The 144179-nt window shown below is 48.3% G+C and overlaps 1 protein-coding gene across 1 annotated transcript; it reads left to right on the forward strand.

Moving 5' to 3' along the window:
- The first annotated feature begins 9718 nt into the window (after positions 1 to 9718).
- LOC147124969 (2-Hydroxyacid oxidase 2-like) lies at positions 9719 to 99291 on the forward strand. The gene is made up of 7 exons (XM_085995412.1): positions 9719 to 9862; positions 60409 to 60560; positions 65224 to 65501; positions 69809 to 70030; positions 73672 to 73830; positions 98841 to 98910; positions 99029 to 99291. Exons 1-7 carry the CDS (start codon positions 9732 to 9734, stop codon positions 99082 to 99084), a joined length of 1068 nt encoding a protein of 355 aa, XP_085851538.1. The 5' UTR covers positions 9719 to 9731; the 3' UTR covers positions 99085 to 99291.
- Positions 99292 to 144179: the final 44888 nt, after the last annotated feature.

The raw sequence follows: 144179 nt of genomic DNA on the forward strand, positions 1-144179 counted from the left end.
CATTCACCCCTTCTATAGATTTACGGCTGAAAATTCAGTAGCCTTAGCGCCTCATTTGAGGCGCTAGAGGGCCTTGCGCCGGAGTTATGGCCAGTAGTGAAATTCCCTGGGGCCCTAAATTGGCATTGCTCCGGTAGCGCTGTGCCGGCACCGATGACATCATCGGTGTGCGCAGCGTCCCGGTTGCCGTGGTAACCCACCCGAACTCCGAAATTGAGTTGCGGCCGCCTCGCCCGTGGCAGCCGCAACCAGCGTTTTGTCAGAGGTGCCTTACTGCAGTTAGCGCCGGCGCATTAAAGGCCCCGCGGCGGCCGGCCGCTTTCCCGCCGGCCGCCTGCCCGCAGCTCCCTCCCCGGACTTCTCTCCCCCCCACCACCCCCCCGGAACAGATGCAAGCCCGGCACTTGTCCGAGGTGCCGCGCTCATTTTTAAGCAGATTTGCGCGGGCCGCGGCCGGGTGCAGGCAGCTCCTCCTTAACGGAAGGAGGAGGCCTGCACTTCCCCAGCCTGCCGCACCGCATCGGGTGCCGCAGCGCCGGAATTGCGGCGCGATACGGCAGTTAGCGCCCTTTTCCAGGCGCTAAGACCCTTCAGTAGCGCCGGCAGCCGTTTGGGCGCGGCGCCACTGAATTTTTGGCGCGCGCAGGGAACTTAGCGCCGGCACTAATTTCCGGCACTAAAGCCCTGGCTAGGCCAAAACCCAATTTCTAGGCCTTAGTCTGTTCGGGGGTTTGATAGTCCTCTGCGACCGACGTGGCTGTTGTGGTGCCGCGGGTGTCGGCTGGGTGTCCCCGGTAGTCTCCTGGGTCTCTGCCGGGGGTGCCGCCAGGGTTGTTGAAGGGGTAGTTAGTGGGGGTGCCGTTGGTCGATGTTCTTCCGGGGGTGATGAAAGAGTAGTGGGTGGGTAAGAGTTGCTGTGATCGTTGTTGCTGCTATTGCCGTGGTTGTTGTCGATGCCGGCTGGGGCGACGTCTTTTATGGACACGGTGTCCTCCCTTCCGTCGGCGTGCCGGACATATGCGTATTGGGGGTTGGCGTGGAGTAGGTGTACTGGCTCCACGAGAGGGTCCGTCTTGTGGCCCCTCACATGCCTTCGCACGAGTACCGGACCTGGGGTGGAGAGCCATGACGGCATGGATACGCCTGAGGTGGATTTCCGGGGAAAGACAAACATTCGTTCATGAGGCGTGGCATTAGTGGCCGTACACAATAGCGACCGTATCAAATGGAGTACATCCGAGAGGACTTCCTGCCAGCGGGAGATAGGGAGGCCCTTGGTCCTTAGAGCTAGAGTGACTGCTTTCCATACTGTCCCGTTCTCTCGCTCCACTTGGCCGTTACCCCGGGGGTTGTAGCTGGTGGTACGGCTCATGGCGATCCCCTTGGACAGCATGTACTGGCGTAGCTCTTCACTCATGAAGGACGCCCCCCTATCCGTATGGATGTAGCTCGGCATACCGAACAGGCAGAACAGGCTGTTGAGGCATTTAATGACCGTGGCGCTGGTCATGTCTGGGCAGGGGAAGGCGAATGGGAACCGGGAGTATTCGTCCACAATGTTCAGGAAGTAAACATTGCGGTTGACGGACGGGAGGGGGCCCTTGAAATCTAAGCTGAGCCGCTCAAAGGGCCGTGTAGCTTTGATTAAGTGGGCTCTATCTGGGCGGTAGAACCGAGGCTTGCACTCAGCGCAAGTGCGGCAGTTCCTGGTCAGAGACCGAACTTCCTCAATCGAGTAGGGTAAGTTACGGGACTTTATGAAGTGGAACAGCCGCGTGACCCCTGGGTGGCAGAGGTTGTTGTGGAGGGTCTGTAGCCGATCCCCGGTGGCGCTGGCACACATCCCTCGTGAGAGGGCGTCAGGGGATTCGTTAAGGGCCCCTGGCCGGTAAATGATGTCGTACTCGAAGGTGGAGAGCTCGATCCGCCACCTAAGAATCTTATCATTTTTAATCTTCCCCCTCTGTTTATTATTGAACATAAACGCTACCGACCGCTGGTCGGTAAGTAGGGTGAAGCGTTTGCCGGCTAGGTAGTGGCGCCAGTGGCGCACTGCCTCCACGATGGCTTGGGCCTCCTTTTCCACGGAGGAGTGTCTGATCTCGGGCCCTTGGAGGGTCCTCGAGAAGAAAGCTACGGGCCGCCCCGCCTGGTTGAGGGTGGCCGCCAAGGCGAAGTCAGACGCATCACTTTCCACTTGAAATGGAGTGTTCTCGTCCACTGCCTGTATCGTGGCCCGCTCAATATCCTGCTTAATGCTTTTGAAGGCGGCGTGGGCCTCAGCAGAGAGCGGAAAAGAGGATGCTTTCAAGAGGGGGCGGGCTTTGTCGGAGTAGTTGGGGACCCATTGGGAATAATAAGAAAATAACCCCAGGCACCTTTTCAGGGCTTTGGGAGTGTTGGGCAGGGGCAGCTCCCGCAGGGGGCGCAAATGGTCGGGGTCTGGTCCGATTTCCCCATTCTCCACCACGCTGCCTAGTATGCAGATGCGCGTGGTGTTGAAAACGCACTTGTCCTCGTTGTAGGTGAGGTTGAGTTTTTGTGCGGTTTCCAGGAACCTCTCGAGGTTCGAGTCGTGATCCTGCTGATTGTGGCCGCAGATGGTGACGTTGTCGAGGTAGGGGAAGGTTGCCTGCAAGTGGTGGTCATCGACCATGCGGTCCATCTCCTTCTGAAAAACCGAGACCCCATTCATCACCCCAAAGGGGACTCTGAGGAATTGGTAGAGGCGTCCGTTCGCCTCGAAGGCGGTGTACGGGCGGTCCTCTGGTCTGATAGGGAGCTGGTGGTACGCTGACTTGAGGTCGATGGTGGAGAACACCCGGTATTGGGCGATTTGGTTCACCATTTCTGATATGCGGGGTAGCGGGTAGGCGTCTAGTTGGGTGTACCTGTTGATCGTTTGACTATAGTCGATCACCATCCGTTTCTTCTCGCTACCCCTTACCACTACCACTTGGGCGCGCCACGGGCTGTTGCTGCGTTCAATAATGCGCTCTTTCAGGAGCCTGTCTACCTCGGTCGCGATAAAACGCCTGTCCTCCCAGCTGTACCTCCTGCTTTTGGTCGCTATTGGCCGGCAGTTAGGGGTAAGGTTCGCGAATAGCGAAGGCGGCTTTACCTTCAGGGTAGCCAGACCGCACACTGTGAGGGGCGGCTGGGACCCACCGTACTTGAGCGTGATGCTTTGGTGGTTGCACTGGAAATCCAGGCCCAAGATCACGCTCGCACATAGGTTCTTCATGATTAATACTTTAAAATTATCGTATACAGTTCCGTTAACGCCCAATTGTACCGTGCAGTAACCCAGAATGGTCGATGTCTGGGTTTTATCAGCCATAGAGATGGTACCCTGAGCAGGGACCACCTTTAGGGAGAGTTGCTGTGCCAGTTCAGGGTGGATAAAACTCTCCGTGCTTCCACTGTCAATTAAACATTTAACCCGGCACCCGTTTACCTCGATGTCCACCATTGATTTGGATAGCGGGTGCGGCCTGGTCTGGTCCACTGTGACCGATGCCACTGTAGGGCCCTGATCGATACAAGATGGCGTCCACGCTGTCTGCTCATAAGATGGCGGACCCCACGAGGTCGGGCAAGATGGCGTCCAAGATGGCCGCTCCCACGGCGCACACGCGGCGGTGGCGGGTTTTCCGGCGGTTGGTTTTCCGGCGGGGTTCCCTCTGCACGCCTTCCCGAAGTGCCCCTTCTTACCGCACTTAAAGCAGGTGGTGCCTTTCGCCGGGCACAGGTTTCTGGTGTGTTTTGGCTGCCCGCAGAAGTAGCAGTTGGGTCCCTGACGCGTCGCGGCTGTCGTAAGGCTTCTGGGGGGAGAGCGGGGCCCCGCCGGTGTCGGGCTGCCGGGCGGGGAAGATGCCTTCCAAGATGGCGGCGCCCTCGGTGCACACGTGGCGGCGTGGACGGCGCGGGCTGAAGAGTAGGCGTCCGAGTTTCTCTGGGCCACATCCAGGGATCGCGCGGTGTCCGCAGCCTGTTTCAGGTCCAACCCCGTTTTTCCCAGCAGTCTTTGCCGGATGTAAGTGGAGCTGAGGCCTGTGATAAAGGCATCGCGAACAAGCTCGTCAGTGTACACTGCGGCTTTTACATCTCGGCACTTGCAGTCTTTGCCAAGCATTTTCAGGGTGCTTAGGAACTCCTTCACCGATTCCCCAGGTCGCTGTGCGCGAGTAGCGAGCAGATGCCTAGCATACACCTCATTCGTAAGCTGCTGGTAATGCGCCTTTAAGATGTCGCAGGCGGCCAGGTACGTATCGGCGTCTTGGATGAGGGGGTAAACCCGGTGGCTTACCCAATTCCGCAGAATTCCGAGTCTCATCCTCGCAGCGTCCGTAGCGTCTTTGACGGCTGCGGAATTGTCCAGGAAGAATTCCATACACTCAAACCAGTGTCCGAAGCGTGCTGATGCGTCCGGAGCATGTTGATCCAAATCCAAACGTTCGGGTTTCAGGAGTTGGTCCATAGTGTTGAAAAATAAGTTAATAAAATTGATGTGCCTCAATAATTCCGAGACTCGATGTTAGCGAAACAAAACAAGGCTTTTATTAACTTAGAAAGTAACACGTAAGAGATCGAGGTATCTTCCTTCTGGAGACTGAGGCCAGACTGAGCTAGCTTACAAAAGGGGCCAGGTATGGGCGGAGCCCTACACACACAGCACATTCCAGCACATTCCAATAAACAATACAATGAGGACTGGGGGAAGGGAAATGACACTGAAACCGACCACAGTCACAGGCAGTGATGAATGGAATATTTCATCACAGGTATAACAGGTGTTTACTCAACGTGGCTCACACGGGAACTGATCTGTACAGGTTACTACTCAGTTTTACATACAGGTGTGGTCACTGCCGGTACTGCAGTATACATGAGCTGTAAAAGATAGTTCCCCACTTAAAGGTATATACATTACACCTCCCACGTGGTATGGAGGGATCCTAAATCTATGGCCAAATGTTTGGACATTTCCCCAGCCTGCTAAATGGAACCTTGTTAGATCTGGGTGAATTGGTCGGGTCTTCCAAATGTACCACCATGCTGGAAGCTCCAATGTCCACCAAATATCTCCCCTGCACCGTCTCCACCCCCAGCTTAACACAGGGCCTGCCCCCCTCATCGTATTCAAGGGGACACAATTCGACAGGCTGCGCTGGTTCTAGTCATAGGTCTGTGTTAGGTGGGGCAGATGGAGTTAAAGCACCCGTGGCTGTGGCTACCTTCCCTGGGCCAGCCAACAAAACTCGAAGTGCAGCTACTAATGAATCAACTGTGGGGGGAGAGGTCAGTGTTTCTGTCCTTGGGGTAGGAGCTGGGGAGATTTTCCCCACATTATCCTTCCAAGGATTTCTACAGTCCCTTCTCCAATGCCCACTTTTCCCGCGCCCGAAGCAGTTATGCCTCCTATCGGAAGGGTTACCCCTTCCTGGTGCCATTCTTTCTTACTTTGGCTTGGTTTTAATTCGTGAACCTTTCCTTTCACTTGTGGTTCTTCTACCCCTCTACCGTTGCGGTAAGCCAGGGTCAATTGTCTGACCACTGTCTCCTCGGTGACTTGGGGGCCCTTTGGTCAAACCACAGCTCGGCCTTGGCTCTGATCCGTGGCAAGCTGTTTGCCACCAGACTCCGGAGCCAGTAGGCCAGCTCATCCTGGTTCAAGTTAGTCCGGTTGAGATCCCCGTTACAGGCACTCTTATACACAGGCCACAGCCTGTCTGCGAAAGCCTGTGGGGTCTCCCCTGCTAATTGTGTAGTCTTAACCACGGGAGAAAGGACTACCATCGTTCATCCCCATCGCCTCCAGAACTTGCTCCCAGATGGCAACGTACCCGCCCTGTCCCTTCTTGCTCTCTGCAGAGAGGAACTGGTACAGCTTGCCATCCAAAGAGAACAGAAGCATCTTGGCCATCTCAGAGTCGTCACACTCGTTGATGCCTGCTGCTTGTTCCACTTCCATAAAGTGGACTGAGGGGTCTCCCTTGTGGGTAAGTTTGTTCAGCTGTTGGGTACCATGGGGAATCACAAATTGGCTTTCAAGGGGCCCCTGGCTCCCACCACCGCCGGGCGGGCCAAACTTTTGCTGCCAAGCCGGGCACATCGGCCCCGGCTCCGACCTTTCCAGCATTTGTTTGCCCACTTCTGCCTGCTGCCAAACCGAGTCAAAACCCGGCGCCACAGGTGGTTGTGGTGTGCACTCCTCCCTGCCCTCCCTACAGATTGCTTGTCCCTCCTGCTGCCCAACCAGGTTGTTCCCCGGCACCACAGGTGACGTCTGAACAGTTTCTCCTTCTACTTCCAGGCCCACCTGGGCCACACCCGGGCTTACTAGGCATACCATGCCTTTTGCCCTGGACAGAGCAAGTTTTAAACTGTCGATCTGCTTTTGGCAGGGGCCGTGATTTCCCGCTTTAAAAACCCTAGTGCTTGCTACTTTATAAGCTGCCTGCACGTCTCTTAACCTCTCTTCCTGTTCTTTTAACTGTCTGGTTAGGCGAGCGTTCTCTTCTCTTAACACTAACTCATTGCTTTTAGCCTCGGTGACTTGACACCGAAAATACTCATGTCTGTTCCTGTGTTTTTCCGCTATCTGTAACTTCTCCTGACTTTGGGCCTGTAATTCCTGCAGTGATCCCTCCCCTGCTATAGCTCTTGCTTGAGACAGTTTGGCTGCCTCCTGCAGCTCTTCTGTTAACACTTTAATGTGCTGATCTAAAAGCTGGATCTGTCGTAGGGCGCAGACCAACCAGATGGCCTTTTCCACCGACTTCTTGTGATCCTTGCACTCAGTCCATTTGGCTGCAGCGTCCATGGGATGCTCAGCGCGCAACAGACTGGTCACCCATTTCTTGGTGAGATTCACCTTCTCAAACACATAAGAGGAAATCCTCTCTTCCATCTTCGTTCTTTCGTCAAACACAGGGTCTATTGCATTACATCCCTTTTGCCAAAGTCCTGCTGCGTTCGCCACTTTCTGTAAGGGTGGTATGTGTGGTCAGCTTTGCCTCTGACTCCTGAGTGGTTCGAATCGCTCCCACTCGCTTGGTTCTAGACGTTGGACTTATTTGGGGGTTGTAATGAAATTGCAACAGACAACTGAGTTGGTGAAAAAAACTTGGATTTTATTTGAGACAAGAAAATATACACAACACAATAATCTTATCACTCTAAAAGGGGGAACACTTCAGAATATATGAGGGAGAATAACAATAGACAGAATAATTCACCCCTCCCAATCCCACTACACTAAGTTGGACTCCAGAGGACCAGGGAAAATGCTCACCAAATGACTTCTTTTGACAGTTGTAGAGGTTCGTGATTTCGGGGTTCTCTAGGTGTGGCGGTTGGGGCCTGCCGTACCCCGGACGTGGTAGAAGACTTCACCTGCATTACTTTTTCAGTCTCTGCGTGTCCGCTGATGCAGTCGGGTGCGTAGTGGATCTATTGGGTAAGTACCCAATTTCCTTTGGTCAGCAATAGGGTTTAGAGTCTTTTCATCAAATCTTACCCAGGGGTAAGTCAGGATAGTTTGTAGAGTGGAAACAAACTTGCGAATCTTCAGTTTCTTCCAGGTTGGTTTCTTGTTGGTCGCGGTGGCCCAATATTTTTGGTTGTTTGTCTTTTGGGGCCTTTGGTTGCCGCGAGGCGTTCGATGGGATGCTTTTGTGATTTGACTTGGATTTTGAAGTCCGTTTCTTCTTCTTCTCCTCTACACGAGTCGTGCTGTATCGAACGGGCCGAAACCGAACTGCTCTCTTCTTCTTTCTCCGTGTGGCTTGGTCCCCTTTTCACTGAAAAAGCAGGCCCCAATTATACCGTTTGAGGCCTTGCTTATCTGCCTGCCAAATCTTCTCTGGCCCATTGTCAATTTTGGCAGGCTCGTTAACATTAATAGTTTTAAATTCTTTAACAGGTTTCGAGCTGGTCCCATCTATTTTTAATTGATTTAAGTTGGTGTAAACTAGGTTCGGGATGGTCCATCGAAACCTAAATTGGCTTTAAATGACTGTTTCATCTTTGGTCCAATTAGTAAGTTTTGACTTCTCCTGCTGGGGCCAGGGTCCCTTTTGTTGGTCAGTGGCATGTACTGCATTATGCATACTCTTGATGGCTCTGTAATTTTGGCGGGAACTGCTCTTTCGTAGGCCTATTGTCATTATGCAAAAATGACTGAGACAGACCAGAACATCCCCAGATAGTTTGGCCTATGCCAATACCCAAACTGCTTGTTTTACAGAGACCCATCCCAACCCCTTTGTCGCAGCCTTCCACAGGCCTGGACATGTCCTTTTAAAATAACCAAAATCCTGGGGTTTTAACTTTAAGCCACTTTTTGGCCCAACATTCTTTAAAACAGTCCAACAATCTCTTCTTTGGGGTAATCTTCTTGGTTTGAGGGAATCTGCAGAATTTTGCGAACCTTACAAGCCCACCCTGCGAGGTTCCCGGCCAATTAAAAGGAAGCGGGTCTGATGATGTCATTTGATGATGCGTCATCAGCCGATTTCCTTAAAGGGGCCATGTCCAAATTGATTTTGACAGTTCTGCTGTCAGTGTTCTGCAGCATTGAGGTGCGGCAAACACTGACAATTTATGCACAAAGGCGCACGGCTGCACCCAGGCTCTCCCATTACTCCCTCCATATGCTTATGGAGAGAGTCACAGCACACAGGGAGGTTCTCTTCCCTTCCAATGGGTGAAACACACCTCCCCAGGACACCAACGCAGCCTGGTTGCACATTGCACAGAAGGACACAAACAGGGATGTGGTCAGGAGGACCTGGCTGCAGTGGCGCAAACCTTACAATGCTTTATGGTGCTGGTGTCAATCTGGTGCATCGTGTGGCAGCCAGGTTTACAGCGTCAAGTGAAGTAAAGCTGGCCATGGTGAGGCCAGCGCTGGCCTCCCAGGCAGCAATGTTGTCAGGGGCTGATGCCCTGTGCCCTGTGAAGCATCAGGCGATTGCGGAGAAGGTTGGTGCTGTTGTTGGTGTGCCTGGTGATGTTGGTGTTGGGGCTGATCGTGGAGGGATTCAGAGGACCAAGGTGAGATTTTATCAAGGGCATCGATGTTGCTGGAATAGATGGCAGCTGAAGTTGAGATGACAGAAGCGATCTGTCAATGGTGAGAGAGCTTGCTCCAAGGAGATGACAGTGGATAGAGAGTTTACTCCAAAACTTCCAAACTGCATGCAGCTCAAAAGTGTTTTCCAAGTCGTGAAGGCTCAAGCTTCTGACATTGGAAAGTGAACAGCTGTGAAATGGTAGCATTTATACCACTTTTGCAGCTGTCACCTATTCACAGCAATGGGGAGACATAGAGAACCTGACCTACTTACCTGATGCGCTCTCCGAACGACATGAACCTCATTAAAAATGTGGTAAAATAGAAATAGGCTGGCAAAATAGTAGTTAACAAGCGTTTAACAAACATTTAACCATCTTAAATGCCTCCCCCGCCGCTTGGTGTCGGGTCTGTTCTGAAATCACAGACCCGACACTTTGGAAACTTACATGGAGGTGGGTTCGGAGCAGGTTCTCAACCCGCTATCAATCATTTCGATTTTGACAGTGGACCCACCTCCAAACCCGCACACTGAGTGCTGGCAAAATTCAGCCCTGTGTAACAACTGTAAATATCTGGAGAACTTTTATTGCTGATTGAATAAACAAAATATATTTTTTTCTCTTTCTCCAAGATTCGCCCTCCCCTAGCAATGTCTATGATTTGCTTGGATGACTTTGAAGCCTATGCTGAACATCACTTACCTTTAGCAGTATGGGATTTCTATGCTGGAGGTGCAGATGACTGTGAATCAAGAGACAGGAACCTGCTGGCTTTTAAAAGGTTTGTGTGTTATATGTAGGTCTTTGAGTACTGATTCTTGATATAACAGTGTAACCCTACTCAAAGGCTATAAACAAAACAAACGAGTCAATGAACCGTCCTAGTTCCTTGTTTCTTGCATATTCTGCCTGAGTTGTGTTTGAGAGAATCACTTTCAAAAAAAAAAAATTCCCAATCAGTATCACTTCCCAAATCAAACTGTGATTAACATCCATTTTCTCGTGTTTTAAAAAAAGTTTAAGTACTGATAGGTTACTAGTGGACCTGGCCTGACTGAGTTAATGTGCACAGATTCAATCAGTAACCTGGGCTGGTTCAGTGACCATGGGAGATGTTCCTCACCTTAGATGCCAATGTATTAATCTCAACATTCTTTATTTATTTTACAGCAAAGATTAGGGTTGTGTCTGTACCTTTCTACCCAGACACAATTAGGACTCAGAACTCAGAGATTCAAACATGAGTGCTTTATTCAAAAAGAAGGTTCTGGAGAGAACCGAACAAAGAGAGCTAAAACTTAACCAAGAGAACAACCCCAACCATATATCTGCTGTGACAGCGCCACCGCAGGTGGGAGGAGAACACACAATACATAACATATTCCTCCCCTCTTAAATGAAAGGTCCACATTATTCCTCAACAGGTAAGTTACTTTCAATGCACTCAACTAACCAAGGGTAGAGGTAGACTGCCTCAAACCCTGACTTTACCCTGGGGTTTATTCTGCCCCAGTCTTGTGTGTAAGTCACTAAGCCTACAGATCCAAGCGTCTTGGAGGCCGCCGCTCTCTGACAGGATACCGGCGGTCATCGCTGGCTTCCACAGTAGTAGGCATTGACACAGGCCTAGATAGAGAAGGTGCCTGTGTCAGTCGAAAGTCAGGAGTTTGCACAGGTGGAACAGTCTCTTTGACTTCCTGTGTTGGAGAAGAGCACTGTGGCAAAGGATACTGGTTTGCGGTATCATCCGGAAACAGTTCAGGCCAACCAGCCGTTGGAGCCTCTGTGGCTGTCTCTAATCCTAGCAACAGTTGATCTGTGTGTCTTCTCCAGACGACGTCCTCAGCAGTCTCAACCGTGTAAGACACAGGGCCCGTCTGCGCGATCACTGTAGCAGGAACCCATTTCAGTCCAGTGTTGTAGTTTCAAGCAAGGACGTGCTCTCCAGGATGAAACCATCTCTCCTTGGCTCTTTTCTCTCTCTTTTCAACTTGAGCTTGTTGTTGACGATGGACAACCTGCTCTGCCCTTGGAGGTTTGAGTAAGTCAAAACTTGTCCGCAATTGCCTCTTCATCATGAGCGAAGCGGGGAAGTTTTGGTTGTGGCATGCGGCTCGTTCCTGTAGGACAACAGGAAGCTGTTCAGACGTTGGTGGATTGAGCCGTGACCTTGCGATGCCTTCAAGGCGTGCTTCAAAGTTTGCACGAACCTTTCTGCCAGGCCGTTAGTAGAGGGATGATAGGGCGCAGACCTGATGTGTTGGACGCCATTCACATGCAGGAAGGTTGCAAACTCCTGTGATACAAATTGTGGACCGTTGTCACTTACGAGTTGTTCCGGTGAGCCATAACGGCTGAACATCTCACCAAGTTTCTCAATTGTTTTCTCTGCCGTGGTAGACCTCATCACAGCGACCTCCGGCCACTTGCTATGAGCGTCCACAACCACCATAAACATCTTCTCTTCGAAAGGACCGGTGAAGTCCACATGTACTCGCTGCCACACTTCTTCAGGCCAATCCCAGGGGTGTAGGGTTGCCAGCTGTGGAACATTCCGGACTCTTTGACATGGGGAACATGTTTTGGCTTTCTCCTCAATATTCCCATCGAGACCTGGCCACCAGAAGTAGCTTCTTGCCATTTCCTTCATCCGAACCATCCCACTGTGGCCTGTATAGGTTCCCTCAGAGGTGGCGGAATGATGACACGGCGTCCCCAAAGAAGACAACCTGCCTGGACGGAGAGCTCATTTCTTTTTGAAACGTAAGGTTTCAAACTAGGAGAATCTCCTATGGCTCTCCCTCGAATGACATCGTCCATTACCTCAGACAGGACTGGATCGTTGCGGGTGTACCTTCGCACCTGAACTGCAGTGATAGGTGCTCCTCCACTTGTCTAAAGTAGAAGATGTCTATCTGACGAGGCTCTGGGGGAGTAACAGGCAAGGGCAGCCTCGAGAGACTGTCTGTGTTGCTGTGCAAGTCTGATTTGCGATATTTGATGTCGTATGTGTGTCCTGACAACAGTAAAGCCCACCTTTGCATCCTGCTTGCAGCAAGAGACGGAATTCCGGTGTGGGGCCCGAAGATTGAAGTCAATGGACGGTGGTCCGTCAGAAGTGTGACCCTTCTCCCAAACAGGTACTGATGAAATTTTCGAATTCCAAAAACGATTCCCAAGGCCTCGCACTCAATCTGCGCATAGTTACTCTCGGCCTTGTTCAAGGTGCGTGATGCGAAGGCGATAGGTTTCTCTTCCCCAGAAGGCATGATGTGGGATATGACTGCTCCCACACCATATGGTGATGCATCACATGCAAGCTGCATGGGTAGCTTTGGGTCGAAATGTGTCAGGACCTCTGACTTCAGCAATGCTTTCTTTGCTTGGGCAAAAGCTTCGTTGCACAGTTCAGTCCATTTCCATATTTTGCCTTGACATAGGAACTGATGTAACGGCTTCAGCAATGTTGCTAAGTTTGGAATAAACTTCCCATAGTAGTTAAGTAGCCCCAGAAATGAATGTAACTGGCTCACATTCTGGGGTGCTGGGGCCTCCACGATCGCCTTGACCTTTGACGGCGCCTTATGCAGGCCAGCTCCTTTGATTTGTCATCGACATGCATTTGTAGATAAGCCTGGCATAAGTCTATTTGGCTGAACTTTTGCCCTCCGGCCAGGCCCGTAAAAAGATCACCAATGAGGGGAAGAGGGTACTGTTCCGCAGACAGCACCGGGTTAATAGTCACTTTAAAATCCCTGCAGATTCGAACAAATCCATCCTTTTTCAGGACAGGAATAATGGGTGTGGCCCATTTGCTCATGCTCACAGGCTCCAGGACTCCATTCTCGACTAAGGCCTCCAAGTTAGCCTCAACTTTTGGCCTAATTGCAAAGGGTACAGGTCAGGCTTTGTGAAACTTTGGCTTGCTGTCAGGTTTAATGTCCAGTCTCACGCTGATCTTTTTCATGCTCCCAAGTTCACCATTGAAGAGTTCTGCATGTTTGTTTAAAACTGCAGTCAGACCTGACTCCCCTTTTGACATCATGCGGACTGCAGGCCAGGCCAGCGTGATTTTCTCTAACCACGCACGCCCCAGTAGAGATGGGTAATTTCCCTTTACCACATATAGTGGCAGTTTCGCAGTCTGTCCGTTCAATTTAACTGTCACCTCAATGGCGCCTCTCATGGCCACAGGTTCGCCAGTATACGTCATTAGCACAGTGTTTGTTGGCTGAAGGGTAAGATGCTTTAGCATTTTGTTGTAGACAGTGTCTGAAACAAGGGACACAGCCACGCCTGTGTCCACCTCCATCCGCACTGATTGTCCCTCCACCAGTGGTGACACCCAGTAGCCATTTGGACCACCTGCAACCGTCAGTATGTGCACCTCTTCCTCCTCAGAGGTGTCGCTCCCCTCTGTTTCGCTTGTTCCATCATACTGCACTGAATGAACACTCTTTTTCTTCTCTTGTTCAAATACAGACATTTTGCTTTCATGCTTCCCAGCTCTGTCTGTTCTTTTTTTACCTCTACAGGCCCGTTCAATGTGACCTTTTTTTCCACAATTTCGGCATTCCAGCTCCGTACACCAGCAGTCATTAGCGTGATGGCCCGTTTTCCCACAACGGTAACATGTGCCGTTCCGCGCACCTTTAGGCTCAGATGACACCCTGTGAACTCTCCCTGTTGAACTCAACTGGTGAGCCTCCTTTTCCGCCATCTCCATGGAGACACTAACTTCTATGGCCTTTTCAAGAGTAAGGTTGTCCTCAGTAAGAAGGCGCTTCTGTGTGGCTGCACTTTGCAGGCCACACACAAGTCTGTCTCTAATGGTGTCATTCAGCACCTCCTTGAACTTGCAGTGTTCTGACAACCTTTTTAAAGCAGCAATAAACATCGTCACTGATTCCCCCTCCTCTTGATTCCGTTTGTAAAATCTAAATCTCTCAGCAATAACCAGAGGTTTTGGTGAAAAATGTGCTCCAAGGATTTCCACTAATTGTTTATATATTTTAGTTCCTGGCTTATCTGGTTGTACAAGGCTGCGAAGTAAGTTGAATGTCTTTGCTCCCAGTATACTCAAAAAGGTTGGCACGACCTTATCATTTGCCACCGCATTCGCCAATACAAAATAGTCAAAACGTTCCATATAAGCGCTCCATTGCTCAACATTTTCATCAAAATCACCGATGTTTCTGAATATAGTAGCCATCTCACGTTTCAAATTTTAATTTCTGTTGCTCACTGCACCCATAATGTTAATGTAATGCTGCAATCTCTGTTCTGAGTGTTTTGTAGTCGAAAACAAGAAAGTTCCCACAACGCAGGTTCATCCGATCCTCGTCACCACTTTGTTGTGTCTGTACCTTTCTACCTAGTCACAATTAGGACTCAGAACTCAGAGAGTCAAACATGAGTGCTTTATTCAAAAAGAAGGTTCTGGAGAGAACCGAACAAAGAGAGCTAAAACTTAACCAAGAGAATAACCCCAACCATATATCTGCTGTGACAGCACCACCGCAGGTGGGAGGAGAACACACAATACATAACAATTAGGAATGTTGATTATCGCAGTTTTGCGCTAAATGAGTTTGTTCTTTAATTTTTTTTTAGCTTTACTGGTAGAGACCTAGGCGCCGATATAGCCAGGGGCAGGTTGTGTAGGTGGGGGTGGAGTTTCAGACGAGAAGTCCGGATTTCCAATATTAAAGGGAACAGATAGGGTAGACAGGGAGAAACTATTTCCGCTGGTTGGGGAATCTAGGTCTAGGGGGCATAGTCTAAAGCTTAGAGCCAGATCTTTCAGGAGTGAAATTAGGAAACACTTCTACACACAAAGGGTGGTAGAAGTTTGGAACTTCCTTCCGCAAATGGCAATTGATGCTAGATCAGTTGCTAATTTAAAATCTGAGATTGTTAGCTTTTTGCTAACCAAAGGTATTAAGGAATATGGGCCTAGAAATTCATTGTAGCCACTTTTGGGGCGGTAAAGTCGGGCGGCCGCTGAAGTTGGCGCCCGGCGCAAAATCGAGGCCACTTCTCCGATATTCATTAGCTTCGCCCTAAGAGTTTGCTCGAGCGCTAAAACTGGCGCTGCACGCCTCTCTTTAGGCGCTAAGCCGGAGGTGCTGAGCGAGAGCGCCGAGGCCGGGCGCAGCGCAGGTGCGGCCATCTCGTGATTGACAGCAGACACCCTGGCGCCGGCCAGCTCTTAAGGGGGAAGGGTCGACTTGGTCTGCTGCCACGCCCTGGATAGTGGAGCTCTCCAGCTAGGCCTGAACACTGCTGCTGGACCCAAATAGTGCCTGAAGCCATGCAGAAGGCCCGTGAACGAGCGCAGCGCTTCTCAGAGCTTGATCTGAGTGTGCTGGTTGGTGGTGTGGAGAAGAGGCGCCATATTTTGTACCCGGACAATGGCAGGAAGGCGCTGGTCCACGTCTACCGGAGAGCCTGGAGGCATGTCGCCAGCAAGGTGTCAGCCAACAGCGAGGTCCCCAGGAGCGGTGTCCAATGCTGCAAAAAGTTTAATGACCTCACTCGGATTGTCAGGGTGAGTACCCTTTCCAGTGTCCTCCTCATCCTTGCATGTGCACCTCACATTATGGGCAAAGGGACCTGAAAGCCCTAATGGCCAGCCCTCATCCAGCAGCTATGGGACAGGCATGAACATCAATTGCACATTCTGCACTTAACACACTGGCCAAGCTATTCCACTACGGGAGGCAGTGCACACAAGATCAGGGCTACACACTGGCCAGGCTATTCCACCATGGGAGGCAGTGCACACAAGATCAGGGCTACACACTGGCCAGGCTATTCCACCATGGGAGGCAGTGCATACAAGATCAGGACGACACACTGGCCAGGCTATTCCACCATGGGAGGCAGTGCACACAAGATCAGGGCTCCACACTGTACTTAGAGGCCGTCCTTTCTCTTGCAGGCCAAGCTGGCCAATAATAAGAAGAGCCGGACTGCGACCGGGGGAGGCCGACCCCAGATCCAGCCGCTCACCGAGCTGCAACATCGCGTGGAGCGCATCATGGGTGGCCGGGTGATTGGCCCCGTTGCATGTGGAGATGCCGACCCTGTTCTGGGCACCAATGGTAAGGACATCACCTTTTAGACCTCTCTCGTCCCACTTGCGCATCAGATCTACATCCTTTGCCACTGTCCGACCAATGCGCTGAATGCCACCACTCATGCATCCCTCGCTGACGCCCTCTCCTCACTCTAAAGCTACTCTTGTGCCTTCCTGCTTTCAGATGGTGAGGAGGAGGTCCCTGAACTTGCCAGTGACAGCCCCTCAGAAGAGGAGGAGGAGGAGGAGCAAGAGGAAGGCGGCCCATCAGGGGAACCGTCAGCCGCGGCAACCCATGCGAATGTAGGGGACACGTCTTCCCTGGAGGGGAGCGTGGCGGAAGTGTCGGAGGGGAGGGGAGCTCATGGAACCTGCGGCCTGCAGAAACGCGGGAGGGGGGTGGAAGCTCAGCGGCCTTCTCCCCAGAGGGGGGAAGGGTCGTAGGGGAGTCCAATTGCTGGGCCCAGCGGCGTCCAGCAACGCAGGAAGGGTCGGCCAGCTCGGCGGCCTTCTCCCCAGAGGGAGAGTACGGCCTCCAGTCAGGAGATGGTCTTCGCCGAGGAGATGGAACGCCTCGAGGACTTGTCCGCGGACTCGGTGCGCCGGCACACGGAGCTCATGGGGGTAGTGGCACGGTTGCCTGAGGCCATCGAGTCCCTCTCTTGGAGTGTGACTGACATCGGGGCCTCACAGGCCATCAGTTTGGCGGAATTCGGGGCAGAGCAGGCAGCGAGTCGGGCGGCCTTCGGGGCAGATCAGGCAGCGAGTCGGGCGGCATTCGGGGCAGCTCAGGCAGCGAGTGGGCAGCTGATCAGTGGTGCCGTGCAGTCACTGGGTGCTCTGATGAGGTCACTGAACAGGTCAACACGGGCACTCACTGCTGTCACACTCGCTGTGTCAGCCAGGCATCGCCAGGGCACCCGGCGCGCTGCAGCAGCACAGCGGTCTGTCCCTCGGCAGATTGGTGCGCATGCTGCAGTGCTGGCCCGGGCGAGTGCCAGTGTCTCAGGCGACCAGCGAGCGCCTGCCATCCAACTTGCCCCCATTCCTCCAGCTGCCACTGCCACTCCCCCAGTGGAGCTGCCAGGAGCTGCTGCAGCGACTGATGCTGGCCAGCCACAGCTGCAGCATTCAACAGCCGCCCGCTCGATGGCCAGACCTCGACTAGGCCGACCCCCAAGGGCATCTGCCGTCACGACATGTGCCCCTCTGGAGCCTGCCCCCAGCCTTGCAGCAGCCAATGGCCTTACTTTGAGGAGGAGCAGCAGGGCGGGCAGGGGCCACACAAAGATGGCCAAGGCATCGCCCTAGCGGGCCAAAAAGTCGAATGTGTGGCCAGTTGTGTTTGTTTTTTGAGGCCGAGAATTGGATGTTTGTTTTTTGAAGGCCGAGAATTGGATGTTTGTTTTTTGAAGGCCGAGGATGTGATGTTTGTTTTTTACGAAGGCCGAGGATGACGGCCATTTTAGTTGCACTGTTTTGTTAATCCTCTCCAGGTTGTGGGAGCGAGTAATGTGTTTCAGTGTTTTTTGGGGGTTTCGCCTGTTTTTGGTTTTCATGTGGGAAGGGCCCTGAGTTTGTACAATAAAGCATTTTATTTATTAACATTGTCCATGTTTGATCTTTGAAGTGTTTGTTGCCTTAACCGGCTGAGGGCTTGCGGAGCGGCTGCAATCATGTTCTTTCATTGGCACAAGCCATTCCCTGACAGGGGGCCTAGAAGTGACGTTCAATAAGCCGCCGACGGGCAGCCCTTGGACCTTCTGCCTCCCTCCTGGGCTGGTACTCCTCGTCCTCCTCCTCCTCATGCTCCTCCTGCTCCTCCTCCTGAGGTGGTGGTCCAACGTGAGGTGGCAGTGCCTGAGTCCTGCGGATAGCCAGGTTGTGCAGCATGCAGCAAATGACGACGAATTGGGAGACTCGCTCCTGCGAATATTGGAGGGCTCCCCCGGAGCGATCGAGACAGCGGAACCGTTGCTTGATGACGCCGATTGTTTGTTCTATGATGTTCCTAGTCACTTGATGGCTCTCGTTGTATGCCTCTTCAGCAGGGGTCGTGGGCACGCGGAGCGGGGTCATGAGCCAGGTACACAAAGGATAGTCTTTGTCTCCGATAAGCCATCCTCTTGGGTGAGGCTGTGCCTGGAACATGTCAGCCACAGTTGTCTGTCGCAGGACAAAGGCATCGTGGCTGCTGCCTGGAAAGCGGGCATTGACAGCTAGGATGCGCTGCCTGTGGTCACACACCAGCTGTACGTTGAGGGAATGGTAGCCCTTCCGGTTGCGGTAATCCTCGGCATGCTCCAGAGGTGCCCGCAAAGCCACATGCGTGCAGTCAATGGCGCCCTGCACCATGGGGAAGCCCGCTATTCTTGCAAATCCCACTGCACGCTGCTGCTGCTTGTCCAGGGTCATGGGGAAGGAGATGAATTGATGTCTCCTTCTGAAAAGGGCATCGGTCACCTGGCGGATGCAGCAATGCACGGCGAACTGGGAGATGTTAGCGATGTCCCCAGCAGCGGATTGGAAGGAGCCGGTGGCATAGAAGTTGAGAGCCAGCGTCACCTTCACTGCCACCGACAGAGACGTCCTGCGCATCAGCTGTGGCTGCAGATCTCTGTGAAGCAGCTGGCAGATGTCTGCAACCACCTCCCTTCTGAATCGCAGCCTCCTAACACACATCGTGGCAGACATGGTCAGATAGGAGGACTGCTGGCGGTATACCCTGGGTGGGTAAGGCCTCAGTTGGCGACGCCTGTTGCCCCCTCTGCGTCTAGCCAGGGCTGCCACTCTCTCACGGCGTCTGTAAGCCCTTCTGGCATAAGGCTGAAAGTCAGCGTTGGCACCCAATGCAGCCCCCATTATATGCTGGCAAACACTGAGCTCTCAATGAAGGCAAAGATAATTGCTAAGCTCTGGCCTGAGCCAAAAATACCTGTCCTAGTGTTGGTCCAAACCAGTAAGCTCTCCTCCTTGGTCTCTCTCCAAAAAACCGTTGCACAAGAGTGAATGCTGCAAAATGGCTGGCCTTTATAGTGCAGGGTAAGTGCCCTTTAATTAGCGCTCCCCGCGGCCCGCCTCGGCTGTGTACCGTTCCACTTCACAGTCGTTAGGGCCGCCCGGCACACAATGGGCCGGCGCGAGTGAAGTTCCGGTTCGGGGCGCACAAAGGGCGTTGCACGACGAAATGACGTCATGATCTGCGCGCGCAGCAGGGCGTGCGCTAAGACTTTGCACCGGCGCTAAATGTGTACTGAAGTTGGGGCGAGGCGCAGATCGCGCTGCGCCCGGGCGCTAAGCGCCTAGCGCTCGAGATCTACTCCTCCTAAGGTGCTAACGGCTGGCGCGCCCAACTGAATTTCTAGGCCATGAGACAAAGGTGGGTATATGGAGTTAGGTCACAGATCAGCCATGATCTCATTGAATGGCGGAACAGGTCTGAGAGGCTGAATGGCCGACTCCGGTTCCTATGTTCCCCACATATTATTAACTCCACAGCATGCGACATTTTTCTTTGCCAGGATCCCCACCCGGAAGTCAGCCTGATTGCCAGGCTAGGCTTCCAGTCGAGTGGGGACCAGGCTGGAGGATCAGGTAGGGAGCCTGCAGCTGCTACTGGGAGTGTAAGAGGGTGGGTCTGATCCATGACCCAGGAGGTCTCTGTATGCTGGGGGCGGGTTCCGATCCAGTGAAAGAATGTAAGAATGTAAGCTTAGGGGGATCGGGGCTGGGGGGTAACACTCCTGTTCCTCCTGGCCCACAAGCAGTGCTGTAAAGGCACAGCGTCGGCGGGAAACTCGAGCGGCAGAGCGGGGCTATAAAAGGCCCAGAGACCAGGTAAGGCCTTACAGCGTCGGCGGGAATCCTGAGCGGCAGAGCGGGGCTATAGAAGGCCCCAGAGACCAGGTAAGGCCTCACAGCGTCGGCGGGAATCTCGAGCGGCAGAGCGGGGCTATAAAAGGCCCCAGAGACCAGGTAAGGCCTCACAGCTTCGGCGGGAATCCTGAGCGGCAGCAGCGGGGCTATAAAAGTCCCAGAGACCAGGGAAGGCCTCAGTGCGTCGGCGGGTGTTTCAGCGGCAGCAGCGGGGCTATAAAAGTCCCAGAGACCAGGTAAGGCCTCAGTGCGTCGGCGGGTGTTTCAGCGGCAGCAGCGGGGCTATAAAAGGCCCCAGAGACCAGGTAAGGTTTACCAGTCTCCAGTCTGGGAACTCGGAGGGAAGGAGAGAGGTAAAAAGTAATCCAAGTGTGACGTCACCAGAAAGCGGATAAGTGATTTGGTTGGTAAGTATTTCTCCCTTTTGAATCTTAAATCTCCTTAGTTTATAGTTTCTAAGGTGTGATATTCACCATCTAGAATCGGGGCAGAGGGTATTTAAGAATAATATTAGTAAATTTAATTAATTACATAGAATGGGAGATCAGGTGATGTGTTGCTGCTGCAACATGTGGGAGCTGGTGGACACCATTGATGCTCACGGTGATCACATTTGCAGTAAGTGTTGGCTGCTCGAGGAATTCCAGCTCCGTGTTGAAGAGCTGGAGTCCGAGCTTCAAACACTGAGACACATCAGGGAGGGGGAGAGTTACCTGGACTCTGTGTATCAGGAGGTATTCACACCAATTAGATTGATTAATTCAGATGTAGTCCGTGGCCAGGGTCAGGATGGTGTGACTAGAAGTGAGGCAGGTACGGGGATCCAGGAGGTAGTGTTGGAGGAGCCGCAGCCCTTGCACTTGTCCAACAGGTTCGAGGCTCTTACTCCCTGTGAGGTTGGGAACAGGGACTGCGGGGAGGATGAGCAACCTGGCCACAGCACCGTGGAGCAGGGGGCCATTCAAGTGGGGGGAGTTCAAAGAAATGTTGTAGTGGTAGGGGATAGTATCGTTAGGGGGATAGATAGAGTTCTTTGCAGCCGAGAGCGAGAGTCCCGAAGGATGTGTTGCCTGCCCGGTGCCAGGGTTAAGGACATCTCCTCTGGACTGGAGAGAAACTTGGAGTGGGAGGGGGAGGATCCAGTTGTCGTGGTCCATGTTGGTACCAACGACATAGATAGGACAAGGAAGGAGGTTCTGCTGAGGGAGTTTGAGCAGCTAGGGGCCAAATTAAAAAGCAGAACCACAAGGGTAATAATCTATTACCTGAGCCATGAGTGAATTTGGCTAGGACAAATAAAATTAGAGAGTTAAATGCGTGGCTCAAAGACTGGTGTGGGAGAAATGGGTTTTGCTTCCTGGGACACTGGCACCAGTAGTGGGGCAGGAGGGAGCTATTCCGTTGGGACGGGCTTCACTTGGCCAGTGCTGGGACTAGAGTCCTGGCGGATCATATAACTAGGGCTGCAGAGAGGGCTTTAAACTAACTAGTGGGGGGGAGGTTCCTAGAGAGCAAATAATAAAAATGACAACAGAGAAGGTCATAGACTTAGGTAGCAGTGGGGAAATTGAAAACCAGAGCGTGTCAGGAAGGGGCAGAAGGTATGGAGTAAAAGGTACAGTAATAAAAAGGGCAAAAGCAGGAACTAAGTGTCACAAAACATCTTTGAAAGTTCTCTATCTGAATGCACGTAGCATTCGTAACAAAATAGACGAGTTAATGGCACAAATAACTACATATGGGTATGATCTTGTGGCCATTACAGAAACATGACTGCAGGGTGACAATGCCTGGGAATTAAACATACCAGGTTATTTAACGATCAGGAAGGACAGGCAGGAAGGAAGGGGAGGTGGGGTGGCTATGTTAATAAAGGAAGGAATCACTGTAATACAGAGAAATGATATTGGGTCAAAAGATCAGGATAATGAAACAGTTTGGGTGGAGGTAAGGAATAATAAGGGGAAAAAAACACTAGTGGGCGTAGTCTATAGGCCTCCGAACAGTGGCAACTCTGTTGGACGGAGTATCAATCAAGAAATAGTTGAGGCTTGTAATAAGGGAACATCTATAATTATGGGGGATTTTAACTATCATATTAATTGGACAAATCAAATTGGGCAGGGCTGCCTTGAGGATGAGTTCATTGAGTGTATTAGGAATGGGTTTCTTGAGCAGTATGTAACTGAACCGACCAGGGGGCAAGCAACCTTAGATCTGGTCCTGTGTAACGAGACAGGATTAATTAAAAATGTCCTCGTAAAGGATCCCCTTGGAATGAGTGACCAGAACATGGTTGAATTCCATATTCAATTAGAGGGTGAGAAGGTTGGATCTCAAACAAGCGTGCTAAGCTTGAATAAAGGAGACTATGAAGGTATGAGAGCGGAATTGAGTAGAGTGGATTGGGAAAATAGATTAAAGGGTAAGACGATACATGATCAGTGGTGTACATTTAAGGAGTTATTTTACAACTTCCAAAAAATATATATTCCACTGAGAAGAAAAGGGTGTAAAAGAAAAGACCGCCATCCATGGTTAAGGAAAGAAATTAAGGATAGTATTCGACTAAAAACAAGGGCATATAAGGTAGCCAAATCTAGTGGGAGGGTAGAGGATTGGGAAAACTTTAAAAGACAGCAAAAAATAACAAAAAGATTGATTAAGAAAGGGAAGATAGATTCTGAAAGTAAATTAGCAAAAAATATAAAAACAGATAGTAAGAGTTTTTATAGTTATATAAAAAGAAAAAGGGTGGCTAAAGTAAATGTTGGTCCCTTAGAGGATGAGACCGGGAAATTAATGGTGGGAAATATGGAGATGGCAAAAACACTGAATGAATATTTTGTATCAGTCTTTACAGTAGAAGACACTAAGAATATCCCAACACTGGACAAACAGGGGGCTAAAGGGGGGAGGAGCTAAACACGATCAAAATCACTAAGGAAGTGGTACTCGGTAAAATAATGGGACTCAAGGCGGATAAATCACCTGGACCTGATGGCTTACATCCTAGGGTCTTGAGGGAAGTGGCGGTAGGGATTGTGGATGCATTGGTAATAATTTTCCAAAACTCCCTGGACTCTGCAAAGGTCCCGGCAGACTGGAAAACTGCTAATGTAACACCCTTATTTAAAAAGGGCAGTAGACAGAAGGCTGGAAACTATAGACCGGTTTGCCTAACATCTGTGGTAGGTAAAATTTTGGAGTCCATTATTAAGGAGACAGTAACAGGACATTTGGATAATCATAATTTAATAGGACAAAGTCAGCATGGTTTTATGAAGGGGAAGTCATGTTTGACAAATTTGCTGGAGTTCTTTGAGGAAGTAACATATAGGGTGGATAAAGGGGAACCAGTGGACGTAGTGTATTTAGACTTCCAAAAGGCATTTGACAAGGTGCCACACAGAAGATTATTGCTTAAGATAAAAAATCATGGGATTGGGGGTAATATTCTGGCATGGATAGAGGATTGGCTATCTAACAGAAGGCCGAGAGTTGGGATAAATGGTTCATTCTCAGACTGGCAATCAGTAACGAGTAGTGTTCCGCAGGGGTCAGTGCTGGGTCCCCAACACTTTACAATCTATATTAACGATTTGGAGGAGGGGACCGAGTGTAACATATCAAAGTTTGCAGATGATACTAAGATGGGAGGGAAAGTGGTGAGTGAGGAGGACATAAAAAACCTGCAAGGGGACATAGACAGGCTAAGTAAGTGGGCAGAGATTTGGCAGATGGAATACAATACTGGAAAGTGTGAGGTTATGCACTTTGGCAGGAAAAATCGTAGAGCAAATTATTATCTTAATGGCAAGAAACTGGAAAGTACTGAAGTACAAAGGGATCTGGGGGTCCTGGTGCACGAAACTCAAAAGGTTAGTATGCAGGTGCAGCAAGTGATTAAGAAGGCCAATGGAATGTTGGCTTTCATTGCTAGGGGGATAGAATATAAAAATAGGGAGGTATTGCTTCAGTTGTACAAGGTATTGGTGAGACCACACCTGGAATACTGCATACAGTTTTGGTGTCCATACTTAAGAAAGGACATACTTGCTTTCGAGTCAGTACAAGGAAGGTTCACTCGGTTAATCCCGGGGATGAGGGGATGGACATATGAGGAGAGGTTGAGTAGATTGGGACTCTACTCATTGGAGTTCAGAAGAATGAGAGGCGATCTTATTGAAACATATAAGATTGTGAAGGGGTTGGATCGGGTGGATGCGGGGAGGATGTTCCCGATGATGGGTGAAACTAGAACTAGGGGGCATAGGCTTAGAATAAGGGGCTGCTCTTTCAAAACTGAGATGAGGAGGAACTACTTCACTCAGAGGGTGGTAGGTCCATGGAATATGCCGCCCCAAAAAGCTGTAGAAGCTACATCATTACATAAATTTAAAACAGAAATAGACAGTTTCCTAGAAGTAAAGGGAATTAAGGGTTACGGGGAGCGGGCAGGAATTTGGACATGAGTCTAGGTTCGGATTGGTCATGGCCCTGTGGGTAGCGGAGCGGGCCCAGGGGCCATGTAGCCTGATCCTGCTCCTATTTCGTGTGTCTAATTCTGTTAGATTCAGGGGATGGTTCTGTGATAGTGGATTGACGGTTAGGATCAGATCAGCCATGATCTTATTGAATGGCGGAGCAGGCTCGAGGGGCCGATTGGCCTACTCCTGCTCCTATTTCTTATGTTCTTTTATGTTCTTATCTTCTCCCCAAAGCTGTCCTCACCTCCTTTCAGCTGCCGGGTTTCCAGAGGGCTAGGAAATCTGGTTAGCCAGTGTTAAACGTGCAAAGCAGGTTAAATCAGAGGCTGCCAGCTTCATTAACATATTTCAATTGCCAACCCGCTTCTTGCGAGCGGGTTGGCTGCCCACCCCCGTCCTGTCTCCATTAAACCTCTAAGTGGCCAGGTATGGGTCGGGTTTGAGATTTAAAAAATTTTAACATCTCACCCGACCCCAACCCACCTGTTTTTGGGGGTTAAAATTCGCCCCCGAGGATATCAGCTGCTATAATGTTCATTTTGCAATTGTCATAACAACTTGTATTTATATAGTGCCTTTAACGTAGTAAAACATCCCAAGTTGCTTCACAGGAGTGATTATCAAATAAAATTTGACACCAAGCCACATAATGAGATATTAGGACAGATGAGGTCGGTTTTAAGGCATGTCTTAAAGGAGGAGCGAAAGGTAGAGAGACGGAAAGATAAAAACAGAAAATGCTGGAAATGCTCAGCAGGTCAGGCAGCATCTGTGGAGAGAGAAAAAGAGTTAACGTTTCAGGTCGATAACCTCGCATGAGAGACGGAGAGGTTTGGGTGGGGGGAATTTTAGAGCTTAGGGCCGAGACCCCTGAAGGCACGGCCACCACTGGTAGAGTGAAGGAAATTGATGCGCTATCAATTCTAATAAAAGGCTAGGCAGAGTTCAGAACAACAGGCTTTTATTAACTACTGAATTGCACTTCAGACAGATCAGGACTATGCCTCTAGTGGACGACCGAATGCCAGGAGCTGCCATGCGGCCGCTCTTATACTCGGTAGCCCAGGGGCGGAGTCAGCTGAGGCATAGTCAGGCACAACAGTGAAACAAGAGTGAACGACAACAACAACAACAACAACAGTGAACACAGTGAACTACAGTGGTTTACCACATTCACCCCTCGTTTAAAATTAAGTCCGGCGGGGTGAAGTGTATCAAAAGTTCGAGTAGGCGAGTCTGTCGGGCGGCCTCGTTTGCCGTCGAGATCTTCGTGGCGACGGTTGCGATGGTACAGCTTCCCACGACGCGTCTTGAGCGGGGTCCAGCACCGGCGTATCATCCCCTTTGGTGTTGGGTGGGCGAGTGGGCTCCGGCTGGTCCTGGGGGCGCGGCATGCCGTCTACTGGGGTGGAATGGACAGGGGTGAGAATTGGGTCTACTGAATTTTGGGCCGTGTCGGAGGGGGTCGTGGTGGGGGGCAATGGTGGCGGGTCAGTGGACCCCGAGGGTGCCAGATCTCTAATGGAGACTGTGTCCTCCCGCCCGTCCGGGTATGCCACGTAGGCGTACTGGGGGTTGGCATGGAGGAGGTGAACCTTCTCTACCAGGGGAGCCGTTTTGTGGGGCCTTACATGCTTCCTCAGCAGGACGGGCCCTGGGGACGTCAGCCAGTGTGGTAGTGAGTTACCGGATGTGGACCTCCGGGGAAAAACAAACATTCGCTCATGGGGGTTTGCGTTGGTGGCTGTACACAGCAGTGACCGGATGGAGTGGAGCGCATCGGTTAGGACATCCTGCCAACGGGAGGTCGGAAGGCCCCTAGATTTTAAGGCTAGGAGGGCCGCCTTCCAGACCGTCGCGTTCTCTCTTTCAACCTGTCCGTTCCCCCGGGGGTTGTAGCTGGTGGTCCGGCTTGAGGCAATACCTCTCATGAGCAGGTACTGACGGAGTTCGTCGCTCATGAAGGACGAGCCCCGGTCGCTATGAATATAGCTGGGAAAACCGAACAGAGCAAAGAGGTTGTGCAGGCATTTAATGACCGTAGCGGTGGTCGTGTCCGGGCAGGGGATGGCAAAAGGGAAACGGGAGTACTCATCAACTATGTTGAGGAAGTACACATTGCGGTCAGAGGAGGGGAGGGGCCCTTTAAAGTCGATACTCAGGCGCTCAAAAGGGCGGGTGGCCTTGATCAGGTTTGCTCTGTCAGGCGTACAGAAGCGCGGCTTGCACTCTGCACAGACTGGGCAGCTCCTGGTCATGGTCCTGACCTCCTCGATGGAGTAAGGCAGGTTGTGGCCCTTAATGAAATGGAAGAACCTGGTGACCCCCGGGTGGCAGAGGTCGTTGTGGAGGCCCCGTAGTCTATCGATCTGCGCGGTGGCGCATGTGCCTCGCGATAGAGCGTCTGAGGGTTCGTTGAGTTTCCCTGGCCGGTACAAGATGTCGTAATTGTAGGTGGAAAGTTCGATTCTCCACCTCAAAATCTTGTCATTTTTGATTTTACCCCTCTGCTTGTTGTTGAACATGAAAGCAACTGAACGCTGGTCAGTAAGCAGGGTAAATCGTTTTCCAGCCAGGTAGTGCCGCCAGTGGTGCACCGCCTCCACAATGGCCTGGGCCTCCTTTTCCACAGAGGAGTGTCTGAGTTCGGAGCCCTGGAGGGTTCGTGAAAAGAAGGCCACGGGTCTTCCCGCCTGGTTAAGGGTAGCGGCCAGGGCGAAGTCGGATGCATCGCTCTCCACCTGGAAGGGGATGGACTCGTCTACCGAGTGCATGGTGGCCTTGGCAATGTCATCTTTTATACGGTGAAAGGCTAAGTGGGCCTCCGCCGTCAGGGGGAAGGAAGTGGACTTGATAAGTGGACGGGCTTTGTCCGCATAATGAGGGACCCACTGGGCGTAATAGGAAAAGAAGCCCAGGCACCTTTTGAGGGCCTTGAGACAGTGGGGCAGGGGAAGTTCCATCAACGGGCGCATCCGGTCAGGGTCAGGACTGATGGCTCCGTGTTTCACCACGCAACCAAGGATAGCGAGGCGGGCTGTGCGGAATATGCACTTTTCCTTGTTGCACGTGAGGTTTAGGAGTTGGGCCGTGCGGAGGAACTTATCAAGATTGGCGTCATGGTCTTGCAGGTCATGGCCGCAGATGGTCACGTTGTCTAGGTAGGGAAACGTGGCCTGTAACGCATTCTCGTCGACCATCCGGTCCATCTCCCTCTGGAAGACGGAGACACCGTTGGTGACGCCAAAAGGAACCCTGAGGAAGTGAAAAAGGCGGCCGTTTGCCTCGAAAGCTGTGTACTGGCGGTCCTCAGGGCGGATAGGGATTTGGTGGTATGCTGCCTTGAGGTCAATGGTCGAGAAAACGCGGTATTGCGCTATCTTATTAACCATGTCGGCTATGCGGGGGAGGGGGTATGCGTCCAACTGGGTGTACTTGTTGATAGTCTGGCTGTAGTCGATGACTAGGCGCTGCTTGTTGCCAGTCTTAACGACTACCACCTGGGCTCGCCAGGGGCTGGTACTATCCTCAATAATCCCCTCTTTCAGGAACCGCGTCACCTCAGATCTTATGAAGGATCTGTCCCCGGTGCTGTATCGCCTGCTCTTTGTGGCGATAGGCTTGCAGTCGCGGGTGAGGTTGGCGAACAGGGGGGGGGGTGTGATTTTGAGGGTGGAGAGACTACAGGTGGGGCGTGGTGGGCAATTTAAAAACTGCTGGTTGCAGACAGTGAGTGGGGGAAAAGGTCCACCGTATGTCAAGGTGACACTCTTAAAGTGACAATGAAAGTCCAACCCCAGTAGAACGGCAGCGCAGAGATGTGGCAGGACGAAGAGCTTTACATTTTTATATACGGAGCCCTTCACCGAGAGGGTCACTACGCAGTAGCCGCCGACGTCTGCTGAGTGGGATTTCGAGGCCATGGAGATCCGATGGCGCGTTGGCCGGACCGAGAGAGAATAGCGCCGTACTGTATCAGGGTGTATGAAGCTCTCCGTGCTCCCGGAATCAAAAAGGCAAGTTGTGGCGCGGCCATTTACCTGGATGTCCATCGTGGACCTGGCTAGCTGATGGGGTCTGGATTGATCCAGCGTGATGGAGGCCGCTGTGGAGTCGGTAGCGTCGCTGTAGAACCCCGGTGAGGCGGCGGTGGGTGAGTCGGGGGCCCGTTGGCAGAATGGCAGACAAGATGGCGGCGTCGGAGAGGAAGGACAAAATGGCGGCGCCCGTGACGATCCCGATCCCCACGAGGCTGGAGGGAGGCAAGATGGCCGCTCCCACGAATCGCACGCGGCGCTGCTGGAGGTAGGGGTCTTCTGGCTTCTGCAGACGCCAGCGTAGTGTCCCTTCTTACCGCAGGCAGAGCAGACTGCGTTTTTCGCCGGGCAGCGCGCCCTGGGGTGTTTGGTTTGGCCACAGAAATAACATTTCTGGCTCGGGCGGGACATCGCTGCAGCAGTTGAGGCCAGGGCCCGTGGCGGCGCCGCGTCCCAAGGTGGCGGCGGCTGCGGCATCCATGAGGCGGCCGCGCGGTCCGGGGAGTAGGCCTCCATGTTCCGGTGGGCTACGTCCAACGAGAGGGTGAGTGAAATCGCCTTCTTCAGGTCGAGCTCGCTACTTTCCAGCAGTCGCTGCCGTGTGTGAGTGGACCTGAGGCCCGCCACGAGGGCGTCCCGGATGAGCTCCTCCGTATGTTCCGTGGCTGTTACTTGCTTGCATTCGCAGGCTCGGCCGAGTTCCTTCAGCGCCTGTATGTATGCTTCTGTGGGTTCCCCGGGCTGTTGTTTGCGAGACCCCAGGAGATGTCTTGCGTAAACATAGTTGACCGGGCGTGCGTATTGCTCCTTCAAGATGTCGATAGCCCCCTGGTAGCTCGTAGCGTCCCGGATAAGGGCAAAAGCTCGGTGGTTTACTTTAGAGTTCAGCACCCCGAGCTTGTCGGCATCGGCGGCGACGGTCTCGCCGGATGCAGTCAGAAAGGACTCAAAACAGTGCAGCCAGTGCGAGAACTTAGCAGTCGAGTCCGGTTCTTGCGGGTCGAGTTCCAGGCACTTGATCTTAAGAATCTGCAGCATCGTTTTTTTTTCAGTAGTTAATAAAATTGATGCGCTATCAATTTTAATAAAAGGCTAGGCAGAGTTCAGAACAACAGGCTTTTATTAACTACTGAATTGCACTTCAGACAGATCAGGACTATGCCTCTAGTGGACGACCGAATGCCAGGAGCTGCCATGCGGCCGCTCTTATACTCGGTAGCCCAGGGGCGGAGTCAGCTGAGGCATAGTCAGGCACAACAGTGAAACAAGAGTGAACGACAACAACAACAACAACAACAGTGAACACAGTGAACTACAGTGGTTTACCACAGAAATCAAGTGTTTTTAACAGCCAGTTAACCAGTCAGGTAATAGCGAAGGGCATTAATCCAGCTCTGGGAGCAGGAAATGGGCAGAAATTAAACAGAGCAGCGAATTTGTAAAGGCCAGTTCACTGAGAGAGCCATTTCTGGATTTTGAAAGACTGATTTATATTCCATCCCTTAGGTTGCCATTTGAAAATGTTTAACTGCCGCGATTGATCGGCAATCACTCTGTTAGGGTGCTTGGGGCTGATCGGCGCGGATCCCGGCTGCCGTCGGCGATGAGGGACATAGTTAAAATGCAGAGCCTGCAGCAATGGCCCTTCTCTTTAAGGGAGGGAAGGAGCCTCAGATCCTGACTGTGCTGCACGGGACATTGTGCAGCACTGCACCTCTACCGCCCTCCTGCGTGGTTTAGCGCTCCAGAAGGGAAGTGATAGTGCTTGATTTAGCACTCCACTTCCTTCCTGGAGCACTAACACCCAATTTAGAGAAAGCTGAGAATCATTAGTGCCTGGCGCTAATATTTCCAGCTTTCAAAATTTAGAACCCCAAACAGGGAGATACCAAATTTCTCCCAATTTACTTGTCTCATTAATATCTCCTTTTGCCAACCCTTTTGTCATTTAATCTCTCCTGCCTTCCACCCTATCACAGACCTTCCCTTTTGTTCTTTCCTCTCCTCCCCTCCCCTCTTTCCCTGCCGCTGTACTTGCTTAAAACCTGTTACATCTCTAACCTTTTCCAGTTCTGACGAAAGGTCATCGACTTGAAACGTTAACTCTGTTTCTCTCCCCACGGATCCTGCCTGACCTGCTGAGCAATGTTCCCTTTAAGCTGCACGACCCGCAGTAATGGGAAAAGTCCCACACAGGCTGTTCCTCCATTGTAAACACTGCGCATGCGCGGAAATTTAAAGGGACTGTGCACTAATAGAAAAAGGCTGTGCAGATCAAAGCACAGCTTACAGGGAACATTGCTGCTGAGTATTTCCAGCACTGTCTGATTTTATTTCAGATTTCAACTGTTTCTGTTTTCATAACTTTTATTTTGTTGATTTCATTGTTTTGACTGGAGCGATAACCTCCCGGCCACAAAACACACCATCAAGACATGACTGACATTGTAAATTTCCATCAACTACAAAGTATATTGAATGGCACCCATATGTTGCACGGTTTTCGCCGTTACTCAGTGGGTAGCACTCTTGCCTCTGAGTCAGAAGGTTGCGGGTTCAAGTCTCACTCCAGAGACTCGCGCACATAATCTGGGCTGACACTTCAGCACAGTGCTGAGGGAGTGCTGCACTGTCAGAGGTGCCGTCTTTTGGATGAGATGTTAAACCAAGGTCGGGCCTGCCCTCTCAGGTGGATGCAAAAGATGTCATGGTATCTTACTCGCATCAATCTGACTAAAAATTCTAACCCCCATCAATGAGCAGAGTCTGGTCCTTCAGTATCGAGATGCTACAAGTCACATCAAGAGAGACAACATCAATGGCCTTATCACTGAGCTGACGCAGTTAAGAGAAAAATGATTAATGAATGTGAGCTTGTTGCAGCAATCCTTGGCATCCATCCTCTGACGTATCAGTGGCATCATGCCATTCACACCCATCAATTAGAGAAGAAAGTGATGCAGCCATAGATCATCAAGACAAATCTATGAAGGACTAACTTTGGGACAATATCTTCTTTCTCATCATGGACTCTGTTATAAGTGGTCTTAAAAAGCACTTTGATGCACTTGCATGCATCAGCAAAAGATTTGAATTCCTATCAACCTTTCTTGAAAATGAAAAAGTTGATCTCAATGACTTTCTCAATGTTTTTAATCCTCTCATATCTCTGGCGATATAAAAGAAGAATTAGAGTTCCTCAAACACATTATCAAAGAAAACACTGACCAATAATTCTTTACTCACCGAACAAGCTGCATGAAGTCTCTCTTCAGAACCTCTTCCCCAACCCGATTGTTGCACTTTACCTATCTTGCCGCATACCAGCGTCTGTGGTCAGTGCAGAGAGGTAATTTAGTGCTCAAACGTGTGAAGAACTACCAGCGCACAAATATGGATCTGTCAAAACTTAATGGCTTAGTAACGCTTGCTGTTGAAAGCGATGTAACAAGATCTGCAGATTTCAATAACATTATTGAGTCATTTGCAGAGAAAAAGGTAAGAAAAGCACCGTTGTAAATTGAATGTCTTAAATTAGACAGAAGTTCGGAAACTTCTTTTCATTCTTCTATTTTCTTTACTACAGGAAACTTTGTGCTATCCGGCACCGACGGGACCGAGCTGTTGCCGTTCCCTCAAAATTGCCGGACACTCCAGCGCTAATGTTGAAGCATACGGAGATTTTCAGCTCCGTGTGAATCAACAAACCCTGTTGCTCAGCTTCTAAACAGTTGGCAAGCGTCTCTGTAGCATCTCTAGCTGAAGCTGTTGCTTCGCTACAGACCTTGCAGAGCTTAACTGTTGAGAAAAAAGCAACGAAAAGAAACGAAAAGAAAAAAAACGGCTCCTGATTTTTGACGGTGGCTCGAGCTTGTCGGACATTTAACCTCCGGATAACACAAAGTTTCCTGTATGTGTTTTATTATCATTGATCAGTTTAGATTATAATTTCCACCCCAACCTCGGGGTCCAGATACAGTTGTACCCACTCCCTCCTCATCAGCGCTAGGCACAGCATGCAGGATGGTGCAAGAACACAGGTGGAAAAGAGTGCTGTTTCTTCTGTGCCAAAGGAGAGCAACTTGTGTGTTCAGCTGAAGTTCCTCTCCGACATTTTAGTGGCAGTGTTAACCCCTTCATTTGAAATGGGTTGTGCCTCCACTGAAATAGAGGAGTGCTCTAAGCATTTGTACAGTCATATTCCATGGCGTAATTTTAAGTTATGCTGTTTTAGAAATATGGAATGTCTTTAGTGTATTAAAGGCGTATAGAGTATATAATACTATTGGTAAGCTATCTAGCCACAGTGATCAATACACAAATATAGAACAAATAAAGAAACAAAATCACACACTTGACCAGATTTACAAATTCCTGTTTTACATAACTATAGTAATCTGGGATGTTATGTTTAAGGTTATCCACCAGGTGGTGCTGTAGCCAATGCTGCTGCTAAGATCAGAGGTTTGCTTCCTGTTAAGGTCGGAGGTTTGCTTCCTGCCAAGGTCAGCAAAGGTGCAATGCCTGGATGCAAGCCTGCCTGGTTGTTTCGCAGTCGTTTAATAAAGTACTCTTATTAATCCTATATCTCGCCTCTTCGAGTCCTTGTCTCACTACATGGATTTATCACATTTGGCGACGAAGATAACTAAAGGACCCTGAATAAAGAAGAAAAGTCTGCCAAGATGTTTAAACAACAAAATTACAAGCTACGGTTAGCTACCAGCTGGAAGAGAGCATGGCTGCCATGGTAGGAACGGTTTCCGCTTTTGATAGTCAAGCACAAACCTGGGAGGAATACTGTGAAGTGTTGGGTTATTTTTTCGAAGCAAATGAAATAAATGATGCCGGAAAAAGGAAAGTTATTCCGCTTAGTTCAGTGGGAAGCCAAACCTAGAGTTTGATGAAGAATCTGCTCAGTCCTGAAAAGCCTGGAGACAAATCATTTGTTGAATTAGTGGCCTTGCTAAAAGAACATTTCAACCTGAAGCCTAGTGAGATTGTACAACAGTTCAAGTTTAATTCAAGGAACAGGAAAGAGGAAGAGAGTGTAATGGACTATGTAGCGGTGTTGCGTAAATTAGCACAAGATTGAAATTATGGGAACAACCTGAAGGAAATGCTGAGAGATAGGCTAGTTTGCAGAATAATGGACGACCGAATGCAGCGCAGGTTATTATCTGAGACTGGGAATTATGAAAAAGCATTGGAACTTGCTCAAGCCATAGAGACAGTGAACCGAGATGTAAAAGAAATACAGGGTTCAGACAGGGCTAATGCTACGCAAGTTGCAGGTCAGGTTGTTGTGCACAAGTTGAACATGTGTCAGAAACCACAACGTGAGCATGTGAAGGCATGTTATAGATGCAAGGGCGATCACCTGGCAAGTGAATGCCAGTTTCTGGAGGAAAAGTGCTACAAGTGTGGGAAAGAAGGACACATAAAACGAGCTTGCAGGGCGAAATTACCCGTGGAGGAATCCAAACCAAAAGGGGGAGGACAGCAAAACCAAGGGAGAGAAGTGAAAAAACATGGAGCACACCACATCAGCGGGGAAGCTGAGGAAGAAGAGGATATGTTCATAATGTATAGCACGTTAGAGAACATTCCAAAAGTGGCTCCTATCACATTGCAACTGATAGTAAATGATTCTAAGGTGAACTTTGATACAGGGTGCGGCGTGACCATAATGAACAAGGCAGAGTACTCAAAATTGTGGAACCGTGCAAAAGTTCCAGAGTTAAAGCCTTGCTCCCTGCATCTTAAAACATATACAGGTAAACAAGTAGTGACATTAGGTACAGTTAATGTAACTGTGCAACACAGGGACACAGTGGAACAGCTACCTGTAGTTATAGTATCGGGTACCGGACCAAACCTGTTAGGTCGGGGCTGGATAAAAGAACTTAAATTAGACTGGGGAGCAGTACATCAAATAGATGCGGGCAAACAGTTGACTTTGCAAGAAGTGTTGAGTGAACATGAGAATGTGTTCAAGGAGGAACTTGGCACATTTAATGGCACCCCCAGCTAAGATTTATGTAGACAAGGAGGCACCACCAAGGTTTTTTAAACAACGACCTGTGCCTTATGCCATGAAGCCAAAGCTAGAGGCTAAGCTTGACTGTCTATTGAGAGAGAACATACTGGAGCCAGTGAAATGTTCGCAATGGGCAGCTCCCATAGTACCTGTTTTAAAACCGGACAATTCGGTAAGACTCTGTGGAGACTATAAATTGACAGTCAATCGGGTGTCTAAACTAGAGCAGTATCCGATTCCCAAAACAGAGGATCTCTTTGCAAACCTGGCTGGAGGAAAGAAATTCACAAAGTTGGATATGAGTCATGCCTACTTGCAGATTACACTGGATGATGAATCAAAGAAGTATTTCACCATAAATACACACAAGGGCTTGTTTACATATAACCGCTTACCGTTTCGTGTCTCATCTAGTCCAGCTATCTTCCAGAGGACAATTGAAGGGGTACTGCAAGGGATTCCACATGTTTCCATCTATCTGGATGACATTCTGGTGACGGGAAGAACCGACCAGGAGCATCTGAGCACTCTGAGAGAGGTACTACAGAGATTGGAGAGGGCAGGGTTCCGGCTCAAGAGGAGTAAGTGCACTTTCCTGGGGAATGAGGCAGTGTTCCTGGGACACAGAGTGGACACCACCGGGCTCCATCCACTCAAGGAGAAGGTACAAGCACTGCAGGATGCCCCTGCTCCTACAAATGTGGCTGAGTTAAAAGCTTACCTGGGACTGCTGAACTATTATAACAGGTTTTTACCAAACTTGTCAACTGTGTTAGCATCTCTTCACAAACTACTGCGCAAGGAGACACAGTGGCAGTGGGGAGAGGAGCAGGGGGTTTCATTTGAACAGTTCAAGAAGCTGATGCTGTCGTTGGATGTGCTGGTTCACTACAATGCAGAGAAAGACATCATTCTCTCTTGTGACACTTCACCTTACGGGGTGGGGGCAGTTCTTTCACACTCCATGGAAGATTGAACTGAAAGACCAATAGGGTTTATGTCCTGAACTCTAACACCAGCAGAAAAAAACTATTCCCAGTTAGACAAAGAGGGGTTAGCAGTAATGTTTGGGTTACAGAGGTTCCACAAGTACATATATGGCAGGAAGTTCACCATATGCACTGATCATAAACCTCTTCTCTCTCTTTTCAATGAAATGAAAGCAGTTCCACAGATGGTGTCACCCCGGATCCAGAGGTGGGCAGTGACGTTGAGGGCATATGAGTATGTCATCATCTACAAGGCGGGCAAGTACCATGGGAACGCAGATGCCTTGAGCCATCTTCCACTGCCAGGCACACCTATCCGTGCAGCTCCAGAGGACAGAGTTTTGATGTTGGAGGACACTGGCACGGCACTTGTGACTGCAGAGCAAGTAAGAACATGGACAGGTACAGATCCAGTACTGTCTAGAGTTCGAGAATATGTGGTGAGGGGATGGCCACAGCATCCGGAAGGGGCTGACTTCACACCCTACAGTGTCAGGAAAACAGAGCTGAGTGTGCAGGATGGTTGCGTGTTGTGGGGAGCACGAGTGATTATTCCACTGCCAGCACGACAGTCTATCCTAGAGCAACTGCATCAGTGTCATCCTGGGGTCTCGCGTATGAAAGCCTTGGCTAGGAGTCACTTGTGGTGGCCAAAGCTAGATGAGGAGATAGAAAATCTAGTCAAGACATGCAGCACTTGTCAGGAACACCGGAAGGCACCAGCAGCGGCTCCTCTCCACCCCTGGGAGTGGCCAGATAAACCATGGAGAAGATTGCACTTAGGTTATGCGGGTCCATTCATGGGGAAGATGTTCCTCATAATCATTGATGCACATTCCAAATGGATGGATGTTTATCCTGTAAATTCTGCTTCCGCCACTACTACTATAGACTGCCTGCGTCGGAGCTTCAGTAATCAAGGGCTACCGGAGATCGTGGTGAGTGACAATGCCACTTGTTTTGTGAGTACAGAGACAAAAGAGTTCTTGAGAAAAAATGGCATAGTGCAGGTGACCTCGGCTCCATATCATCCATCCTTGAATGGACTTGCGGAGAGAGCCGTACAAACATTTAAGGAGATGATGAAAAAAAGTGCAGAAGGGAGTTTAGCAGCCAAAGTGTCACGGGTTCTGTTCAGCTACAGAATAACACCTCAATCCACCACAGGACTCTCTCCTGCTGAGATGTTATTCGGTCGTAGACTACGCTCCACTCTTGACCTTGTCCACCCAGACCTAAAAAGGAAAATGGAAAACAGACAAAACAAACAAAAAGAGAACCATGACAACAGAACAAAGAGCCGAAGTTTTGGAGAAGGAGATGCAGTCCTTACCAGGAATTTCAGTTATGGACCAAAGTGGATTCCTGGCTTCATCGACTCGATGACAGGTCCAGTATCATACAAGGTCATGTTGGGAGATGGTAGGGTAGTACGCAGACATGTAGATCAGATATTTACCAGACAAGGGGAAATTGAAATGAAGGTTCCAGATGCAATGACTGAAGACAGGGTTGCCCCCAGTTATCCAAGTGCATCTGTGGTGCCACCACCAGGGACAGAGACAATTCCACAGGAACCTATTCGTCAAGAGGAAACCATTGTTGCAGAGTCAGATACTCTGAGCACTGCTCAGGAGCAGCTGGTGGCTTCACCACAAACAATCAGGGACTTTACTGTTAGACGTTCACAAAGGTCTCGCAAGCCATCAGAGAGATTGATGCTGACCTGTTAGATTCATCAAGTATGGAACATGATGAATGGAGACTCCTTATGTGACCCTCAGGAATGGTTGTTTGTTAAGAAATTCATACTGAAATCTTAAGGTGGAGGGATATAGTAATCTGGGATGTTATGATTAAGGTTATCCACCAGGTGGTGCTGTAGCCAATGCTGCTGCTAAGGTCAGAGGTTTGCTTCCTGTTAAGGTCAGAGGTTTGCTTCCTGCCAAGGTCAGCAAAGGTGCAATGCCTGGATGCAAGCCTGCCTGGTTGTTTCGCAGTCGTTTAATAAAGTACTCTTGTTAATCCTATACCTCGCCTCTTCGAGTCCTTGTCTCACTACATGGATTTATCACAATAACCCACCAAATAAAATGAGGACATTAAGTAGATTGTGATTTTAAGCAATGAAGAAAACTGATCAAGAAGAAAATTAAACAAGGAATAGATATAGGGAAGAGATCATACAGTATAAAGTATTACATCGAGAATTTTTTTTGAAAATGTTGCATAATAATGAAGGACACAAGGGAGGATTGGGATTGGAAGAACAAGGTATGGCTAGTATTCAGTCGGAGATTGGAGTTAACATTTTAACTGCTAGGCCAGAATATTTATAATGTGGCTAAGTAATAATGCCATTCAGGTTAAATATCCGATTTCATCCAATGCAGCAACCTAGAAAAACTCTGACATAAAGGGGCTGGATTTATGTACAATACTTATAATAACATACATCTGGGATGTAGGTCTGACTATAATTCAGGATATCTGATGTCAGACTCCACATGAGTGAAGCTTGAACAGTTTACAGATGTCATGAGAACCTTGAATTGTAGCCTTCACCACCTTTCTTGGGACTCTGTTAAATGGGTGACCAGCTCCATTAAATAGCTGAGAGAGGGATTTGATCCAAGTGCATTAACCATTTTGTGCAATAACACCGCTCAAGGAATATCCACATTTATATTTCTACTGGTGTCTTGTTTTAGAACAAAAGTGTGTTTGCTTTCTTACTGCTGCTACCTGTTTTATGCTGGCAGTGAAGAAAAATGCGAAGTGATACATTTTGGTAGGAAGAACGAGGAGAGGCAATATAAACTAAAGGGTACAATTCTAAAGTGGGTGCATGAACAGAGAGACCTAGGGGTATATGTGTACAAATCATTGAAGGTGGCAGGGCAGGTTGAGAAAGCAGTTAAAAAAGCATACGGGATCCTGGGATTCATGAATAGAGGTATAGAGTACAAAAGCGTGGAAATTATGATGAACCTGAATAAAACACTGGTTCGGCCTCAACTGCAGTATTGTGTCCAATTCTGGGCACCGCACTTTAGGAAGGATATGAAGACCTTAGCGAGGGTGTAGAGAAGAATTATGAGACTGATTCCAGGGATGAGGGACTTCAGTTACATGGATAGACTGGAGAAGCTGGGGTTGTTCTCCTTAGAGCAGAGAAGATTGAGAGGAGATTTGATAGAAATGTTCAAAATCATGAGCGGTCTGGACAGAGTAGATAGAGAGAAACTGTTCCTATTGGCAGAGGGGTCAAGAGCCAAAGGACACAGATTTAAGGTGATTAGCAAAACAACCAAAGGCGACATGAGGAAAAACTTTTTTATGCAGCGAGTGGTTAGGATCTGGAATGCACTGCCTGAAAGGTTGGTGGAGGCAGACTCAATCACAGTTTTCAAAAGAGAGTTGGATAAGTACCTGAAGAAAAAAAAATTGCAGGGCCACGGAGAAAGGGTGGGGGAGTGGGACTAGCTGAGAGTCGGCACGGGCTCGACGGGTCGAATGGTCTCCTTCCGTGCTGTAACCTTTCTATGATTCTCTGAATGTGCAGTGAGTTTTTTGTTTTGTTTGTGTGATGTGAGTTGTGCAGGCAAGAGCACATTTATTGTCCATCCCTAGTTGCCCAGAAGATGGTGGCAGTGGGCCTTCTCCTTGAACCGCTGCAGTCCTAGTGCTGATGGTAGACCCACAATGGAGCAAAATTCAGGATTTGACCCAGTGAAGATGAAGGAATGGCAATATATGTCCAAGTCAGAATGGTGTATGACTTGGAGTAATTTGAGGTGCTGATGTTCCCATAGGTCACTATTCTTGTCCTTCTTGGTTGTAGAGGTCACGGGGATGGAAGGTGCTGTTGAAGTAAGCAGAATATCCCATAGATAGTACATACTGCAGCTACAGTACACCACTGGAGGAGGGGATGGATATTAAGTTCAGTGGCAGGATTAAGTGACCAGCTTTGTCCTGGATAGTGCTGAGCTTCTTGAATATTGCAGCTGCATACATCCAGGCAAGTCACGAGTATTCGATCACACTGCTGACTTGAACCTTATCGATGGTGGAGAGGCTTTGAGGGGTCAGGAGTTGAGCCACTTGTCACAGAGTACCTGGCCTGTGCTCTGTTCTTGTAGCCATGGTGTTGATATGGTCAGTCTAGTTAAGCTCCTGGCCAGTGGTTACCCCAAGATGTTGATGGTGGCGACTCAATGATGGTGGTGCCATTGAAAGTCATGGGTAAGTGGTTGGGCCTTTCCTTATTGGAGATGGTCATTTCCTGGCACTTGTGTGGTGTGAATATTAACTTCACCTGTCAGCCCAAGTCTGGATGTTGTCCAAATTCTGCAGTGTGCTGGTGTGGGCTGCTCCATTAACTGAGGTGTTGTGAATGGCGATAAACAGCCTCAGTCTTTACCTTATTGAAGAAGGAGGGTCATTAAAGAAGCAACTGAAACTGTTTGAGCTGAGATACTGCCCAGATGAATTCCTGTAACGATGTCCTGGGGCTGTGATGATTGGCCTCTGCCAATCAGGACCGTCTTCCTGTTTGTCTCAAGCGACAGGAGGGTTTTCCCATTGGCACCCCACTGCCAGCTTAAGCCTCCATTTTGCTGGGGTTCCTTGATGCCACACTCAGCTGAACTGTTTCAGGTTGAGGTCGTAAAATAGTTCCACTCCGTTAACTAGATAAAAAGCACAAAGCAGGAAGCTCTGTTTGTCTCAATACTGAGTTTGGAGCAGTAACAAACAGGTGGAGTCGCCATACTCAAGTGGCATGCCAAAAACTTCAGGTGAAGTTATACTGCCACTTTTACATTGCTGCAAACTAGTTTCTGCCACTGGCAGTCTCAGGTCATTAACTATAACAAACGCACAAAGAGTAGTGGAAATCTGGAACTCTCTCCCCCATAAAGCTGTTGAGGCTGGGGGGTCAATTAAAATTTCAAAACTGAGATTGATAGATTATTGTTAGGCAAGGATATGAAGGGTTACAGAACCGAGGCGTATAGATGGAGTTGAGATTGTAAGGTTCTCAAAATTCCCACATTCCCCCAAGGTTATTAATAAAAGGGACCCTGTATGGACAATTTAAAAAGGGTACCCAAAAGATGGCATCCGCACCTCATGACCAAAAGCCTGTAAGATTTTACAAGCTTGGAGTCTGCAGCACGAACAGGCAGTTTTGGGAAATCAAAACTTAAAATGCATTTCTGTGAAAAGGACTTTGTGTTTGAAAAGCCAGACAGCTAGGCAAACATTGAATATGCATTTTTGTCCGATCGAAACAGATCAACCCAGTTATGCCTAAGCATAAGACCATTAGTTTGTCCGCATAAATAATCGGAAACAGCTCAAGGGAGCCACCAAGGCTGGACAGGCCGATTAAAATGCATTAATGACAATACAACCCGGACATCGGGCCATTAGGTGCGATAAACGGACATCTAAAACCAGTTAACTTAGATTGGTACAGGTAGACTATCCTTTATCCGAAAACCTCGGGACCAGCCGAGTTTCGGATAAAGGAGAATTTCGGATTTCGGAAGGGGGGTCGGCAGGGGTCCGCGGGGGGGGGTCGGGGGGGGGTACGCGAGGGGGGGTCGGCGGGGGGTCGTGCGCATGACTTACGCTGACGCTCAGCGTAAGTCAGTCGGGGTCGGCGGGGGTCGGGGCCGGCGGGGTCCGCGGGGGGGTCGGGGCTGGCGGGGTCGGCGGTTGTCGGGGCCGGCGGGGGGGTCGGCGGGGGGGATCGGCGGTTGTCGGGGCCGGCGGGGTCCGCGGGGGGGTCGGCGGTTGTCGGGGCTGGCGGGGTCGGCGGTTGTCGGGGCCGGCGGGGTCCGCGGGGGGGTCGGCGGTTGTCGAGGCTGGCGGGGTCGGCGGTTGTCGGGGCCGGCGGGGTCCGCGGGGGGGTCGGCGGTTGTCGGGGCTGGCGGGGTCGGCGGTTCTCGGGGCCGGCGGGGTCCGCGGGGGGGTCGGCGGTTGTCGGGGCTGGCGGGGTCGGCGGTTGTCGGGGCCGGCGGGGTCCGCGGGGGGGTCGGCGGTTGTCGGGGCTGGCGGGGTCGGCGGTTGTCGGGGCCGGTGGGGTCCGCGGGGGGGTTGGCAGTTGTCGGGGCTGGCGGGGTCGGCGGTTGTCGGGGCCGGCGGGGTCCGCGGGGGGGGGGGTCGGCGGGGGGTCGTGCGCACGACTTACCCTTTATCCGAACTTCCGAAACCGGAACCCTCTAAAAACCGAAGGTTTTTTCGTTCGTACGCACGACTTACGCTGAACGAAAAAACCTTCGGTTTTTTGAGGGTTTCGGTTTTCGGAAGTCCGGATAAAGGGTAGTCTACCTGTATAATCATTTAAAACAGCCCGCCAAAAGTTAAACAATGGACTGACCTGATTTGGTGCGCAGATAAGGAGTTGAAGAAACGGGTATAATTGTAGGCCCTCAGTAGCAATCGCCCCTGCTCTCTCTTGCTCTGGTCTCTTGACCCTGACCTTTGGGCTGCTGCCGCTCGTACTCGTGCCCTGGCCTCGTGGTGGGTTCTCTTCTCGCTCCCCGCATTGGATTAAACAGCCAAGGACATCCATACCAATCGCAGGTGGGGGAACGAGACCTGAGTCCAAAGTTATACAGGACACATGGGCCAAGAAAAGGGTGAGACGGAACGAGGCGAGACAAGGCGAGACGAAGAAAAAGGTAAAGACCCGACAAGAGCAGAGAAGGGCAGCAGAAGATGCATTGATTAAAGACTGAGCGCCTGGTTATAAGCTGGCGCTTGGGAAAGAAAAGTATATGTATGGACAGTGAGAATAAGTTGGATAGTGAACACTGTGAATGAGCTGGCATTAAACGCGGGTGTCCACGCCGCAACGAATATACCGGCGTTTGACGCTTGGGTAGTAAAATCAAACCGGCAGTGAAGACTGCCAACCGTCCCACAAACGCAATGTTACCACCGACGACTGCCCGAGGGAGAAGAAGAAGAGAACCCATCGCGACGAGACGACGACGGTAGCTGAGGAGAGGGAAGGTGTGTCGCAGCAACAGCTCCAGCACCACGCCCTGAAACCACGTGGCGACGGAGTACCCCAAAGGACAGGAGACCAAACCTCAAAACTCGCAATTGTCAAAGCAACAGGCTTTGGCTTGGTGAGCATGAATTCCTGGCCCCTCATAGCTTAATCTAGTTAGGTATAGGGGTGGGATAAGGATAAGGGGATTGTTAATATGGTTGTTTTTGCCCTTGATGTGCCGTGTGTTCCCCATTCCCTGTATAAGTATAAATTATTGTTCATGCCTGTAATCTTTATCAGTAATTTCTCATAAGACTGTGTTTTATTTCTGTTTTAATAAATCTTGGTTTTCTTAAACCAAACCACTTGTCTACTCGACTTTCTGTATCGCCGCCTGTACCTAAGTCTGGTGTCTAGAACCCAGGGGTGTGGGAGCGATTCAAACTGCTCACAGGCAGTCACACACCACCCCCTACAGATACAGATCAACCATGATCTAATTGAATTGCGGAATAGGCTCAAGGGACTGAATGGCCTACTCCTGTTCCTATGTACCGTTCTCCATTTTTACAGAAACTATATGCATCTGACTGCAGATTCGTTTTTTAACCCACTTTTAATAAGATCCAATGTCAAAAACCTGCTACCATTCCTGCTGCAGAAAACCTTCAGCAGTGCCAACTCCCCATAGATGTCACCACAGCCTTGTTGCAGTTTTCAGTTTTTGTAGCAGGCAATAAACCTGTCTCGAAAGCCTCTAGCAATTCGCCCCTTTCATTTTTTTAAAATAAACTAAACATGAAATACACGAGGTCTTATTTTATTAAATAGCCCTTGATCTGAAATTATTTGTATTAGAGCTGAAACAATGATAGTGTCACTTTACATGTATTACATACAGAGTAGAATATTATGTAGAGAATGATGGATATGTGAAGCCTCTGGTCTAACAAAGGTTTTCGATTGTGTTATAGATTGTTACGGGGAACATCTAATCTCAGACTAGATCACCGTTTTTAATCTCCATCTACTTATCTTTCAGATCCATATATGAAACGAATTTTTTTTTCTGCTTCGCAGTAGGTGCATTAAGGGACACTGTGAGTTTGAGACTACCTCATTGAGGAAGTTAGGGCTTAATTAGCATATAACCTGAAGGATAAACGGCATGTATTATGGTATCGTTTGGCGATTTTCTGCAGCAGTTACTCATATACATACACAAATGAGGAAATGGATGTTTGAAAATTTAATGAGAGGTGAATTATGCCACCAGGCAATATAATAAGCGACTTCCTGCGTTGTGTTTCTCGTATAGTTAAAGGAGCACCCTTGTCCTCGGGAGGTTAACTTCTTTACAAATTATTTGTCAGGGGCAGCCACAAGTGGTTCAGGTCAGCTAGAGTGAGCCCATCTTGTTTGCCACTTTCTAGGTGGTCTGGGGAAAGCTGTCCAGGTATAGGATGGGCAGACTGGGGAACAGAGTGCAGCTGTAGTTGTATCTAAAGCTGCCTGGCTAAGATTAACTGTTGCCCAGTACCAAGTCAGGCAAGGTAGATGTGGTCTTGGGCGGGGGGGGGGGGGGGGGGTGGTCATGGCTTCAGTTCTGAGGTTTGCTTTGCAGATAATAAATATTAATCATAAACCTTAGTAACTAATGGTTCTTCATCATGAAACACAGTGGTAAATGGAAAAAATGTGACTTTCTAAAGGACTGGCTTATTTTGTGTCTGGTTTACATTTCAGAAAGCTGCAGACAGCCTACTCAACAAAAACCAATACCCAGACAGTCGCAGCCAAATCCAGACAGGTACCAAACCTGGTCCTCCTGCCTGCAGATGTGCTCTCTGGGAAATGGAGTGTGGCTGTGAGTGGGAGGGGCCACACTGCTGTAGTCTGCTCCCCGCCACCCTCCAGTCAAAGCACTGGCCTGACCTCAGGCTTTCTGTTTCATTTAGAATTAAAAAATAAAATCGGTAGCTTCCCGGTACTGGCATTAGCGTTATTAGATTTTACTGCCACTTAAAAATAAATGTGATATTTTAATCTCAAATATCGCGATTGCATTTTAGGCAGCTTTTTAGAAGATTACAGGCCCCACCACGTTTACCATCCGCTGAGCGACCGCCTATATTAGGCAAATAACGCTATCCATTTACCATCACCATAGGAGTCGGTAACAAAGGCGCCGGTTATATTGCATTACTCGCGCTGGCTATTTCAGGCAGACTTTTTCATGGAATTCCTTCTTGTAACAGATTTTCCTGCTTCACTAACCACAGGTTATCGACCCTCATCAATTTCTCGTTTTCCAGCTGCTTCTTGAGTTTGTTTTTCTTCTCCTTCTCGCTTTGCCACTTTGGTCCTCTCCCGTTCGGTTGGATGAAAGGTCAACGCTACAGTCCCGGGAAGGTGCACGGCCGCTGCTTGTTTCACCATCCGCCGCCTATAGCGGGCAAATCGAGAGAACACCAGCGTGCCACTATAAGCGGTAGGGACTGTGTTTAAAAAGTCTGACGGCAATTCAGTAAAAATAGTGACTGCAGGAGCTGCAGTCACCGAAGTAATAATAGGGAAGGCTTTCCCCAGGATCCTGAGGAGCAGTGGTGTGGCATAGGGGTTGGGGGCATCTGGGGGTTGCCAGTATGGCCTGGCCTGATGGAGAGGTTAGCAGTGCCAAAGGTAAGTGTTGGCAAGCTACAGCATGTGACCAATTTTGTTCCTTTCCTGGTACTAGAAATTTCTCCGAACCAGAAGTTAAGCTTGGTAAGAAAGAAAGAAAGAACTTGTATTTATAAAGCACCTTTCATGACCTCAGGGCATCCCAACGCACATTACAGCCAATGAAGTACTTTTGAAGTGTAGTCACTGTTGTAATGTAGGAAACGCAGCAGCCAATTTGCACATAGCAAGGTCCCACAAACAGCAATGAGATAATGAGCAGATGAGCTGTTTTTTAATGCTGTTGGTTGAAGGTTAAATATTGGTCCCAGGACAATGGGGAGAACTTCCCTGACACTTTATTTGGTCTGTTTTTGTAGCAGAACATATTGCGTGCTTTCTGTGGTGGTTGTAGGAGTGGGTACATTGCAAAATTGCACGAAGTGCCTCACTGATAGAGAGGGAATTTGTCTGCAAGGCTGTCGGAGCCTGCAGAACCGACTCTTGAATTCACCACCACCAACTGAACGGTCCACAAGGCTGATGGACACGGGTGCCAGGAAGAGTGAGCCCTTCTCCCCTTTTACTCCACTTGGTTTCAAGGTCGGTGATCCCAAGAAGTAGACGTGCCAATCTAGAAAAAGTGATCAGCTGCCTATTCATCACCTTAAACATCCATCCCCTCCACCACTGGTGCACCATGGCTGCAGTGTCTACAAGATGGACAGCAGCAGCTCGGCAAGACTTCTTCGACAGCACCTCGCAAAACCGTGACCACCACAGCCTAGGACAAGGGCAGCAGGCACGTGGAAACAGAATCACCTCCAAGTTTCCTGCCAAGGCACACACCAGCCTGATTTGGACATATATCACCATTCCTTCATCGTTCCTGAGTCAAAATCCTGGAACTCTCTCCCTAACAACACTGTGTGAGTACCTTCACATGGGCTGCAGCGGTTCAAGAAGAAAGCCCACCAGCTTCTCAAGGGTAACTAGGGATGGCTCGTGATGCCCATACCCCCAAATTATTATTTTTTTAAACGGCCCTGACATGTGAAAACTTATGGTTGCATAGGCTTTGTACCTTAAATGGTAGGTGTACCCAACACGCCTTCACGTTTATTAGAGACAAACATATGTAAGTCCATGAAATCCTAAAGGGGAAAATCAAAATTTTGAAAGCACCACATTGGTGGGACATTTCTAAGGGGCTCCCCTGAAAATTTTGAATTATTATGTAAAAAATGATCCAGTTTGTTTAATGGTTAAGCGTTTTCTACTTCACATCTAGTAAAATAACAGAAAACAAAGTGCCATTTGGATTTTCAGCACACCAACCAGACTTAGCCCAATAGTCACTCTCCCACATTCCACCTCCTCCTACTCACCAATTCCCAGGAACACCATCTAATTCTCTCTCCCCCCTCAATTCATTTGGGAAGTTTTCTTCCACTCTCCCATTCAAGCTGGCATTCTTCTCCCTCTTCCCACTCAATTTAACCCAGGAGACTTCTCATCTCAGTTCAAACAGGCACCCTTCTTCCACTCCCCATTCAACCACTCCCCATTCAAGCTGGTGTTATTCTTCCCCTTTTCAAACTGACCCTCTCCTTTCCCCTCCTCACCACTTCATGCAGGCACTCCATCTCGCCCTCCACACACCCCCCGCTCCCAAGTTAATGCTGGCACTTTCCTTCCTCCCCCATCACACCCCTAAGTGCTGGCCTCAGCTGCTCCCCTCTTCCCCACCCTTTCAAGCACTGCTCCCTGATTTTGCCCCATTTCCTTTTCCTCTTCTTTGATATCCATTTCCCTTCCTATCTGTCTCCTTCAGTACCACCCATTTTGCTCCCATTCCCTGTCCCATTCATTGCCACCCATATCCCCGTTCCCCGTTCCCTTTGTCGGTACCCTCAGGGTGGCTCCTCCCTCACTGCCACTAGTGGGCAACATTCGACTCCTTTTGGCCTCGGCAGTAGCAGCACTTGAGGTGCGATGCTTTTAGACCAGCCCCTCTTGCCTCAGCATTGCTCCCTGGCGTTGCCAAGAGTGGAAGGGGTCCTCACCTCTGCCCACTCTTGTAAGAACAGGAGTTCCCACCTCCTGTTTGCTGAGGCAGGGGTCCTTTCCAGTAGCAGCAGTGCTGGGGAGGGGGACAGAGGGGAGAAGCGGCCATGTCAGTAAGCTGAAGAAGGATATGCCACTATTTTCAGCTGCTCATAAGTGAGCAAACACTTTGCTCCTGAAATTAAACACGGGTATATGGTGTACACCTTAGTATACTGCCAACTGCATTCCCGCTGAGAACCTTGGAAGAAGGGATATGTCACTGATAATTACATGGAATTGCAAATTACTTACAGCACAGAAACAGGCCATTCGGCTCAACAGGCCGCCATGCCAGTGTTTCTGCTCCACACAAGCTTCCCTCACTTCTTCATCTAACCCCATCAACATATCCTTCTATTCCTTTCTCCCTCCTGTGTTTACCTAGCTTCCCTTTAAGAAGGATATATTGGCCTTGGAGGGAGTGCAGCGTAGGTTTACCAGAATGATACCCGGACTCCAGGGATTAAGTTATGAGGCGAGATTACACAAATTAGGGCTGTATTCCCTGGAATTTAGACAGTTATGGGGTGATCTGATCGAAGTTTTCAAGATATAAAGGGGAACAGATTGGGTAGATAGAGAGAAACTATTTCCACTGGTTGGGGAGTCTAGGACTAGGGGGCATAGTCTAAAAATTAGAGCTAGGCCTTTCAGGAGTGAAGTTAAGAAACACCTCTACACACAAAGGGTGGTAGAAGTTTGAAACTCTCTTCCGCAAATGGCAATTGATGCTAGATCAATTGTTAATTTTAAATCTGAGATTGATAGGTTTTTGCTAACTAAAGTTATTAAGGGATATGGGGCAAAGGCGGGTTTATGGAGTTAGGTCGCAGATCAACCATGAACTCATTGAATGGCGAAACAGGCTCGAGGGGCTGAATGGCCAATCCTGTTCCTATGTTCCTAAATGCATCTATGATAGTTGCCTCAACTACTCCTTGTGGTAGTGAGTTCCACATTCTCACCACTCTCTGGGTGAAGAAGTTTCCCTTGAATTTCCTATTGCATTTATTAGTGAAATATTTCTTATAATTATGACTGCACGTTCTGGCCTCCCCTGTAAGTGGAAACATCCTCTCTACGTCTGAAGGGATAATTACTAGTCCTAGCACTTTTTGGGCTACCCCAGATCAGGCGTATTCCCCAAATGTTCACCTTCAACTAAAGTTAGAGATAGCCGAATTCTATAAGACGCTTAATTGGGTCTAAAGGTCCAGGCTATCTCTCTCTAAAGGAAAGGAACGACATAAAGATGATACCGTCCTCCAGATAGCACTTTTAATAAGTTTAACTAGACTGTAACCTTCCGGATATTATGAGGGTCTGGAAAAAAAAAAACAGAATTCTGCAACTCCTCAGAAAAGTGTGTACAGAAATTGAGTTTGCGAGTTTGATACAGAAATACTACTTGAGACAATTCTAAAAATATATAGATTTATTTAAGAGCCGACATACAGTTAACAGCTATTGAATCAATCGCAACTTTAACAGTTCAAAATACAAATAGCTTACATTTCTTATTCTCAGAGATCCTTATTCTCAAATATTAACTTCGTACATTTTTACATTTCTATTATTCTTAATCCAGAATATCCACCAAAATCAAATTAAAAGTACCGTTTTGATCCAGAGACTCAAAGAATTAAAAACTTACAGAGCGTGCCTCTGAAGTTGAGAATCACTTGCCCTTTCCAGCGACTTCTGACTTTCCATCTGAAAAGCTCTATTTTTATTCCTTTTTTTAGTGGTTTATCCTTTGTAGTTTTCTGCTGATGTAAGCTAATTATCTCTAGTCATTCTTTCTGTTGACTTTTTCTACACTTACTGCCAATTCAACTGTTAGCCTGCAGACATCTGTCTGTTGTTTAGGTGTTCCAAAAACTTATCATAACATGGCTGACGTAATAAAACGCACTTGGTTTGAGTATAAAGCAAGACTTTAATCAACTTGTTTCAAAACATGGAGGTCTAGTTATCTTTCACTCGTTCCTGTTTACACAATGTCCTGGGTAAGCTGGGCCCATGCCCGAGTATTTATACTCCTTGGATGGCGCCACCAGCTGGCCGTCCAGTGTTATTTCATGAGTCTTTCTTCATGGATCATAAGATTCATAACATTCTTCCTCCCTAAAGATTTGGAAGTCCGATGACTTCCTTTTAATGGATTAGCCGGACCACGAATAGCCACAGTCTTTTAGCTCTTCGCTTGTGGCTGGAAGGCACCTCTCCCCGGACTGTGTCTGGGTCCCTGGGTCATTTGATCCATACTGGTAGGTCGACAGGGCCCGTGTCGCCTTGATCGACCTGCGGGAGACTGGGGAGATCGTGACTCCAGGTGCGGGTCCCCACAGGCGCAGAGCTGGCTTCATTTTGTTTGATAGCCGGGGATTGACTGGCATCCTGGCTTCGGGTGGCCATCCCATGGGGAGCGCTTGGCTCCCTGAGTTGATCCGGTGGAGTAGCCGGCAGATCTCTTGATGTCCCAGGTAGGGCATCATCTTCAAATTTGCGCAGAGTGTCGGCATCATTACCATGGGACCCTCTATCATTTGGGTCCGTGGGACCGGTTGGACAGGGAGCCAGATCTCTGAGCGAAACGGTGGACTCCCAGCCATCAGGGTACCACACGTGCGTAAGTGGGATTAACATCCGTTAACTCCACCTCGTTGATGAGGGGATCGTTTTTGGCAGATCGGATGAATCTTTGGAGCAGCACGGGGCCGGGAGCTGCCAACCATGACGGTAGGGACGTCCCATGTGTGGAGTGATGCTGGAACCTGAAGAATCGCTCGTGAGGCGTGATGTTGGTGGACAGGGAAAGAAGAGACCTGATGGAATGCAACACGTCAGGGAGCACAGTTTCCCACTGCTGGTCTGGTAGGTTGCGTGACCTCAGTGCAAAATGAACAGCGTTCCAAATGATAGCGTTGTATCTCTCAACCTGTCCGTTACCGATGGGATGATACGGTGTCGTTTTACTTGTGGCAATTCCCCATTGGGAAAGATAACTTTTGAGTTCGCTTGACATGAAGGAGGGACCCCGATCAGAGTGGATGAAATTGGCCGTACCGCAAAGGGAAAAGACTTGATCGAGGCATTTGATCACTGTGGAAGTAAGCATATTGGGACAGGGGAAAGCAAAGGGAAAGCGTGAATATTCGTCCACCGTAGTAAGTAAGTAGGTGTTTCGCATTGCAGAAGGCAATGGCCCTTTAAAGTCAATGCTGAGTCGCTGCATAGGCTGCATAGCGTGTATGAGCGAGCCATCCAATGGACGGAAGAATTGCGGTTTTAATTTTGCACAAATTCTACAGGAGGAGCATGTTCTTTTCACATCTTCCGTAGAAAATGGGAGATTTTTAGATTGCACAAAGTGCAGCATACGGGTAACGCCAGGATGGCATACGTCAGTGTAAAGATCCGCAAGTGTCGAAGTTGAAATAGAGGAGCAAAATGCCCGTGTGAGGGTATCCGGGGCCACATTCTCTTTGCTGGGTCGATAATGTATGGTGTATCTAAAGGTGGCCAATTCCATCCTCCAGAGTTGTATTTTGTTATTCTTGATCTTAGTGCGTTTCCGGTTATCCAGCATAAAGGCCACGGAGCGCTGATCGGATATAAGTGTGAAATGGCGACGAGCGAGAAAATGACTCCATTGACGTACAGCTTTGATGATGGCCGTAGCCTCCTTCTCGACAGGAGGATAATGGAGCTCGCTACCCTGCAAAGTTCTGGACAGAAATGCAATGGGTCGACCACCTTGATTCAAGGTAGCCGAGATCGCCACCTCTGATGCATCAATGGAGCGAAGCGTGGCTTTTTCCATTTGTCGCTTGAGGAGGTTGAAAGCTGAAACAGCCGTTGCCTCCAACGGAAATGACTTCGCGTGAAGCAGGGGCTGGATCTTGTCGGAGAAGTGGGGTATCCACTTCACATAATAGGCGAACATGCCGAGTGCCCGACGAAGAGAGCCGAGATTCGTAGGGGGAGGGAGCACCTGAAGCGGATGAAGTCACTCCGGGTCCAGTTTGATGACACCGTTGCCCACCCAGTAGCCAAGGATGTTGACTGATGGTACTGATTTCACAGATTTGGACTCATTTAAGGTTAAGTTGCGATGACGGAGAACGTCAAAAAATTTCTGGAGGTTGGCATCATGCTCCTTCTGGTCATGACCAGCAATGGTGATATTATTCAGATATGGAAAAGTGTCCGTTAAGTTCTTCTGTTTGACTAGGCTATCCATTGCCCGTTGAAAGACGGCCACCCCATTGGTGACCCCAAATGGAAGGCGACAAAACTGGTAAAGCCGACCATTGGCCTCAAAGGCCGTATACTTTTTGTCAGAGTCCTTTAACGGTACTTGATGGTATGTGCTCTTTAAATCAAAAGTTGAAAATACCTTGTAGTTGGCAAGGTTATTGGCCATGTCATCGATGCGTGGTAGTGGGTAGGCATCTAGGTCGGTATACTGGTTAATAGTTTGTGAGTAATCGATGCAAAGACGTTTCTTGTGTTGCTTCAAAGGATTTTTAACAACGGCGGCTTGAGCCCGCCAGGGAGATGAACATGGCTCAATGATACCGACAGCTAGAAGGCGAGAGATTTCTGCCTCGATAAAGGATCGATCATCTTGGCTGAAACATCGTGATTTAGTGGCTATGGGTTTACATCGGGGGGGGGAAAGATTGGCAAACAAGGAGGGCTCATCGAGCGAAGCCACCGAAAGCGCATTAAATGGTACTTTGGAAATAGTAAGCTCCGGCTTTGACCCTCCAAACTCGAAAGTGAGTCTTTTGTGTTGTTTCTGGAAATCCTGTCCCAGGAGCACATCACTGCATAGGTTTTTGAGCACCCTGTGGTAAACCACTGTTATTGTTGTTCACCGTTGTAGTTGTTGTTGCACACTGTTGTACCTATGCATGCCTCAGCATGTCTCTGCTGGCTCCGCCCCTGGCTCCACCCACAGGCCCAGGTATAAAGGTGACTGCTCTGCAGCCCCCTGCCTTCTTGGAACCCAGTCAACCACGAGAGGCATGCTCTGTTCTTTGCTAATAAAAGCCTTTTAGTTACTCTCCTAACTCTCCGTCTTTTATGAGTAATTGATAGCGCATCAATTTTATTAGCAAAGACAAAATGTTGGCAACAAACGCTGAGCAGCAGGAGCTGCTGCGAGCCCTCAGACCAACATGCCTGGACCTAGACCCCCAAGAAGCGGGTTCGGCTACCAAATTCGCGCATTGGCTGCGTTGCTTCGAGGCTTACCTGCAAGCCTCAACTGTGACCCTGGACGAAAACAAGCTGGAAATCCTGGCCTCAAAGGTGAGCCACCAAGTTTATACAATAATCCAGGACGCGACGACCTACGCGGCGGCTATCGATCTGCTAAAAGGGCAATACGCACGCCCGGTAAATACGGTCTATGCCAGGCACCTCTTAAGATCCCGCAGACAGCAGCCCGGGGAATCAGTGGAGGCCTTCCTACAGGCACTACGGATACTCGGCCAAGGCTGCGATTGCAAAGAAGTATCAGCCGCAGCACACACGGAGGGACTGATCCGAGATGCTTTCGTTGCGTGTCTAAGGTCCGACTACTCCCGGCAGAGACTGTTGGAAAAGGGAGAAATGGACCTGAGAAAGGCAGTGTCCCTCGCGCTCTCGCTCGACGCGGCCCACAGGAATATGGACGCCTTCTCCCCTAACCGCTCCGCAACGTGGACGCCACAACCTTGGGTCATGGGACCGCCACCTTCAACTGCTGCTGCGATGTCCAAGGCACAGAAATGTTATTTTTGTGGCCAGGCAAAACACCCCAGAGCACGCTGCCTGGCGAGAAACGCTACCTGCTCCGGCTGCGGGAAGAAAGGACACTATGTCAGCGCCTGCAAAGGTAAAACCGCTAACGCCAGCAGCGCCGCGTGCGAACCGTGGGGGCAGCCATCTTGTCCGCCATCTTGGGCTCCCCAGCCACGTGGGGATCGGGATCATGGGCGCCGCTATTTTGTCCGCCATCTTGGACGTCTCCAACTTCAACCACGGGGGACCCGGACTCAACCACCGCCTCATCTGACGACCACATCGGCTCGCTCGACCATACGCTGGCCTCCGTGACGCTGGACCAATCTCTCCCTCATCAACTGTCCAGGTCCATGATGGACATTACGGTAAACAGCTGCGCCACTACCTGCCTTTTTGACAGCGGGAGCACGGAGAGCTTTATCCACCCCGACATGGTGCGCAGTTACTCTCTCCCGGTCCTGCCGACGCGCCATCGGATCTCTTTGGCTTCCAAGGCCCAGTCAGCGGACGTCGGTGGCTACTGTGTAGTGACCCTTTCAGTACGGGGCACAGAATACAAAAATTTTAAACCACTGGTCATGCCACATCTCTGCGCTGCCGTTCTACTGGGGTTGGATTTTCAGTGCCACCTTAAGAGTGTCACATTAGCGTACGACGGACCCCTCCCCCCACTCACAGTCTGCAGCCAGCAGCTTTTAAATCGCCCGCCGCACACCATTTGCAGCCTCTCCACCCTTAAAGTCCCCCCCCCCTCCTTATTCGCTAACCTCACCCGCAACTGTAAGCCCATCGCTACCAAAAGCAGGCATTACAGTGCCGGGGATAGGAGCTTCATTAAATCCGAGGTACCGAGACTCCTGAAGGAAGGGATTATTGAAAGTAGCACCAGCCCATGGCGAGCACAAGTGGTGGTAGTGAAGACTGGCGAAAAACAGCGCCTAGTTATTGACTACAGCCAGACGATCAATCGCTACACCCAGCTAGATGCATACCCACTCCCCCGCATATCTGACATGGTCAATCAGATAGCACAATACCGGGTGTTCTCGACGATTGATCTGAAATCGGCATACCACCAGCTCCCCATCAGGGCTGAGGACCACCAGTACACAGCTTTTGAAGCTGACGGTCATCTCTACCACTTCCTCAGAGTTCCCTTCGGCGTCACCAACGGGGTTTCAGCCTTCCAACGGGAGATGGACCGGATGGTTGACCAGAACGCGCTCCAGGCCACTTTCCCCTATCTAGACAACGTCACCATCTGTGGCCACGACCAGCAGGACCATGATGTTAATCTAGAGAATTTCCTCCATACGGCCCAGCGGCTGAACCTAACATACAACAAGGACAAATGTATGTTTCGTACCACGCGCCTTGCCATTCTTGGCTGTGTAGTGGAGAACGGAGTCATCAGCCCCAACCCCGACAGGATGCACCCCCTTATGGAGCTCCCCCTCCCCCACTGCCAAAAAGCACTGAAGAGATGCCTAGGGTTTTTCTCGTACTATGTTCAGTGGGTGCCCAACTATGCGGACAAAGCCAGACCCCTCATCAAGTCCACCTCCTTCCCCCTGACAGCAGAGGCCTGTGCAGCCTTCACTCTCATAAAAAGAGATATTGCGAGGGCCACGATGCACGCAGTGGATGAGTCCATCACTTTCCAAGTGGAGAGCGACGCATCCGACTTTGCCCTAGCTGCAACCCTTAACCAGGCGGGGAGACCCGTGGCCTTCTTCTCAAGGACCCTCCAGGGCCCCGAGATTTGACAGTCCTCTGTCGAAAAGGAGGCCCAGGCCATTGTGGAAGCTGTGCGACATTGGAGGCATTACCTGGCCGGAAAACGATTTACCCTGCTCACTGACCAGCGTTCAGTAGCTTTTATGTTTAATAATAAGCAGAGGGGCAAAATCAAGAATGACAAGATCTTGAGGTGGAGAATCGAACTCTCCACCTACAATTACGATATCTTGTACCGGCCCGGGAAACTCAATGAGCCCCCAGGTGCCCTATCACGTGGTACATGCGCCAACGCGCAGGTTGATAGACTGAAGACCCTCCACAATGACCTCTGCCATCAAATCCCGTAACCTGCCTGACTCCATCGAGGACGTCAGGACCATGACCAGGAACTGCCAAATCTGTGCCGAGTGCAAACCGCATTTTTATAGGCCAGACAGAGCAAGCCTGATCAAAGCCACGCGCCCCTTTGAACGGCTGAGCGTCGATTTTAAAGGGCCCCTCCCCTCCTCTGACCGCAATGTGTACTTCCTCAACATAATTGACGAGTACTCCCGTTTCCCGTTTGCCATCCCTTGCTCAGACATGACCAGTACCACGGTCATTAAATGTCTGAATGACCTCGTCGCCTTGTTCGGTTTCCCTAGCTATATTCATAGCGACAGGGGCTCATCCTTTATGAGCGACGAACTTCATCAGTACCTGCTCGCGAGAGGTATTGCTACAAGCAGGACCACCAGCTACAACCCCCGGGGGAATGGCCAGGTGGAAAGGGAGAATGCGACGGTCTGGAAGGCAGTCCTTTTAAACTTGAAATCTAAGGGCCTTCCGACCTCTCGCTGGCAGGAGGTCCTCCCTGCGGCGCTCCATTCCATTCAGTCACTGCTCTGTACAGCCACCAGTGCCACCCCTCATGAGAGAATGTTCTCCTTCCCCAGGAAGTCCACATCGGGGATCTCGTTACCGACATGGCTGACTTCTCCAGGACCCGTCCTACTGCGGAAGCACGTGAGGTCCCATAAGACGGACCCCCTGGTCGAGAGGGTGAGCCTCCTCCATGCCAACCCTCAGTATGCTTACGTGGTGTACCCGGACGGGCGGGAGGACACAGTCTCCATACGAGACCTCGCACCTTCGGGTGCTCCCGAAACACCTCCTTCGCCACCCACCACTACCCACGCATACCCCCAGTACGCTTACGTAGCGTACCCGGTCGGGCGGGAGGACACAGCCTCCACATGAGATCTCGCACCTTCGGGTGCCCCTGAAACACTACCATTGCCATCCACCACTACCCACAACCCAACCCCGCTAGACGGCATGCCGCAGCCCCAGGACCCGTCATTGACCACCCAACCACTCAATGAGATGCCTGATTCAACGTTGGATGCTGCACCATCACCGCTGCCACCATGACGATCAGGACGGCATTCAAGGCCACCTGATAGACTTACTTACACGAACCTTTAGTACACTTCACCCCGCCGGACTCAATTTTAAACAAGGGGTGAATGTGATAAACCACTGTTATTGTTGTTCACCGTTGTTGTTGTTGTTGCACACTGTTGTACCTATGCATGCCTCAGCATGTCTCTGCTGGCTCTGCCCGTGGCTCCACCCACAGGCCCAGGTATAAAGGTGACTGCTCTGCAGCCCCCTGCCTTCTTGGAACCCAGTCAACCACGAGAGGCATGCTCTGTTCTTTGCTAATAAAAGCCTTTTAGTTACTCTCCTAACTCTCCGTCTTTTATGAGTAATTGATAGCGCATCACACCCCGAGCCGGGTGGAGAAATAAGTGCAGCCATTGAGAATAAGGTCGACAAGACAAAAGCCAGAAGAATTGGTGGTCAGTGTCGTCAGAGCCATTGCAATTTCCCTGTCCAAGGGGTAAATATGCAGTTTTAACTTACTGACAGCCCACTCACTAATGAAGCTGTCAAAGCTGCATGAGTCGATTAGTGTGCTCAGAATGTGTCCGTTTACCGAAACCTTCGTGGCTGCATGGGACAGACTTTGGGGAAAAACAGCTGTGATGGGAGGAGGGGCAATTTTACCCTTGACAGCTGTAACCTTAGCAGTGGTTCTTGGGGGAGGAGCAGTTTCATAGATAGCAGCTGTAAAACTAACAGGAGCTCTCGACCGGTATACCTTATAAAAGTGGCCTTTCTTATTAACAGAGGCTCTTGACTGGCATACCTTAGAAAAGTGACCTTTCTTGCTGCAATGATTGCAGGTTGCGTTATGAGCAGGACAAAATTTCCTATAATGGAACGCACCTCCACAGAAGAAACACTTCCTTCCAGATTGCCAAGATGCCGCTAGGGCAGGGTCGTCATCAGTGAAGGTTTCTAGGGTAGGGTTGTCATCAGCCAGGTTGGAGTCGTCATCCATGAGGGCTTCCGCCCGAGGCCTATTGAAGGAGTTACTAAAAGTGATAACAGCAGCCCATGCACGTGGTGAAAGATAGGTATCTGCATTCCTCTTTCCAAATCCAGAGAACATGCCTGGTCATAGGCAGCCTCTAACTTGAGGGTTTTATTCTCCAACAGACGCTGACGTATGAAGGGAGACGCAATCCCATTAATAAAGGAATCACTAATTAACTCCTCCTGGTACTGCTCAGCTGTAACAGCTTTAAGATTACAATCCTTGCTGAGCCTGTGAAGTTTCTGAAGGAATTCGTCAAGTTATTTCCCGGGTTGTTGTCGAGTTGTGGCCAGTAGATGCCGAGCAAAAATTTCGTTTGGGGACTTGACATATAGCTGCTGTAGTATTTGGATAGCGGCGTCATAGTCTACACAGTCTTCGATATAGTCAAACACATGAGGGGATACATAATTAGCAAGCATTCGTAACTTATTAGGAACATTCTCACCACACTCCTCAAGGAAGTTGCTAAAGGTACGATACCAGTGTTTCCATACCTTAGCAGCTGTAAGTGAGTTTGGGTCCAGGTCGAGATGGGCGGGTCTGAGTAGTTTCTCCATGATGGATCGATTACTTGTCTGAGTTCCCTTCTATGGTTTGAGTCATATCTGGCTGTTCCTGAAATTACCCAGAGCGTGGAGTCGATATCAAGTTGATTAAATTGACATAATAAAACCCACTACGCATTTGGTTTGAGTATAGAGCAAGGCTTTAATCAACTTGTTTCAAAACATGGAGGTCTAGTTATCTTTCACTAGTTCCTGTTTACACAATGTTCTGGGCAAGCTGGGCCCACGCCCGAGTATTTATACTCTTTGGATGGTGCCACCAGCTGGCTGTCCTGTGTATTTCATGAGTCTTTCTTCATGGATCATAAGATTCATAACAATGGCTACAACAGATTTGTCTCTTTGATGTCATTTTTATTGAAGGTCTTCCATTCAATTCTAAAATCACCAAGCTGGTTATAATCAGACTTCGTGACTCCTATGTGTTCCAAGTTCAATACAAAAAACATGTGATTGCTTGGTGTCATCTATTGAAGTCATATTTTCAAAATGTTCTGTAGGTATCTTTTACAACATCTAAATCAAAAACACTTCAACTAGGGTGTTTGTTTTCCTAGCCATCTTAGTTGGTTATATTACTGACTTATGTTTCCTGTCTTTCATTTGATGTTACTTTTACAAAGGCACATGGTTTTTTAATATTCTGTGATTCTGTTCGAAGTGTCAGTTTTTAACACTTTACTTGGGCATTGCTATTGTGTTGGTTCCTAACTGCAGACATTCTGGAAGCTGCAAATTGCTGTTTCAGTAGGGCCATTGTCTTAGTATTAACAATCAATTCCCATTTCAAAAGCTTGTGTGGTGTTTACAGCTTGTGTTAACAACTGATCTTATCTCAAAAGCCTATGTTCTGTTTGCAGCCTGTGTCGTTGAGGGTTTCCAGACTTTTAAACCCAGTATGTCATGCATTAATAATATCAGAAATCTGTTCATAGGATGGTGTATTTTTCTGAATTATGGCTTTTCCTTTACACGTATTCCCTATCAAACCATTTCATAATCTTAAAGACCTTTATTAGGTCACCCCTCCACCTTCTCTTTTTCTAGAGAAAAGAGCCCCAGCCTGTTCAATCATTCCTGATAGGTATAACCTCTCAGTTTTGGTATAATTCTAGTAAATCTTTATTGTATCTTCTCCAGTGCCTTTATATCCTTTTTATAATATGGAGATCAGAATTGTTCACAGTACTCCAAGTGTGGTCTAACTTAGTTTCTGTACAAGTTTAACGTAACTTCTCTGCTTTTCAATTGCATCCCTCTAGAAATGAACCCCAGTGTTGTGTTTGCTTTTTTATGGCCTTATTGCTGCATTGCTACTTTTAGTAATCTGTATATCTGCACCCCAGATCCCTTTGCTCCTCTACCCCATTTAGACACTTATTTTACATAAGAACATAAGAATTAAGAGCAGGAGTAGGCCATACGGCCCCTCAAGCATGCTCTGCCATTCAATAAGATCATGGCTGATCTTTGACCTCAACTCCATTTTCCTGCTCTATCCCCATATCCCTTGATTCCTCTGGAGTCCAAAAATCTATCTATCTCAGCCTTGAATATACTCAACGACTGAGCATCCACAGCACTTTGGGGCAGAGAATTCCAAAGATTCACAACCCTCTGAGTGAAGAAATTCCTCCTCATCTCAGTCTTAAAAGGCCGGCCCCTTATCCTGAGACTATGCCCCCTAGTTCTAGACTCTCCAGCCAGGGGAAACAATCTCTCAGTATTTATCCTGTCAATCCCCCTCAGAATCTTATATGTTTCAATGAGATCAATGCTCATTCTCCTAAAGTCCAGAGAGTATAGGCCCAATCTACTCAATCTCTCCTCATAGGACAACCCTCTCATCTCAGGAATCAATCTAGTGAACCTTCGTTGTACCACCTCTAAGGCAAGTGTATCCTTCCTTAAATTAGTTGACTAAAACTGTGCACAGTATTCCAGATGTGGTCTCCAAGGAGTATGTGGTCTCCTTATTCTTCCTACCTCACACTTATCTATATTATTTATATTTAGTTCATTTGCCAATAATATGCCCATTCTGCAAGTTTATTAATGTCTTCCTGTATTTTGTCACAGTCCTCTACTATATTAACAACACCCTGTAATTTGGTGTCCTCTGCAAATTTTGAAATTGTACTTCCAATTCCTGAGTCCAAATCGTTTATGCAAATGGTGAACAACACTGGTCCCAGCACCGATCCTTGTGGAACACCACATCCCACCTTTTTCCAGTCTGAGTAACTACCTTTAACCCCTACTCTCTGTTTTCCATTGTAGCCAGTTTGCTCTCCATTCTGCTACTTGTTCCCTGACTCCACATGTTCTGACCTTAGTCATGAGTCTACTAAACGGCACCTTATCAAAGGTCTGATAACGCTCTTTGTTCATTTTTTTAAATTATCAAGCTAGAAGCAGATTCTTCGCTCCATTTTCTTTTCTTTAGTATTACATTTCTGCTGCCTTGAAAGTCATTTAAAAAAAAAATTTTTGTTGCAGAATCCAACTACGCCCTCGAGTTTTAAGAGACGTTTCAGCAGTAGACATGAGAACAACTATTCAGGGCACTGAGATTAGCTTTCCTGTAGGAATTGCTCCAACTGGCATTCCCAGTATGGCCTGGCCTGATGGGGAGGTCTGCAGTGCCAAAGGTAAGTGTTGGCAAGCTGCAGCACGTGACCAGTTATGTTCTCTTCCTGGTACTTGAATTTTCTCCACATCAGAAGTCAAACTCGATAAGAAGGAAAGACTTGCATTTATATAGCGCCTTCCATGACCTCAGGATGCTCCAAACCGCTTTACAGCCAATTAAGTACATTTGAAGTGTAGTCACTGTTGTAATGTAGCCAATTTGCACACAGCAAGGTCCCACAAACAGCATTGTGTTAATGACCAGATAATCTGTTTTAGATGTTGGTTGAGGGATAAATATTGACCAGGACACCAGGGAGAACTCCCCTGCTCTTCTTCAAAATAGTGTTATGGAATCTTTTACATCCATCTGAAAGGGCAAGTTTATTGCCCTTTCTGAAAGACGGCACCCACAACAGTGCAGCATTCTCTCAGTAGTGTACTGGTGTGTCAACTTAGATTTTGTGTCTCTTGAGTGGGACTTAAACCCACAACCTTTTGACTCAGAGGCAAGATTGCTACCACTGAGCCACAGCTGTTGGTCTGGTCTTTGAGGGAGGTGTCCTCAGACAATGCCAGGGCATTGGATTGATCCAAAAGTGATGTTACAGTCACAACTTTCACTACAATCTACAAACAGGTGTGATAATTCACAAATGTGCATCTTTGGCTCTATCAGAATATTTATGTGTGTTCATTTGCAGAGAAATCTGACCCATTTACCTCAATGTGGGAGGAACTGAACTGTTAATACAATCAGAGATAAAGGGCGTCCTCTGTGAGACAAATTGGGAGATCATTTTCTTCCTTGTTCTTGATTCCAGTGGATTTGTAGATACACCTTTACCAATCCCCAAAACTCTTCCCCAAACTCCTAGGGGGTGATTTTGTCAATGGGGGCACGTTGGAGGTGGGACTGCTGCTTGTCGGGTTTTAGCCCCTCCTCCATCGACTTGTGGCCAACCCACGCTATTTTCCCTTGATTGACCTTGTTAAGCCCGCCCAGCAGGCTTTGCAGGCCAATTCAGGGGAAGCCAGTTACAGAGAACGTCAGCGTATGATGTTTCTTCTGTCAAAAATTTTTGACAGATGAATTGTCATTGTCTGACAGCTCTGCCGGTGAGATGTGAGAGTCTCCACATCCCCAACTGTTGAAGCCTGCAGGGAGAAACAAAGGTAAGTAAACATTTTCTGTCACTTTTCACTCACCTCACATACTTACCTCTCCACACTTGCACCCATCACTTACCTCCACAGCACACTTTTGGACCCCTCTGACCCCCGCAAACCCACTGCTCGCCTCGGTGACCCTGGCAGGGTTTCCTGACATTGGGAAGCTCGTGCCTCTGGTGGAAAAATGGGGATAATCCTCTTAACTGCCTGTTAACTACCTGTTAACAGGTAGTTAAGTGGCTGTAATCCCCTTACCGCCTCCAGGAGACGGGACCTGGTGCGGGTCGGGTACCCGCCTCCTGGGAAGATGGCACAGAGGCGGGTTGGAGGCGGGATGGGTACCCGCCCTCAGATTCTGCCATTTTCCCGGCAGTCCCGCCTCCAAACCCGCCTCCCCAGGGCTGGCAAAATCGCGCCCCTATTTCTTGATTACTATATATAAATGTCCATTTTCCTTTCATCAAAGGATACCTGGGCTCACTACTGTAAAACCATCAGATCAAAAAATCTCCCCATATTACAGATCTACATTGGTATTTAATATGTCTATCCTGATTCACATGATCATAATGCCTTTCCTTTGAAGTGTTAGAACAAGTGTTAGATGCAGTATTTTTCAATGAAACATTTTTTTCATGGTTGAGAACACATTTTATATTTAAAGAAAACTGTTTCTGGCATCAAATCTGGCTTACAAAGAAACTTCCAGCTGTAGTACAGGAAAACCCAGGAGACTGGTTTTCGATTTTCATTTTCAAGAATCACAAAAATCAACCAGCCAAATGCCAGTTAAAAAAAAAATGGAATCTCACGTAATAAAACAGTTACATTGGTGTACAGTAGTCAGTTTCTTAGTAAATTAAATAAAAAAGTAAAACTTTAAAAACGTGCCTATTAATGCTCTTGCGCCAAAAAATGCTTAATTTTAAGAGCCTCCTCGAAGGCCCGCTCACGAACACAATTAACGGAAACTCGCAGCGGTGACTAGTTTGATCTGGGGGTGTGGCCAGTTTTGTGGGCGGGGCCAGCCTCTAGTGCAGTGTTTTTTAAACCAGCGCAAAAGAGCGCGGGAACTCGATTTGTGTTGGACGTAATTTACGCTTGTTTGTGCTGGTTTGGCGGATTGTGGGCAAATTGCGCTGAAAAATCCAGTACAACTGGGTGGAACCTCCAGGCCTTTATACTGGAAAAGGCCCGGGGAATGTGTCTGAGGCTGTTACATTCTGTTAATTCTGGTGACTTTTTTTGTGTTTTTCCGGTGTATTTTGAATCTTTCGGAGTCTTCCAGCCTTGTAACACATTCCAATCTGCTTATGATTCTCTATGTGGAGCGTTCAGTGAGAGCCGGCAGCAGACACATAAACTGTAGCTTAAACAAATGTTGACTTTGAGTCAGAAACAACTAGAGTCTTGATGGTGTGTGAGGTTGCAGAGTTGACTGGATGGGATGGGCGTGGTGGGCCTGTTGGTCTCTTCTCACCCTTTTTGTATATTTGTGCCTTATCGATAAATGATCTGAAGTGGTCTCCATTGTAGAGATGTGGCTCATTGAAACAGAAGTATGAGAATCCCAGAATTGAGTGCACACAGTGGCTTAATATGTAATATGTTGAAATTATATTTAACGGAGCTACGCTTTATATAATGTAATAACTTCTCATCAAATGTTGCCATTTAGTGCCAGTGTTTTCTCTTTGTCTGCAAACCAACAGTGATTACACTTCAAAAGTAATTCATTGGTTGGAAATCACTTTGGGATGTCCTGAGGATGTAAAAGGCGCTATATGAATGGAAGTTCTTCCCTCCTCCTTTGCCCTGCAGTAAACAATGATGAGCTGCACATCCTCAATTTTTCTGATGGTCTGTAAAATGCTGTAACAAAATATGGGCTCACACCAGATGTGAAAAATACCTGCAGCACAACCATTTTCAGTTGCTGATAAAACTTCTGTGGCCAGTCTTTTGAAATCCAGCCATGCAATTTCAATAAAAGGCACATTGTTTGTTGCAATTTGTATTAAGAAGATAAGAATTGGAGCAGGAGTAGGCCATACGGCCCTTTGAGCCTGCTCCAGCATTCAATAAGATCATGGCTGATCTACCACCTTATCCCCATATCCCTTGATTCCCTTAGTGTCCAAAAATCTCAGCCTTGAATATATATAATGATTGAGCATCCACAGCCTCTGGGGTAGAGAATTCCAAAGATTCACAACTCTCTGATTGAAGAAATTACTCCTCATCTCAGTCCTAAGTGGCTGACCACTTATTCTGAGACTATGGCCCCCAGTTCTAAACTCTCCAGCCAGGGAGTTAATAACTTGGATTAGATAGGAGGGGAGTTACATTAAAGATCAAGTGCAGCTATTGGTGTATCTGTATCATTAAAAGTTTTGCATCTATGTCTGACATGCCCACAAGTCCTGCTCGTAGATCACAAAGCACACTGATTGACTGTCTTTTAGTGTTTGTGAACTTTGAGCCAATCAAGCAACACTTATTTCACTATCTATCAAAAAGTTCCCATTCTCAAAAAAAGAACCAATCACATCGCTGAAAAAGTAATTTGAGCAGCTGTCAATTTGGGGATTTTTGATCCAAACTGCACATGTTGCAGCGAGTCACAGACTGTCCCTTTCCACCTACTCCTGGTGTCCACTTCTGACCCGCTGCATGCTGACTGGTTTTTAGCTTACAAAAGTGAGGCACAGATATTGATTAGATCAGTAAAGCAGCACGCGTGAGAGCCGTATGGAAACATTTTTGGAGTTAGAAATAATAGAGAAGATGGAAGGAAGCACAAAATTACAGAAAAACTGATTGAGAAAAAGCGAGGGAAAAAGTCAGACATAAAGATGCAGAGATCACAATAAGAATAGCATGTGAGTAGAGTACAGAAGAGGTAGAAAGGGACATAGAAAAAAGGAAAGAAGCCAAAAAACAATTGCAGAAAGAGAAACAGATTATTTATATCAATGAACAATTCGATGGTAGATCAATTCATTTATGTAAACTTGTCTGGAGGCAATGAATAGATCAAAATAAATTTATGCCACTCTAGCTGGTAAAATAATTTGAAATGACTTAAATTGACATGGGGATGTAGATAGAGTTGGAAAAATGTAGTTGCTGTAATCCCCAAAAGTCAGCAAGATTTGAGGGTGCTGTTACATAGGAGGAAATTTTAACTCCCCCACCTGGTGGAAACCAGTCAGGGCTGCAGTTAAAATGAAGCAGGAGTCTTGCCCCCCTCCTTTCCCACCCCGATCTGACCGACTCCAATTTTAAATTGCTGGAGACAAGGACACCTGCCCCAAGCCGACGGGGTCATCTTTAAATATGCAGATTGGGCTCTGATGACACAATCGGGGCTCAATTGCTATATTAACCCGAGGCCCAAGTTGGGGGAGCAGTGACGGCTCGCTTTGTCGCGATCCCGCCCAGAAGTTAAAATCGAGCCCTATACATTTCTGCTAATGTTTGATGCTAACTTGGAGTTGTTCCTCGCAGCTGCTGATGCCATGAAGACGTGCTATATTGCCAGTACATATGCAACATGCTCTGCAGAGGAGATTGCAGCAGTCTCCTCCGGCTGCTGCTGGTTTCAGCTCTACGTTTTCAAAAGGCGTGAGGTAACTGAAGAGCTGGTGCAGAGGGTCAAGAGCCTGGGGTACAAAGCTCTCGTGGTGACTGTCGATGTGCCTTACGTTGGCAAGAGGAGAAAAAACATGATGAACAATTTCAAGCTACCCGCCCATCTAGAACTAAAGAACTTTGAAATATTTAAGGCAAGTGTCACAGATGTACCATATGTGAGGCATTGGATAGTTGTTAGAAATATATTAAGTGATAGTCATTGATTCAGTTTTTAAAAAAAACTGGTTTCAGTAAAAGGGGCCATGAAGCATGTCAGATTGTCATAAAAACCCAACTGGTTCACTAATGTCATTTAGGGAAGGAAACCTGCCGTCCTTACCCAGTCTAGCCTATATGTGACTCCAATGTGGTAGACTCTTAGCTGCCCTCTGACACGGCCTAGAAAGCCACTCAGTTGTATCAAACTGCTAGCAGTGGTTCAAGAAGGAGGCCCACCATCACCTTCTCAGGACAACTAGGGATGGGCAATAAATGTCAGCCTTGCCAGTGATGTCCACATCGCAAGAACGAATTAAAAAATAATCTCCTGAGGCATAGCTTGCAGTGAGTCAGAGGTTTTAAATGAAAAGGGGGGTGGTTTAAGGACATTGACATATCCACACTGGGGGCAGCCTGGGGATCTTGCAAAACTGGGAAAGGGGCTTAGGATCTGGCAGTATTTGGTGGGGGTGAGGGGTGCTCCCAGGGCCTGGATGCACAGGAAGAAGGTGGTCCTGGGGTTCTGGGAAAACTGGAGAGATAGGTTCTACAAACACTGATGCAGGTACTGTGGGAATGTTGGGGGTGAATCTGGGTTCATGGAGCACCAGAAATGTGTTTTAGTATTTTTTGAGCACTTAGGGAGGTCCTGGAACCTGGGAATGGAAGCAGGAAGGAAGTCTGAGGATGGGGATTCATGGGATGCAGTCTTAAAATGGGACTCAAACTGCCGTGGACCCCTTGAGAACTATTAGGTCCCAACTCCCCTCATACTGCCACCTATCAGCCTTCTCCCCTAACCCATCCACAGCCCCTTTAGTGCCCTCAGATACCCCACCACCACTTTCTCAATTTCTACCTGTCTGTCTTTATGTTCTTTCCTTAATACATTTAAGTGCAAACTTGCTGTTTCTTAAAGCTAATGGCTGGAAAATCAATGACTGAAGGCGGCCGTTTCCTGATATGCGTTCCTGGAATGCAGCAAGAGTTACGTTAAAGGCACTTTATAAATGCAAGTAGTTGTTCTACGAGGAAAGAATATTAAACCTTAAGTCATGAGCATTTTGATTACCTATATTCTCTTTTTTTAACTTGTGTGAATACGCTATGCTTTGAAGGGTCAGGTTGAAAACAGGGGGAATTTTGCCAGTCCTGGGGAGGCGGGTTTGGAGGCGGGACTGCCGGAAGAATGGCAGAATCTGGGGGCGGGTGCCCATCCCGCTCCCAACCCGTCTCCGTGCCATCGTCCCAGGAGGCCGGTACCCGACTCGTGCTGGGAGCCGCCTCCCCGAGGTGGGAAGGGGATTACAGCCACTTAACTGCCTGTTAACAGGCAGTTAAGAGGATTATCCCCATTTTACCCCTGCAAGTGCAGGCTTCCCGACGTCGGGAAACCCCGCCAGGGTCAGCGAGGGTCAGCGAGGCGAGCAGTGGGTCTGCAGGGATCGGAGGGGTCGAAAAGTGTGCTGTGATGGTGAGTGATGTGTGCAAGTGTGGAGAGGTAAATATGTGAGGTGAGTGTAAAGTGATAGAAAATGTTTACTCACCTTTGTTTCTTCCTGCAGGCTTCAACAGTTGGGGAACTGGAGACTCCCGCATCTCACCGGCAGAGTTGACAGATGGCCGCTGCATTCTCCGATGCAACAGCCATCTGATTTCTGCTCAGCAGATAGGTTTGATGACTCTTGAATACAAGGACTCATCAAACAACAGAGAATGTCCGTGTTTGACAGCTTCACAGAGCCGTCAAACGATGACAATTCATCTGTCAAAAATTTTTCTCTGTTCTCTGTCACCAGCTTTCCCTTAATTGGCCTGCTAAACCCGCTGGGCGGGCTTAACAAGGTCACTCAAGGGAAAATAGTGAGGGTTGGTCAGAAGTCGATGGAGGCGGAACTAAAACCTGACAAGTGGGAGTCCCGCCTCCAAAAGCTCCCCATTGGCAAAATCCAGCCCATTATGTCACTGGACTAGTAATCCAGAGAATGTAAATTCAAACCCCATTATGGCAGTTTGAAAATTTGAATTCAATAATTTTGAATTTGAAATAAAAAGCTGATATCAGTAAAGTGGCCATGACCAACATGGTTCACTAATGTCCTTTAGGGAAGAAAACCTGCCGTCCTTACCCAGTCTGGCCTATATGTGACTCCAGTCCCCACACCAACATGTTTGACTCTTAACTGCCCTCTGAACTGGCCTAGCAAGTCACTCAGTTGCATCAAACCGCTACCAACAGTTTTAAAAGGCCCACCACCTCCTTCTCGTGGCAACTAGGAATGAGCAATAAATGTCAGCCTTGCCAGTGATGGCCACATCTTGAGAATGAATAAAAACATTTTTAAAGTAATTATTTTTCTAAATTCTCTCTGTGGAAAATTGTTCTAAAGATTCAAAAATATTGTGGAATATGTAACTTTTATATTTTTATTTTTTGGTATTTTAGACACAATTGGGTAGATTTTCATCTTCACTGTCTGGGTGGAAATCTAGTGGAGCAATCGCCCACCCTTTATAGAACTCACCTGATTTTCTTCCTGTTGAAATCAGTGGAATGAAAATCGGTTGGGTTGTGGAAAGGGCAGATGACCGGTTGTGCCAGACTATGCCCAGGCAATGAGAATGAAAATCCACCCCCATCAATTTCAGTTACTGAGAAACAAAAAATGCCAGCTGCAAATGTTTTCAAGTAAGCTTTTTAAGAGATGTGACTGGTTCAGCAACAAAGAACTACAGGCTATTGTAGACATGGGGAATTCCAATTGGAAATGTTTATATTGTTAATTGTGGATGTTGCAATGCATGTGACAAGCAATTGTGACAACAGGAAGTGAATTTTGTGGAACTGAGGTGCAGGCATACACGAGATTTTTAATCAGGTACCAGATATGGTGCCGTCTATTGGAAAGCAAATCAAAATAGAGACATTTCTGGTTATGGCATTATGATTATCTAACGGAAATGTAGATTAACCAGATTCCTTTGGGATTGAAAGATAGTATGCAACTTCTCTATTGGATGATAGTTAGTGGCAACCTTAAATTTGCTGAGGCAATATGGAAATGACTGCTTAGTATTACAAATTGCTCGAATTTCTATTCACTCAAGATAGATCCTTTCATGCAATGTAACTATAATGCTTTCTTTGGAAACAATATCAGTAACATGCTGGCAAAAGAACCAGAGGGGAGATGAGGAGAATACTTTTTCACACAGCGAGTTGTTACAATCTGCAATGCATTGCTTGAAAGGGTGGAGGAAGCAGATTCAATAATAACTTTGAAAAGGGAATTTGATAAATACTTGAAAAGAAAATAGTTGCAGGACTATGGGGAAAGAGCAGGGGAGTGGGACAAATTGGATAGCTGTACCAAAGAGCCGGCACATGCACGATGGGCTGAATGGCCTCCTTCTGTGCTGTATGATTCTATGATATTATGGCGAAGTTCATAGATGAACACTCAATATGCTCATACTGTATTCCGCCACACATTGCTGGCAGGTATTAACTCACTTAAAATAAACAGGTTAACACCTGTCTAAAAGTAATGCACCGAGGAATTAGTGTGAGTGCATTAAGTGTTTGAATATGAGCTTTGACAAACAGAGAATATCTCCTCCTAAATGAGTTAGTGAGAGAGAGCACTTCAGTGACAGGTTACTGTACCATGCAGTAATTTTTTTGGCTCCATCAGAAACAAAAATGTTTGATTTAGTTCTGTTCATTTTAGCCAATAATATCCAAATGAAAAATAACTGTCTTGTTAAAATGGTACGCACCTATTTCAGTTTTTCAAGTGACATAAGGAAGTCCCTGCAGATTAGGTCTGGAGCCAGTGTCATGCCTCAGAACATTAAGGAATCTGGTTTCAATTTCTTCATGTATGATGTAGCATTTGAGAATAATAAAAATGTCTGGACAGCGGAGTCGTGGGTAACAGTTGCCTAGGAAACCTGAGAGATTGTAATTCTTGCAACAACTCAATAACAAAATGAAGGATAATGGATTGGATGGATAAATCTATGTAATTTTTTTTGTTATTGGCATCAACAGCAAGCATAAGTATGTGCAGACAATTACTATGATTTAGATTTTCAAAATAACTACCTCCATCTGCCCACATGCACTTTAAATTTATGATCACTACATTTTTGATGTAGTGGCCTTTTCACCACCTTTTTCACAGAGTATCAGAGACATGCAGATAAATTCTCATACTTAGCACATTCCTCACCGCAGAAAGACAAAGATCGTCGTGGCAACTTTCCTCTCTACAATGATGTCATAGACCCATCGGTGAGCTGGAAGGATATCCAATGGCTACGATCCCTGACCGACCTTCCGATCATTCTGAAGGGCATCCTGACAAAGGAGGATGCTGAGCTTGCAGTAAGGCACGGTGTCCAAGGAATCATTGTGTCCAATCATGGAGGCAGACAGCTTGATGGAGTTCAGGCAACTGTAAGTTTATACATCTGCTGCTTTAAGAACCCAACTGCATCCTCCTATCATTGCAACTTCTGGAATATAGAAAAGACACAACAATAGTCTCATCCATGGGCAGGAGTAACTCAGTTACTAAAATGTCAGAGTTCTGACATTATTTAAGTGGGTTAAATCTTCAGCTGAAGTAGCAGAGATGGGCACTTCAGAAAAAAATGTATTGAATGTTAATTTGTTGGTATTCTTTCTCGGGATGAGCCAATAAAAATATCTGGTCTTAAATTGATTAAAAAAATATTGTTTAAAAGATAAACCAAGCTAGTCCTCTTTATTCCTTAAAGTGAGAGCTGGACCTGTTTCTGGCTGGGGCGGAGATTACCTCATATTAAAAGGTGCAGTATATAATTAAATTTATGATCCTACATTTTTGATGTAGTGGCCTTTTCACCATCTTGTGCACAGAATGTCAGAGACATGCAGATATTACATTAATCTGGGCCAGAGTTTTCTCCTGTTCCAGTTTTGATTGCCTAAAGGAGTCAGAGAGGAATTTTCCAGATTTTTTAACTCTAATTGGCCTGGGTTTGGTCGTTTTTTTTCACCTTTCCCAGGAGATCACATGGCTTTTGGGAGGTGCGGGGAGTGTCTGTATTGTGATGCACAAGGCATTGTTGTTGTGTGAGACAGGCTTGATGGACCAGATTTTTTTCTGTCTGTCATTCTCGTGTGTTCGTATGTATTGGCAGTTTTGTTCTACATCTACATCTAACTGGACACTGTTGCACCTGCCGGAAACTTCCGATGTCAAACTGTGGGCAAGAAATTTTGTATTTCAAACACTTTTTGTTCTAAAAAAGTAAACTTTGACACTAGCCCCAGCTCTTTTTTCTTGACAATGAAAATTAATGTCAATTTAGTGAGATCATAGAATCATAGAATCATTAGAATGATTATAGCACAGAAGGAGGCCATTTGGGCTGTTGAGCCCGTGCTGGCTCTCTGCAAGAGCACTTCAGCTAGTCCCGCTCCCCCGCCCTTTCCCCGTAGCCTTGCAAATTTTTTCCTTCAGGTACTTATCCAATTCCCTTTTGAAAGCTGTGATTGAGTCTGCCTCCACCACCCTCTCAGGCAGTGCATTCCAGATCCTAACCACTCGCTCCGTAAAAAAGTGTTTCCTCATGTCACCTTTGCTTCTTCTGACAATCACCTTAAATCTGTGTTCTCTGGTTCTCGACCCTTCCGCCAATGGGAACAGTTTCTCTCTGTCTACTCTGTCTAGACCCCTCGTGATTTTGAATATCTCTATCAAATCTCCTCTCAACCTTCTCTGCTCTAAGGAGAGCAACCCCAGTTTCTCCAGCCTATCCATGTAACTGAAGTCCCTCATCCCTGGAACCATTCCATAAATCTTTTCTGCACCCTCTCTAAAGCCCTCACATCCTTCCTAAAGTGCGGTGCCCAGAATTGGACACAATACTCCAGTTGAGGCCGGACCAGTGTTTTATAAAGGTTCATCATAATTTCCTTGCTTTTATACTCTATGGGCTAAAAATTGAGTAGCGCTAACTTCGCTGGGGCGCTAAAAGTAGCGCCCCGGAAAAATTAGCACCCCACGCCGGAAATTGAATGGTTGCGCCCCAAGAGGGAAGCGGGGCCCTACTGGAAGCGCCCCGCATCCCTCTTGGGGCGCTGTGAGTCAATATTGCGGCATTATGTGCTGCACCGCCATATGCTGTGGCACGTCGCGCCGTGGTATTGCAGGCCTTCCTCCCCTTCTTAAAGAGGAGGGGCCTTGTGCAGTGCGACCTGGGGCCCAAGTGGGCCCCTGGGGATCAGAACTGCAGGCAAAAGAGCCCGGCACTCAAGAGAAGTGCCGGGCTCTTGGAGCGCAGCCAGCACTCTGCGAGGGGGGGGTGCGTTTCAGGAGGTCTGGGACGGGAGCGCAGGCAGGTGCTGGCAGGCAGCCAGCAACAAAAATGGCCGCCCCACACCTCGCCTTTAAATTGTGCCTCCCCGGCCGCAGGTATGCCCCCCTGACCCCGTCGGACAAGTCTGGGGGCACTCCCGAAGATCGTGGCTGGGGCGTGAGTGGGGCGCTGCGCACACCAATGGCACCATCGCCAGCGACGCAGCGCCGCAGGGCGCTACTAGTTAGCGCCACCACTAACCTCCCACTGAATTTTGCGGGAGGCGTGGGCAGTGCCGCGCCCGGGTGCTAGTTGTTTTGCGTCCTGTTAGCGCCCTCTTAAGGCGCTAACGGGAGGCGCAACCAACTGAATTTTCCCCCCTATGCCTCTATTTATGGTCCAGGATCTCATATGCGATTTTAACTGCTTTCTCAACCTGCCCTGCCACCTTCAATGATTTGTGCACATATACCCCCAGTTCTCTCAGTTCATGCACCCCTTAAGAATTGTACCCTCTAATTTATATGTCCTTTCCTCATTCTTCCTAACAAAATGTATCACTTCGCACTTTTCTGCGTTAAATTTCATCTGCCACATGTTGCCCATTCCACCAGTCTGTCTATGTCTTCTTGGAGTCTATCACTATCCTCCTCACTGTTCACTATACTTCCAAGTTTTGTGTCATCTGCAAATTTTGAAATTGTGCCCTGTACACCCAGTCCAAGTCACTGATATATATCAAGAAAAGCAGTGGTCCTAGTACCGACCCCTGGGGAACACCACTGTGTACCTTACCCCAGTCCGAAAAACAAAGTGCACCACTACTCTCCGTTTACTGTCATTCAGCCAATTTCATATCCATGTTGCCACTGTCCCTTTCATTCCATAGGCTTCAACTCTGTTGGCAAACCTATTATGTGGCACTTTATCAAACGCCTTTTGGAAATCCATGTACACCATCAACTGCATTGCCCTCATCAACCCTCTCTGTTACCTCATAAAAAAACTCAATCAAGATGGTTAAACATGATTTGCCTTTAACAAATCCATGCTGGCTTTCCTTAATTAATCCACACTTGTCCAAGTGACCTGTTAATTTTGTCCCGGATTATCGTTTCTAAAAGCTTCCCCATGACCGAGGTTAAACTGACTAGCCTGTAGTTGCTGGGTTTATCTTTACACCCTTTTTTGAACAAGGGTGTAACATTTGCAATTCTACAGTCCTCTGGCACCACCCCTGTATCTAAGGAATATTGGAAGATTATGGCCAGTATCTCCGCAATTTCCACCTTTACTTCCCTTAGCATCCTAGGATGTACCCCATCCAGTCCTGGTGACTAATCTACTTTAAGTACAGCCAGCCTTTCTAGTACTTCCTCTTTATCAATTTTTATCCCATCCAATATCTCAACTACCTCCTCTTTCACTATGACTTTGGCAGCATCTTCTTCCTTGGTAAAGACAGATGCAAAGTACTCATTTAGTACCTCGGCCATGCCCTCTGCTTCCACGCGTAGGTCTTTTTTTTGGTCCCTAATTGGCCCCACCCCTCCTTTTACTACCCGTTTACTATTTATATGCCTATAGAAGACTTTTGGATTCCCTTTTATGTTATATGGTCAAGGTGTAACACTTATGTGAAAAAAAATCGAACAAGCACATTGTATTCTTTTCTCCCTGGTATCAGCAGGGGACTGTATGCTTGTAAATGTGTTTATTTGATACTTAAGTAGGTGTACTGCTCCATTGCAGATAGAAGCTCTGCCAGAGATTGTTGAAGCTGTGAGGGGCCGTGTTGAAGTCTATGTAGATGGAGGAATTCGAAGAGGAACTGATGTGCTGAAAGCATTAGCACTTGGAGCAAAGTGTGTTTTCATTGGTCGACCAGTGATTTGGGGATTAGCCTATAAGGTAAATTCTCTTGAAGTTTTTTCTTCATTTCTATTGCTTCTCAATTTAAATTTTCTTTCTTGAGCATGATGCCTTTACATGCTCTTTGTTGGGTTACTTATTTTTATTTGCTTACCTCACTGCACATTCTTTCCTTGTTCAAAGATATTCCCTCTTTAGGATTGGTTGGGGGGGAATGGGAGGATTCAGGAAAAAGTAAATTTAAAAGCAGCAAGGAAAATGTCATGGCTCTATAGCAGAGCAGTGTTTTGGGTAAAAATAAGCAGCGCGGGTCAGGAAGGGACAGAGAGAATAACAAAGGTAATAGGGCATCAGTGACTAAGGTGACATCAGGGAAAAATAGAAAAAATCAAAGCTAAAAGCACTATATCTGAATGCGTGAAGCATTCACAACAAAATAGATGAATTAATAGCGCAGATAGAAATGAATAGGTTTGATCTAATAGCCATTACGGAGATGTGGTTGCAAAGTGACCAAGGTTGGGAACTAAATATTCCAGGATACTTAACTTTTAGAAGAGAGAGGCAAAATGGAAAAGGAGAATAAAGGATGGGATAAAGACTGTAGAGAGAAAGGATCTTAGCTAGGAAAATCAAGAAGTAGAATTAGTTTGGGTGGAGCTAAGAAACAGCAAGGGGAAGAAAACATTGGTGGGAGTTGTTATCGGCCCGGAAACCAGTAGTTGTAATATAGGGCAGAGTATAAATCAGGAAATTAGAGGCGCATGTAACAAGGGTAATACAGTAATCATGGGGGACTTTAATCTACATATAGACTGGGCAAACCAAATTTGCAGTAATAGTGTGGAGGACAAGTTCATGGAATGTATGCAAGATAGTTTTCTAGATCAGTATGTTGAGGAACCAAATAGGGAACAGGCTATTTTAGATCTAGTATTGTGCAATGAGAAAGGATTAATTAATAACCTTGCAGTAAAGGGGCCTTTAGGAAAGAGTGAACATAATATGATAGATTTTTATATTGAATTTGAAAGTGATTCAGTTAAGTCCAAAACTAGGGTCTTAAATCTAAACAAAGCAAACTACGTAGGTATGAGGGGCAAGTTGGCAAAGGTAGATTGGGAAACTACATTAAAAAATATGATGATAGACAAGCAATGGCTAGCATTTAAAGAATTAATACAAAATTTAAAACAAATATACATACCTTTAAGGCACAAAAATCCCACAGGAAAAGTGGTCCAATCGTGGCTAACAAGAGATGTTAAAGATAGTATTAGATCAAAGGAAGAGGCTTATAGGCCTAGAAATTCAGTATAGCCACATTTGGGTGCGCTACAGTCGGGCAGCCGCTAAAGTTTGCGCCTGGCGCAAGTTCGCGCCACCTTCGCCGATATTCAGTCGCATCGCCCCAAGAGGTTGCTGCTGCGTTAAAACAGGCAATGCACGACTATCTTTAGGCGCTAAGCCGGCGGCCCGGGGCGATACCCCCGAGGCCGGGCGCAGCGCAGGTGCGGCGGGTTGCTGATTGACGGCAGACACTCTGGCGCCGGTCAGCTCTTAAAGGGGGAGGGTGGATTTGTTTGCCTGCCACGCCCTGCACACTGCAGCCCTCAAGCTAGGCCTGACCACTTCTGCTTCATCTGCACAACGCCCAGGGCTATGGAGAAGGCCAGGAAGAGAGCGCAGCACTTCAGCGACGGTGACCTGAGGGTGCTGGTTGGCGGAGTGGAGCGCAGGCGCCATGTTCTGTTCCCAGAAGGTGGCAGGAGGCCGCTGCCCAGCGCCTACCGGAAAGCCTGGAGGGAGGTCTCAAACAGGGTGACTACCAACAGCGTGGTTGCCAGGACTCCTGTGCAATGCCGGAAAAAGTTCAACGACCTCACTCGGGTTGTCAGGGTGAGTACCCTTTCCAGTGTCCTCCTCATCCCTGCATGTGCACCTCAGTTTATGGGCAAAGGGACCTGAAAGCCCTAATGGCCAGCCCTCATCCAGCAGCTATGGGACTGTCATGAAAATCACTTGCACATTCAGCACTTTACACACTGTACAAGCTATTCGACCATGGGAGGCAGTGCAGACAAGATCAGGGCGTCACACTGTCAGGGCCAGTCCACCATGGGAGGCAGTGCAGACAAGATCAGGGCTTCACACTGTCAGGGCCAGTTCACCATGGGAGGCAGTGCAGACAAGATCAGGGCTTCACACTGTCAGGGCCAGTCCACCATGGGAGGCAGTGCAGACAAGATCAGGGCTTCACACTGTCAGGGCCAGTCCACCATGGGAGGCAGTGCAGACAAGATCAGGGCTTCACACTGTCAGGGCCAGTCCACCATGGGAGGCAGTGCAGACAAGATCAGGGCTTCACACTGTCAGGGCCAGTCCACCATGGAAGGCAGTGCAGACAAGATCAGGGCTTCATACTGTACTTAGAGGCCGTCCTTACTCTTGCAGGCCAAGGTGGCTCACAACCAGAGGAAGCTACGTGAGACCGGGGGAGGCCGTCCTGACGTCAAAGAGCTCTCCGACCTCGACCAGCGTGTGGAGCGCATTATGGCAGGGCGTCTGATTGGCCCCATCGCCAGTGGAGATGCCGACCCTGTTCTGGGCACCAATGGTAAGGGCATCACCTTTTTGATCTCTCTCTTTTCACTTGCGCCTCAGATCAGCATCCTTTGCCACTGCCCGACCAATGCAGTGCATGCAGCACTCATGCCTCCCTCGCTGCCGCCCTGTCCTCACTCTAAAGCTACTCTTGTGCCTCCCTGCTTTCAGATGGTGAATCGCCAGGTGAGGAGGCGGGCCCTCAAGCTGCCACTGTCAGCGATTCCGAATTCGAAGAGGAGGAAGAGGAAGCCGGCCCATCAGTGCCACCCTCAGCCGCACCAGCCCATGGCGATGAAGGGGACACGTCTTCCCTGGAGGGGAGCCGGGGGGAAGGGTCGGAGGAGAGTGAAGCTCCGGGGCCCAGCAGCCTGCAGCAACGCGGGAGGGGTGGTGAAGCTCGGCGGACTTCTCCCCAGAGGGTGAGTGCGGCCTCCAGTCCTGCGACGGTGAGCGCAGAGGTGGTCCGGCTCCTGGAGGAAATGGCCGTCCAGGCTGAGCGCAGGCACACTGAGCTCATGGCTGCAGTGGCAAGGATGCCTGACTCCATTGAGTCTCTGTCAAGGAGTGTGCAGGAATTTGGAGCAGCACAGGCCAGGAGTCTGCAACAATTCAGTGCAGCACAGGTCAGGAGTCTGGAACAATTCAGTGCAGCACAGGCCAGGAGTCTGCAGGACTTTGCGGCAGCACAGGCGGCTTCGAGCCAAGTGCTCAGTCGTGCCGTTCATTCATTGGCTGGTGTCATGCGGACACAGACCAGGGCCACACGGGCACTAACTGCTGCCACCCTCGCTGGATCAGCCAGGCATCGCCAGGGCACTCGCACAGGCAGCCCAGCAGTCTGTTCTTCAGCTGTTTGCTGCGCATGCTGCAGTGCTGGCCCGTGCGAGTGCCAATGTATCAGGCGACCAGGGAGTACCTGCAATCTGTCAGGTTGGCACCATTCCTGCAGCCGACACTGCCACTCCGCCATTGCAGCTGCCACGAGCCGCTGGACAGACTGCTGCCGCCCAAGCAGAGTTGGAGCAGTCAGCAGCCGGACCCTCCAGGGCCAGATCTGGTGCAGGCCGACCCCCAAGGACATCTGCCGTCTCGCCATCTGACCCTCAGCAGCCTTCCCCCAGCCTTGCTGCAGCCACTGGGGTCCCATTGAGGAGGAGCTGCAGGGTGGGCAGGGGCCAGTCACAGATGCGAAAGGCATCTCCCTCGCAGGGCAAAAAGTAGAAGGTCTGCACAAATGCTTTGTGTTTTTGTAAGGCCGAGACTGGTGTCTTTCTTTGTTTTTGTAAGGCCGAGACTGGTGTCTTTCTTTGTTTTTGTAAGGCCGAGACTGGTGTCTTTCTTTGTTTTGTAAGGCCGAGACTGTTCGTTTTGTGTTTTTGGAGGGGGCTTCTCTCCATGAGGTTGTAATGTGGGAAGGGCAGAGGTTTCCAATAAATTAATGTTCTTAAATCGCACTGTGCATGCTTTTTTTTGCAAGTCCTGGTTGCCCTGCTCGGCTGAGGGCTTGTGGAGCGGCTACATTCATCTGGTGACATTGGCATAAGCCATTCCCTGAGAGGGGGCCTAGAACCGACGCTCAATAAGCCGGTGACGGGCGGCCCTTGCACTTTCTGCCTCCCTCCTGTGCTGGTCCTCCTCCTCCTCCTCATCCTCCTCCTCCTCAGGTGGTCCTCCAATCTCTGGTGGCAGTGGCTGAGTCCTGCGGATAGCCAGGTTGTGCAGCATGCAGCACACGACCACGAAATGGGAGACTCGCTCCGGCGAATATTGTAGGGCTCCACCGGAACGATCCAGACAGCGGAACCGTTGCTTCAGGACGCCGATTGTTTGCTCAATGATGTTCCTGGTGGCTTGATGGCTGTCGTTGTATCCTTCTTCAGCAGGGGTGCTGGGCGCACGGAGCGGGGTCATCAGCCAGGTACACAAAGGATAGCCTTTGTCCCCGAGAAGCCATCCTCGTGGGTGAGGCTGGGCCTGGAACATGTCTGCCACAGAAGTCTGGCGCAGGATGAAGGCATCGTGGCTGCTGCCTGGAAAGCGGGCATTGACAGCTAGGATGAGCTGCCTGTGGTCACACACCAGCTGAACGTTGAGCGAATGGTAGCCCTTCCGGTTGCGGTAATCCTCGGCATTCTCCAGAGGTGCCCGCAAAGCCACATGCGTGCAGTCAATGGCGCCCTGCACCATGGGGAAGCCCGCGAATGCTGCAAAGCCCATTGCACGCTGTTGCTGTTTGACAAGGGCCATGGAGAAGGAGATGAACTGACGTCTCCTTTTGAAAAGGGCATTGGTCACCTGGCGGATGCAGCAATGCACGGCGAACTGGGAGATGTTGGAAATGTCCCCAGTAGCGGATTGGAAGGAGCCGGTGGCATAGAAGCTGAGAGCCACCGTCACCTTCACTGCCACCGACAGAGACGTCCTGCTCCTCAGATGTGGCTGCAGATCACCGCCAAGCAGGTGGCAGATCTCAGTGACCACCTCCCTTCGGAATCGCAGCCTCCGAACACACTGCTCGTCAGACATGTTCAGATAGGAGAACTGCTGGCGGCATACCCTGGGTGGGTAAAGCCTCCTTTCCCGACGCCTGTTGCCCCCTCTCCGTCTAGCCAGGACTGCCACTCTCTCACGGCGTCTGTGAGCCCTTTGGATGCAATGGAGAAAGCCAGCGTTTGCACCCATTGCAGCCCCCATTATATGTTAGCAAACAATGATATGTCACTGAAGGCAAAGACAAGTGGAAAGCTGTGGCCTGAAGCCACAAGTACCTGTCCGAGTGTTGAGCCAAAGCAGAAAGCTCTCTACCTTGGTCTCTCTGCAAAGATCCGTCTCTCAAAAAGAAGGAGTGCTGCCAAATGGCAGCCTTTTCTACTGCAGGAGGTGTGCCCTTTAATTTGCGCCCCCCACGCCCCGCTTCGACTGAGAACCGTTCCCCTCTACCAGTCGCTAGGGGCGCCAGGCGCACAATAGGGCGTCGCGACTGAATTTCCAGTTTGGGGCGCACAAAGGGCGTTGCACGAGGAAATGACGTCAGGATCTGTGCGCGCAGCTGAGCGCGCGCAAAGACTTTGCGCCGCCGCTAAATCATGAGTGAAGTTGGGGAGAGGCACAGATTGCGCTGCGCCCAGCCGCTCGCCACCTAGCGCCCAACATCTCCTCCTCCTAAGGCGCTACCGGCTGGTGCAAGCAACTGAATTTCTAGGCCATAATGTTGACAAAAAGAGTAGTAAGCCTGAGGATTGGGAGGATTTTAGAATTCAGCAAAGGAGTACCAAGAAATTGATAAGGAAAGAGAAAAAAGAATTTGAGAGTAAATTAGCAAGAAACATAAAAACAGATTGTAAACATTTCTATAGGTATGTAAATAGGAAGAGATTAGTGAAAGTAAACAAGTGTCCATTAGAGGCAGAGACAGGAGAAATTATAATGGGCAATAAAGAAATGTCAGAGACATTAAACAAATACTTTGGGCTGAATTTTGCCGGTGCTCAGAGTGCGGGTTTGGAGGCGGGTCCACTGTTAAAATCGAAATGATTGACAGCGGGTTGGGAGCTGGCTGCGAGCCCGCCTCCATGTAAGTTTCCAAAGTGTCAGGTCTGCGAATTCGGAACAAACCCAACACCAAGCGGCGGGGGAGGCATTCAAGATAGTTCAATGCTTGTTAAATGCTTGTTAACTACTATTTTGCCAGCCTTTTTCTATTTTACCACTTTTTTAACGGGGTTCACGTCATTCGGAGATCATGTCAGGTAAGTAGGTCGGGTTCTTTATGTCCCCCGATTGCTGTGAATAGGTGACAGCTGCAAAAGTGGTATGAAAGCTACCATTTCACAGCTGTTAACTTTCCAATGTCAGAAGCTTGAGCCTTCACGACTTGGAAGACACTTTTGAGCTGTATGCAGTTTGGAACTGCTTGGAGTAAACTCTCTATCCACTGTCACCTCCTTGGAGCAAGCTCTCTCTCCATTGACAGGTCACTTCTGTCATCTCAACTTCAGCTGCCATTTATTCCAGCAACATCGGTGCCCTTGAAAAATCTCACCTTGGTCCCCTGAATCCCTCCACGATCAGCCCCAACACCAACATCACCAGGCACACCAACATCACCAACAACAACACCAACCTTCTCCGCTATCACTTGATGCTGCCCAGGACACAGGGCATTAGCCCCTAACAACATTGCTGCTCGGGAGACCGGCGATGGCATCACCATGGCTAGATTTACTTCACTTGACGCTGTACAACCTGCCTGCTACATGATGCACTAGATTGACACCACCCCACGCCAGCACCATAAAGCATCCCTACAATGTCCAAGCCATTCTTTTCACACTCTTCACATTTTTGGGGGGGCGGGGAAAAGTTATGTCTCAACATTCACTGAAACTCACTAAGACACTTCCAAAGGTGAGCACAGATCTGTCCAATAAGGCAAAGTGTTGAAAATAAAGATTTCAATGTTTGACAATACATTAACAGAAAATTTACATGAACATTGCATGAGACACCCAACTGCCTACCCTTTTGTGTTGTTAATTGGTATGATTGGACTAGGATGAGGGCGAGTGTGAGGGGTGTCTCGTGAGATGGGTGATAATGTAGATAGAGAGGGATGGGTGGAGGTGCAAGGTAAGTTGGTGTGAGTAAGGATGTTCAGGAGTAGGTTAGGGAAGGCAGAGTTATGGGGATGTGTTGAGTGGCACCGCAGGATGAGGTTGAGTGTGGCTTTGCAGTAACGTTTCGTGATCTACTGAGATCATTGAAAGGTTTGCGCCACTGCAGCCAGGGATCCCTGATGACATCACTGCTTTTGCCCTCCTGTGAAATGTGCAACCAGGCTGCGTTAGTGTCCTGGGGAGGTCTCTTCCGCCCATGGGAAGGGAAGAGAACCTCCCTGCGTGCTGTGACTCTGACCATATGCATATAGAGGGAGTCATGCGAGAGCCTGGGTGCAGCCGTGCACCTCTGTGCAGTGCTTGTCAGTGTTTGCAGCACCTCAATGCTATAGAACACTGACAGCACAAATGTCAAATTGAATGCGGCCATGGTCCATTTAAGGAAACTGGCTGATGATGAGTCATCAAATGACATCATCAGACCCGCTTCCTTTTAATTGGACAGGAACCTCGCAGGGCGGCCTTAACAAGCCCAATCAGGGGAAAATCCTTTTCACAGAGCAGCTGGAGCTGGGAGCGGGACTGGGACCTGCCAACCGCCTCCCCCACCGCGATCCCGCCCCCAATGGTGAAATCATGGCCTTTGTATCTGTCTTCAGATTAGAAGACACAAAAAACATTCCAGAAATAATGGGGAACCAAGGGTCTAGAGAGAATGAGGAACTTAAAGAAATCAGTATAAGAAAAGACATATTACTGGAGAAATTAATGGGACTAAACAGCAACAAATCCCCTGGGCCTGACGACCTGCATCCTTGGGTTTTAAAAGAGGTCGCTGCAGGGATAGTGGATGCACTGGTAATAATCTTGCAGAATTCCATAGATTCTAGAACAGTCCCCAAGGATTGGAAGGTAGCAAACATAACCCTGCTATTTAAGAAAGGAGGAAGAGAAAAAATGGGGAACTATAGACCAGTTAGCCTGACATCAGTAGTAGGCAAACTGCTAGAATCTATTATTAGGGACGTGGTAACAAGGCACTTAGAAAATCGTAATATGATTAGGCAGAGATAACATGGTTTTATGAAAGGGAAACCGTGTTTGACAAATCTGTTCGAGTTTTTTGAAGATGTAACTAGTAGGATGGATAAGGGGGAATCAGTGGATGTAGTATATTTGGGTTTTCAAAAAGCATTCGATAAGATGCTACACAAGAGGTTATTATACAAAGTTAGGACTCATGGGATTGGGGGTAATATATTAGCAAGGATTGAGGATTGGTTATTGGACAGAAAATGGAGAGTAGAAATAAACGGGACTTTTTCGGGTTGGCAAGCTGTAACTAGCAGGGTACCGCAAGGTTCAGTGCTTGGGCCTCAGCTATTTACAATCTATAATAATGACTTAGATGAAGGGACTGAATGTAACGTATCCAAGTTTGCTGACGATTAAAGTTAGCTGTGAGGAAGATGCAAAAAGGCTGCAGAGAGATATAGACAGGTTGAGTGGGCAAGAACATGGCAAATGGAATACAATGTTGGGAAGTGTGAAGTTATCCACTTGTACATGAATCACAGAAAGTTAACATGCAGGTACAGCAAGCAATTTGGAAAGCAAATGGTACGTTAGCTTTTGTTACAAAGGGATTAGAATATGTAATACCCACTGGAAATGTTATGTACGCTAAGTATGGTTATCAATCTTTAACTTAGACACTGTATTATCATTGTTATAAATCCCTGGGTTAAAGTTGCCCATGTGAAGGTACGGCAAGAACTTTTAAGGACACAATGTGACTAAGAGCAGACTTTCCATAATTCTGCACCAGTATCAACTGTTGCAGACAGTGAGGCTGCTCAGTCTCCAGGCAGAAACCCCAGGAGGAAGGGGTGGAGTCGGGGTTTTCAAGCGGGAAACGGGAGCGACTGGAAGAAAAGAGGGCAGGAGCTCTGAAAAGAGGGCTCAGGAGGCAAATGGCTGCCGCATCCCATCCCGGGCTTCCAAACTCGGCCGCCACCCTTCGTATTAGTAGCTCTGCATCCAGAACTCAAAGTGGGATTCAGTGATCGTGAAGAGAATTCAACGAAGGGGTTCAGAGTCGTAAGTCTTGCAGACATTATACATACCATGAGCTCCAACTTAAGCGCGCCAACGAAAGAGTGCACTCGAATTTGGACACAGGGACAGATTCTCCTTTGAATCCATATAAATGGAAAATGTATGTTTATTATGTCTAGATTCATTCTAATGTATGCAAATGTCTAATTTAGGTCATTGACCCGTAATCTTCTTATACTGTCTGACGTTAAAACTATAAAGTAAGATAATTAGAATTAAGCCATTGTAGTAGTGATCTCCTTACTGGACTATAGAATACTGTCTACAACAGAGACCACATCTCACATATATCTAGAGAACCGTGAAGGGGTTACATTTTGGGGGCTCGTCCGGGATTGTGGTCTATTTATGTCAGCAAACTAACAGTATTGAATGCTCATTGCTAAGAGAGTGGTTTGTGGTTTCTACTGGGCTGTTTGAGCATAAAAGATGGATGTTATTGAGGTTGAAGCTTGGTGCAAACGGAAGCAGATAGCTACTACCCATGCCATTGTGCTGAATGGTGTTGCTAACGATGACCCTGATGATGTCTTGCTAAGGGCTCTGAATTGTGTCAAAGCCTTTGGAAAGGTTAGGATAGTTGAGCGCTGCTTGGATACAGCTACCAAGAAGCAGTTTGTGTTGATCCAGACATCAGAGAACCTGAGAGGTCATGGTTTACCTGAGGCAGTTGGGCTTTCTGAAGAGGCTGGTCCCTGGCCAGTTCAGTTTGTCCCTATTACTACTAAGGAAGAAGAAGGGTTTCAGACCAAGTTGTTGTCATTCTTGAGACAAGAAGGAAAGACTGTTGCTGATGTCAAAGGTCTGATAGGTCCTTCGGCCCTGGATATGAACACTCAGTTGGTCAGTGCCATTAGTTCTCTGGTGGATAAATGCACCAATCTGCCCTTCGAGGCTCAGGGATACCGTAAGCTCCGTATGTTCTCAGGCGTGAGACCAACTCCCAGTGGGGAAGAGGAGTACGACGCCTGGGCTGAGCAGACCCTGCCTCTGCTAGAGGAATGGCAGTGCAGTGACAATGTGAAGAGGCAGAGAATAGTAGAAAGCCTTAAGGGTCCTGCTGCTGACACTGTAAGATTCTTAAAGGCGCAGAACACCTCTGCTACTTCCTTTGACTACATGCAGGCTCTAGAAACTGCCTTTGGAACTACTGAAACCATTTCAGATTTGACGGTCAGATTCAGAAGCACATTCCAGTGTGAGGGAGAGAAGCTGTCCAGTTATCTGCTGAGAATAGACAAACTGCTGCATTGTATGTTACGGAAAAGAGGGATTGAGTTGCCTGAAATGAATCGGTTCCGCATTGAACAGGTTGTGCGAGGTGCATTGCTCGAAGACGTGACTGCTCTTCGCATACGCATGACCCATAAGTTGCGAGATCCACCTACCTTCACTGAGCTGCTAAGGGAAGTCAGAGAGGAGGAGGATATGCTTCAGGCCCGGAATGTAGCAAAGAGTGCTGTGATGTCCAAGCTTGTGACTCCTGTTACAGTTCCTACTCCTAAGGGTGATGTCAACCCTGAGATGGAACAGCTGAAGAAGGAAATAAATGTCATGAGAGCCGAGATGGCATATTTTCGGTCTAAGCCCAACACAGAAAGGGATGACGCACGGGTGCAAAAGGTTGAACACCCTGCGAAGTCTAACAGCAAAATGAATGATTCCTCTAAAGGATATCCCCATGAAGGAGATAGACCTGGAGTCTTTTGTTATAACTGTGGAAAGGATGAACATTTCAAGCGAGAATGTAGAGGTGAGGAAAATCTAAAAAAAGTAAATGACCGCCTCATAAAACTTACCAAGAAGTCGGGAAACTACAAAGGGGCACAGTAACGGAACGGCCTGCTGTCCCTGTAGTTAAGACACGTTCCGCTAAGTGCAATAATAGACGAGGGGATATGAAAGACATCATACCTGAAGGTTTAGTAGGGCCGAGTTCTGCTGTATCAATACAGATTGAAGGCATTTATACTAAAGCTATCCTCGACACGGGTTCTCAGGTTACCATACTGTACAGATCCTTCTATGACCGATACCTGACGCATTTGCCGTTAACCCCAATCAGTCTTCTGCAGATCTGGGGCCTTAGTCCTGCTGATTACCCATATGATGGCTATTTGTCGCTGAGGTTGGAGTTCTTGGAAGCTGATGTAGGGACCACTGAGACCATTGATGCACTTGTGTTGGTTTGCCCTGACCCCATGGTGAAAGGTGAGGTTTCCATACTGGTTGGCAGTAATACACCCATAGTGAGACGACTCCTGACAAGCTGCAAAGAGCAGGGAGGCGAAAACTTCTTGAGCACCAGACACATTCACCCTGTTTTCAAAAAGGCTTTTGAGAAACTGCCTGAACTTTCTTCCGATGTAGATGATAGCAAAAGAGGAACTGTGTGGTACGTTTGAGCCAAACCTATCACCCTGCATCCTGGAGGAGTGGCTAGAATCCCTGGGATACCAAAATTCCCTGGAACGCCAGGTACTGAAGCCATTCTGATAGAGTCACCTGATGATCCTGCAGAAGAGTCACGGTTTCCAAATGAGCTTCTGGTGAGACCAGAGTTGCAGACCCCGACAGCTGTGATGTCAAGGAGAGTTACAGTGACCATGAGGAATATGTCAGGCAAAGGAATCACATTGAGGAAAGGAATGCCGATTGCACATCTGTTTCCTGTAAATGTACTGTCGTTACATGTGAAGGAAGAGTCCAAAGTTAACTCAACCGAAGATCTGACACCCTCCTCCTTCAACTTTGGAGATTCATTTGTTCCTAAAGAATGGAAGGACCGGTTAGTCAGGAAGATGGTGGAGCGGAGAGGAGTTTTCTCTACTCATGAGTTTGATGTTGGTTGTAGTAAGAGTACTCGCCATTCTATCAGAATTACCGAGGATAAACCCTTTTGGGAGAGGTCTCGACGGCTGGCACCAGCTGACATCGAAGCAGTGAGACAGCACCTGTCGCAGTTAAAAGAAGCTGAGATCATTACCGAGTCCAGGAGTCCTTATGCATCTCCTATAGTGGTGGTGAGGAAAAAGAACGGAAAGATTCGGATGTGTGTGGACTTTAGGACGCTTAACAGACGTACTATTCCCGACCAATACACCGTTCCAAGAATTGAGGATGCACTGGCTTGTCTTAATGGAAGCAAGTGGTTCAGTGTGTTGGATCTCAGAAGTGGATACTACCAAATACCGATGAGTGAATCGGACAAAGAAAAGACAGCCTTTATATGTCCAGTTGGGTTCTACCAATTTGAAAGGATGCCACAAGGAGTTTCAGGCGCTCCAGCAACTTTTCAAAGAATAATGGAACAAACAGTTGGGGACATGAACTTGCTCGAAGTATTGGTGTACTTGGATGATATCATTGTGTTTGGGGCAACCCTTGAAGAACACGAAGCTCGGTTGCTGAAAGTGCTTGGTCGCCTGGAGGATGAAGGTCTCAAGCTATCATTGGACAAGTGTCAGTTTTGCCAAACATCCGTGTCCTATGTGGGGCATATTGTATCACAGAATGGAGTAGCCACAGATCCATCCAAGATCGAAGCTGTTACCACATGGCCCAAACCGAACACAGTGACTGCCTTGCGGTCATTTCTTGGGTTCTGCAGATATTACAGGCGCTTTGTGCAGGATTACTCCAAAGTGGCCCATCCTCTGAATCAGCTGCTGGCTGGTTACCTCCCACCAGCCGAGAGGAAGAAAAAGGCTAAAGGTAAAGAGAACAAGGACTACTTCAAAACCTCTGAGCCTTTTGGTGTTAGATGGGATGAAAAATGCGAAGAGGCCTTCCACACCTTAAAGCAAAGTCTTACTCAAGCCCCCGTGTTGGCTTTTGCAAACCCACAGCTGCCATATGTGCTACATGTGGATGCCAGTCAAGAAGGGTTGGGTGGTGTGTTGTATCAGGACCAAGGAGCAGGGCTGAGACCTGTAGCGTTCATCAGTCGCAGTCTTACGCCATCAGAGCGTAACTACCCAGCTCATAAGCTAGAATTCTTGGCGTTGAAGTGGGGGGTGGTGGATAAGCTGCAGGATTATCTGTATGGAGCGAAGTTTGAAGTGAGGACAGACAATAATCCATTAACCTATGTGTTGACTTCGGCAAAACTTGATGCCACCGGCCACCGCTGGCTTGCTGCACTATCTGCTTACGACTTTAGTCTCAGGTACAGACCTGGGAACCAGAACATTGACGCAGATGCTCTGTCTTGTCGCCCACACTACCAGAAACCAGAGTGGAAAGATGTTGCTTCAGCAGATGTGAAAGTAATGTGTCAGATGTCCGTGGTATCTGGACCAAAGAATTCATTTCATGCCTGAGAGATTGACCACTTGGGAGCGTCAATGCATGCTGTTCCCCAGGCATTTTGCAACCTTTCCAGTTTGGATGTACAAAACTTACCCATGTTGTGTTCATCTGAAATATCCAAAGCACAACAGGAGGATCCCTGTATTCATGAGGTGTTTTCAGCTCTCCGTCTGGGTGATATTACACAGATCGACAAATCAAAACATCCTGACTGTCGTCTGCTCCTAAGAGAATGGGACCACTTGGAAATTAAAGAGGGAGTGTTGTGTAGAATCACTCACCCACCCACTAAACCATGTCATTCACAGTTGGTCCTGCCTGAAAAGTACAGGGAAATAGTGATGAAGTCTTTGCATGATGACGCAGGTCATCTGGGAGTAGATAAGACCTATGGGTTGGTCAAGGACAGATTCTATTGGCCGCGTATGAAGTCTGCAGTTGAGGAGTTCTGCAAGTCCTGTGCACGTTGTGTCCAGAGAAAGACTTTACCTAAAAGAGTTGCTCCTCTGTTTCACATGCAAAGTGATGGACCTCTAGACCTTGTCTGTATGGATTTTCTGTCCATCGAACCCGATTCCAGCAATACCGCAAATGTCTTGGTCATTACAGATCATTATACTCGCTATGCCCAAGCTTTTCCCACAAAGGATCAGAAAGCATCCACCGTTGCCAAAGTGTTGTGGGAGAAATACTTCATCCACTATGGACTGCCAAAGCGAATACACAGTGATCAAGGTAGAGACTTTGAAAGTAGACTTATACATGAGTTGTTGTCCGTGCTCGGGATTGAGAAGTCAAGAACAACTCCATACCATCCTCAGGGAGATCCTCAACCTGAGCGGTTTAACCGTACTTTGTTAGACATGCTTGGAGCGCTGGATTCAAAGCGAAAGAACAAGTGGAGTCGGCACATTGGACATCTTGTTCATTCTTATAATTGTACCCGAAATGACGCTCCTGGTTTTTCACCGTACTACCTCATGTTTGGACGTGAAGCGAGGATGCCGGTGGATTTGTGTTTCGGAGTATCCAGTGATGGCACATCACAGAGAACTTACCTCAAGTATGTATCTGACATGAGAAAGGAATTGCAAGCTGCTTATGAACTTGCTGAGTCTGTTTCTGCCAAACAGAATAAAGGAAATAAGCAGAGGTATGACCAGAAGATCCGTTTTTCCCAACTCATGCCTGGTGACCGAGTTCTCATACGGAACCTAGGACTTCAAGGGAAACATAAGTTAGCAGACCGCTGGGCTTCTACACCTTACATTGTTGAAAGTCAAATGTCACAACTACCTGTGTTTCGGCTAAAACCTGCAGGTGGGAATGGACCCATAAAAATACTGCACCGGAATCATATCCTGCCATTGGGACAGCAAGTGCGTCTGGATCCGCCAGCGGATAATGAGCCGACACCTAGTAGGAGAACCCTGCAGAGAAGAAGAAGGAAAAAAACGAGAAACCAGGAAAACTTTACAGTTCCTGGTCATGGTCCTGACCTCCTCAATAGAGTAAGGCAGGTTGCGGGCCTTGATGAAGTGGAAGAACCTGGTGACCCCCGGGTGGCAGAGGTCATTGTGGAGGGCCCGCAGTCTATCGATCTGCGTGCTGGCGCAGGTGCCACGCGATAGCGCATCCGGGGGTTCATTGAGCTTCCCGGGCCGGTACAAGATCTCGTAATTGTAGGTGGAAAATTCGATTCTCCACCTCAAGATCTTGTCATTTTTGATTTTGCCCCTCTGCTTGTTGTTAAACATGAAAGCAACTGAACGTTGGTCAGTGAGCAGGGTAAATCGTTTTCCGGCCAGGTAGTGCCTCCAATGACGCACAGCCTCCACAATCGCCTGGGCCTCCTTCTCAACAGCGGAGTGCCTGGTCTCCGGGCCTTGGAGGGTTCGTGAAAAGAAGGCCACGGGTCTCCCCGCCTGATTGAGGGTAGCGGCCAGGGCAAAGTCGGACGCATCGCTTTCCACCTGGAAGGGGATGGATTCGTCCACTGCGTGCATGGTGGCTTTGGCAATGTCTTCCTTGATACGGTGGAAGGCTAAGCGGGCCTCTGCCGTCAAGGGAAAAGAGGTGGACTTGATCAGCGGATGGGCCTTGTCCACATAGTAGGGGACCCACTGGGCATAATAGGAGAAAAACCCTAGGCACCTCTTCAGGGCCTTGAGGCAGTGGGGCAGTGGGAGTTCCATAAGGGGACGCATCCGGTCGGGGTCGGGGCCGATGACTCCGTGTTCCACAACACAGCCAAGGATGGCGAGGCGGTTTGTGCGGAATATGCACTTCTCCTTGTTATATGTCAGGTTCAGGAGTTGGGCGGTGCAGAGGAATTTTTCGAGGTATGCGTCATGGTCCTGCAAGTCACGGCCGCAGATGGTCACATTGTCCAGATATGGGAAGGTGGCCTGCAACGCATTTTGATCTACCATCCGGTCCATCTCCCTTTGGAAGACGAAGACCCCGTTGGTGATGCCAAAGGGAACCCGAAGGAAGTGGTAGAGGCGGCCGTTTGCCTCAAAGGCAGTATACTGGTGGTCCTCAGGGCGGATAGGGAGCTGGTGGTATGCTGATTTCAGGTCAATGGTCGAGAAGACGCGGTACTGCGCGATCTGGTTGACCATATCAGCTATGCGGGGGAGTGGGTAGGCATCCAGCAGGGTGTAGCGATTTATTGTCTGGCTGTAGTCGATGACCAGGCGCTGCTTCTCGCCGGTCTTAACGACCACAACCTGGGCTCGCCAGGGGCTGGTGCTGCCCTCAATAATCCCTTCCTTCAGGAGCCGCTCCACTTCGGTTTTAATGAAAACCCTGTCCCCGGCACTGTATCGCCTGCTCTTTGTGGCGATGGGCTTACAGTCGGGGGTGAGGTTAGCAAACAGTTGGGGGGGGGGTGACTCTGAGTGTGGAGAGGTTGCACCTGGTGCGCGGCGGGCAATTTGGGAGCTGCTGGCTGCGGACTGTGAGTGGGGGTAGGGGTCCACCGTACGCCATCGTAACACTTTTAAGGTGGCACTGAAAATCTAACCCCAGCAGGACGGCAGCGCAGAGGTCGGGCAGGACCAGAAGTTTAAAATGATCGTACACGGTCCCGTCTACTACGAGTGTCACTACGCAGTAGCCGCCGATGTCCGCCGACTGGGACTCGGAGGCCATAGAAATCCGCTGGTGCGCAGGCAGGACTGGGAGAGAGCAACGCCGCACCGTGTCGGGGTGGATGAAGCTCTCCGTGCTCCCAGAGTCAAAAAGGCAGATTGTATCGTGGCCATTTACCTTAATGTCCATTGTGGAACTGGCCAGCTGGTGCGGTCTCGCTTGGTCCAGTGTAACGGATGCCAGCGTAGGGGTCGGTGTGTCGCTGCGGGTATCAGATGAGGCGGTGTTGGGGGCCTGCTGCGTTCTGGCTGTCGTCCAAGATGGCGGCGTCCATGATCCCCATGTGGCTGGAGGTGTCCAAAATGGCTGCTGTACCGGTGGTTCGCACATGGCCGGGGAGGCCCAAGATGGCGGCCCGCATGGCCCACACGCGGCGCTGCTGGGGTTCGGGGTGGCTTTGGCCCTGCAGACGTTAGCGTAGTGTCCCTTCTTCCCGCAGCCCGAGCAGATCGCGTTTTTCGCCGGGCAGCGTGCTCTGGGGTGTTTTGCCTGGCCACAGAAGTAGCATTTCTGGCCTTGGGGCACTGCTGTCTGGCCTTGGGACACTGCTGCGGTAGTTGGGCCGTTGCTGGGGTGTGGCTGGGGTGGCACGGCGCTATGAGGCGGTCCTACCGTGTCCCAGGCTGTCATTCCCCGCGGCGTCCACGGTGCAGAGGAGTAGGCATCCATGCCCCGGTAGGCTGCATCCAATGATAGTGCGAGTTCAGAGGCCTTGTTGAGGTCGAGGTCACTCTGCTCCAACAGTCGCTGTCGGGTGTAATTGGATCTGTGGCCCGCTACTAAAGCGTCCCGGATAAGTTCCTCTGTGTACACGGCGGCCTTTACATCCTTACAACCACAGGCCCGGCCAAGCACAGACAGTGCCTGAAGGTATTCCACGGTCGATTCCCCAGGTTGTTGTTTACGACTCCCCAGAAGGTGCCTGGCGTACACTTCGTTCACTGGGCGCGTGTACTGGTCCTTGAGGAGCTTGATAGCGTCCGCGTACGAGGTCGCGTCTTGGATGACCGAGTACACTCGGTGGTTCACTATGGAGGTCAGGACATCCAGTTTGTCCTCGTCCGATTTGATTGCTGCGGAGGCGGTCAGGAATTTTTCGAAACACTTAAGCCAGTGAGTAAACTTGGTGGATGAGTCCGCCTCCCGATGATCTAAGTCCAGGCATGCTGGTGTGAGGATCTTCTCCATTATAAAAATTTTGTTAATAAAATTGATGCGCTATCAATTACTCATAAAAGACTGAGAGTTAAGAGAGTAACTAAAGGCTTTTATTAACAAAAGAATGAAGGTCTGCCTCGAGTGGTCGACCGGTCCAGAATACAAAGGGGGCTGGGGAGCAGTCACCTTTATACTAGGACTTGTGGGAGGAGTCAGCCGAGGCATGTCCAGGCATGTACACAGTGGAATACAAACAGTGGTTTACCACAACAACTACCTGTGTTTCGGCTAAAACCTGCAGGTGGGAATGGACCCATAAAAATACTGCACCGGAATCATATCCTGCCATTGGGACAGCAAGTGCGTCTGGATCCCCCAGCGGATAATGAGCCGACACCTAGTAGGAGAACCCTGCAGAGAAGAAGAAGGAAAAAAACGAGAAACCAGGAAAACTTTGTTCCAGAAGACAGAACACCCATGACACAGTGTGTGGATCATGAGGAACCTGATGAGTCGGAAGATGAAGAATGGGATCTATGGTACGACCTCCCAGAAAGACGCATAAGACAGAATCTGGATGAATTGTCTGAACCATTTAGCTCAGACTTGGACATGGTCTGGGAAGAACCAGATGCTTCCGAGAAGGAGATAAAAGAGACTGAAAGGCATGATAACAAAGGAACCAACGCCTCCAATGTAGTTGAAGGAACTGAAGACCGGGTATCCGAAATAAGGAGCTCACAGCGAGTTAAGAAGGTTCCTGAAAGATTGACATACAGTACACTAGGAGTGCCAAGTGTAATGATAGCCCCTACGGTTCGATATGTTACCTCCCTTTATACATGGTTGGGAAGCATGCAACCCCTTATGTGTAAAGTTCATTAGTCATGGGGACATGCCTATATTTGGTAGGGGGGAGTGTAATACCCACTGGAAATGTTATGTACGCTAAGTATGGTTATCAATCTTTAACTTAGACACTGTATTATCATTGTTATAAATCCCTGGGTTAAAGTTGCCCATGTGAAGGTACGGCAAGAACTTTTAAGGACACAATGTGACTAAGAGCAGACTTTCCATAATTCTGCACCAGTATCAACTGTTGCAGACAGTGAGGCTGCTCAGTCTCCAGGCAGAAACCCCAGGAGGAAGGGGTGGAGTCGGGGTTTTCAAGCGGGAAACGGGAGCGACTGGAAGAAAAGAGGGCAGGAGCTCTGAAAAGAGGGCTCAGGAGGCAAATGGCTGCCGCATCCCATCCCGGGCTTCCAAACTCGGCCGCCACCCTTCGTATTAGTAGCTCTGCATCCAGAACTCAAAGTGGGATTCAGTGATCGTGAAGAGAATTCAACGAAGGGGTTCAGAGTCGTAAGTCTTGCAGACATTATACATACCATGAGCTCCAACTTAAGCGCGCCAACGAAAGAGTGCACTCGAATTTGGACACAGGGACAGATTCTCCTTTGAATCCATATAAATGGAAAATGTATGTTTATTATGTCTAGATTCATTCTAATGTATGCAAATGTCTAATTTAGGTCATTGACCCGTAATCTTCTTATACTGTCTGACGTTAAAACTATAAAGTAAGATAATTAGAATTAAGCCATTGTAGTAGTGATCTCCTTACTGGACTATAGAATACTGTCTACAACAGAGACCACATCTCACATATATCTAGAGAACCGTGAAGGGGTTACAAATATAAGAGTAAAGAAGTCTTACTACAATTATTCAGGGCATTGGTGAGGCCACACCTGGAGTACTGTGTACAGTTCTGGCCTCCTTACTTAAGGAAAGACATACTTGCCTTTGAGGAAGTGTAATGAAGGTTCACTAGATTGGTTCCTGGGATGAGGGAATTGCCCTACGAGGAGAGATTGAGTAGACTAGGCCTATATTCCCTAGAGTTTAGAAGAATGAGAGGTGATGTAATTGAAACATATAAAATTCTTAAGGGGCTTGACAGGGAAAATGTTTCCCCTGGCTGGGGAGTCTAGAACACGGGGTCAGAGTCTCAAAACAAGGGGTCGGCCATTTAGGACTGAGATGTGGGGAAATTCCTTCACTCAAAGGGTTTGTGAATCTTTGGAATTTTACCCCAGAGAGCTGTGAATGCTCAGCCGTTGAGTATATTCAAGACAGAGATCGATAGTTTTTTGGGAACTAAGGGGATTACGAGATATGGGATTAGTGCGGGAAGGTGGAGTTGAGGTACTGCTTGCTGCACTGTCACATATGTCCTGGCTCTTTGGCAATAGATAGGGAGATCAGCATCACACCCAGCAGCCATTTCCTGCCTGATGCATACTGACCTCTGTGGGTAACATCTCTGTAAAGAACTATGATTGACATTGTAACATCCTTCTATTTGATGTTCTATCTATTTCTGCTGGGGGTTGTGGTTGGCAGGAGGGATGGGAATATTTTTGTTGGAATCAGGAGTACTGATGAGATCGCTGAAGGACCTGCTGAGCCTGCAAGTGGGCAGAAGCTGGATAAATATCCCTTGAGACACAGACACTGAACCAATGTTTCAGCATGTATATTAATTCAACTCAGTCACTCAATTAGAAAGCCCTTCAAGCCATTTCCTGAAATCAGCATAGTTTAAAACTATTTTTTTTTTAAAGTAATAAATAAAGCTGATTAGAATGTCTAGTCATTTTGAGAAGTGTATGCTGAGGTTTCCACTTTAAACTCAACATCTGGCCAACATAAAAAAAACTATGAGGGAGGAGATGCCGCCATAAACCACAAGAGTCTTTCTCAAATTCAGTTGCACTTTATTTGTCAGCCATCTTAGTTCACGCTGAAAACAGGGCTGTTCAACAAAGGAAAGGGTATTCTGAAAGCTATCTGTAATGATCAGTAACATGTCATTCTAGAATGGTACACTAGGTGGAGCTATAAGTTTAGTAAGGGGCTACCCAGAAGGCAGTAGTCAAGATGGATGCCTGTACACTAGTCCACATGTCTGAATAAATGACTAGCTCAAGCTAGCTGTTCATAATGAAAACGTCTATTTATTTATGAACATAACATGGTACCAGGATTGGTAATATCTGCTGAATATTGTGAAACGCGACATGGAGAATTTAAAGCCACCGGAGGGTTTGAAACTCACGGGGAATGTCGACTGCAATTGGCGGACTTTCAAACAACAATTCGAACTCTATATTGCTGCCATCGGATACGGTATGATGCCAGACGCAAGAAAAATAGCGTTGCTGCTCACGGTTGCAGGCCCGCAGGCGATAGAGGTATTTAATACGTTTGTATTTGATCAAAAGGAGGACAGAGAGAAAATGGACGATGTGCTAAAGAACTTTGATACACATTGTTCTCCCAAAAAGAACGAGACCTATGAGAGGTACGTGTTCCATTCACGGACACAGCAACAAAATGAGACTTTTGATAGCTTTGTGACCGATCTGAAACTGAAAGCACAGACATGTAATTTCATGAACTGAAATCATCCATGATTCGTGACCAGATTGTGTTTGGTATTCATGATAAAAAGGCCAGGGAACGTTTGTTGAGAGAAACCGAACTAACATTGGAGGATGCTGTGAAAATATGCCAGGCCAGTGAGCTACCTCAACAGCACACAAAGACTTTCAGTGAAATTAATAATAATGCAACTGTAGTGAATGACTGTGCTGCTGTCGGTGCTGTGTCCTACGAGGGGAAGAAACGTGGGCAGAACAGAAATGCAAAGCAATCGGAGGATGGAACTTTTAATTGTAAACGCTGTGGTTACCAGCACCAGTCAAGACAATGCCCAGCGTTTGGAAAAATGTGCACAAAATGTAATGAAAGAATCACTTTGCCAAACAATGCTTTTCAAAAGTAAATGGACAGAAAATAGATCGCTTAGGTGTATGCACACTCAAAGTGACAGTCAAAGACAAAGTGCATCATCTCATGTTTTCTGTTGTGGCTGAAGGACTTGATTCACTACTAGGTGACAAAACTTGTGAGGACTTAGAACTGGTCAAGAGAGTCTACCATATTAACTGTACCATAAGCAGACCAGATGACTCAGTGGATTCTGTAGTGAATAATTTCCAGGATGTGTTCAAAGGATTTGGCGTTCTACCATTCACTTACAAGATCCAGCTAAAGGAGGATGCTCAGCCAGTGGTACATGCTCCACGGAGAGTTCCAGCACCCCTGCGTGACCGGCTCAAGAAAGAACTGGACAGAATGACCACACGGAGTCATCAGGAAAGTCGAAGAGCCAACAGACTGGGTTAACTCCATGGTATATGTAAAGAAAAAGAACAATGATCTAAGAGTATGCATGGATGCAAAGGACTTAAATGCAAACATAAAACGTGAACACTACCAGATTCCCAAGCGAGAAGCAATCACCAGTGAAATGTCAAGTGCCAGACACTTCACAAAGCTCGATGCCTCACAAGGATTTTGGCAACTAAAACTGGATGAAGAGAGCACCAAATACTGCACCTTCAACACACCATTTGGCAGGTATTGTTTCCTCAAAATGCCTTTCGGGATAATATTTGCATCTGAAATCTTTCATAGAGCGATGGAACACATAATTGAAGGTCTGGAAGGAGTTCGGGTCTATGTTGATGACATCATAATCTGGGGCTCCACACTGAAAGAACACAATGAGAGACTGACTAAAGTGCTACAGAGCATTCGCCAGAATGGACTGAAGCTCAACAAAGTCAAGTGTCAGTTTGGCGTCCAGGAAGTCACTTTCCTAGGAGATAATCTATCTGGTAAAGGAATAGAGCCAGATATGGAAAAAGTAAACACCACACTCAACATGCCCCGACCCACTGACAAAAAAGGAGTGCTACGCATCATGGGGATGATAAACTTCATTGGAAAGTTCATTCCTAACTTGTCAGCCAAGACAGCCTGTCTGCGAGACCTGCTACATAAAACAAATGAGTTTGCATGGACAGAAAGACATGAACAAGAGTGGATGAACCTCAGAACAGTGCTGACAACCACACCTGTACTCACCTTCTTTGACCCAACAAAGAGAATCAAAGTGTCAATGGATGCATCAAAAGATGGCCTAGGCGCAGTCTTGCTACAAGCAGAGGGTGAAGATTGGAAGCCTGTTGCCTATGCCTCCAGGTCTATGACTAACTCTGAGTGTCGCTATGCCCAGATTGAAAAGGAATGTCTTGGCTTGGTAGTTGGACTACAAAAGTTCCATGGCTATATATATGGACTTCCCACCTTCAGAGTTGAGACAGACCACTGCCCACTGGTTGCCATCATAAAAAAAAATCTGAATGAGATGTCTCCAAGGATTCAACGACTCATGATGAAGCTGCAAAGATATGACTTTGAACTGATCTACACACCAGGCAAACACATTGTGTTAGCAGATGCACTATCCCGAGCACCCACAATGAGTCATGTGAGCTCTACTGAGGAAGACGTGGATGTTCATGTGAGTATGGTCACTGCTGCGCTGCCCGTGTCAGACACAAAATCAAAGCAAATAGCAGAAGAAACAGTAAAAGATACAGTATTACAAACGGTAATAGAGAACATTCATCATGGTTGGCCAAAAGTTTCCTGTCCAAAGTACTATCACATCAGGTCAGAGTTAAGTGTCGCAAGTGGACTATTACTAAAACAGAACAGAATAGTCATTCCACAGGCTCTACGTCAAGACATGCTCAAAAGGATTCATGAGGGACACCTCAGAATTGAAAAATGCAAAAGGAGAGCAAGAGACACTATTTATTGGCCTGGCATAAATAAGGACATTGAGAACATGATAGGCATATGTGAGACATGTCAGAAACACCAAAAAAAACAAGCAAAGGAACCAATGATAGTAGCTGACTTACCAACAGCACCATGGCAAAAAGCTGGTATGGACCTCTTTCATTTGAATGGTAAAGACTATCTAATAGTGATTGACTACTATTCTAACTATCCTGAGATGGCGCTGCTCTCAAGCACATCAGCAAGCAGTGTCATAATGCATGTTAAATCCATCTTCGCCAGACATGGAATTCCCAGGATTGCCGTTAACGACAATGGTCCGTGCTTCAACTATAAGGAGTGGCAACAGTTTGCAGCACATTATGACTTTCAGCACATCACATCCAGTCCTCTGTATGCTCAGTCGAATGGTAAAGCAGAGAAAGGTGTTCAAGTTCTCAAACAGCTACTGAAGAAAGCAACAGAAAGCAAGCCTGATCCTTATCTCGCCCTGCTGAGCTACCGAGCCTCCCCTTTAGACTGTGGTTCTTCACCTGCTGAACTCCTAATGGGTCACAAGTTGCACACCACGCCACCCTGCTGTGCAAAAGAAAAGCAGAGTAAGGAATTGAGACAGAGACTTCAACTGTTAAAGCTGAAACAGAAATCACACTATGACAAGTCATCCAAAACTCTGAAACCATTGACAAGGGATGATGTTGTCAGGATTGAGGATCCAGGTGCATGGAACAGGAAAGCTACAGTTCTTGAGGAAGTAGGACCAAGGTCATACACTGTTAGAACTGAGGAAGGACAGATTCTCAGGAGGAACCGCCGTTCCCTCCTGAAAACACAAGAAACTATCCAAGAGCAAATCAATGACAATGCCGCAACTGAACCTTGTCACTCACCACCAGAACAATCTAACACAAACACACATACAGGCTCTCATGAAAACACATCAGACTTACCTGTGCTGAGAAGATCCACACGTGAAGTATAAAAGCCTGATAGACTTAATCTTTGAGCACAAAGAAAACTATAATAAAAGAATGAAAAGCTTAGAGTTCATAAAGTAAAGCTTTGAAAATGTGTTGACTGTTGTGAAGATGTTTATGTCATTATGATTGATTGATATTGATTTTGTTTAACCTCTAAGAAAGGGGGATGTAATGATCAGTAACATGACATTCTAGAATGGTACACTAGGTGGAGCTGTATGTTTAGTAAGGGGCTACCCAGAAGGCAATAGTCAAGATGGATGCCTGTACACGAGTCCACATGGCTGAATAAATGACGAGCTCAAGCTAGCTGTTCATAATGAAAACGTCTATTTATTTATGAACATAACACTAACGATTTGTTACATTTTCACAACAGGGTGAAGAAGGAGTTAAAAATGTACTTCAGATTTTAAAAGCTGAGCTTCATACAGCAATGGCTCTATCCGGTATGAAATCTTAATGTTCTCACTTTGCAAGATGATCATAATCACTAGTAGCAAATGTACTGAGGTTTGCAATGTACGGACTGTTCTTAAGTCGCTGACAAATTGTTTTCTATTGCAGGCCACAAAACTCTCTCTGGGATTGAAAGGACACTGGTGCAGTTTGCAAAGCTTTAAGAAAAGTGGATTATCATCAATGATTACAAAAAAAAATCCTAAATGAATGAAGTCAGTGTTTTAAACAAAGTGATTAGCTACGTTGATTGGGATATTTCATTGATGAAAAAGCTTTTGCATTTTAGAAGCCCGCTGTAATTCTCTTTGTTCTGTTAATTGATCGGCTGATGTCAGCAACAGGTAAACATTGACTATCTGTTCAAAGCACAGGGCATGAATTGACTTGGTTTGTATGCAGCACCATCTTAACACTAGACTTCGAACCCTATCCTTTAGTCCAGAAATTCCTGGAGGGGTGGGGGAGAAGTATGCACCGGAGGTGGGGGGGGGGGACGGGTGGGGGAGAAATATGCACCGGAGGTGGGGGGGGGAGGGGTGGGGGACAAGTATGCACCAGAGGTGGGGGGGGGAGGGGGGGGAGAAGTATGCACCGGAGGTGGGAGGTGGGGGGGAGTGGGCGAAGCATGCACCGGAGGTGGGGGGGGAGGGGTGGGGGAGAAGTATGCGCCAGAGGTGGGAGGTGGGGGGGAGAGGGAGAAGTATGCGCCAGAGGTGGGGGGGGATGGGGGGGAGAAGTATGCACCGGAGGTGGGGGGGGATGGGGGGGAGAAGTATGCACCGGAGGTGGGAGGTGGGGGGGAGAGGGAGAAGTATGCGCCAGAGGTGGGGGGGGGGGAGGGTGGGGGAGAAGTATGCACCGGAGGTGGGGGGGGGAGGGGTGTGGGAGAAGTATGCACCAGAGGTGGGGGGGGGAGGGGTGGGGGAGAAGTATGCACCGGAGGTGGGAGGTGGGGGGGAGGGGGAGAAGTATGCACCGGAGGTCGGGGGGGATGGGGGGGAGAAGTATGCACCGGAGGTGGGAGGTGGGGGGGAGAGGGAGAAGTATGCACCGGAGGTGGGGGGGGGAGGGGTGGGGGAGAAGTATGCACCGGAGGTGGGAGGTGGGGGGGAGGGGGAGAAGTATGCACTGGAGGTGGGGGGGGAGGGTGGGGGGATTTGGGGTGGAATCTGGATCCACCAGGTTTCTGCTCTATGATTTTGATCTGGGGGTGTCGGGCGGACAAGTCTTCGGCCTGCCCTCCCTACTCCGCATTCTGTTTTGCCGGCATGTCCAAGGGTCATTCCTGGGTTGACCCTGAGATTCTGCTCTTTACATCCTCCTTCGGTTCAGGGAAAACCACACCCGCTGAGAGCACCCATGGGTTCCACACTGGCCCTTCCCAAAGTCAGAGACAACTCAAGGAGCCAAGCTTACTGCTGTCAGAGAGGATGAATTGCCTTACAATGCAGGCCACTCATTAAAAACTAGTATATTACCTCTTCAAAGAATTCTGCCTCCCCAATTGGAGCACAGGTGCCACTTCGAACTTCTTGCGATTCTTCAAGGCCGGCACCTCTGATGCTCCTCTTCAGGCTCAGGATGCCTGATTATTAAAATGACCCCAACCTGAGGATTTGGGAAGGTGGTTGTACTTCTGGCAATGAAGCAGGCCCCTTGAATTTCGGGCCCTTTGACTGCGATTTTACGAACCTCGGCAGGTCCGTGGCGGGTGATGTCGGTGGCGGGTCCCAGCCCCGCTGCTGGCTCCATCCCGGCCTCTTAAATGAATTTCCCCTTATTGGGCTTGTTAAGCCCACCCAGCGTGTTTCCCAGCCAATTAGAGGAAGCGGGCCTGGTGACATCATTTGATGACACGTCATCAAGTGGTTTCTTTAAAGGGACCATGGCCAACTTTCTTTTGACATTTGTGCTGTCAGTGTTCTACAGCATTGAGGTGCTGCAAACACGGACACACAGAGGTTCAGGGCTGCACCCCGGATCTCCCATGACTCCCTCCATATGCTTATGAAGGGAGTCACAGCACGCAGGGAGATTCTCTTCCCTTCCCATGGGTGGAAGAGACCTCCCCAGGAGACCAACACAGCCTGGTTACACATTGCAGAGGAGGACACAAGCAGGGATGTGGTCAGGAGGAGTTGGGTGCAGTGCCGCAAACATTTCAATGATCGCAGTAGATCATGAAACGTTAGTACAAAGCCACACTCAACCTCATCCTGCTGTGCCTCTCATCACATCCCCATCTCACTAGCCACCCCACACACTCACCCTCATCCTCGTGCAATCATACAAGCTAACAACACACAAGGGTAGGCACTTGGGTGTTTTGTGCAATGTTCATGTAAAGTTTCTGTTAATGTGGTGTCAAACATTGAAACCTTTATTTTCAATACTTTGTGTTCTTGGACAGATTTGTGTGCACCTTTGGAAGTGCCTTAGTGAGTTGCAGTGAATGGTGAGACATAACGGTAAACCACCCCCTCTCCCCCAACTCCACAATTGTGATGAGTGTGAAAGGAATGGTTTGGGCATTGTAGGGATGCTTTATGGTGTTGGTGTGAGGTGGTGCCAACCTGGCACATTATGTGGCAGCTAGGTTGTACAGCATCAAGTGAAGTAAATGTGGCCATGGTGAGGACATCCCTGGTCTCCTGGGCAGCAATGTGGTCGGGTGCTGATGCCTCTGTAAAGTGCAGCATCAGGTGATTGCAGAGAAGGTTGGTGGTGTTGGTGCTGCTGTTGTGCCTGGTGATGCTAGTGTTGCAGCTGATCATGGTGGGATTCTGAGGATCAAGGTGAGAGAGTTTCAAGGGCACCCATGCTGATGGAATAAATGGCAGGTGAATTAGAGATGACAAAAATGAACTGTTAATAGTGGGAGAGGTAATGAGATCAGACTGGATGGAGACTTGTATAAAGACTTGCAGCATCCTGAAGTTGTAGTGGAAATGCAGTTTAGAGAAGCTCGTGGCTCAGGGAACATATCTCAATCAGCTGGGAGCTTTGACTTGACATTTGAAGTTGTCAACTCATCGGCTGATTCAACGGCCACTGACCTCCTGCCTCAGCTTCACAGACGAGGTCTAAGCACAGCAGGAAACTGGTGGGCGACCTGTCAAATCCAAAAAGCTGGGAAAAAACCATTGATAAGTGGCTGTAAACAAGCCACTAATGGTTTTAATTGCCTCTCCCACCGCCACCTGTTGGGTCTGCTCAGCGCTGACAGACCCGACATTGGATAAGTCTAGTGTGTGCCTTTTGACAGTGGGTTCCCGGCCCTCTGTCAATTATTTTAAATTTAACAGCTGCCCCGCCACCCATCCCATCCGCTGAGCACCGGCAAAATTCCGGCCTTTATGTCTAGCAGAGTATGGTCCTTACACACATGCACGCACACAACTCAGTTTGCTCTGATTATCAATGTTTCTTATGGATATCCCCATAGATGTCGAACGTACATATGTCCAATACAGCTGCATCCAGGAGTCAGTTAAAGCTCACAATTTAATCACCTAATCTTGATTTATTTGTTACATATTGTAACATTTAGCGGCAATAATGGAGGTGATCAGATGAGGCCAGTTGTGCGAGGGGTAGTGTAAAAAGGTATTACAGCACCATGTGAGTGGTGTAAAGTGCTGCAAGGTCCATTTTTTCCACTGAAAACTTAACGATAACATTTGGTGCAAATCTAACAATTAATCACTCCAGTGTCATGTCACGTTTCAGGATTCTTTGACCAATTTTTCCACAGAAAAGATTCTTTAAAAAAAGTTCGGACTCGAAACAATGAACAATTCAGTAATTGATAAACACCTCACACTCAATGGCCGGGATCTGACCTGAAGAGACGCGTTGGTGGCGGGACTGCTGCCTTTCGGGTTCTAGTCCCGCCCCCAGTGACATCCAACGCACAGACGCTATTTTGCGTCAATTGGCCTTGTTAAGCCCGCCCTGCAGGCTTGCTGGCCAATTAAGAGAAAGCCGTTGTCAGATGACGTCAGTTGATGACACATCATCTGCCGGTTTTCTTAAAGGGGCCACCACCATTTCTTTTTGACAGATGATTTTTCAGTGTTTGACAGCATTGAGGTGCTGCAAACACTGACAATCACTTTACAAAGGTGAGCCCTTGCAACCAGACTCTCCAGTGACTCTCTCCTTAGACTAAAGCAGATGGCAGCTGCAGGTAAGGTTACAGAAGCATTCTGTCACTGGTGAGAGAGGTTCTCCCAATGAGGTGGGACTACACAAACACTTCAAAGTTTGTCACCTACAGAAAATTCTAAGGGGGAAAAATTCGGTATTGCCCCATTTGGGCGCAATTATCGGCCGGGCGCAATGTTTAGCGCCTGGCGCTAATTATTGCCTCTGACTGCAAACTTGGCTTTTATCACCCCTGGAGGTGATTGGAGCACTAAATCAGGCGCTACACACCTGCCTTAAGGCACAAAGGCCGAGGAGTGAGGTGCTAACTCAGAGCACGGGCGAAGCTCATGTGATGTCAGTCAGCAATGGAACACAGACACATTGGCGCTGGCCAGTTCTTAAAGGGAAGGGTTGATCTTGCTCTCCATCCACACCCTGCTCATTACAGCCTTGAATCTCAGCCTGCAGAGACCTGTACATCAAATCTGCTGGAAAGAACGATGGAGAGGCCCAGGGAAAGTGCTCAGAGTGCAGGCCCCATAGTCTCTTCTAAATCGATGCAAGGAAGGTCAAATCAAAATTAACCTGCAAAGTGCTGCTCAGTACCCAAAACTCCTTCACACAGCATTGAATCTCTCCAGAAGTCTCTCTCTCTCTCTCTCTCAGAATGCGTGGTGCAAAAATGTCACCGACAAAAAAAGGCAGGAAGCGGTCACCTTTAAATAGCGCTCCCCCAGTCCCTTCCCAACTGCAAAACGCTCTCCTCAACCTGTCGTTGCTAGCGGCAGGCGGTAAGGCGGGGGCACCACTTAATATCTGGTCTGGGGCGCTACCGGGGCATTGCACACGCGACTGACGTCACGATCTGCGGGCGCAGGAGATCGTGGCGGTAGTATTTAGCGCTGCCACAAAATGTCTGGTCAATTTCGCGAGCGGTGCAAATATCGCAGCATCCGGGCGCTAGTTGCTTTGCACCCCACACTAACAGGTGGCGCTAAGCAATCGAATTTTCCCCCCTTAACACGTTAAAAATGACTTTCCCAACATTTTCTTACCTCTGCAACTCAACAGTGTCCCATTGGATCCTTCACACCACTTCTGCAGCTGTCACAAACATTACAGTAGAACCACAGCACACCATCCTTACCCTGGCGGGGTTTCTCGATGTCAGGCAGCCCGCAGTAGAAGTGTCAAAATTGGAAAAAACCTCTTAACTGCCTGTTAACTACCTGTTAACAAGCAGTTAAGTGGCTATAATCCTCTTCCTGCCGCTAGGAGTCGGGTCCCTGCACAAATCGGGGACCCGACTCCTGGGAAGATTGATTGGAGGCGGGTTGGAAACGGGTTCGGGACCCACTGCCAATCTTTTTGATTTTGCCAGCAGTCCCACCTCCAAACCCAACCCCTGGGCACCGGCAAAATTCCCCCCAATGTGTATGGAGGTCCCTGGTCCCAGGCACTCAGCATGGGGTGTCTGACATAGGCCCTCCCTCAGGTTTTGAACGTGGGGAGATTAACAACACAGAAACACAGGTAGGCAGTTAGATTTTTTTAAAGAGAAAGCTGTGAGAGTTCAGGTCCAGCAAAGGCTGAGAGAAGTTTAGAAGGAAGCTGAGTGATTAGAAGTTATTTTGTTTAAGTCAAGAAAGACATCCCACTGATGTGGGGAAGTGCAGTTAGTTCAATATTTCATATTGTTATGCAAAAGACAAGTTGCACTGATTGAATTAAGTGAGTACAATCATAGCTGTTACTCCATAAGTTCACTTGCTGTCTGTGAAATAAAACAGCTTATTGATACAAATCTGGCTTTGCTTCACCGACGGTTTCTCAGTCCACTTTTGAAAAGCTGTGAGAAGCACGCGAAGGCACGTGTGAAGGACATGATATCCAGTACGTGTGCCAAGGGGAGCATATTGTTACATCCCTTGGCTTACACTGCTGTATAAGTAGATGTTGGGCTGTGCGAGCCAACATGTAAAGGACGTGGGATCTGCTTACGGGAGCGACTAACATCACTAAACCCAACAAGGTATCGACAGCAAGATACGAATTTGTAATAACCCATTATATTCTACCAAAAGTATTACAGACGGCCCAACTAACAAGATATACAAAGCACTACTTTGCATTTATTACATGCATAGATAGGTGCATCTAACAAACATCCCATTGTTAGTATGATAATTTAATCTGAAATTTCCTGTATGCATGCAAATGTAATAAGGAACCAGGATCAAATTGGAGCGGTCGGAAAGTGCAATAAATACCTCAGTAAAAATTGCAGCACTGCTACAAAAAATATTATGTAGCTAAAAATAAATATTGTTTGTTTATACTTTGTATTTTCATTTTCTGAAATCACAGACTGCTAGAAGAAAGCAATTTATCCTGAACCTCAATCTGTCAAAATTTGATGAAGATATTTTCCCAATTTTCCTAACACCCCGCCCCCCCCCCCCTCCCCCGCCTGAAGAATGCTCCACCTGCCTGACCTGAATCCACCTACATTTTCAGACTTGGGGCATCTGTATAGTCCTGACGATTCCCTGGCACAGACTCCTCTTTTGTTGTGGGCCTGCACTCCGAAACAACAACACAAACCAACAACAAACCAACCTTTAATGTAGAAAAACAACCCAAGATACTTCACAGAGGTGTAAGGGGAAAATGGCCACTGAGCCAACAAAGATGTTGAGAGGGGTGACCAAAAACTTGGTCAAAGAGGTGGGTGTTTTAAGAGGGTCTTAAAGATGAAGAGGGAGGTGGAGAAGCAGAGGGGTTTAAGGAGAAAATGCCAAAGCGTGAGGCCTAGGCTGACATTGCAGTCTCTAATGATGGGGTGAAGGGAAGGGGAGTTGCACAAGAGACCAGAGCCAGCGGAACTGAAAGTTTGGGGCGGTTGTAGCACTGGAGGAAGTTACCGAGGGAGAGAGGGGTGAGGCCTTGGAGAAATTTAAACAAAGTAAAACCAATAGTTTCTGTAACACAGATACAATATCCAGGCAGAAAGTATTTTTTTCTTGACAGAGGCCAATATGTTGACACCAGAGATGTCATCATTATCCCACAAGATGGTGCTGTATAACTTTCTATTAGTTATACAATGCCCACTTTCCCCAGCTGCCATTTTAAGAAGCGGAAGTGCGGGGGAACTCCAGTCTCCTGCTTGCTCACAAAACATTCTACCAGTCATCCATGTTCTACCTTTACATAAAACTCCTTTGATACTTGCAGCAGCATTTGTGAGCTGAAGGCTGAACATTAAGGTTGTTATAGTTAATTCATGGAGTTGTAGAAATGAATTGTTAGCTGGTTCTGAATGTACCTTCAATTCTATTTTTACTATGTCTGAAAAAGAAAGTTAGGCACAATCACTTTCAGTTTTGTAGCCCTGTCCGACCAGCTCAGGGTCTGTAACTGTGACCGCTGCAGATTTGTTGCGGGTTGTGCAGGAAGTGATACATCTGAGACAAAAATGTAAGGGTTGAAACTCTGATGCTGTCAATCCTAAATACCCAGTGCTAACAAAATTCATTAGACTCTGTAAATGCTCACTGTTTGTAATATAACCTGCAACATGTTATATAACCCAAGAAAGCAGGCACTCAATTTAATAAAATCTTAATCGTGAACGGAGAAAAATAGTCGCATCTCCTTACAGTATTTTTTTAAACTTCCATTGTAACTTCTTTCTTTTTATGCCACTCTCTGCAATGTACTTCTGTCCTATTTTTAGCTTTCACCTTTCCTTATGATGTCATAGTTATTGTGATGTGTCTTGTAATTCTGTTCTTTCTCTGGATTTTGCCAACAGGACTGTGTCCCAGTAACACTTGCCCCATTCTCTGTTGCCTGATTTAGAGTTTTTGATGTTGCTGTATTCAGTAAGAACTGCGTGTGATCACTTAACATCCTGAAACAATGAGGAACAATGCATTATTTTAAAGTTCTTTAAAACAAAACCAAATTCTGCGTTTTTTTTCAGGAACATGCTATTTTAATAAATATACATACTGCAGGAATTAACGAATTCCTACGAATAACGGAGATCGACACAAGAGAACAATTAAACAGGTCTTTACTCAAAGGAGATGCCACGAGGACTGACTGGGCAGTCCCGTGGTTTGCGACGTGATGTCATCATGTTTACCCGCGTTTTCCCGCGTTCTTAAAGGGGCCACGCCTCGTACATGCAAACTCTATATACAAAACACAGTAATGCCTAACACAATGGTACAGGTTTAGGCTGGTGTTAGAACATCATTAAAGAGAATTATATACAGTTAGCCAGAGTCATTCAGTGGTTCTGCCACATGCGCCCCCCCAGAATTCGCTTTAACGGACAAGGTCAAACGGTGAGGGGGTCTGACAAGCCTGTCAGAATGACTCCTGTACTCTCGAGGCAGAGGCTGCTGGGCGGCTGGCGGTCTGGCAGGCGGTCGCACTTGGTCTGCCGTAACGACGACGGGTGGCCGACCCCGTCTCGGCGGTTGTGCTGTCTCGACGGGGCGGTCGAGGTCCAAATGTGCTGGCTTTAAGCGGTCGACCGAAATGTGGTCCGGTTTACCACCGACATCTACCGTGAAGGTTTTGTCCCCTGCTTCCAACACGCGGAAGGGACCGGTATATGGGGCCTTGAGCAGATCCCTATGTGTGTCATGGCGAATAAAAACGTATTCAGCCTTGTGAAGCTCCGTGGGAACGTGTGACCTCTGCGGCCCGTGGTGCGAAGTGGGCACCGGTGCGAAACATCTGGCCGCCTCTTGGTGACTAGCAAGCTGGGCAGACACGGACCATTGCTCCGTCGATGTTGGTAGGAAGTCCCCTGGGACCCGCAGCGGCTGACCATACACAAACTCTGCTGATGAAGAGTGAAGGTCTTCTTTGGGGGCCGTGCGAAGGCCCAACAGGACCCACGGTAGCTTGTCTGCCCATCCAGCGTCCTGGAGGCTGGCTCTCAGGGCGGCCTTCATTGACCGGTGGAAGCGTTCGCAGAGGCCATTTGCCTGTGGGTGGTAGGCTGTGGTGCGGTGTAATTTGACACCGAGTCCTTGGGCCATTGCATTCCAGAGTTCGGAGGAAAACTGCGGTCCCCTGTCTGACGAAATATCGGCGGGTACTCTGAAACGGGCGATCCAGGAGGAAGTGAACGCCCTGGCCACGTCCGCCGAAGTAGTGGATGACAGGGGGACCACCTCTGGCCATCTGGTGGTGTGGTCAACCATGGTCAGGATGTGTGAAAAACCATGGGAGGGTGGGAGTGGTCCTACCAGGTCCAGGTTGACGTGGTCAAAACGTCGCTCCGGAACTGTGAAGGCGGCCAATGGAGCTTTGATGTGGCGCTGTACCTTGGCCTTTTGGCAGTCCATGCAGGTGTTGGCCCAGTCACGGACATCTTTATGCATGCCATGCCATACAAATTTCGCTGACATCAGTTTCTGAGAGGCCGTCATTCCAGGGTGTGACAACCCATGTATGGCGTCGAACACTTTGCCGCCAGACGACCGGCACGGCAGGGCGAGGATCCTGTACGGAGACGTCACACAACAGCGTGGTACTTGCCGAATGGAACTTGACGTCTGCCAACTGGAGGCCAGTGATGGCCATTCGGTAAGTTTGGACTTCCGGGTCTGAGGCTTGGTCCACTGCCATGAGGGCGTAGTCGATGCCCAAATGAACGGTATAGACGAACGCGCGGGAGAGGCAGTCTGCCACCAGGTTATCCTAACCGGCCACGTGCCGTATATCCGTCGTGAATTTGGATATGTAGGTCAGTTAACGCTGCTGTCGGGCTGACCACGGTTCGGCGGTCTTGGACATTGCAAAGGTCAGTGGCTTATGGTCCACAAAAGCGGTGAAAGGACGTCCTTCCAGAAGGAACCGAAAATGGCGGATGGCCAGAAAAAGGGCGAGCAACTCTCGGTCGAACGTGCTGTATGCTCTCTCATTCTGCCGTAGTTGACGGCTGAAGAATGCCAACGGCTGCCACGCCCCGTTCACCCACTGCTGTTGCACAGCACTGACTGCGTAGTCCGACGCGTCGGTGGTGAGGGCGATGGTGGCTCCTGGCAGCGGGTGTGCCAGCATAGTCACGTTGGCTAAGGCGCTTTTGGTGTCGGCGAACGCTCGGGCCATGTCATCCGTCCAGTCTACCGGGTTCTTGCCAGTCTTGCCCTTGAGGGCCTCGTACAGGGGCTGCATGAGTAGTGCCGCCTTAGGCACGAAACGGTGGTAAAAGTTTACCATGCCTAGGAATTCCTGCAGGGCCTTTATGTTCTGCGGGCATGGAAAGGATGTCACCGCCTCTACCCTCGAAGGTAAAGGAACCGTTCTCTCTGAGGTGATGCGATGCACCAGGAAGTCAATTTGGTGCAGGCCAAACTGACACTTGGCCGGGTTGATAATCAGGCCGTGTTGGCTGAGGCGTCGAAAAAGGGTGCGTAGGTGACAGGTATGTTCTTCCTTAGTAGGACTGACAATTAGAATATCGTCCAGGTAGACAAAGAGGAACTTGAGGTCCCGCAGCACGGAGTCCATCAGGCGTTGGAAAGCCTGGGCGGCGTTCTTTAACTCAAACGGCATCCGTAAAAACTCGAAGAGGCCGAATGGGGTGATGACTGTGGTCTTCTGGACGTCTTGTGGATGAACTGGGACCTGGTGGTAGTCCCGGACGAGGTCGACTTTTGAGAACACGGTGTTCCCTGCCAAATGGGCAGAGAAATCCTGGATATGGGGGATCGGGTACCGATCCGGAGTGGTGGCGTCGTTTAGTCATCGATAGTCGCCGCATGGCCGCCATCCGCCGCCAGGCTTCGGGATGATATGGAGGGGTGAAGACCAGGGACTATTCAACCGGCGAATAATCCCTAACCGTTCCATGGTTGCGAACTCCACCTTTGCGACCGCCAGCTTGCCAGGTTCTAGGCACCGGGCCCGCGCGTAGACCGGGGGGGCCGTTGGTGGTGATGTGGTGTTCCACACCATGTTTCGCGGCTGTGGAGGAGAACGTGGGTCTTGTCAGGTCGGGGAATTCGCTGAGCAGGCGAGCGAACTCATCAGGAGTCGGGAACGCACAGATATCGGTGCGTGACGTAGTGTTACTGCGGTAACACGGAAGAGAATTAAAAGTTGCTGCGTTGATCAGCCGCCGGTTCCTAACGTCAACCAGGAGGCTGTTGGCGCACAGGAAATCTGCGCCAAGTAGGGGCTGGGAAACTTTGGCTGTAACAAACTCCCAGTGAAAACGTTGCCCCCTGAGGCACAACTCCACTCGCCGTCTGCCGAATGTCCGAATTGTTCCGCCATTGGCCACTTCAAGGCCGGGGCCGTGATTCCCCGTCTGCACATCGAGGGTGGACGCGGGAAAATGCTGCACTGCTCTCCGGTGTCGCACAGAAAACGATGACCGGAGAGAGTATCAGTGATGAAGAGCAATTTTCCCACGTTGCCGATCGCCATCGCGGCCACGGGGTGCCCATTAGACCCGTTCCTCAGTGGTCGCAGTGTCAGTCATTGTTTTTTGGGGGGAAAACTGCAGGGAGGGCGGCAATGCTTCACCTACGCGCCGAACTGCACGTGGTAGAAACAGAGCCCAGCAGGCGGACGAGCTGGGGCGGTGTCTGCGGGGGACGGGTGCCTCGTGGTGGCGCAGTACTGCCGAGTTACAGTGAAAATTTTGTCAGCCTCCGCAGCGAGTGTTGCGCAGTCTTCAGTTGCAGATCTGGCCAGGGCAGCTTGTACCTGTTCAGGCAGTTGGCTGAGGAAAATCTCACGGAATAGGAAACATTCCCGTTCTGAGCCCAGGAATGTGAGCATTTGGCTCATCAACTCTGAAGGCATGGAGTCCCCGAGCCCGGGCATAGCGAGTAATCGACGGGCGCACTCCGATTTTGTGAGCCCGTAAACCTGCAGTAACCACGCTGTGAGGGTTTCATACTTGCGCTCCGTTGGGGGGTTTTCGAGGACGCTGACGATCCGAGAGGCGGTAGAGCTATCGAGGGCGGAGACCACGTAAAGGTGCTTGGTCTGATCCGCATCGATGTTCCTCAGGGCGAACTGGGCCTCGACCTGAATAAACCACGAGGGCGCTTGCTGCTCCCAGAACTGCGGTAGCTTTAGCGAAACGGCGTTTGCTTCCATGCTGTACTCTTCTTTTGTGAAAACGTTCACATAAACGGGGTCACCAATGTAGGAATTAACGAATTCCTACGAATAACGGAGATCGACACAAGAGAACAATCAAACAGGTCTTTACTCAAAGGAAATGCCACGAGGACTGACTGGGCAGTCCCGTGGTTTGCGACGTGACGTCTTCGCGTTTACCCGCATTTTTCTGCGCTCTTAAAGGGGCCACGCCCCGTACATGCAAACTCTATATACAAAACACAGTAATGCCTAACACAATGGTACAGGTTTAGGCTGGTGTTAGAACATTGTTAAAGAGAATTATATACAGTTAGCCAGAGTCATTCAGTGGTTCTGCCACAATACAACATAACCTGGTAACAGGACCACTCTGCTGTCTTTTATAGATATTTCCATAACTAAATATTCTACTTGTTAAATATTAATGAATTTGGCAACTAAGAGACGTACATTCGGATGAAATGTCAAACCGAGGCTCCGTCTACCCTCTCAGCTGGACATAAAAGATCCCGTGGCAATATTCCAAGAAGATTAGAGGAGTTCTTCCCGGTGTCCTGGCTAACATTTATCCCTCATCCAACATCAATAAAAATGGATTATCTGGTCATTTATCTCATTGCTGTTTGTGGGACCTTACTGTGAAAATTAGCTACTGTATTCCCCTCATTACAACAGTGACTCCACTTCAGAAATACTTCATTGGCTGGATAGCACTTTGGGATGTCCTGAGGGTGTGAAAGCTGCTATATAAATACATGTTATTTCTTTTATCAATATCTCTGAGTGCTCACAGGAGATATAAAAACAAAATGCATTTTATTGCTGTTTGTGGGACCTTGCTGTGCGCAAATTGGCTGACGCGATTCCTACATTACAGCAGTGACTACACTCAAAAGTACTTTGTTGATTGTAATGCGCTTTGGGAAGTCCTGAGGTCGTGAAAAGCACGATATAATTGGAAGTTCTTCCCTTCTTGTGTTGTACAAGTGTGCTATAAAGACTTGGGCATGATGGTTGTAATGATATCAGCAAATAGTGATGTTATTTGCCTGTTTGATTATCATGTCTTACCAGCATGTTTGCATGTATTGATTACTTATGCCTGACCAGCAGAGGTCATGTGACAGAGACAAGCAGTTGAGTTTAGTTTCAGTTTTGCTTTAGATGGATTTCTAGCATGATGTCTCCTGTAAATGCTGTTAACTGAGTTGAACGTACTTTAGATAAAAAGTCATTCTCTTTCATAAATGTCTCGTCATTGAACCCACAAAGAAATCAATACATGGTGTCAGAAGTGATTGAAAGAGATGAAGAGGAAAAATCTGAAGTTAAATCAGCTCTCCACAGATTAGCAAGCCAAAAGAGAACATCGTTACTTACCATTAGAGAATAGCTAACGAAGTGAAAAATGGAAGGTTTACTCCCACCGGCGACGCTTCAGTTGACAGGTAATGTGGCTGAAAATTGGAGAAGGTTCAAACAACGTGTGGGGTTGTATTTATCAGCAATCGGAGCTGACGAGAAAAGTAATAAAAGGAAATCGTCACTGTTCTTACATGTCATGGGTGATGAGGTGCTGGAGGTGTATAATAACTTCACATTCGCTGCTGATGGAGACAAAATGAAGCTAGATAAAATAATGGAACAGTTTGAGGCCTACTGCATACCTAAATGTAACGTGACATTTGAGAGGCACAGATTTTTCACATGTGTACGGAAAACGGGTGAGACTATTGATCAGTATGTGACTGAACTGAGAAACAGAAGCAAATCGTGTGAATTTGGGGGACTGACAGACTCGCTGATAAAAGACAGACTGGTGTGTGGTATTCTGAATAATGGTCTAAGGGAAAGACTGCTAAGAGAGCAAGATAAAACCTGGGAAAAGCCACAGCACTGTGTAGGGCTACAGAGACTGTGAAGTTGCAGGCAAAGGAGCTGTTCAGTGACAGTAGCTGCAACGTGGATGCAGTGAGAAAGAACGGATACAAACCATTTAACAAAAAGAGCGCCAATGTGAAAAAAGAGGCATGGCCAGCGAACGAAAATGAAAGGGACAATCGAAAGACATGTAGTCGATGCGGTACACAGCATCCACCAAAAAAGTGTCCAGCATATGGTAAAACATGCAATAGTTGCAACAAAAACAACCATTATGCCCGTTGCTGTAAGAACCAAGCGCAACAAAGCAAGGTCCATACAGTAGATGAAAGCGACATAGAGGAGTTCTATGTAGATGTTGTGTCTGAAAACAAAAAAGGAGAAAGAGACTGGATGTTGACACTAAAAGTGAATGACATACATACTCCATTTAAATTGGATACTGAAGCACAAGTTAATGTGATATCAGAGACTGATTTTAAGAAAATTAGACCCAGACCAAAGATACGTGGAATCAAAGTGAAAGTGACAGGATACTCAGGTACTGAAATACCAGTGAAAGGAAGATGCATTGTCAAAGTAACACACAAGGACAGAGAGCACACGCTAGCATTAATCGTGGTGCCAAAGGATGTGCAAGCCATACTAGGTTTAAAAGCCTGTGAGAGACTGAACCTGGTAAAGAGAGTCCTCATTGTGGAAAGCGAAGGAGAGACAGTCTATGATGAACTCATGAAAGAGTACAACGACCTATTTAAGGGTCTAGGCTGCCTGCCAGGAGAACACACGATCAGAGTAGATAAAAGTATGCCAACAGTCATACATCCATGCAGAAAAGTTCCGTTTGCTCTTCAAAAGCAACTGAAGGCAGAGTTGGACAGGATGGAAAGCCTGAACGTGATTCAGAAGATAGATGAGCCAACTGAGTGGGTGAGTTCCCTTGTCGTTGTGGACAAAAAGAATGGAAAGCTCAGAATTTGCCTGGATCCAAGAGATCTAAACAGAGCAATAAAGAGAGAGCACTTCAAGCTTCCTACACGTGAGGAAATCATGGCACAGTTTGCAAATGCAAAGTATTTCAGCAAGTTAGATGCATCATCAGGATTTCGGCAGATGAAATTGGACGAAGCAAGTTCAAGACTGTGCACGTTCAACAGTCCATTTGGCAGATACAGATTCCTAAGGTTACCATTTGGCATTGCCTCAGCTCCTGAAGTGTATCACAAAACTATCCATATGATCTATGAGCATCTGGAGGGAGTTGATACATCAATGGATGACATCATAGTATGGGGAACCACGAGAACTGAGCATGACGAGAGACTGAAAAACGTGCTGGAAGCAACAAGAAAAACAAACCTGAAGCTGAATAGAGAGAAATGCCAGCTCGGGGTGACAGAACTGACATTAGTGGGAGATATCCTTAGCAGTGAGGGCATCAGACCAGATCCCAGAAAGGTGTCTGCCATTGAGAATATGCCAAAGCCACAATGCAAAAAGGACGTGCAGAGGTTTAATGGAATGATCAACTACATGGGTAAATTCATATCCAACCTCTCAGAAAAGATGGCGCCACTGAGAAGACTAACTGAAAAGAACATAGAATAGGAATGGAATCATGAGCATGAGAAGTCATGGAGCGATCTAAAGAAACTGCTCACAGAGGAACCAGTTCTGAGGTTTTATGACCCAGCGAGGCCCATCAAGATATCATCAGATGCATCACAGAGTGGGCTCGATGCTGTTCTTCTGCAAAAATATGACTACTGGCAATCTATTGCATATGCATCGCGCTCAATGACAGACGCGGAGACGCGATATGCTCAAATAGAAAAGGAGCTGCTCAGCATCACATACGCCTGTGAAAGATTTCACCAGTTTGCGGCAGGACAAGCAATCAGTGTAGAGGCTGACCATAAGCCCTTGATTGCATTGTTCCAAAAGCCACTAAATAGCTGTCCGCTTAGAATACAAAGAATGATGATCAGGCTGCAACGCTATACACTGAATGTTGCGTACACACCGGGTAAACTGATGTATACAGCAGACACGTTGTCCAGAGCTGTAGACCCAAGTGAGCCCGCAAACACCACAATGGATGAAAAAGTGAACGCCTACGTGGACATGATCACAAGTGCACTGCCCATAGCAGATGCAAAAATGGAGCTCATAAAGACTGAGACAAACAAAGATGAAACAATGAGACGACTGAGGAAAAGCATCTTGGGTGGATGGCCCAACATGAAGCAAGACTGCTCACCTGACATGGCAGAGTACTGGAACTGCAGGGCAGAACTATCAGTGGTCGAAGACATCATCTACAAAGGAAGTAAAATAGTTATCTCAAAGAGTCTGAGAAAAGAGATGCTAAAAAGGATCCATGGAGGACATCTGGGAATCGAAAAGTGTAAGAAAAGAGCACGAGAGGTGATGTACTGGCCACGAATCAACCAAGATGTGACAAATGAGGTGTCAAACTGCACAATATGCCTGAAATATCGAGCAAGCAATCCGGTAGAACCACTAAAGCCACACCCAGCACCAGACCGACCTTACCAGAAGGTAGGCGCTGACCTATTCGTATGTCAAGGGAAGGACTATCTTGTAGTCACAGACTATTACTCCCTGTATCCAGAGGTTTGTAGACTGTACACCACCACTGCAGATGCTGTGATAAGATGTATGAAAGCCATATTCTCCAGACATGGCGTGGCAAGCGAGGTCTTCACAGACAACGGACCTCAGTTTTACAATGCAAGTTTCCGACACTTTGCCAAAGAGTGGGACTTTGTCCACACAACATCAAGTCCTCACTTTCCACAGTCCAATGGTCTAGTGGAAAAATCGGTCCAGACAGTGAAAAGACTGATGTACAAGGCAAAAGACGGTGGAACTGACTTCTACCAGAGCATGCTTGTATACCGCATAACGCCGCTCGAGTGTGGTATGTCACCAGCCCAACTCCTTATGGGACGTCGGCTAAGGTCAAACCTACCCATCCCGGAGAACCTCCTGAAAACAAAAGAGGGGGAGAAATGAGGAAGTTCAAAGAACAGAAAGAAAAGCAAAAGTACTACTATGACAGAGGAACACAAAACCTACCTGAACTCCACACTGGTGACCAAGTAAGGTTCAAAGACAAAACAAACATATGGACTCAGAAGGGAACTGTCCTGAGTGAAGTTCAACCAAGATCATACACCATTCAGACAGATGAGGGTGCTGTTCTGAGAAGAAATCATCGGGATCTTCTCATGGGACCAGCCACAGCAGGTCAAAAGACTGATACTGTTGAACAACCTGATCACACAGCAGGTCAAAAGACTGATACTGTTGAACAACCTGATCACACAGCTGAGAAACCATCATCTGAGGCAACAACTCAGATTCAAGGACAATCAATCAGAAAATCCTCAAGACACGTGAAGCCTCCTGAGAGACTCAGTGAGCAAATTTAAGGACTATTGTTATAGAAGGAAGTAATGTTATCTTATTCTTTCTTCGAGTTCCAGTGTATTTACATATTTCATGTGAACACACAAAGCAAGGTTAAAAAACCTTGATAATGATAATGATAATGTAAGTTCATTAAGTGTTACAGTTAAAATGCAGATTAATACAAAGAAAACATGTGGTTAGTTAAAAGTAAAATACTTTTGTTTTAAGAAAGGGAGATGTAATGATATCAGCAAATAGTGATGTTATTTGCCTGTTTGATTATCATGTCTTACCAGCATGTTTGCATGTATTGATTACTTATGCCTGACCAGCAGAGGTCATGTGATAGAGACAAGCAGTTGAGTTTAGTTTCAGTTTCGCTTTAGATGGATTTCTAGCATGATGTCTCCTGTAAATGCTGTTAACTGAGTTGAACATACTTTAGATAAAAAGTCATTCTCTTTCATAAATGTCTCGTCATTGAACCCACAAAGAAATCAATACAATGGTATTTATGCCAATGTATTGTGTCCCCAGTGACTCCACTGTTTGGGAAAAAGTTTTGTTGCTCTTAAATTTGGGTTTCAGTCTTTCTTATTTCTATTTGGTTTGCCTTGTTTGAATTGATTGAGCTGGGGTGGGGGGTAGGGGGGAAGAGCCAATAAGCAGGTACCCACAACTGTACCCCAAACACTATGGCATGAAATTCCAGACCGGGTCAAAGGTCATAAGTTGGATTGGCTGCCTGCAGCCAAACTTTGGGCAGCACCCGACCATGCCAGAGTTCAGCCCCATGTTTTGCTGACAGCTATTTTCAGGTGGGACGGGCTGTCGGCAGATCTTCAACCCCCCCCACTCACCACATCAAGGAGGTGTGCCGGTGTGGGGGGTGTTCCTGTATTACCCTGGGAATTCTGTCCTTTATGCCCTTAAAAGGACTGGCCCGAGTCCCGCTAAGGACTTTGGAAAGGCCCCAAACCTTTCCCAAACTAATGGCATAATTCCCAGAGAGGATCATAGAATCATTAGGAATAGGAGTAGGGGATTCAGCCCCTCGAGCCCGCTCCGCCATTTAATTAGATTATGGCGGATCGATGACCTTGTCTTGAGGCTAAATAGCTTCTTTCAGAGCTGAAGACTTTAAAGAGTTACATTTTTTCTTCAGCTCCATTGCTTTATGATGCAAGATTAAAACGAAGTACCATAAGAGATGGGTTGAATGTACATCATAGGACCCCAATTTGTATTTTAAATAGGCTACCGCCTGATTCAGGCATGCGCTCCAGCCATCCAGCGATAGGCCTGGGGAAAGTTTGGGGAGGCCACAGCAGCGGCGGGAACAAGGCCGTAAATCACCCCAACATTTTTGAGCCCTGTTTCCGTCAGACAGAGGGCCTCAAAATCTACCCCTTACAGTCAGAGACTTGGGGCCCGCATGCTCTCTCCTGCCCTTCAGTATTAACCCTGGGATTGTGAGGGGATGGTGGTGAGTGATATAACTTATGATTCTGGTAATGCTGTCCAGTCAGGTATCATCACTGGCACATTTGGCTACAAGCTTATCTCAGTGAAATCTATTTGTGATCATGAAGACTTTCTGAATAATCTTCTTCTTAGGCAGTCCCTCGGAACTGAGGATGACTTGCTTCCACATTAAAAATGAGCTCGCAGGTGACTGATTAGTCCAATGCGGGACCTACAGTCTCTGTCACAGGTGAGGCAGACGGTGGTTGAAGGGGCGGGTGGGTGGGGTGCTTGGGTTGACGTGCGCTCCTTGCGCTGCTTGCGCTTGGCTTCCGCTTGCTCCCGGCGAAGAGACTCGAGGTGTTCGGCACCTTTCTGGATGCTTCTCCTCCACTTTGTGCGGTCTTGGGCCAGGGATTCCCAAGTGTTGGTGGGGATGTTGCACTTTTTCAAGGAGGCTTTGAGGGTGTCTTTGAAGCGTTTCCTCTGCCCACCTGGAGCTCTCTTGCCGTGTAGGAGCTCCGAGTAGAGCGCTTGTTTTGGGAGTCTCGTATCGGGCATGCGGACAATGTGACCTGTCCATCGGAGCTGATTGAGCGTGGTCAGTCCTTCGATGCTGGGGATGTTGGCCTGAGCAAGAACACTGACGTTGGTGCGCCTATCCTGCCAATGGATTTGCAGGATCTTGTGGAGGCAGCGTTGATGGTACCTCTCCAGTGCTTTGAGGTGCCTGCTGTACATGGTCCATGACTCTGAGGCATACAGCAGGGCAGGTATCACTGCTGCCCTGTAGACCATGAGCTTAGTGCTGGGTTTGAGGTCCTGGTCTTCAAACACTCTCTTCCTCAGGCGACCGAAGGCTACACTGGCACACTGAAGGCGGTGTTGGACTTCGTCGTCGACGTCTGCCCTTGTTGACAGTAGGCTCCCGAGGTATGGAAAGTGGCCCATGTTGTCCTAGGCCTTGTCGTGGAATTTGATAATCGGGGGGCAGCACTGTGTGGCGGGGGCAGGTTGGTAGAGGACCTTTGTCTTACGGATGTTTAGTGTAAGGCCCATGCTCTCGTATGCTTCGGTGAAGGTGTTTACGATGGTTTGGAGTTCGACCTCCGAGTGAGCGCAGACGCAAGCATCGTCTGCATACTGTAATTCGACGACAGAGGATGGGACGACCTTGGATCTGGATTGGAGGTGACGGAGGTTGAACAGTTTCCCATTTGTTCTGTAAATATTCTGTATATATGTTCTGAATAATATGTCTATGTTTGTGAGGATACTTTATTTACATCATCCGCATGCTCGATACGAGACTCCCAAAACAAGCACTCTACTCGGAGCTCCTACATGGCAAGAGAGCCCCAGGTGGGCAGAGGAAATGCTTCAAGGGCACCCTCAAAGCCTCCTTGAAAAAGTGTAACGTCCCCACCGACACCTGGTAATCCCTGGCCCAAGACCGCACAAAGTGGAGGAGAAGCATCCGGGAAGGCGCAGAACACCTCGAGTCTCTTCGCCGGGAGCAAGCGGAAGCAAGCGCAAGCAGCGCAAGGAGCGCACGTCAACTCAAACACCCCACCCACCTGCCCCCTTCAACCACCGTCTGCCCCACCTGTGAAAGAGACTGTAGGTCCCACATTGGACTCATCAGTCACCTGAGAACTCATTTTTAATGTGGAAGCAAGTCATCCTCGGTTCTGAGGGATTGCCTAAGAGAGACTTTGTTCAAATGGTAGCCAGTGCCCATCTCTGTAGCGTGTCATCAACTGAAGCAGATCAGATCTCCTACCTTGTCATTTTTGATCGGATTGTTGAACTTTTCACCACAGTGAATCCATTACTTTCCTATGGTTGTTGTCACATTGATGGCCGCAGCCACCTCCTGCCCTGTGTTTTATTTACCTTCCTCCCAGACAATGGGTACAAGATCTCGCTCCTCCTTTCAAACTCTGGCAGAAGCAACTCCAGACAATCATTGAAAGAGGGGCCCAAATGTGGGAATACGGTCTGGTGTTCATTCTTAGCAGCAGGTTAAAAAAAAAGAAAACTGCCATTGTCAAAAAAATTACCACAGACATCCAAAAGCAAAAACTCCTTCAGTATAATTACTACCCAATCTGACTGGGACTTTTGAAAACTTGTGTGTTTGATGAACAGAGCTCCAATAATGTGCTTGAGCAAAGCAGGAGGCAGCAGCAAATTAGAAGGTCCAGTTTATAACACTGCAGATTCTGGGGCGGGGGCAGTGGTGGGGCGGGGGGGTGGCAGGAAATTTGAGTGCTGTTGCTTAGTTCCAGGCAAAATGCTATTGCTCCCCAAGAAAATCTACCCTCTTGTCTTATTTGTTTACCAACACAACACAATGTTGTGAATCATGTTGAACTGCAGTATGGCCTATTTTCAAACACACAAGTTTTTCAAAAGTTCCAATCAGATTGGTTAGTAATTACACTGAACCGTTAGATCTCCAGTTTTGTTCTTCACGGGTTGACCAGGTGTTGGAGCATTGATGCTGGTGCTTATACGTGCTCCCACACAGCTTAAATAAGATGGTGGTTCAACTATCACCCTGATAGAAAAACTTTATTAAAGCTATATATCGCACAACTAAAATGAGGTAAAACTATTACATGCATTACTGACTCTGACCAATGCAGGCCTCAAATATCTGTAATATTATTTACCAATAATGAATTGGTGGTGAGGCAGTTTCTGACATCCCGAGAGCAGGAAAGGGACTATGTAAGTATAAGTTCTTTCCTCTTTCTCCCTGTAATTTACCAACCACTTTACTAAATTTGCTTAAGCTGCAAGTAACTTTGTTCTTCCTTCCCCAAAACCACAAATTCCCAATTATTTACATTATAAAATATTTAATTTTTTTTAAAACTCGACCTCCCATGGTGGATTTGCACTATTTGCTTAAATTACAAGTGCTTTTATTTGTTTATTCTTCCCTCTCTTACTTAAGCGATTTTTCTCAGTTGCTAACCTGATTGTAAGGAGCAGGAGCGGCGGTGGCGGCAGTACAAAAAGCGAGCCCCAGGACCAGGTAGGCCTCAGAGCAGCTGAGTGGACCTGTGAGGAGCGGGAGCGGTGGCGGCGGCAGTACAAAAAGCGAGCCCCAGGACCAGGTAGGCCTCAGAGCAGCTGAGCGGACCTGTGAGGAGCGGGAGCGGCGGCGGCGGCAGTACAAAAAGCGAGCCCCAGGACCAGGTAGGCCTCAGAGCAGCTGAGTGGACCTGTGAGGAGCGGGAGCGGTGGCGGCGGCAGTACAAAAAGCGAGCCCCAGGACCAGGTAGGCCTCAGAGCAGCTGAGCGGACCTGTGAGGAGCGGGAGCGGTGGTGGCGGCAGTACAAAAAGTGAGCCCTAGGACCAAGTAGGCCTCAGAGTGGCACGAGCGGACCTGTGAGGAGCAGGAGTGGCGGCGGTGGCAGCAGTACAAAAAGCGAGCCCCAGGACCAGGTAGGCCTCAGAGCGGCTGAGCGGACCTGTGAGGAGCGGGAGTGGCGGCGGCGGCAGCAGTACAAAAAGCGAGCCCCAGGACCAGGTAGGCCTCAGAGCGGCTGAGCGGACCTGTGAGGAGCGGGAGCGGCGGCGGCGGCAGTACAAAAAGCGAGCCCCAGGACCAGGTAGGCCTCAGAGCGGCTGAGTGGACCTGTGAGGAGCGGGAGTGGCGGCAGCAGTACAAAAAGCGAGCCCCAGGACCAGGTAGGCCTCAGAGCGGCTGAGCGGACCTGTGAGGAGCGGGAGTGGCGGCAGCAGTACAAAAAGCGAGCCCCAGGACCAGGTAGGCCTCAGAGCGGCTGAGCAGACCTGTGAGGAGCGGGAGCGGGAGCGGCGGCAGTACAAAAATCGAGCCCCAGGACCAGGTAGGCCTCAGAGCGGCTGAGCAGACCTGTGAGGAGCGGGAGCGGCGGCAGTACAAAAATCGAGCCCCAGGACCAGGTAGGCCTCAGAGCGGCTGAGCAGACCTGTGAGGAGCGGGAGCGGCGGCGGCGGCAGTACAAAAATCGAGCCCCAGGACCAGGTAGGCCTCAGAGCGGCTGAGCAGACCTGAGAGGAGCGGGAGCGGTGGCGGCGGCAGTACAAAAATCGAGCCCCAGGACCAGGTAGGCCTCAGAGCGGCTGAGCAGACCTGTGAGGAGCGGGAGCGGCAGCGGCGGCAGTACAAAAATCGAGCCCCAGGACCAGGTAGGCCTCAGAGCGGCTGAGCAGACCTGTGCGGAGCGGGAGCGGCGGCGGCGGCAGTACAAAAAGCGAGCCCCAGGACCAAGTAGGTTTACCAATCCGAGAGTGAAGTAAAAAGTAATCGAAGTGTGACGTCACCAGAAAGTAGGTAAGTGATTGGTTGGTGAGTATTTCTCTCTTTTTTAAACTTTAACTCTGTGGTTTATAGTTTCTAAGCCCTCTGTGGTGTAGCGGGGAATGTTTGTAAACCAGGGCCCTTAAATATATAATTTAACTGTAGTGTAATTGGTGGGATTGATCTGATTTAATTTATTTTGAATTAATTAAAGAGTAAGTCATGGCAGGACAGGCCAGCCCTGTGGTATGCTCCTCCTGCATTATGTGGGAACTCAGGGACACTTCCTGTGTCCTTGACAACCATGTGTGCAGGAAGTGTATCCACCTGCAGCTACTGGCACACTGCATTGCGGCGCTGGAGCTGCGATTGGATACATACTGGACCATTCGTGATGCTGAGGACGTCATGGATATCACGTTTAAACAGTTGGTCACACCGCAGGCAAAGGTTGCACAGGCAGAAAGGAAAGGGGTGACCAACAGACAGAGCAGTAGGCGCAGGCACGTAGTGCAGGAGTCCCCTGTGGCCAACCCCCTCTCAAACAGATATACCACTTTGGATACTGATGGGGGTGATGGCTTACCAGGGGAAGGCAGCAGCAGCCAACTTCCTGGCACCAGGGGTAGTTCTGCTGCACAGGACAGGAGGGAAAAGAGTGAGAGAGCTATAGTGATAGGGGATTCTATTGTAAGGGGAATAGATAGGCGTTTCTGCGGCCACAAACGAGACTCCAGGATGGTGTGCTGCCTCCCTGGTGCAAGCGTCAAGGATGTCTCAGAGCGGCTGCAGAACATTTTGGAAGGGGAGGGTGAACAGCCAGTTGTCGTGGTGCATATATGTAACAACGATATAGGTAAAAACCGGGATGAGGTCCTAAAAGCTGAATATAGGGAGTTAGGAGGTAAATTAAAAAATAGGACCTCAAAGGTAGTAAGCTCAGGACTTCTACCAGTGCCACGTGTTAGTCAGAGTAGAAATAGAAGGATATTTCAGATGAATATGTGGCTAGAGGAATGGTGCAAGGGGGAGGGATTCAAATTCCTGGGACATTGGAACCAGTTCTGGGGGAGGTGGGACCAGTACAAAAGGGACAGTTTACACCTGGGCAGGGCCGGGAACGATGTCCTCGGGGGAGTGTTTGCTAGTGCTCTGGGGGAGGGTTTAAACTAAAATGGCAGGGGGTTGGGAACCTGAGCGGGGAGACAGAGGAAAGGGAAACAAGAATAAAAACAAAAGACAGGAAGGAGGAAAAACAAAAGTGGCAGGCAGAGAAATCAAGGGTTTAAATCAAACATGGCCACAGTAAATAATAATTCTAAAAGATCTAAGAGCATTAAAAAAACAAGCCTGAAGGCTTTGTGTCTTAATGCGAGGAGCATTCGTAATAAGGTGGATGAATTAGCTGTGCAAATAGAGGTAAACGAATATGATATGATTGGGATTACGGAAACATGGCTCCAGGGTGGCCAAGGCTGGGAACTCAACATCCAGGGGTATTCAATATTCAGGAAAGATAGGCAAAAAGGAAAAGGAGGCAGGGTAGCATTGCTGGTTAAAGAGGGGATTAACACAATTGTAAGGAAGGATATTAGCTCTGATGATTTGGAATCTGTATGGGTAGAACTGAGAAGTACCAAGAGGCAGAAAACGTTAGTGGGAGTGGTATATAGACCTCCAAATAGTAATGCAGAGGTCGGGGATGGAATTAAAAGGGAAATTAGAGAAGCGTGCAATAAGGGCACAGCAGTTATTATGGGTGACTTTAATCTACATATAGATTGGGCTAACCAAATTAGTAACAATACTGTGGCGGAGGAATTCCTGGAGTGTATACGGGATGGTTTCCTGGACCAATATGTCGAGGAACCAACCAGAGATCAGGCCATCTTAGACTGGGTATTATGTAATGAGAAAGGATTAATTAGCAATCTTGTTGTACGAGGCCCCTTGGGTCGGAGCGATCATAATATGATAGAATTCTTCATTAAGATGGAGAGTGAAGTCGTTGACTCAGAGACTAGGGTCCTGAATTTAAATAAAGGAAACTACGATGGTATGAGGTGCGAGTTGGGTAGGATTGATTGGGGAATGTCACTCAAAGGGTTGACGGTGGATAGGCAATGGCAAACATTCAAAGATCGCATGGATGAACTACAGAATTTGTTCATCCCAGTTTGGCATAAAAATAAAACAAAAAAGGTGACTCAACCGTGGCTAACAAGGGGAATTAGAGATAGCATAAGATCCAAGGAGAGGACATATAAATTGGCCAGAAAAAGCAGTAAACCTGAGGATTGGGAGCAGTTTAGGATTCAACCAAGGAGGATAAAGGGATTAATTAAGAGGGGGAAAAGAGAGTATGAGAGTAAGCTTGCATGGAACATAAAAACTGACTGCAGAAGCTTTTATATATATGTGAAGAGAAAAAGATTGGTGAAGTCAAGCGTAGGTCCCTTGCAGTCAGGAGCAGGGGAATTTATAATGGGGAACAAAGGAATGGCAGACCAATTAAATACATACTTTGGTTCTGTCTTCACAAAGGAGGACACAAATAACCTCCCAGAGATGTCGGGGAACATAGGGTCTAATGAAAGGGAGGAACTGATAGAAATCTGTATTTGTAGGGAAATGGTGTTAGAGAAATTGACGGGATTGAAGGCCGATAAATCCCCAAAGCCTGATAATCTACATCCTAGGGTACTTAAGGAAGTGGCCCTAGAAATAGTAGATGCATTGCTGGTCACCTTCCAAAATTCGATAGATTCTGGAACAGTACCCATGGATTGGAGGGTAGCTAATGTTACCCCACTGTTCAAAAAAGGTGGTAGAGAGAAAACGGGGACATCAGTAGTGGGGAAAATGCTAGAGTCCATTATAAAAGATGTAATAGCAGAGCACTTGGAAAACAGTGACAGGATTGGACAAAGTCAACATGGATTCACAAAAGGTAAATCGTGCTTGACTAATCTACAGGAATTTTTTGAGGATGTAACTGGTAAAATAGATAAGGGAGAACCAGTGGATGTGGTGTATTTGGACTTTCAGAAGGCTTTCGATAAAGTCCTGCATAAGAGATTAGCGTGTAAAGTTAAGGCACATGGGATTGGGGGCAAAGTATTGACTTGGATAGAGAACCGGTTGGCAGACAGAAAGCAAAGAGTTGGAATAAACGGCTCTTTTTCCGAGTGGCAGGCAGTGACTAGTGGGGTACCGCAGGGATCGGTTCTTGGACCCCAGCTATTCACAATATATATTAATGATCTGGACGAGGGAGCTAGATGTAATATCTCCAAGTTTGCAGACGACACAAAGCTGGCTGGGCGCGTGTGCTGTGAGGAGGATGCCGAGAAACTCCAGTATGATTTGGACAGGTTGGGTGATTGGGCAGAAGCATGGCAGATGCAATATAACTTGGATAAATGCGAGGTTCCCTCCACTTTGGTGTCATAAACAAGAAGGCAGATAATTATCTGAATTGCAATAGATTGGGAGAAGGGGAAGTGCAGCGAGACCTGGGCGTCCTTGTGCACCATTCGCTGAAGGTAAGCATGCAGGTGCAGCAGGCGGTTAAGAAGGCAAATGGTATGTTGGCCTTTGTAGCAAGAGGGTTTGAGTACAGGAACAAGGATGTCTTGCCTTAGTTGTACAGGGCCTTGGTGAGACCACATCTTGAGTATTGTGTGCAGTTTTGGTCACCTTATCTGAGGAAGGATGTTCTTGCCATGGAAGGAGTTCAGCGAACATTCACCAGGCTGATACCTGGGATGGCAGGAATGACGTATGAGGAGAGATTGGGTCGATAGGGCTTGTACTCACTGGAGTTTAGAAGAATGAGAGGGGATCTCATTGAAACTTATAAAATTCTAAAAGGACTAGACAGGTTAGATGCAGGAAGAATGTTCCCGATGGTCGGGGAGTCCAGAACCAGTGGTCACAGTCTAACGATAAGGGGTAAGCCATTTAGGACAGAGATGAGGAGGAATTTCTTCACCCAGAGAGTGGTGAACCTGTGGAATTCTCTACCACAGTGGAGGCCAATTCATTAAATATATTCAAGAAGGAGTTGGATATATTTCTTAAGGCTAAAGGGATCAAGGGATATGGGGAGAAAGCAGGGACAGGGTACTGAATTTGGATGATCAGCCAAGATCGCATTGAATGGCGGAGCAGGCTCGAGGGGCCGAATGGCCTTCTCCTGCTCCTACCTTCCATGTTTCTATGTAAAAGTTTTTTTCCCCCCTCTCTGTCTTACTTCCTGCAATGGATTTGCAGCTCTTTCTGAAGTTGCCCTTGGTGTGGTATTGCACAGGGATGATTTATCTTTCCACTGTGGAGTCTTTAATGATGAACAGGTAAACATTTGCCATTCTCTAGGCCTGACTGACTCTGGCCACAACGCCTGATCTCAGCAGCAAAATGCACTACCATCAATTCCCTCTGCTCCAGGCACAAACATCAGTCCCACCCCAAACAAAACCTTTAGCACAGAAATTGGGTTTAACAATGTATCTACATAGAAGGCTGAAAAATGATTTTACTTGTCTTGATGTTTTATTTTAGATTGCTTATGTTTGTGGTTGTTTCTTAGAAATGTTCTACCTGGGCACACACACATACTCAATTTGTCAACAAGAATTGTAACTTCTGCACCCCCATCCCACCCCTCCCCTCCCAAAGATGAAAAATGGAAGCTCTGGGAATGGAGCAGAACTCAAGCCCCACAGAACACTAAAGTTCTTGGAGACATTTCCAATATACAGTGGCTAACTTTTCTGGATACGTTTTTTTCCCCCTAGAATTACATAACTATTCATATATTTATTATAAAATAAATATAATTAATATTTTACAATATGGCCACAGAAAGGACTTGAAGAAAATTGTTTGATTCCCTTTGTAATATTTGTAAGTTGCAAAATGGTGGCTTTGGGGAAAAGATGAACAATTTGATTGGTTAATTTTGGTGTGGTTACTAGTTTTTGCTTCACAACATTTTTTGCCTGCCTAGCGACTGAAACTGATTTTTGATTGTCTCAAATATCCTACTGACAAAATATGAACCAATCAGCATGTTTAACTTAATGAATAGTGGTCATTTGAGCCAATCACAATTTTCTGCCCTGCAGTGCATAACAGTTTTGTGAAGTGTTGCTTTTAAGGTATAGGAGTTCAGAGGGGTATGACACTCTGGACGTAGGTCAGACACAAGAATTCCAAATAAAATATTTGGTGCTTCTAAGTGCTATTTATGCCCTTGTAAAAAAGATGGGTTTTTTTTGTGTAGTATAACGGTCAACATTTCCTTTAATGTTTAATATTGTTGTAACACTGGGATGTGTGGAACAAAATAGTGCAAAACTTCTTCCTAATGCTTTTCCTGAATTCGTACAGCATCATAGATTATCTTCTTCAACACATTGCAACAAGTTTGAACAGTCATTTATGATTAACAGAAAAAATGACAATGATTAGAGTGGAAGACTGCTGAACCCTCAGCACTGCCCCATTAAATTACTTACTGTGTCAAATATCATTTCCTCTGGTTTTAGAACTGATGCCCGTGCTTTTCTTGTAGCAAATAGATCTTTGTATAAGCTTACATTTTGAAAATATTAACTCACCCAGTCAACTCATTGAACAAATTAAACTTGAATGGTGATAGCCCCAAAATGGCTGACTGGCACATGCTGTATTAATACTAACTGACATGGACGTGTTTCCTCTGTAATGTATAACCAGAATTCTCGCTAGGTCATCACATTTTACTTTATAGTTGGCACTTAAATGCTTTTCCTAATGTTTCATTGTTGACACTAGTCTTTTTGTATTTAGCTTTTGAGTAACTGAGAAGCAGCTTGGTAACCTGCCTTAGGATTCTGTCAATGATCAGTTTAAACTGGCTATTAACAGATGTGCAAGGGTGGACTAGAGTGGCTCCCCTTCCAATTCCAGAGACTCAGACCACACTGTTGAGTTTTGGATCTTGTGCCATAGGGAGTCACTGGGACAAATAGTCAGTTCAGTGTTACTTCAGTCTTGAACAGGCTTGCTTTCTGATAAGCATGTGGCCAAGAAGTTTTTCCTTCTGCCATGTGTTTGTCAAGTACTTAACTTGCCCTTTTTCCAATAGCCCTATTCCAGGAAGTTCCATCCCTTGAATGTAGTCTTTTCACACTGCAAGAGACAATAGAATTTTATAACAAACCATAATCACAAAATTACAGTGGCTGAATCAACCATGCTTTCAGACTCATGACAATGCTACTGATAATATAAACAGCACTGAGGACCCAAGCATACTCATCCAGACATTTTTCTTTATTCATTCATGAGATGTGGGCATCGCTGGCAAGGCCAGCATTTATTGCCATCCTTAATTGTCCTTGAGAAGGTGGTGGTGAGCTGCCTTCTTGAACCACTGCAGTCCGTGCGGTGAAGGTACTCCCACAGTGCTGTTAAGGAGGGAGTTCCAGGATTTTGATCCAGCGACGATGAAGGAACAGCAATAAAACACCAAATAAGGTCGCAGGTTTGGGAGGTGCTATCGAAGAAGCCTTGGCGAGTTGCTGTAGTGCTTCTTGTAGATGGTACACACTGCAGCCACGGTGCGCCGGTGGTGGAGGGAGTGAATGTTTAAGGTGGTGGACGGGGTACCAATCAAGCGGTTGCTTTGTCCTGGATGGTGTCAAGCTTCTCGAGTGTAGTTGGAGCTGCACTCATCCAGGCAAGGGGAGAGTATTCCATCACATTCCTTACTTGTGCCTTGTAGATGGTGGAAAGGCTTTGGGGAGTCAGGAGGTGAGACACTCGCTGCAGGATACCTAACCTCTGACCTACTTTTGTTGCCACAGTATTTATGTGGCTGGTCCAGTTAAGTTTCTGGTCATCTTGTATTGTTTCAGCCTTACTGCTGGCCATGGGCTCAGCGATGGCTGCTCCAATTAACTCCAGCACTGCCTCCTCTTATGTCATGCAGGCGTGCCTGTCTCCCTGTGGGTAGCCCCTGCTGCCTCCGGTTATGCGCCACCTTGTCCTACAAAAGAAAGGAAAGTGTGTCAGTGAGTGTGGTGCAATGTGTTTGGGCGATGTTCCTTTCATGGTTGATTAGCTGCCAGTGTGTGCAAGCAGTGAGATGTGGGCATGAGGCTTGCAGCAGTGTTAAGTGTGTGAGGGTGAGGTGAAGTTATGAATGTGAAGTACGAGTCGTGTTTGCTAGAGATTATTGGTAGGTGAGTGAAGGGGGTGTGGTGCATTGAGCAGTGTGTGAGGCTAGTGGTACAGATGGTGGGATATGGCATTTGAAGATGAATTCACTGACCTTGTCCACTCATGTGAGGTCATTAAACTTCTTTCTGCACTGCATCCAGGTCCTCGGGGCTACAGTGCTTGCATTAACAGCGACAGCTATCTGCTTCCATTCCCTTCTCAGCATGTGACTGGAGGGCCTCCTGGCCCTCTGTAAATAGAGGACACCTCTCCTCCTGTCCACCCCCTGCACTAGGGCCTTGAGTGCTGCATCAGAAAATCTGGAAGCCCTCTCTCTGCCATGTTGCACCATCTTCACTCTTCCTGTAGGTCACACATTTCTCCCCAGCTACTTCCAGTACCTGCTACAGCCAGAATGCACCTCCACTTTCAGAGGTGCAGGCCAGCTTTAAGAAGTGCAGGAGCTAGCCTTGCACAAACTTTGGCCCCCTGCTGAGGTGTGCAGCCACTCAACAGCACGGTTAGCGCTGGGCTGCATGCTGCTGTCATTTAAATTAGCAGGCAGCACAAAGTTTGCATGCTGCCTGCATCAGAAGGAATCGTCGTGGCATATTCACGCATCGCGATACCCGTGCCCATATTCTGGCCTTATCCAATTTTTAGGCCTATAGCTCTAAAAGGACACAGCTCCACCTTAGCAGCAATATAATACATTATACATTACATGGTGTACTGCTCCTACCTTCATAAAACAAAGCATCACATGTGAGGTCAGCATTCACTTGCATTCTAATGACCCCCAGCACGGCCTCTCTCAGCCCCTCCATGGCCTATGTTTTGCCAGACTGCTTGTCTAACATTCTGTCTTCGATGAGTTGCAATTACATCCAGCTAAACATTGGGAAACCAAACCATCATCTTCAACTCCACCACAAACACGTACCCTTGCCACTGATTCCCTCCCCCTCCCCCACCACTGTCTCAGGCTGACCTATTCACAACTTTGTGTCCTATTTGAACCCAACTTAAATTTTCACCAACACAAAGACCATCTACCTCCATTTCAATAACACCACCAACCTTCATCTCTACTTCAGCCCATGTAACATGAACCCTTCATTCATGCCTTTGTGACCTCCAGACTCTATTATTCCAATGCTCTACCGGCCAGCCTCCCATTCTCAACCATTGTAAACGTCAACTCATCCAAAACTCTATTACCCATATCATGTCCCACACCAAGTCCTGCTCACCCATCATCCATGCCCCCACTAATCTAGGCGTCCTGGTCTCCCACGCCTCATGATCTCGCCCCTCCCTATCTCTGTAACCTTTTCCAGCCCTGTAACCTATCCAATCCAAACTCTCCATTCCTATGATTCTGGCCTCTTGTGTATTCCACCCCACCCTCATCCCTTCACCCCACCACTGGTGGTTGGTCTGGAAATCCCTTGCTCAATCCCTCCAGCTTTCCAGCTCCCTTTCCTCTTTTAAGACCCTCCTTAAAATCCACTCTACAGCCCTCCTATTATCACCTTCTTTGGCCTGATAGCCATTTTTTTCCCTTATGCTTCTGTGAAGTCTTGGGACATTTTTCTACATTAAAGGCACTATATAAATACAAGTTGCCATTGCTACTCTGAGAAAAACAATGGAAGATGAATGTTTAAGGTGGTGAATGGGGTGCCAATCAAGTGGGTTGCTTTGTCTTGGATGGTGTCAAGCATTTTGAGTGTTGTTGGAGTTACACTCATCCAGGCAAATGGAGAGTATTCCATCACAGTCCTAACTTGCGCCTTGTAGATGGTGGCAAGGCTTTGGGGAGTCAAGAGGTGAGTCACTCACTGCAGAATACCTAGCCTCTGAACTGCTCTTGTAGCCACAGTATTTATGTGGCTGGTCCAGTTACGCTTCTGGCCAATGGTAACCCCCAGGATGTTGATGGTGAGGGATTTGACGATGGCAATGCCATTGAATGTCATGGGGAGGTGGTTAGACTCTTTCTTGTTGGAGATGGTTATTGCCTGTCATTTGTGTGGCATGACTGTTATTTGCCATTTATCAGCCCAAGCTTGAATGTTGTCCAGGTCTTGCTGCATGCGGGTATGGACTGCTTCATTATCTGAGGAGTTCTGAATGAAACTGAACACTGTGCAATCATCAGCCAACATCCCCACTTCTGACCTTCTGATGGAGGGAAGGTCATTGATGAAGCAGCTGAAGATGGTTGGGCCTAGGACACTGCCTGAGGAACTCCTGCAGCAATGTCCTGCATTCACATTCACTCCCTCCACCACCAACGCATCGTGGCTACAGTGTGTACCCACAACCTCTACCACCTGGAAGGACAAGGGCAGCAGGAGCATGAGAACACCACCACCTGCAAGTTGCCCTCCAAGTCACACACCGTCCTGACTTGGAAGTATATCGCTGTTCCTTCATCATCACTGGGTCAAAATCCTGGAACTCCCTGTAAAGGGGGGCATCTTTTAACTGGTTTATGGTAATTTACCTGGCCAGCAGCCTTTGCCTCCGAGCTCTGACCAATTCCAACCTTTTACCTGGTTTACGGTAATTCACCTGGTCAGCAGCCTTTTGCTGCTGCACTCTAAACCAATTTACAAACAGCGGTTTCGAATCGCTACCCCTCCTTCAATTCTGAGTGGAGGAACTTATAATTAATGATAGTAAAACGGACAAGTGGTTTGGATGAGAGAAAAATCAAGTTTTATTACCTAAATAAACTACAATCAAAAGAATAAACTATACCACACGAACACAGTAATTACAGTAAAACTATATAACAGGGGGTTGCAGACGGCGAAAATGAGGGATAAAATGGCTCCAATGTTATTTAAACAATCTTAGCAATTCCCTTAAATCACCACCCCAAACTCTTTGCTAGGTTGTCTTGTTGAGGAGTCAGAACACCCTGCTCACCTGTGGTCCAGCGAAGTAAAAAAAGAGATAGCTTCTCAGCAGCTATCTTATATATCTGGTGAGCTCCTGCTGTTCTGCCCTGCCAGGGCTCTGTGCAAAATTCCCACCCAAAGGTTCCAATACACAAGAGAAAGCTGTGATTGGCTAACTCAGAGTGGTTGGACTGGGTTAATGTGTCTTCCAGAGCTCCCTGGGCTGAAACAAAAGGGAAATACAACTGCTCTATTGTCCAGAATGCTAGGTGATTTAGACCCATTCAGTTCTTAAACGGTTCCCATTCAAGATCCAAAAGTCTCTTCTGCAGTTTAGATGTATCCACTCGATATACAAACAAATGCTAATAGCATTCAATTGCTTTGTAAACAAAGCATTGTCCTTTGTCTTCGGCCATGTGGTGACAGCCATTTTTATCCCTGGAAATTTAAAAGCACAACGCCCAGGGATTCTTTAATCAAAAAAATTAATCTTCAGAACTGTAAATTATTGCGAATTCTTACATCCCTCCCTAACAGCACTGTGGGAGTACCTTCACCACACGGACTGCAGCGGTTCAAGAAGGTGGCTCATCACCACCTTCTCAAGGGCAATTAGGGATGGGCAATAAATGCTGGCCTTACCAGTGACACCCACATCCCATGAACAATTTTTTTTTTTTTTTAAAGTGGCAGATTTCAGTGAGCACCTCCTTCGTGAAGCAGAGACATTGCACACACTGTTGCTCGCTGAGGTTGAGGTAGAAGATTTGCTCCCTGAAGACCCTGGGTGGATACGGCCTCCTGCTGAGAGCCGTTCTCCCTCTCCTCCTCCCCCTTTGACCAGCTTGTCCTCCTCTGTGTCACCTCTGCTCAATGTCCCTGTTATGCTGCAGGCCAAGGGGGATACAAACTATAGCACCCATATCTGGGAATAACTGGTCTGAGCAAAAGCCTTGAAGTAACCTGCCACACCACACCCTGGAGACTTCAGCAACTTCAAATAAGATAACAAACCACCAAACACTTCTACAAACTCACCAAGAGCCAGTAGAAATCAATCAGCAACTAACCTGCGAGTTGACGATGATCCCTTTAAATAGCGCTGGTGGGGGGTCCTTCTTGTTGATGGATGCATGTTCAGCTCTGCATGATTAAGAGAGGGCATTAGCTGCAGCGTTGAGTTCAAAAATGGCAGCGCTGGCGTCAAATCAGCATTGCAAGCTGATTTACCTCACAATCTGCATACGCTGCATATTTCCAGCACACGGTCCTAGCGCCCACGCTATCAACCTCACTAAAATGGTATCCAACACAGCCTACAACAGAACAGCGCCGACACCTTTTTGGGCACAAAACGGCATCCATAGCGCTGAAAAACCGGGCACCAGGGAGTCGAATTTCACATCCATAGGGCTGGATTTTCATTGGGCCATGGAGGCAGGATTGGAGGCATGTAGGGGGTTAAACTTACATAAACTGGCAGGTGGGCCCAAGCCTGCCTCCATCCCACCTCCAAGCAATTTAAAATAATTTGTGTCTGGTGGTCCTGTCTCCGTCCCATCTCCAAGGAGGCGGAATAGGCCATTAAGGCCCTTAACAAGCACTAAATTGGCTTTATAATGCCATTTTGATATGACTTTGCGATTTTAACCCTTTCCCTGCATGAAACACGCCTGTTCTGAAACACGACGGTGAAACCTGGCGGGAGCACAATTGGATTGCTGACTCTCAGCTGCAGGTCAACCATTAAATAGGAGATTTGATCAGCCATCATTTGCAGGTGGCAGGACTTTGTTGTCTCAGGTCTGGGGGAACTTTTAGAAGGCATAACCACAGCTGTGGAAGTTTGGAGCCTGATACCCATCTCCAGTGTGACCTCCTGGGAAACCCCTCTCGCCACCTTCACTGAGCGTTTCCTCAACTGAGGCATATACCAGAAGCATGGAAGCCATTTATTTCCTTCCCTCCTGAGCATTAGATGAGGAAGAAGACCAGCTGTGGCACCAGCAGAACCAGGAACAAGAGCAGCACCAACAGCAGCAGCACCAGCAGGAGCGCCACCTGCTGCTCACCCACCTGAAGCTGCACAGGCCACAAGGGGCCAGTGCATGGAAGCCCGTCAGTGCAGGAGATACCCCCCAAACAGGGTCTACAGACACAGGGTCAGCTACCTCAACATGTCTGAGCAGCAGTGTCAAAGGCAATTACGACTTTCGCGAGATGTAGTGGGTGACATCTGCGCAATGCTGCAACAATACCTGCAGCCCAGAGGACCAGGTGGACAACCCTTACCAGTGGCCGTCAAAGTCACCACCGCACTCAACTTTTTTGCCTCAGGCTCCTTCCAGGGATCAGCAGCAGACATCAGCGGCATCTCCCAGGCGGCCGCACACAACTGCATTACGCAGGTAACCGATGCCCTCTTTGCCATCACGCACAATCACATCCATTTCACCAAGGATCAAGCAAGTTTCATGGCGCGTGCAGTTGGATTAGCTAATCTGGCAGGCTTTCCAAGGGTGCAGGGCATCGTTGACTGCACACGTGGCCCTTAAGGCATCCCATCGCAATCCAGGTATTTTAGTCAACCGTAAGGGCTTCCACTCCCTCAACGTTCTGCTGGTGTGTGACCACAGGAAGGAAATTTGGCATGTTTGTGCCAAGTACCCTGGCAGTTGCCATGACTCCTTCATACTGCACCAGTCTAGTGTGCCTCCACTATTCAGTCCGCCAGACCAACTTCACGGATGGCTACTTGGAGACAAGGGCTATCCCCTGAGGATATGGCTAATGACGCCGTTGAGGAGGCCATCCAACGAAGCTGAGGAGAGCTACAACTCCAGCCACATGTCCACCAGAGCCATAATCGAGCAAACCATCGGTTTGCTGAAGATGCGCTTCAGATGCCTGGATAGATCAGGTGGAGCCCTGCAGTACTCAGCAGCCTGGGTCTCCAGAATCGTCGTGGTTTGCTGTGCACGTCACAACATGGCACAGCGTCATGGCTTGCAGATTCCTGAGGACCAAGTGGCTCCTCACATATCCTCCTCAGATGAGGAGGAGGAGGAGAGCGAAAACGAACATCTTGCAGAGGCCCATCAACCAGCAGCAGCAGTACGCGAGAACATAGCTGCCCGGAATGCAAGGAACGCACTCATCTTGGCCAGATTTGCTTAGCCTAGCTGTAGGGTATGTACCTTTAAGGGGAGAACTACTTTTTACAGCTCCTGTATACTGTAGTACCGGCAGTGACCACACCTGTATATAAACCCTGAGTAGGGATCTGTACAGTTGGTTTTAGAGTAACCCTCATCCAGTAAACACCTGTTGATTGTTCCCTGCAGTCTCTTGTCTAATTATTGAAGGACAGACAACATCAAGATACACGGATCTAACATTGGCGACGAGAAGATTCAAACCTACCTGCAACTCTGCATCACCTCCCAGGGATTCACTCCTGGAGAACAGTGAAAGAAGGCCGAGTCCACAAGCACGGGCGTCGACCAAGGGAAACCCCCCAGTCATCCAGCGGAGATTTAAGCATCGCAGGGGAGGCTGTCGAGAGCCGGGCTTGGTTCTCCAGTCACGGTGGTCCAGCGAAATGGTCTGGCAACAGGTACGGTGCAGACCCTTCCCAGACAGCGGCGGCTAGAGCCGACCGACGGCACAGAAAAAGGCCGAGCAGCATCGACGGGAGAAGAGAGAGGGTAGAGCGCACAGGGTGCAGCCGGTGTTCAGGACCGAGCGGCGTCGACTGGAGAAGAGAGAGGGTAGAGCGCACAGGGTGCAGCCAGTGTTCAAGGGCCGAGCATCGTCAGCGAGAGAGAGAGGCGCGCAGGAAAACGCGCAGAGCGCAGCTGGTGTTCAAGGGCCGAGCAGCGTCAGCGGGGAAGAAAGGAAAGCGCGGGAGACGCCATTTTGAGCCGCAGCGGAGAAGAAGGGAGAGCGCGGGAGATGCCATTTTGAGCCAGTCTAACCACACCCAGGGATGCCGAAGAGTGGCAGTGTCACAGCGTTCGACAATGAAGTCGAAGATTGGACGACATATGTCGAACGCATATAAGTGTACTGCAAGGCGAATGAAGTGCCAGATGACAGGAAAGCGCTGGTATTGTTGAATTCAATGGGTGCAAAAACGTATGGCTTACTGCGAAACCTAGTAACCCCAGGGAAGCCAGTGGAAAAGGATTTTGAAAACAGTGTCAATCCTACAGGACCACTTAGACCCCACACCGCTGCTGATAGCGGAAAGATTTAAGTTTCACAAAAGGAACCAGCATAAAGATGAAAGTAATGCTGAGTTTTTAACGGAACTACGCCCAGATTGACAGGGAGGCACTCAGCCTAGTGTGGGGAGTGAAAAAATTCAACCACTATCTGCACGGGCAGAAGTTCACATTGCTGACTGACCACCAAACACTTGTCTCCATCTTTAATCCAAAGAAGGGCGTTCCGGTGATGACTGCACAACGGCTACAAAGATGGTCCCTTTTTCTAGGGGCGAACCAATATGAAATCGAGTATAAGGGCACAAAACAGCATGGAAACGCTGATGGGCTATCATGCCTGCCACTGCCGAGGAAGCACCAGCAGTGGACCCTGTCAAAATATTTCATTCGACTATAATTGAACGCTTGCCAGTAACTAACGCCGATATAGAGAAGGAGACCCGAAATGACCCGACACTGTCTCGGGTATATGACTTGATGGTGAAGGGATGGCCAACACATGGCGACTCACTGTTGCCAGCATTCTCATCCAGAAGAGAACAGCTGTCAGTATGCCAGGGGACATTGATGTGTGGATCCCGAGTGGTAATTCCACCCAAATTAAGGGAGAGAGTGCTCAATGAGCTTCACGAAGGCCATCTGGGAGGGGTGAAAATGAAAAGCCTTGCTAGGACTTATGTGTGGTGGCCGGGGATCGATCAGCAAATCGAGGACCTGATAAAGAGCTGCTCAGGATGCCAGAAGGTCCAAAATGCACCACCACATGCCCCTCTACACCTATGGGAGTGGCCCTCATCTCCATGGCAATGGGTGCATATTGATTTTGCTGGTCCATTCATGGACTCAATGTTTTTAATAGCCGTGGATGCGCACTCGAAATGGCCTGAGGTGATCAAAATGTCCTCCACCACCACGGAGAAAACGATTGCAGTCCTACAGACCATATTTGCCAGGAACGGCTTGCCAGAGCAGATTTGCTCTGATAACGGACCACAGTTTGTGTCCGAAGAGTTTCGAAGATTTATGAAAAGGAATGGGGTAGAGCATTACACATCCGCCCCGTATCATCCAGCCACAAATGGATTGGTTGAGAGGTTCGTACAAACCTTTAAAAAAGCAGTAAGGACCATGTGCGATGACGACATTCCACTGCAGCATAAGGTGGACAATTTCCTGTTAGCCTACAGAAATGCAACACATGCAGTCACCAACCAGACCCCGGCCATGATGTTCTTTAACCGAAGGTTGAGATCTCGTCTGGATTTGCTCAGGCCAAATGTACGAAGAGATGTTGAGAATAAGCAATTCCAGCACATCAATGAGAAGCCGACAAGGAGCTTCAATGTAGGGCAACCAGTCTTGGCCCGCGACTACCGAACAGAGAAATGGCAACCAGGAACGATATGCACATGGCAGGAGCCACTAATGTACACAGTGGATGTTGGGGAGAACATTGTGAGACGCCATGTTGACCAGATCCTAGAGTCACAGGAACGAGTCAACCCCATGTCTCGCGTACCTGGTGATGAACCCGACATACAGGTAGCATCTACCCCAGAAACAGTAGCATCGGAAGCTGATGAACCAACCGACGACAGGGGGCCAGAACCGCCTCCGCACCAAGAGCAAGACACTCAGGAAAGGCGCTATCCAGAAAGGATCAGGAAGCCTCCCCAAAGACTGAATTTATAAATAGACTATTTTCAGTTAATGTTGCATGATAAAAGTGTTAATTGTAATTAGTTGATATTTAATTGTTAAATGAATGTTATGGTACTGTTAATCTAAAAGGGGAGGAATTGTAGTGTATGTACCTTTAAGGGGAGAACTACTTTTTACAGCTCCTGTATACTGTAGTACCGGCAGTGACCACACCTGTATATAAACCCTGAGTAGGGATCTGTACAATTAGTTTTAGAGTAACCCTCATCCAATAAACACCTGTTAATTGTACCCTGCAGTCTCTTGTCTAATTATTGAAGGACACACAACATCAAGATACACGGATCTAACACTAGCCAATCAAGCACTTCTGCCTCGCAGCTTCTTACCTGAGCATCGACAATGGCCAAGAACCAGCTGATTCCTAGCAATTTGACCACCATACTTACAATTGCAAGTAATCCTAAGCCCTCAAAGTGGAAGTCCCATTCGCGAAATGACACACGCCACAACTACAGCAGTAGCCATCAGATTTTTTATTTACATTATTCATCTGATGGCTTTGACACATAAAACATCAGATTTCACCCAAGTGACTAACCTTGTGACTATTTGTGCAGTATCTTTCTCTTACGTGTGCTCCTACGCGGTGCTTCCCCTGTGGCTTCAGCAGATGTGGAGGCCCCTTGCTCACTTTCCTGCTGCTCCTGCCTCGACACCTTTGGCGGGCGTCCTCTGGGGTGGCGAACCTGTGAGGGCTCGTCAACAGTCTGCTGCTCCTGCGGCTGTGCAGGGGTTGAGACGCCGATCTCAGATGGGTGTGGACTCTGGTGGGGCTCTGACCAAGGGCTCTGCAGTGGCATGGAAGTGTGAGCGCTTGGAGAGGAGCCCCCACTTCCTTGATGTCTGCCACCAAGTTCCCTCTCATGGGTCAGGTCCCCTTCAGCGCTTGCAAGTGGCTTGAGAGCACCTTGCTGCACATCAGGGGGGCCAAGGGGACCTGTATCTGCACTGGCAGTCCTACTCAGAAGGACTTCGATGAAGGTCTGGTTTCTCTCTTCAATAGATGACCATCGCTCCTCCAGAGATGTCATTCAATTCTGAACACTCACCATGTTTTCTGCACTCTGGTGACTTATCACCTCCATGGAGGTTGCCATCCTTTCTATGGTGATGCGTTCATGCGCCAATGACTCCACAAAGGCTCTACTCATGTTCGCTATGGACTCCTCCATTCGCTCCACACTCGCAGCGACCCTGGAGACAAAACCTGCCAGAGACTCCTGCCTCTGTTCCTGGAGTTCCAGCACCGCTGATCTTATGGATGGACCTGGAGGCACAGGGCTGACATGCAGCTGAGCCGAGCTGGCAGTGTCCTGCGCCCTCCGACTAGGACTCGCCACTGCTGTCCCTGTCTCCACAATCTGCTGATGCTCACTTGTGAGCTGTGATACACCAGGTGACAACACTACTCTATGTCCCGAAGGTCCCACCGAGGTGTGAGTGTCTGCGCTGGTGCTGGGTGCGCTTAATTCTGCTGACGCTGCGCCCTCAGAGGTTGCAGCTTCCTCTGAGGAGTCTTGATGTTCATGCTGTTCCTCCTGGCTAGTGGGGATGAGTGCTTGCGATGGTCCTGTGGGGGAGTAAAGGAAAGAGTCAGAGATATGAGGCCAAGGTTACACGCACATTGCATAATGCAGACGATCATTAGTCCATCTGTTAGAGCATCCGAATCATTATCAGTGACTCATGCAATGTCAATGAGAGAGATGGAAAACTATTCTGTCACCAGCTTGCTGTGATGCACCCCTCTGTCCGTCCCCCACTTACGCATCGTCCTCCAGTCCTACGATCTCCAGGACCACCTCCTCCCAGGGGGTGAGGTGGGCTACTGAGGGTGGCCCTCCTCCTGTCCTCACTCTTTCTCGCTTATTGTGAACTCTCTTTTCCTGCAATGAGGGAGACAAGTGGAGGTTGAGTGAGAATGAAGGAGTGAGTGTAGAGATTCCATAGCATAGATACTTAGAAGGAGACAAAGATGGAGTGAGGTGGCAAGACCAAGGGCCCTCCCTGTGTGTTGTCAGTTGTTTTCATAGCATCACAGTGATAGGGAGTGTGAGGGCTGCATAGTCGAATAGTTAGGTGAATGTGACCATAGAGAGAGAGGGAATGTGTAAGGGTGCATGGATGTCAGTGTCAAGTGGGATGTGGAGGAAGAGATTGCTAAAGCTGAGTGCTGGTGAGGAAAGGCAATGGGGATCAGATTGAGGGTGATGGGAAATTCATACTCACTTTTCCAGTGCGCTGAAGGTCATGAAATCTCTTCCTGCACTGTATCCAGGTTCTGCGGGTTACCGATAAGAAGTTGACCTCCTCTGCCACTTGCAGCCACACAGCCTTGGTCTGCTGGGGAGGCTTCTTCCTCCCTGATGAAGGGAAGAGCACCTCCTTATGAGCTCTTGCTCCCTCCACTAAAGCCTGCAGGGCAACGTCGTCAAACCTTGGAGCAGACCTAAGTCTTTCACTGGCCATTCTGCCTCCAGGTCCCTGTAGCATCATCGGAGGCAACTTTCAGACTGGAAAAACTCATTTGCCATGGGTTCCCACACACTGGAACTCAATTGGCCAATTAAGTTAAATTCGCATCAATCTCCCACATCGATTTAGATTCGTGTGGATAACACGAAATGCAGATTACACAACCCCAGCCCGCCCCTGAATTAAAATCCAGCCCATAATGTCTAATTGTTGCAAATAGATACATCCTGAGGTCAATTTCAGGCTATTTGCTCTTGGCTGCTGCCTGAAATCATTTAGAGGGGACTGTTTCTCTGCAGATTGGTGGGTGGTTATTGATCCTAGGCTTCTCCCCAAGGTTAGAAAAATTAGCAGGAAAGGAATGGCTTTCACTCCCTTTTTTTTCTATAAAGATTGTTTACCATCTTGAACAATATGTGACCTTTTGAACCAGTGAGGTTGGTCAGAGTGAGTCAGAGGATACTGCTGTTTTATCCCATGTGAGGTACTATCAGAGTCACTGATTTACAGTGACTAACCAAGTGAAATTGCATTTTATTACATAGTATTGCAGGAGTGTTCGTGATATTTTTTGGGCCTGAATTTCATGATTGTGTACAAAACAATGCTCTTGATTATTCTTAAAAGTTTCATTTTGCTATAAAGTTAAACTTCTTGCTCGCTCACAAAGTGCAGTATACAGAATAAGATAGTAGGGAAGATGTTCCAGGTTGAAAGTAGGTAGGAGGTAGATTGCAGGCACAGTGTGTAACAGTACTGGGGAGTGTAGGGTGGAGGGGTTGGGGGCTGTGCGATTTGGTATTATTAAGAAAGTAGTTCTGAGGTGTGAGAACACAGGGTGGGGGGTGTAATGGAGTCTGGAAGGAGCAAAGAGGTGGTGAGGTTTGGAAGAATTGGGGAGTAGCATTATTGGCATTGAAGTAATGAAGAAGGGGTCCTGGGTCGTTTTTTTTTGGGTGGCTGAGGTCTAATAGTGTAGTGTATGTACCCGTCTACCTTTAAGGGAACTATTGAATGTAACCGTTCACCTTTAAGAGAACTACTTTAGGTGTGGCACTATTTGTTTGGCTTCTGTATACTGTAATACCGACAGTGACCACACCAGTATATAAGTGTTGTGGCAGGATAACTGGGGCAGATTCGCCCTGACCTCTGAATAGTAAAGACCTGTTTGTTTGTTACTCCTGAAGTCTGTGTCGTTATTAACTGTACAACCCACAGACTTTACAGTGGCGACGAGTCCGATCGTACCCTGCGGCAAGACTACCAAAGCAAGAAGAGCGTCGAAGAGAGGCAACCGCCCTCGTCGTTCTGCTGGGAGAAAACACGAGGCTGCAGCAGGAGAAAGGTGGAAGACTTTAGCAACAAAATCTTCTGTCTGCAACAGGCACTGACTACCCTTCTACCACGGTACGGAGTGAGCCGATCAGCAGGGAACAAGGTGGCCGAAGAGACTGTGAGTAGGGGAAGGTGTAGAAGTATCCGGAGGATAAGGGCAGAGCACTCGACCTCGGTCGAGGGGGAGCTGAGCCGGTCAGAAGTCGGGTCCAACGGCGTCGGGTGACAGCCGGACCGCGATCGGCGGGAAAGATCCGGGTGGCGACGAAGCCGCGGAGCGCTGAAACCGAGCGTGTGGGAGAGGCAGAGCCGAGCAAAGGAGGCTGCGCGAGAGCCAGTCCAGCGGCTGAACTGTTCTCCACCAACGGGGTACCTGTCGTGTATGTAATATGTGTGCTACTTTGAACCTATGGACAGGACTGCACTACTTGTTGGGCGTAGTGATACGCAGTACCACTCCTGGCCATAGGGGTATAAATAGTACTGTGGGTACTGATCCCCCTCAGTTCCCGCCTGTGGGCATGAAGTAAAGACCTATGTATAGTCCCTACCTCCAACCAGTAAAGACCTGTTTGAGTTATACGTTTAAGTCTTTGTGTTAATTGTTCAATACAATACACATACTTAACACTGGCGACGAGTCAGTTCAAACCCTGCGGCAGCTATTCCACAGCGGCTTCGTCCAAAGACAGGACGTTGAAGAGAGGTTCCAATCCTCAACACCCCACTGAAAACTGAAGGGCAGCAGAAATCCTGACAGCTTCCAGCGACTGGAAGCGACAGGCATTAGGACCCTGAAGCCTCCATAACCTCGTGGGTAAGCCAGAGCCCGGGAGGGCGCGAGCGGGTAAGCCAGAGCCCGGGAGGGAGCGAGCAAGAGCCGCCGAGCGGGTGAGCCAGAGGCCGGGAGCCGCTTCAAGCGGGAGGCGCTTAGCGGGCCAGCGATTGCACCGGTGATAAGGGCTGAGAACCGTTTCGGGCGGGCGGCGCACCAGCGATCGCACAGGAGATAAGAGCCGCAGTCGGGCTGAAAGTCAGCGATGAGAAGCACGGGAAAACCGCCATTGAAGTGGGCGGGGAGAGCGAGAAGCGCGGGAAAGCCGCCATTTTTCGCGGGAAAACCGCTGGGGAAGAAGGCAGAAGCGGGAAAACCGCCATTTTGTGGGCGGAGGACGACGGCAAGAGCGGGAAGCCGCCATCTTGGATAACAGTAAAAAAAAAAATCTGAGAAATTGCAAATCTGATAAAGTACTACAATGCCTAAACACGGGAATATTAGCAACTTTGATAGTGACATCGAAGATTGGGCCATATATGTTGAACGAGTTAAAAATTATTGTAAGGCCAATAAAATTCGTGAGGCTGATAAAGCACTAACATTATTAAATTTAATGGGTGCGAAGACATACGGGCAATTGAAACACCTGTTATCACCAGATGAACCGGCGGATAAGACGTTCGATGAGATTGTTACTGTCCTGAAAGATCATCTAAACCCCACGCCGCTGATGCTAGCGGAACGATTTAAATTTTATGACAGAAGGCAGCTACAGCATGAAAGCAATGCTGATTATTTGCTGGAATTGCGTAAATTAGCGAAATATTGCCAGTTTGGAACGGGACTGACAGAGGCACTTCGAGACAAATTTTTGTGTGGTTTATTTAAACAGGATACACAAAAGCGACTGCTCGAGGAGAATGAGCTGACGCTTGAGAAGGCGGTCACTATGGCAGCAGCACACGAAGCCGCAGCGAGAGGCACGGCAGTAATGCAGCTACGGTCACCGGAGCTCAGTGCACACAAATTGGGTGTGAGTTCTGGCAAATGTTATCGTTGTGGAAAGACAACGCATGATCAGAACCAGTGTTGGTTTAAAAACCAAGAATGTAGAACTTGTGGTAGGCTTGGACATATAGCTAGAGTATGCAGGTCAGGGAAGAAGACCAGCAACAAGAAGTCACCGCAAGGAAAATACGCAAAGGT

The sequence above is a fragment of the Somniosus microcephalus genome, chromosome 1, assembly GCF_052327205.1.
Source record: "Somniosus microcephalus isolate GS21.2 chromosome 1, FLI_Smic_1.0, whole genome shotgun sequence".
In the NCBI taxonomy this organism is placed as follows: domain Eukaryota; kingdom Metazoa; phylum Chordata; class Chondrichthyes; order Squaliformes; family Somniosidae; genus Somniosus; species Somniosus microcephalus.

What these genes read in the sequence shown, in the direction of transcription:
- LOC147124969 (XM_085995412.1), top strand. Translation starts at nt 9,732, where the DNA reads ATGTCTATGATTTGCTTGGATGACTTTGAAGCCTATGCTGAACATCAC. An exon ending in TTGATGGAGTTCAGGCAACT is followed by an intron (nt 70,031 to 73,671) that starts GTAAGTTTATAC and finishes GCTCCATTGCAG; the next exon opens with ATAGAAGCTCTGCCAGAGAT. An exon ending in TACAGCAATGGCTCTATCCG is followed by an intron (nt 98,911 to 99,028) that starts GTATGAAATCTT and finishes TTTCTATTGCAG; the next exon opens with GCCACAAAACTCTCTCTGGG.